We start from the raw sequence: 133946 nt of genomic DNA, 5'->3' as shown, positions 1-133946 counted from the left end.
CTATATTTAGGACTGCTTGCCATTCCATCCTACTGTCTGATGAAGTGTGCTTAGAGCACATGAAAGCCTTACATTCTGAATAAAACTTTGCTGGTCTTAAAGATGCTAGTTGACTCTGCTTTGTTGGGTCTCTCTAGTTCATCATCTTAATTTAAAAAAGTTGAGCAAGAACTACAGTACTCAGTGTACGCATGCGCAGTTCTGCTCTACCATCACCATGCACCTGCTAGTGCTCACCAGCGGCCTGTGGCAGCACGCGCTGGTCAGCAGTGAAAACTGCAAGCCAAACTGTCAAAAGCTTTTTAATTTCAGGTGGGCAGCCTTGTTGGGCTGAAGCAACAGGACAAAGTTTGATTCTAGTGGCACTTTTAAGACCAACAAAGTTTAATTCTGGGTATAAGTTTTGGCATACACACAAAAGCTTATACCCACAATTAAGTTTTGTTGGTCTTAAAAAGTGCCACTGGCATCAAAATTTGTTCAAAAGCTTTTTAAACAGTGTAGAGATACTATCCTCTGTTTGGAAGATCTGAGCAAGGCTGCTGATGATACATTTTGGAGAGCGTTCCCGCGGTCACCGTAAGTGGGAAGCGACAACACATGGTGCATTCACACTACACTAAATAAGGCATTTTAAATCTGGATTTTTACTGCGTACAAATAGCAAAAATCTGAATGTAAAACACATTATTTAGTGTACTGTGAACACACCAACAGAAAGAGCTCTAAACACATTGAAAGAAATGCCTTCTGCAATGGAAGCCATCCCCCAATGACAAATGGATGGGGACTGATTAGTTGTGGCTACTCAGCAGTCTGAAACACACCCTTTTTTCCTGGGGGAATACAGCAGAATGGAGTTCTGGAACCTCTTTGCGGAAACAAAATTATAAAAAAATGTTTAAAAGTGAATGAGGGGTACCCGTGTGTTAATCCTTGAGTTCCAGCATTTCTTTTTCCAGAAAGAAAGCCCTGAAACTCAGCGGCTTGGTCATATTTGATGTAAAGACCCTGTTACCGCCTTTTGCAAGCCAAGATCTCCTAAGAGCTAATATCCCCCCAAAAAATATTAGATTCCCAATTCTGGTATCAGATGTCAAGCAAAGACAGAACAAATATATGTCACTTGAGAGGAAATCAACATCAACCCCATCTACTCCAAGCGAAAATGAACCCCTAATCATCCTCTAAAACCACAACAGGCAGGAAGAAACCCCTTCTTAAGCTAGACAAGATCTGCTTATGTGCAAATTCTTTTGGGGACAGAGGTTACTAACTGGCAAAGATTATATGGACCAGTGATTTAATGTTTGGGAGGGGGGCACAGCAGCATTTTTGGGGGGGGGCAGGGGCCATTCGGTTTGGCCCTAAGCATGTTCTCCACTTCTCAAGTAAAGTGACAGCCCCCCACACTCATTTGTCTAACTCAGTAAACCTCTCACTCAGAAGGGAGCTTTCTATGAAATCACTTGCTCTTTTTCTTCCTGGATGTGTTGCTTCATTAGCTCCAGCCTTTAGCAAAGAGATGGGTGATAACTTGAAGCACAATGTTCTTTGTCTCTAGAAAACTGGGGAGCCAGTTTGGTGTAGTGGTTAAGCCAGTTTGGGGAGCCAGTTTGGTGTAGTGGTACCTGGCAGAACCAAGTTTGATTCCCCACTCCTCCATTTACACCTGCTGGAATGGCCTTTTGAGTCAGCCATAGCTCTCACAAGAGTTGTCCTTGAGTCCTCTCAGCCCCACCCACCTCACAGGATGTCTGTTGTAAAGGAGGAAGATAGAGGAAATTGTGAGCTGCTCTGAGCTTGAGATTCAGAGTGGAGGGCGGGATATAAACCCAATGTCGCCGTCTTCTAGAAAAATATAAGTCAACCATACAGCTTTTATTCTTGGGGTGCCAGGAAGCCCTTTTGATTCCCCAGAGCCTCTCTTGGACACTGGCGCTCTTTGGCAGACTGCGGCTTGCGATGATGTAGCACATCTGGGGGGACAGAATGTGGCTCACCTGCTTTGCATGCAGGAGACTCAAAAATCAATCCCCAGTTAAAAGATTTCTTATATAAAAGGGGATGGGTAGAACCATTTCTCTGTAACCATTGAAAGCTACTCCCAATCAGAGAAGATAATACTGGACCAACTGATTTTGTATAAGGCAGCTTATTGTTTTTCATATCATTAAGGCTCTTTACATCCTAGGGCCTGCATATCTTCAGGACCGCCTCTCCCTCATGAGCCCCCCTGGGCTCTGTGGTCAGCTACACATCTTCTTGTAATCCCTAGTCCTAAGGACGCCTAACTGGCTTCAACGAGGGCCAGGGCCTTTTCAGTCCAGGCCCCTACCTGGTGGAATGAGCTCCCGGCTGGAGATCCAGGCCCCACGGGACCTATCCAAGTTCCACAGGACCTGTAAGACAGAGCTCTTCCGCCAGGCTTTTCATCGATCCAACAGGCATCTTTTGAAGTCACTTCCCTCAGCACCCTACCATCAAGGTGCTCAAGTTGTGCTGAAAGCTTCCAGTCTATGTGCTGTTGTGTGGTCTGCTGCCAATTCTATGGATTACTGTTCTCGGATCTGAATTGATGTATCTGTAGTTATGATGCTGCTTAATTTTGATGTGGTTCATTTTAATGTTGTTTCAATGCTGCAAGCAGGATAGGGCAGGGTATAAAGTGAAAAATTAAATTAAAAATCAGTGTTCGACATGGGCGGAAAGTTATTACTATTCTAACAGAATAAAGACATTGGCCGCAGTCAAGCATACAGAAGACAGAACAGGCAGAAGGTGTCTTTTTTAAAATACATTTTTAATAGCTTTTGAGCACAGGCAGGAGCCTGGGCTGTTCTCCTTCGGACTGAGGATCAGGTATCGTGACTGCTAACCCCACCCCTTCTCCTCTCCACTAGGCAGACAGATTTGCCGTGCTGGCGCATGAGTCGAAAGCGCACACTGGCAGCCTAGGAAACGCCGACAACGGAATGTTAAGGCCATTGCAACTGGAGGAGGGGAGCAGAAGCAGACTGGCCAGAAAAGGAGATGGGGCAGGGGGAGTGACGATGGGACGACCCTAAGTTTTGAATCGATGTCCGCTCAACCTTCATGACCATGTCAGAAGAGTGAAATGGCCTCAATGAGAAGTGAAGTTTAGATTTGAACTGTTTTAGATTAAATTGGTTAGAAAAGTTAGGTTGGGGCAGCAGGGAAATGTTCTATAATTTTTGGGTGGGGGAGAAGAATGGGGGTTCACAGCAAAGGCCCGAACCGCTTTGTTGCAAGAGGAGGCACTAGTGGGTGAACTCGTTTACCAGAAAGGAGCAGGGCGTCTTTAAAGAGCCCGGCATCAACACGTGATCCGGGTGCCTCCCCTAAGCATCATCATGAAGGAAGGCGGGGACAAAGGAGCCAAGCCCTGCTGATCTCCCACCCCTGTGCAGGTGAGTTTGGGAACAGAGACAACACTCTGGTCAACGTGTTCATATCAAGGATAAAGGAAACTTCTCCCTTCTAGGAGAATTATGTGAGGGTAGGAGAAAAGAAGAGGACAATCCTATTCCACTCAGCAAAGAGCCAAGTCTATTCCAGACAGCTATTTTTGGCCTAGCCAAACTTTGCTTGCCTGGAGGAGCCCCCCACCCACATCTTACAGCAGCGAGAAATACTTAAATATGCTAAGGAAGGGAAGACTTAATATGCACAGGCCCTGTGCAAAAGGCACAGTCCAGGGGCAGCTTGCTTCCGTCCTTCCTCTACATACAGTGCGAATATGGGCTGGATTTCGTGTAAGGTCGAAGGTCAATACCAATGAGAAGAGGTGTATGTGGATTGGTTAATGCTTGAGTCCCGAGTGTTAGGGGCAAGCATATAGTATAAAGGAAAGGGAAACAAGATGCTGGTCCCTCTGCACACCCCTGCTGGGTCAAGTCCCATCACAGGGAAGAGGGGGAGAAGTCAAGGCAAAGCCCTTCACAGCATAGTCCAAATGCTACTGCACTCCAAATCAGAGTGGCCCTGCTCCCGGCCGAAAGTCACAACAAGTGAGGATGGTCACTGCCACCCCTTCAGAGCCAGACACGTGGTAGGCACCTCTGCCCCCTGCCAGCTATCAGAAGATCAAGCGGGAGAGTCCAAGTGTCCCAACACGGCTCTGGGGGAGGTCGGGGGAGGGACAGGCGACCGACCCGCCTCCGCCATCAGGCCAGGAACACCACAAAGATGATGAAGAAGATGATGAGGATGAGAAAGATCTTCACCATGAGCCAGCGGTTGGAAGTGACAGACTGGAAGTACTTCAGGATCTCCGTATGTGCGGCGTCGACGTTGAGCTGAGCGTCTTCCACGTTGGCATCGATTCTGGGGGAGCGGCAAAGAAAAAGGGCAGGTGAAGCCTACACTTTCTTAAAGCATGACACCCTCCACCCAGTACAAGTTCAACAAAAGAAAGCTGGGGTCAGCAGATAATGCTTTTGTTAGCAGTTGTATTACCTCCCCCCAAATTAGCCTGGGCATCAACCGCAAGGGGATGCATTTGGAGAGTAACCTGGTCCTTTGCTGAGATGTTGCTGGCTTTTGGGTGGCAAATTTATTAGTGAGTTTTGCCAGTCTACTGTGAAACTTAAACATGATGTGTACCGTTAGCTGCTGTGAACAAACCTGGAGAGGCGTGGTATATCTTATTTATTTAAAACCAATAAAGCTGGGTCATTTCTCCCATGCTAACCTGAAACTCTAAGTATGTAAATATGAATCACGTAAAGGTAGTTTCAAGAGTGCTGCTGTCCTGCTGACCAAATGGCAAACTGAACTAAAAGCCATTAAATCCGCCTCTGTAGACTTATGACTAAGCCTTATCTATCAAAAAAGCTCTCTTGCGAGCAGTGTTCCCTCTAAGCTGAGTTAGTGTGAGCTAGCTCAGTTTTTCAGCCTCTAGCTCACACATTTTTGTCTTAGCTCAAGAAAAATGACCCCAAAGCAAGCTAATGTATACAGTAGCTCATAACTTTAATGCTAGTAGCTCACAAGTAGAGTTTTTGCTCACGAGACTCCACAGCTTAGAGGGGGTATTACTTGCGAGTGTACTAGTACCCTACTACATTTTATCACGTTAGTCTCACTGAGATGATTCCTGTTGGGGCTGCCAGAGGCCTGCAGCTAACCTCACTGACATGTCTTGAAACTGCTCTAAAAATCACACTTTCTAGCAGGAAGTTATATTCAGGATCAATCTCACATTAGCTACTAATGTAGACTTCACAGCCAGTAATCTAATACTAGGATATATAGCTAATCTCTGGGCACTCTCAAAACACCACATATTTTGGATCCAAAGGGCAGCTTTAGTTGCTAAAGCTTTAGTTGTGGTGTATGCCACTTATCCGAGGTTTTGTCCTCAGGTTCTACATTGCACTTGGCAGGGTCTAGGAAGCACTCTGCTTCTATTGTCTTTTTTGCAGTTGCTATAGCTCAGCTGAGTAGCTGGCAGACTAGTGGGTCTTTAGGGACCCAAAAGCAAGAGCTCAAATCCCCATTGGGCAATGAGGAAAGAAGTGCCAGTTCAGTTAGCTACAGAGGTAACAGAACCTGTAACATCAGCAGCTGATACAAATTACTACAATACAATGCCAGATCAAGTGCTGTGTGAGCAGAACATCCTGGAATCAATCCCTGGCACTTCCTGCTAGGAGATCTTAGGTTGCACGAAATATGTTGGTCTGCTTGAGCCTTTGAAGAGAGGCCAGGACAACAATGAACTGAATGGAGCAATGATCTCGCTCTTCATAGGGCAGCTGAACAGCCGTTCTGCTGTAGTCTGTTGGGCCTTCTATCCGGAGCACACTAGAGAGAACGTTTCTGACCCTCATGCAATACCTCTGGATAGTCTCCTCCTGCTCTTTGACCATGTGTGCCAACTGTTGAAATATGGAGCCCAGCTCAACAATAGTAGATTCGATGTTCTGCATTGTATCTGCTCGGCTCTGGATGTAGGAATCCTGCAAGGGGGCAGAGAAGAGAAGAGTCAGGCAGGTTGCTGTTTGCAGCTAGGGAACCCCAGATACCACCCTATTTTTTGTCAAGGCAAGCCTGTGACCCTTCCCTTATTCCCAAAGCCAACCCCCCCCCTTACGTCATCCACAAGCCCAATAGCCATCTCCTCCCTTGTCTATATAACACAGGGGTGGCCAAACTTGCTTAATGTAAGAGCCACACAGAATAAACATCAGACATTTGAGAGCCACAAGACATGAACGTCAGGTGTTTGAGAGCCACAAGGCAGGCAGGAAGGCAAATAGATGGGGAAGAGAGAGGTTGAAAGAAAGCAATTGTAACTTTAAATGCATTCTCCAAGCCGCTGGCCTGCTCGGCTTGGAGAAGTGATTTAAAGAGAGAAATGCCTTCTCCAAGCCGGCTGATGGGGTGGTGAGGGCTTAGAGAGCCACACACTATATCTGAAAGAGCCACATGTGGCTCATGAGTTGCAATCTGGCCACCCCTGATATAACATATTGGATGAGTACGCAGGAAGAGTGGGAGGCAGGGGTGGCCGCATTGCGCTAACACAAATACAACGGCTTAATCAGTGTCCATTTTATGATGAATTCACTTGGTGTTCCAAATCCTTTACTGGTTAAAAACTGATTTTTTAAAAAGCTTTGGAGACAGATTATTTAAAAATAAAATAAACAGCCATCTGCTGTCACCTAATCTTAGCTTACTAGCTAGAGAAGGATGTGTATTTGAAGAAAACCAGGGGACTGGCCAATAAAAGCACTGGTGTAATTTTATACAGAAAGGCCCTTCCCCAGCTTTGGCTCAGACCAACAGCCTTCTCGCTTTGGTGTGACCAACAGACAAAACCCAAAGCAGGGCTCTTTAGATAGCTGCGAGTTCCACAAGGATCCCAGAAACAAGACTGTACGGGCCAAGCAACACAGGCCTCAGTCAGCGAAGACTGCTGGGGGGAAAGCCAAGACCACTTCTGCCCTGGAGACACCAGAGTTCACTGGGGCGAGAAACTGTTTTGGGACCAGTTTGCTGAGCCTTGCCCCTAGGGTGGAAGGTTTTGAGAAAAGGGGTTGATCAGTTACTCTACACTCCAGGGTTGCCTCTCTCATCAGTCCACGCGCGCACACACACACACTTCCCCCTTGCAAAATACAATGCCTGCACCCTAACCCCTCTCCAAGGCACCTGTTCGTTAATGAGCTGCAACTGCTGGCTCATCTGATTGTCCATGTTGATGGCCACGTCCCCTGAGCGCCGGGGTTCATCCTGAAGCACAGCAGCTCCACCTGCAGAACCAACCACCAGCATCAGGGCCTACAGACCGACAGCTGAATGCTTAGCTCCTTCCATTGTCTCCTCTCCCCCTCGCTGGCCATGAGACACTAACACCTGCTTCCATTCACTGGGTGCGTGGGGAACGATACAAGATGCCAACTCACCTAGATTGTTTGTGGAGAGGGGCATGGTGGACACTGGCGTGCGGGAAAACTGTTCTCGACGAGACTTCTGCTGTTTGAGATTCTGGGGAAGCAAGCGGAGAGAGGTTACAGCTGGCCAGCTCAGGAAGGCAGGTTTGCACCTGAACGGGGGAAACACAGAGAGCTGGCCACAGGGTCCAAACTTTGCCTCTGTGCTCCCAAGTTAATGCAGTTGGGTTGTTACAAAGAGAACGATGTAATGGATTATGTGATGGTTAATGCTGGCCTGCCCTGAACAGCCCAGGCTAGCCCGTTCTTGTCAGATCTTTGAAGCTAAGCCCCGTCAGCCCTGGTTAGTACTTGGATGAGAGGCCATTGAGGGAATCCAGGGTTGCTGCACAGAGGAAGGCAAAACACCTCTGTTCATCTCTTGCATTGAAAGCCCCAAAAGAGGGCAACGTAAGTCAAGTGCAACTTGATGGCCCTTTCCACCAATCCCCTTACGCATGTATGAAACTGCCTTATACTGCTTTCAACCACTGCTACCTCAGCGCACTCTTCTCTGACAGAGAGTTGCTCTCCAGCCTCTCTGCAAAGGCTCATGCAACCAGGGGTCTTGATACCAGAAATCCTTAACTGGAGATGCCAAGGAATGAACAGGGGGCCTTCTGTATACAAAAGCACCTGCTGAACCGCACAGCTAACGGAAACTCCCCAAGGTCTAGTTAGCACTATGGGATATGGGATTTGATTTTGATTTATTAGATTTATATCCCGCCCTCCCCGCCGAAGCAGGCTCATGTGTAAGCCTGCCATCCAGTTTTGCCAACTCTTTCTCATGGGAAATCTAAAGTCAAGCTCTGCTTTGTCTCCATCTTTCTTCCAAAAGGAAGGAAGGAAGGAAGGAAGGAAGGAAGGAAGAAAGGAAGGAAGGAAGGAAGGAAGGAAGGAAGGAAGGAAGGAAGGAAGGAAGGAAGGAAGGAAGGAAGGAAGGAAGGAAGGAAGGAAGGAAGGAAGGAAGGAAGGAAGGAAGGAAGGAAGGAAGGAAGGAAGGAAGGAAGGAAGGAAGACAAAACAGAGACAGAAAATACACTTCGGAGAAATACACTTTTCACCCCTTTGATCTGCAGATGGGCCAACAGCTGCGTTCCCTCCAAGCTGAGTTAGTGTAAGCTAGCTCACTGGTTTTTTAGCCTCTGGTTCACACATTTTTGTCTTAGCCCAGGAAGGATGGCCCCAGAGTAAACTAATTTATGCAGTAGCGCACAACTTTGATGTCAGTAGCTCACAAAGTAGAATTTTTGCTCACAAGACTCTGCAGCTTAGAGGGAGTATTGGTCGACAGTGCAGTTTTACTGGCATCCAAGGCAGCCAGTTTGTCTTGGGGAAACTCCTGGGGGCAAAGCTGGAGAGTGGGGGAGTCACATCAACCCTTACCTCTGTTCGCACCTCCAGGACAGACTTGAAATCGTTGGACATGGAGGCTAGCTTGGACTGGAAAAGGAACAGGAGGGGGAGAAAAAGAGAAAGTGAGGGAACTGGGCAGACTTTTGCTGGCCTCCATCAAAGAACATATCCCAACACCTTCACCCAGTTATTGCTGCCTCTCACATGAAGTTACCTTCTTATACCCTACCTTCCCTTCCAAAGAGGACTCATCCTCCATTTTATCCTCACAACAACCCTGCAAGGTAGGCTAGGTATTGAGACACAAGACTCCTTTTCTGGTTTTGCTCTAAGGTAACAGATCTTGCCCCACCTCCCCGCCAAAAAAAAATACTTGGCATTGGATCTGTCATTTTGGCAAAGCAGGCCCAATCTACATGGGCTGCTTCCAATCTGCGTTTGGACCATGCTCAAGATCTAAGCACCAAAAAACAAAGCAGGGACCTGTATTACCTGCAAAGACACCCCTCCACCAACCCTAGAATTTCCTCTAGTCTGACCTGCAGCGACACCACTACGGTGTTTGAGTGGGTCTGCACATGTCGCCCGCTCAGGCTGCCTTTGGCCTTCACGAACTCCTGCAGCTGTGCAATTTGCTTGTTCAGGCTGTTGATATCCTGCGTGGGGAGAAATAAAGCACATAAGGAGGGTGACCAGGGTATTACTCCACACTTTTAATAGAACACCCCCTCCCCCATAGTTGACTCTAACATGTCCTTCGCTGCTTTCGGTGGCTTACGATTCACAACTTACTTTTCTTAATTGCAGGAAGATTTGTAAAAGAGTGGGAGTGGTAGAGCAGTGAGACCATTTTCCGGCCATTCTGCTAGCTGCCCCACAATGATTCGCTCACCTGTTTGATGATGTAGGTCAGCTCCTCAATCTCTACTGCCTTGTCATCAAACAGGGATTTCCGCTTGGCCACTGAAAACAAAGAGTTGGAGCTTTGACAATGAAGTTCTCTTTAACCCCTACCCAAGTCCTGTCCTTTCTCTAATTCCAGCTTCGGTATGAAGACTAGAAATCCTGCAAGGCAGGGCCATCACACAGATGGGTTTTTTTTGGGGGGGGGGGGGGGGGTATCTTACATGGGACCTGGCATGCTGCTGATTTCAAGTCATCAAATTAGAGCAGCAGCCATCCCCTCCCCTCAAAAGCAGATGATTCTCTCCCACACAAACCCTACCAAGGGAAAGAGATATCCCAAAGGACTGTCTTACAATAATTTGATCATGGGTTTCCTCTCCACTATCAAAACCACAACCTTTGTCTACTGCTGATGTAGAGAGAATAAGGATTGCAAAGCAAGTGCTATGGAAATGTTCAATAGTAAATATTTCATATTTTAAAAGGTGGAATGCTGATACAGCATGCCGGGACAACTTTATTTTTTATTTAAATAAAACATTTACTAGTTGCTTTTCTACCTTGCAGAACTCAAGGTGGCTCATGATGCAAACAAAACAACTGTGACAAAAAGAAGCGCATAAAAGACCACAATTTAAAATGGTTAGGATTGCCAATAAATAAAGACTAAATGAGTCAAATGTAGTCCTAGGGGGGGGGGGAAACTGGCTTCAGCCGCCTCCTGCAGATCAGAAGTGAAGGAGCCAGGCCTTCGACAGTCAGAGCCCTGAGAGAGCTACTGCCCATCAGAGGAGACAGGACTGCGCTTGATGGATTAATGCATTTTTAAATTGAAGCTGTTGTGCCACTGAATTTAAAAGCTTCTTTTCCCGAACGATTTTTAAGTGAGGACAAACTAGCGTTTCAGGTAGGCTGGGGCCCCTACTAGACCCTCCCTAGCCGTGGCCTCAACCTACAAACAGTACAACAGAAGGAGTAACGGTATAGTACAATTGTCACAAAAACATAAAGAACCATCACTAGGCAAACAATTAATATTGATAGCTGGCCAAAGCACTTAATTCTGCACTATGTTCTAGTTGCCCACAAAGTCCAGACAGAGACTCCGGGTTATTTATTCTCCGTTTCAATATTAAAATCTTCCACAATGGTGTGAGCTTAGGTTATTCGTTAAGGACGCCAAGAAGGAGCATTACAATCCGTCTGCTATTTCTTTCAATCTCTCGTCCTTTACAAAAAAATCCTAATCAATGACTGGAATCAAGCACAAAGTAGTTAGGAAGGCCAATTGTTTATCAATATTAATTGTTTGCCTAGTGACGGTTCTTTATGTTATACTGATTTATTATATTGCTCAACCTACAAACAACAACTAGATACTCTGCTCAGGCTAATATTCACCCTCCCACACACATTTTCATAAAGCAATACTGAAGGTCAGCCAAGAAACGCCCGTTTCAGAAAGCTTCCTCGTTCTCTTCCGCCTCATTCAGTCCTCCCCAAATACTCACAGATCGTTAACTTCTCCAGCTTGGCAAAAGTGTTGCTGAGGTCCTTCCCAATGCGCCTGAGAAGCATAAGCAATTGCGAGTCACCCAAAACAACAGTGCTCACAGCCTTTACGGATTTTGTGTTAGTTTCGTCATGTATTTTAAAAACAGAATTCAGACCTGCCAGTGCAACTGAATTTTAAAAGAGAATCCATCTCAAGCAAAGTTGAGTGCGGAAAGTATGTAAAGTCAGAAAATCCAAAAATATATTCTGCCTCCCTTAGATATTGGATTTATATCCCGCCCTGCACTTCGAATCTCAAGAGTGGCTCACAATCTCTTTTACCTTCCCACCCCCCCACCACAACAGAAACTCTGAGGTAGGTGAGGCTGAGAGAGTCCTTACAGCAGCTGCCCTTTCAAGGACAACCTCTGCAAGAGCTATGATTGACCCAAGGCCATTCCAGCAGGTGCAAGTGGAGGAGTGGGGAATCAAACCCGGTTCCTCCAGATAAGAATCCCCACACTAACAACTACACCAAACTGGCTCTTAAAGACATGAAGAGATCAAAAGCCATGATGAAACCCCCTTCCCCATTCTATTCACTGAACCACAACATTCTAGACTAGGGCTGGAGTAGCAAAGTGTGCCTTCCCTGATGTGAATTATGCGAGCCTTAGAATGTGGATTACAGAATATAGGATTCTGGTAGTGCAGAATTCCAGCAGCACCCACAATTATGATAAAAGTTGAGGGGGGTATTTTTGGGAGGGGTGGTGTTTAGGCATGGCAGATCTTGGCATGCTACACCCTGCCATCAGCAAGGTTTCTGACAGCCACCACAGGGTCCCAGACAGTGAACCCCTCTGCTCACCCCAATCAGATCTAGCCCAGTCACTGTATGAAAACAGAGAGCATTAGCTGACCAATTTCAGAAGGTGACTCAACTTCACCAACCACGACAGCTAAAGCCATGGAACTGTGCTTGCACCTGGTTCTGCACAGGGAGCAGCTAGACAGCTCTTGTAGGGTAGGTACCCCACCCAACCTCATCTCTTACTGTCACCCCTTCTAGACCATCTCTGCGCAGCAAAACTCACTTGGCCATGAGTGTGAATTCGCTTCTTTGCCGTACAGCGTTCAACGCTGGTTTGCTCAGCGGAAGCCCGTTCTGAAAAGAAGGATGGGGATAACCATCAGCATATTAGTCACAACACAAGGGCCATGGCCTAGTGGGCGAACAAGACTCAAGTGCAATCCCCGACGTTGCCAGTTAAAGGGCCTCCAGGAACTGAAGTTGGTGAAGGCTATTCTCCAAGAGAGGCTGCAGCGCTACCAGGAGTTAGATGATCGCAGCTCTAACTCAGTAAAAGGCAACTTCATGTGCTTACACTGGGCCAACTTCTTCTGTGCGTAGCAATACACTTTTTTTTTAAAGAGAAAATGGGTATTTTTGTTCACCAAGCAAAACGTCAGCCAGCCTTATATATTTGGGTGGATCCTATTCCTATTGTACACCCCAGCGAGGAAAGTTGGAAATCCTTCTCCAACTTCAGTCGCTCTTCTACCAATGGAAGAACCACTTAACTTGGAAAAAGGCAGTATCCTTGCCACTGTATTTTTACCTTGCTTTGCAGCCAAAACCCATGCATCTGTTTTGCTCCTCACAATGTCTTCTTGGAATATTTTCAATGGCTCACCAGCCTTTTTAGATACAGCTCCTTTCTTGTGTGATCTCTATGAGAAGACTATCCTATCTCTCACACAGGAAGCTGCCTTCTATTGAGCAGGTGGGCCTGTGGCTCAGTGCAAGAACACCAACTTTGTGCACAGAAGGCCCCAGATTCAACCCCTGGCATCTGATGTTAAAAAGGATCAGGTGATATCAGAGATCTTTACCCAAGACCCTGGAGAGCTGCTGCCAGTGCAAGTAGAAAAGACCAGAAGGCAGCTTCATGCATGTTATGTGTGAGTCAGACTGTTGGTCGATCCAGGCCAGTCTTGCCTACTTTGACAGGCAGCAGCAGCTCTCCAGGGTCTCAGACAGAGACCTTTCACATCCCCTGCTATCCAGTCCTTCTCTCTGAAGATGCGAGGGGAAGGAATGTGAGACCTCCTACATGCAAAGCAGAGATCTACGGCTGAACCACAACTCCTCACAGTCCAAAGCTAAACTCCACTGCCAACCCTCAGGAAAGCACACAAAGCTATTTAATCAAGAGGGCTTTCTGTTACAGATGATGGCAGGTAGCAGTATGTCCACTTATAAATGGCCTTTAATTGTTTATCACAGCTTTTAAAAAATCTATTTCTGCAAGCTGTCTTGGATCTTCCTTTTGGGAGGGGGAACAGGCAGGAAAGCCTGGTCCTGAAGCTACTCAGTGACTGAAATCCAAGACAAACATTAGCTGCAAGTCAGTACAAAATGCTCCTGGGAAAGATGGTCCTAAAAGAAATGGACTGGGTCTAGGTACAGTGGCTGCAGTGAGGACATCTAATACTTAAAGAGACAGGGGTGCTCAGCTAGAACTGAATCCAGGCCTGGTGGCTCCCCCACCCTTTCTTCCGATAGCTGCAGCAACAGCAGTCTGCGTTAAATCCAGGCACAATGGAAGAGAGCTGACCAGATAATAGCATCCTGGCGATGGCCCTCCAGACATTTAGACAGGAAGCCTCTCCCAGCTCTGCTTTACGAGAGCCTTTTGAATGGAGGCAGCAGCCTAAATAGCCCAGAGTAGCCCGAACTCATCAGAGCTGGGAAGCTAAGCAAGGCCGACTGTGGCCAGTACTTGGATGGGAAGCCACCAAGGAAGAGGCTGGGGTTGCTTTGCAGCGGAAGGCAACGGCAAACTGCCTGTTTTGACTCGTGCCTTCAAAACCCCATAAGCAGAACTTCACAGTGGTCTCCATAAGTCAGTTGTGACTTGACAGCATTATAATAATAATAGTAATAATAATATGCAAAAGTGGTCTTCTGCATGCAAAGTCTATGCTCTGCTGGTGCAGCCCCTTAACCCCAGCCAATGCTCCAGTGCAAAAGTTGTTTCATTATGTCTTCTGCATTCCCTAGCATTTCCTGGGCAATGTTGGGATGTGAATGTGAAATACAGGACAGGGCACTTCACAGCACTTGGTTGGCAGTGGTCTCGGTCAGACCCAGGTCTGGAGCTACAGAAGTAGCTGAAGTGCTACACTAACACCAAAGTTTGCACTGGCCAGGGCAATGGCGCACCACACAGGTTGTCCCCAAGCGGCGCTCACCTGTCTGCTTTGCAAGGACTTGCAGGCGGAGAGGAACTCCTGGGTGCGATCTTGACATGACATGGTGTCCAGCTGGATCGGAGGGGGTGCTGCTGTGGCTGGCGCAGTGGTGAGTGGGGGCAGAACTTGCGTCTGGGAAGGCCCCAGGTAAACGCCTTGTTCGGTGTTTCTAGAGCCGTGGCGTTTCCTCGTATTCATGGAGGCACATAACCTGGTGCTTGGAGGGAAAGGAAAGTGGGTGGTCAGCATCCAACGATGGAAACATCGTCTTCTAATCTGGTCTCAGAGATAAGGCACTCAGCACCGTGTGTGTGTGTGAGTGAGTGAGAGAAAGACAGAAACACAGAGAGAAAGAGACACACACACAAACAGACAGACACCACAACCTTTGACAACTGTGTTTCTGAATAAGATTCCCATTGAAGTCTGGAGAAATGTCATACACAGAGGTGGGAGTAAAGATGGAAGTGAAAAAAAAGTAAAATGCCTTCTGGAGTGCAGGGGTCTCTGTCTATGGCTCTGATGCCAAGCAACGGATTTGTTGTCGTGGAAGAGCATCTCTCTACTTCCACTTATGTTCTGTTCACACATTCGCAAATAACACAAACATTACTGAGATGCTGTATGTTTCTGTACAAAAGAAACCAAGTTCTGGATTACTGTTGCTAGAACTCTGCACCACTCTGAGAGGACACAATGACAAGACCTTAGAAAATCATTTCCCAACACCAGAGATGGATTGTAGTGCCCGATACATTGTCCAGGATCCTAGAACACCGATGGAACTAAACCGGACAAGGAAGGGAGGGAGGAAGATCTCCAGCCTCCTTGGAGAAATCCACTGCCCCAAACCACTACACTTGTCTCTCTCTCCACGATCAGATATAACACAAGCACCGGAGTCCCCAAAAGAGCCTGAGCCACTGTTCCTTACACTGCATCCCTTCCCATGTATCCTAACCACTATTGCTCGAAGTCACACCAATATGCTGGGGAGATCTCATGTGAGCACATATTGTATTTACTCAGATATAACAAATTCCAAAGTAAAAAAAGAGGAGAGGTCATCTTACTGTTATATCCAGTAAAAAAATCTTTTTGGCAACAACATTTTGTATGAGGGACCATCTTCCATTAAGTCAATACAGTACATGCCATGTCACAAGTCTCAAAGCATTTCACAATAAACTTGTCTTGCAAACAGCCACCACATTATTAGGACAAAGTGTTGCAACAGCCACTAGTGAATATCTATGAAAGGTGATGAAAGATACCGGTACCTTTGTAGAGCTACCAATACCTATTAACAACAAATAATCTGATTTCCATGTTCAAAGTGAAAAGCAAGCTCAGTAATGGCGATTATTAGGAAAGCGACTGGAAATGAAGCTGCCAATATTCTGAACACCTCTGTGTAAATCTACAGTGCAACTGCATTTAGAATACTGTGTACACCCATGTACACGCTGCTACAAATCGCACTGCTACAGCACCAACCCTAAATCAGACTTTTCCCTGCAGCCACTGTGGCCGGACCTGCCTGTCCCGCATTGGTCTTGTCAGCCACCAGCGAGCCTGCAGCAGATGTGGACTATTGCACCCTTCTTAAATCTTCGTTCGCGAAGCCAAGCCGAGAGAGAGACACCCATGTTAACAAGGATATCACAGATCTGGAAGACAACCCAAACCAGTGGTTTTGAGTGGTGGACTTTAATTTGAAGAACCGGGTTTGATTTCCCACTTCTCTTCCACATGAAGTCTGCTGGGTGACCTTGGGCCAGTCAAAGTTTTCTCAGAACTCTCTCAGCCCCACCTACCTCACAAGGTGTCTGTTGTGGGGAGAGGAAGGCAATTGTAAGCCGCTTTGAGACAGGGTAGAGAAAATTGGGGTATAAAAACTAACTCCTCTTCTTCAAAACCTTTCCTACAGGACAGCATTTAGAGCTTCTGAGTTTAGAAACAGAATAAATAGAAACCTTGTTGGAAATTAGTAAAATTCTGGTTGATACAGACTCCCTCCCATCGCAATGATACAAAACCTGATCACCCACTGGAATTAGTTATTGACACCATGCCTTTGTCCCCATTGGGGACTCAAGTTGGTTCATGTCATTGTCCTCACCTTCATTTTATCCTTACAACACCCCTGCGAGGCAGGTTAGACTGAGAGTGTGCAACTGGACCTAGGCTAGCCAGTGAACTTCCACGGTGGAGATTCAGACCTGGATCTCCCGGAGCCTGATCCAATGCTCTAACCACTATATGATGCTGGCTACTTTGTAGGCTCCAACAACATGGGGATGGAAAGTATTTGCCTGATGAAGTCAGGAATTATGTTAACAAAGAAAGAATGGCACCCAGAGAAAACCTGTTACAAGACAAGACCAAGAAAGACAATAATAGAACACCACTAGTGGTCACATACAACTCTCAGCTCAAAACCGTTCAACGCATCATCGGCGATTTACAACCTCTATTGGACAATGGCAGTTTTCTTTCACAAGTATTGGGGGTGACAAATGGTGAACTGGTGACCGTATAAACTTAACTTGTTATTGCTGTTTGGCTTTTGCATATGTCAAAACATCTTCAGTAAACTGTATGCCAATTTGCTGTTCCTATATATAGACAGATGCCTCTATAATATGTATGCCAAAAAATTACAGTGTATCCGAGTAGCACATACAAGATTCTTAAAGAAATATTAAGACACAATGCAACAAAATTACATAAAGAATGCAAAAATTCTCTGATACAGTCCAGACTCCAGTACTTAGAATACTGTTTTTCATGGAAATAAATTCTCGGAGAAGGAATAATAGGAGACCGGTTTCAGCCATGCCTTCCTCAGTCATGAGTTGCACCGCACATTACTGCGCATTTCTCCTCTAGCAGACTTGGACTATTGCACCCTTCTTAAATCTTCGTTCGCGAAGCCAAGCCGAGAGAGAGAGTCATAGACGTTCATTCGCTAGTGGGGACCCAGTCCTCCTCATTCTATGGGCAACGCCTCACATTGAATCTATGCTGCCAGTTGCATCTATAATATGTATGGAAATGTTTTTCATATATTTTATTTTTAATATGATGTTTGTAAATTGCTAATGTTTTTAAACGGTTGTTAGCCGCCCTGGGCCTGTTGGGGGAGGGCGGGATATAAATCTGATAAATAAATAAAATATATAGAAGAACTCTTAACTTCCATTTCAATGTATCTGAGGAAGTGTGCCTGCACATGAAAGCTCATATCTTGAATAAAGCTTTGTTGGTCTTAAAGGTACTACTGGACTCTAATTTTTTTCCCCACACAGAACAGTTGCAGTGTTAAGGTATATCACATGTTTATTTGGACCCTCCTCCTGCACAGTTAGTTAAGCCTGCGAGAGGCCAGCTGTCCTCACAGACAATGAATATCGTCGATGCACCCTTGACAGAAAGTTCGCTCCTCAAACAACCAAAGAGGCAATTGTTAGGTTTTTAGAGGAGAAAGGAAATTAATGCTGCAGGCATTAGACTCAAATAACTATTGGCCAGTATCACGTCTGCCCTTTTAAAGCAAGGTCTTGACAGTCGTGTAGCTCCACATACTTCTGGAGGAAACCTATTATGTTGACTGTTTACAGCCTGGCTTTCACCCAGGTCATGACACAAAGAAATTGTTTTGGTCACCCTGATGGGGATCCATGCAGGTCCTCTCCCAGGGGAGTGCATTTCTGCTGGTTCTCTGGGCCTTCTCATGAGCTTCTGATACCATCAACCATCGGTACTTTCTGACATGCCAGGCAGAGATGGACGTGACTGGTGCTGCGCTAGGCTGGCTTCAGGCCTTCCGGGAAGGCAGGTTTCAGAAAGTGGTGCCAGTGGCCAAAGGGGCAGCACCAGTTGCCATTAGGTTTCCTGTGCTTTTCAACATCTACACCAGTGGCGCGCACTCTGCAGTGTGCAGACAGCCACAATCACAACTACCATCAACCAAAAAAGCTACATGAGGCTTGTGCCTCAGATAAGGTCGCAGCTCACCTACCAAACACAAGCCCCACTGGTCAAGGACCTTGCACACTTTCCTGAAACATGGGGCATGTGCCACATTAAGGAATAGTGCTCAAAAGAGCCACATGTAGTAGGCTGAGGATTGTGAGGAACTCCAAAGGGATCTGTTGAGGCTGGGTGAGTGGGCGTCAACGTGGCAGATGCGGTTCAATGTGGCCAAGTCCAAAGTAATGCACATTGGGGCCAAGAATCCCAGCTACAAATACAAGTTGATGGGGTGTGAACTGGCAGAGACTGACCAAGAGAGAGATCTTGGGGTCGTGGTAGATAACTCACTGAAAATGTCAAGACAGTGTGCGTTTGCAATAAAAAAGGCCAACGCAATGCTGGGAATTATTAGGAAGGGAATTGAAAACAAATCAGCCAGTATCATAATGCCCCTGTATAAATCGATGCAGTTCTGGTCGCCGCACCTCAAAAAGGATATTATAGCATTGGAGAAAGTCCAGAGAAGGGCAACTAGAATGATTAAAGGGCTGGAGCACTTTCCCTATGAAGAAAGGTTGAAACGCTTGGGACTCTTTAGCTTGGAAAAACGTCGACTGCAGGGTGACATGATAGAGGTTTACAAGATAATGCATGGGATGGAGAAAGTAGAGAAAGAAGTACTTTTCTCCCTTTCTCACAATACAAGAACTCGTGGGCATTCGATGAAATTGCTGGGCAGACAGGTTAAAACGGATAAAAGGAAGTACTTCTTCACCCAAAGGGTGATTAACATGTGGAATTCACTGCCACAGGAAGTGGTGGCGGCCACAAGTATAGCCACCTTCAAGAAGGGTTTAGATAAAAATATGGAGCACAGGTCCATCAGTGGCTATTAGCCACAGTGTATGTGTGTATATAAAATTTTTTGCCACTGTGTGACACAGAGTGTTGGACTTGATGGGCCGTTGGCCTGATCCAACATGGCTTCTCTTATGTTCTTATGAAGGGCCACATGGGGCTCCTAAGCCACGGGAGGGAGTATCACTAGGAACTTAAGAACATAAGAGAAGCCATGTTAAATCAGGCCAACGGCCCATCCAGTCCAACACTCTGTGTCACACAGTGGCCAAAAAACCAGGTGCCATCAGTTGGGCCAGGAGACTAGAAGCCCTCCCACTGTTGCCCCCCCAAACACCAAAAATACAGAGCATCACTTGCCCCAGGCAGAGAGTTCCATCTATACCCTGTGACTAACAGTCACTGATGGACCTCTGCTTCATTTGTTTATCCAATCCCCTCTTGAAGCTGTTTATGCCTGTAGCTTCACCTGTGGCAGTGAATTCCATGTGTTAATCACTCTTTGGGTGAAGAAGTACTTCCTTTTATCCGTTCTAACCCGACTGCTTAGCAATTTCATTGAGTGCCCACGAGTTCTTGTATTGTGAGAAAGGGAGAAAAGTACTTCTTTCTCTACCTTCTCTATCCCATGCATAATCACCAGTCTGTATGAAGCTGCAACCAAGAAATCAGAAGGACACTGAAACTGGGAAGGGCAGCCATGAAGGAGTTAGAAAAGATTCTCAAGTGTAAGGCAGTGTTGCTGGCGACCAAGAGAATTCATGCTTAGTATTCCCCATTTCTATGGATAGGTATAAGACATCTGAGAGGAAGAAAGCTGATTCATTTGAAATGTGGGACAATGAAAGCATCGGACAAGAAGAAAGTTTATTCATTTGAAATGCGGTGATGGAGAATTTTATGGATACCATGGATTGTCAAAAAGACAAACAAGCAGGTTCTAGATAAAATCTAGCATGAATTCTCCTTAGAAGCTAAAATTACCAAGGCAACCATACTTTAGTCACATTATGAGAGGATGAGTCAATGGAAAAGACAAAAATGCTAGGAAAAGTCAAAGGCGGCAGAAAAAGAAGAAAACCAAAAGGGAGATGGATTGACTCCATTAAGGGACCATGGCCCTCAGTTTGTGAGCAAGGCTTCTAACAACTGGACATTTTGGAGGACTAATTCATAGTCATCATAAGTCACAAATGACTTGATGGCCCTTAACACACACATGTGAAACTGCTTCAAGAGATCAGACAGGGATCTTTCCAGCAAGATCCAGAGAAGCTATGGACAAAATAACCAGCATCTGGAAGATATAAGGGACGGGATGAGAACAGACGGAATGCAATTAAATGAAGATAAAATGGAGGTTCTGTGAGTCAAGGATAAAGCTGATCCAGGAGCATGTGTTCAACTTACACTGGACATGGGTGTACTCTCCCTGAAGAAGCAAGCTTACAGTTTGGGCACATTATGTTTCATTGATCGTGGATGGCCAGGCGAGCATTTTTCCATCCTAAGTTGGTTTGGCAGCAGTGACCTTTTCTGGACAAAGGTGGATCTGGCCACAAATTGTGCACACCTTGGTAACATTCAGCTTCAATCACTGTAATTTCATACACAGTGACAGGACTACCTTTGAAGATGGCTCAGAAGCTTCCAGTTGGTTCAGAACACAGTGGCCAAGGTACCTACAGGGACTGGCTGAAGCAAACATGCAACACCAACGTTCTGCTAAGCACAGTGCCAGAAGAACAACTAGAGTGCTGGTGTCAACCTTGAAGGCCTAACGGGCTTAGGTTCAAAGTACCTGTTAGTCCAGCTTCACCTGTATATAACACACATACCAACTCATGTTCTAAGGCTGGCCAAAGAAGCCTTGTTGTGGGAAGACTCTGCTGGAGAAATCTGATCAGAGGGAACACACAAGACCTCGCTCAAGAGCAACCCCCCATGCAGACAGTTCCTTCTTTAGAGACCTTCAGCCATCAGCTGGAAATTTCTTTAAAAAATTTTCTGAAGACTTTTAAAGTTAAACCTGTTCATATATTTTCCATTTTCATACAGTAAGCTACCTTGCATCTTTACCTTTAAATAAAAAGTATTCCAATAAACAAAAACATTTATTCAAGATGTAAAATCAACTGCAAATACTTTTGCAGTTCTTTTTACTAATGCTGCTACCAGGAGGTAGGCAAGGCCACTGTTCATCTCTTGCCTTGAAAACCTTACAGGGTCACCATAAATTGGCTTTGACTTGACTGCACTTTTGACCACCATGTTAATTTAATATTCTAAGTCGGATCTCAGCCTTCCAGTTCAAAACTGCTCACTGGTAAACTCAGAACAGACCTATTTCACATAATGCATAATTAACTTACGGAATTCAATACTGCAAGATGCAGCAACATAGCTGCTACCTTAGATGGCTGGTTTTTAAGAAACAAATCTACAGAGGGCACCTCTACCAGTAACGATTAACCAACATAAGTAATGGAATCTCCATGGAGAGAAGCAGTGCTTCTTTAAAAAAAGCAGGGAGGAAGGATTAGACTACACAGTTGTTCTGATCCAATAGGATTCTTCTTGTATGAGTACCAGACACTAGGGAAAATATAGGGAATATCTACCACTTTATGCCCTGCTCAGAAACTTTTCCCTAGAGGAAGCCCTGGATGGCCCAAACTAGCACAATTTCATCATATCTTGGAAGCCAAGCAGGGTCTGTTCTTCTTACTATTGGATGGGAGGCCACCAAGATAAATCCAGAGCCACTACACAGAGGAAGGCAATGGCAAACCACCTCTGTTCATCTCTTGTCTTGAAAACCCCATGTCACTATAAGTCAGCTGCAATTTGATGGCCCTTTATACTACCACCAGAGGAAGCTCATCTACCTGGCTATTGCTGGGTGCTTTCTGGCCTAATCTAGTGCAGTGAATTCTTAAACTCATATATGAGAGCTGTGGGGTAGAGGATGATGAGTTCAACCAGCAATCTGGATCTAAATCAAAGACTCACAGAATCACAGTTAGAAGGGGCCATACAGGTCAGAGATGGCCGAATTGCGGCTTGGGAGCCACATGTGGCTCTTTCACACATATTGTGTGGCTCTTGAAGCCCTCACCACCCCTTTAGCTGGCTTGCAGAAGGCATTTCTTTCTTTAAACCACTTCTCCAAGCCAAGTCAGCCAACAGCTTGGAGAATGCATTTAAAGTTAAAAATGCTTTCTTTCCACATCTTCATCCCCCATTTATTTGCCTTCCTTCCTTCTCTCAAACTTGCGGTTCGCAAACATCTGACATTCATGTCTTGTGGCTCTCAAACATCTGAAGCTTATTCTATCTGGCTCTTATGTTGAGCAAGTTTGGCCCCCCCTGATACAGGCCATCTAGTCCAACCCCCTGCTCCATGCAGGATCAGTCTAGATAGAGCATCCCTGACAAATCCTTGTTTTAGGAGTTACTCTAGTTCATTTTTCAGCCTGAGAAGCTCAGGCACTTGGATTAGTTCTTCATTACCAACAGAAAGAAAGATGACATTTGTAAGGGAGAATCGCCTTCCACAACAAGCTCAATTGCAAGTTCTATGAACACAAAGCTGTCACTTTTTGTTTACATTGCTCTATTAAAAACAGCCACACAGTGAAGGGGCAACATAATCCCACCAGGATCTACACACAACTACATTACAAGAACCAGGCACTTAGCCTCCCACCAGTACACCAGCCCAACTGCTCAACCATTTCTCACCATCAAAATAGATGAGCAGTGTCCCGTCTAAGCTAGGTTAGTGTGAGCTAGCTCAGTTTTTTAGCCTCCGGCTCACACATTTTTATCTTGGCTCATGAAAAATGCCCCCAAAACAAATTCACTTATGCAGTAGCTCACAATTTTAATGCCAGTAGATCACAAAGCAGAATTTTAGCTCACAAGACTCCACAGCTTAGAAGGAGAATTGCTTATGAGCCATGCTTCCATTCTTCCCCTCTCCAATATAATGGCAACCCAGACATACACAATGTGGACCAACCTGCTACTTAGAACGGTCTGCGAAGACGGGAGCGGAAGCCCTTTCCTAGAAGTTAAGACAGGATGCAGGAGGAGGAATGGCTTGGACTACTGGCAACAAAAAACCGGAGGAAGCGGAAAGGGGAACCCTCTTGAAGGATATATAAAGGAAGGAGAGAGAAAGAGAAAGCTTAGACCACTGAATGTGGGGGAGGGGGAGAATCAGGAGAGAGGGGTGATCACTGCATAGGGAAGGAAGAGGGATAGAAATGAAAAAGGGAACCTTTTTGTTAGGATACACGGAAGGAGGGAAAAGGAAAGCAACTGGACCGCTGTTACCAGGAAAGGGGGGGGGGGAGAGATGCGAAGAGTAGTCAAGGAGTTGGACCCCTATCCTCAGTTCAATAGTAATAGGGGGACCCTTTTATGACGGGCACACCAGTGGGGAAGGGACTGGATTCCTCCCGCGGGAAGGGAAAGAGTTGTGTGTGTGTGTGGGGGGAACTCTTTGACAAAGGAAGGGGGAACATTTAGGGAGAGGCACCACACCGCCGAGGCGGGGGGTGGGGGAAGGTCTGAAAGACTCACCGGACTCGGAGACCTGATTCCGACGCCCGGCACTGCTCGGCTTCCTCAGGTCCAAACACCGGCCCCAGGCACGAAGGAACAAGCGATCCGAAAAGAGGGCGGACCGTTAACGTCACTGCCACGTACCCTCTTCAGAGCGACGCGTCATACGCATGACCCAAAGGGGGAAACTTCCACCACGCCCCCTCGACGTCCTCCGACGCTGCCTCTTAAAGAGGTCGCTCAGTAATTGGCGACGGCGTTGAAGAAGGCGGGGTGTCGAGGCGCGCCTTTGTCGCTAGGCAACCTAAGAGGACGTGCTGAGGTCAGAGAAGGCGGTGCTCTTCCTTGTTGCTAGGCGACGAGGACTAAGGAATGCCAAACGGGTTAGGCTGTTGGATCACAACAATCTCTCGTGCATGCCGTTTGGGAGTATACTACTAGCTGAATTGAATGGGCGTACTTTTGAATACACACAAGTATAGGTTTGGGTTGAAAAAATGCCCAAAACATTTAAGCAGGGCCTGAACCTGTCAACAACAGTTGGCTGGCATGATAGAGCGCTGCCAACCTCCAGGTAGGGCCTGGAGACCTCCCAGGATCAGTTTCCCTGAAGAAAAGGAGGATGGGTTCTGTAACATCATACCCAGCTGAGACATTTTTCATGAGTCAAGACAAAAATGTGTGAGCCGGATACGGTGGCCATAACATCTGCAGGCCAGCCAGGGACACCTTGAGGGGGGAAGGAATGTGTGTGTGTGCGCGGAAACAGGAAGTGACGTCACTTCCGGTGACGGCATGCCACCGCCGGAAACAGGAAGTGACGTCACTTCCTGTGATGGCATGTCACCGCCGGAAACAGGAAGTGACATCACTTCCTGTGACATCATCTCCCCCCCCCGGCACCACCTGCCGGAAGCAGGAAGTGACATCACTTCCTGTGACATCATTTCCCCCAAGTGCCGCTGCCAGAAACAGGAAGTGACTTCACAGCACTTCCTGTGACGTCCCCAAAAATCCTCCAAATATCACCGCCGGAAACAATTTTGTTCTCAAATCCTGTATATACTTCATCAGTATATGGGATAAGGCACTTTCTCAACTGTGCTGCATAATGCAGCCTATTTATTTTGTCCTGTTTGCTCTGTTGGCTCTATCTGTGCCACCTTCATCACTTTCGGGGTGTGGAGCCCCCAGTGGGGTGGGCTCCCGACTCCCTCCGCCGACTGCTGTTCTTTTGAGGGGTTATAGAGTGTTTCAAGCCCGTCCCTGTGGCATCGGTCCCATCGTTGTGGGACCCAGGGGGCCGGCGCAGCGGCCCGCTGAACCAGCATGTCGGTCACTTCCGGGTTCCTGTCCTGCATCTCGACCTGTGTTATTAGTGACAGGCTGCTTCGGCGGGCCGCTGTGCCGGCCCCCTGGGTCCCACAATGATGGGACCGATGCCACAGGGACGGGCTCGAAACACTCTATAACCCCTCAAAAGAATAGCAGTCTAGCTCGCTTCCCCCGAGCCCTGCCGCCATAAGCCTCAAGGGGGCTCATTTTGCAGCATCTCCCGGCGGGAGGGTGGCACCCGCACGGGACACATATCAAATGAAAGAGGGGGCGCAGGGCTATCAGAAACAGCCGGCGGAGGGAGTCGGGAGCCCACCCCACTGGGGGATCCACACCCCGAAAGTGATGAAGGTGGCGCAGATAGAGCCAACAGAGCAAACAGGACAAAATAAATAGGCTGCATTATGCAGAACAGTTAAGAAAGTGCCTTATCCCATATACTGATGAAGTAAATACAGGATTTGAGAACAAAATTGCACTGCAGGCAAACACTCCTATCTGGCCTTTGCTGAAAGGATTTGGGTGGTATGTCTGAAAGCACCAGAAGACACAAACACAAAGCTCCCTTACATTGAATCAGTGCTTGGGTCCACCAAAGTCAGTATTGTCTACTCCAGGGGTGGCCAGAGTTGCTTAACAAAAGAGCAACACAGAATAAAGGTCAGATGTTTGAGAAAGCACCAGAAGACACAAACACAAAGCTCCCTTACATTGAATCAGTGCTTGGGTCCACCAAAGTCAGTATTGTCTACTCCAGGGGTGGCCAGAGTTGCTTAACAAAACAGCAACACAGAATAAAGGTCAGATGTTTGAGAGCCGCAAGACATGAACATCGGATATTTGAGAGCCACGGAAGGAAGGAAGGAAGGAAGGAAGGAAGGAAGGAAGGAAGGAAGGAAGGAAGGAAGGAAGGAAGGAAGGAAGGAAGGAAGGAAGGAAGGAAGGGGGGAAGGAAGGAAGGGGAGGGAAGGAAGGAAGGAAGGAAGGAAGGAAGGAAGGAAGGAAGGAAGGAAGGCCGCCCCCTCCCGCCAGCCGCCCCCCCCCCGCTTTCGGCCCCCTCCCTCCCTGCCTGCCTGCCTCCCTCGGCCCTCGGGGGGGACTTACCTTCTCCCAGGGCGCGGGTGGCGGCCTCCCCTCCGGGCGGGCGGGCTGGCCAGGAGGCGCAGCGGCGGCTGGTGCTGCTGGCGGCGCTGCTGGCGGCGGCTGAGGAGGAGGCGGCCGAGCCCACCGACCCGGGGCCTCCTGCCATGCTGCCGCCGCAGGCGCCGCCAGCCCGCCTCCCGCTCCGGCCACCGCTGCCACCGCCGCCTCCCCCCGCCTCCGGGGCCCTACGCCAGCGAGAGGAGCTGGCAGGCCGCGCGGGTGGGGAAGGCGGCGAGTGAGGGAGGGAGTGTCTCTGCGCGTGCGCACGGCGATTGGCGGCGGTGTGGCGGGCCCTACGCTGCCCAGTCTCCTGGCCCCGCGCATGCGCAGAGCCTGCCACACCGCTGCCATTCGCCGTGTGCACGCGCAGGGACACTCGCTCCCTCACTCGCCGCCTTCCCCGCGCGCGCGGCCTGCCAGCTCCTCTCGCTGGCTAAACCGGGACTTCTAGTGGTCCTGGTATAGCCAGCCCGGGAGGCGGGAATTTGGGGCCAGAAGCGGGACTTTCCCGGGTGACCGGGACGGTCTGGCCACCCTAGAGCCGGAGCCTAAAGAACTGTGAGCTAGATCATGCTAATTCAGCCTAGAGGAAACACTGCTCATAAGCTGTTTCAGTGGTGAGGAATGGTTGAGTGATTGGGCTGGTGTACTGGTGGCAGGCTGGGTGCCTGGTTCTTGTAATGTAGTTTTGCAAGGTCTACCTTCAAGTCACCAGAAATTTCCTGACCTGGAGTTGGCAACCAAATTCAGCTGTTGAAGCCAATCTTACGTAAATGGCACAATGGAACCAGACACAAAAAAGGAAAAGTTTTTTCCCCACATACCCCAAATAGGATGTGTGCATGTACACAGTGAGTATGTACAGTTTTCACTCGGCCAGCTGACAGAGTCTGCTAATGAGTGAACATTATAAACAAGATATGTATTGGGACCTGTTTTGTTCAACATCTTTGTAAATTATTTGGATAAAGAACAGAGGAAATGTTTATTACATTTGCAGATGATACTAAATTGAGAGGGGTTGCAAATACAGTAGAAGACAGAAACAGGATACAGGATGACTTTGACAGGCTGGAAAACGGCTAAAACCAATAAAATGAATTTTAACTAGGATAAATGTAAAGTTCTGTGTTTTGATAGGAAAAATCCAATGCATTGTTATAGGATGGGGAAAACTTGTCTTGGAAGTAGTACATGCGAAAAGGATGGGGAGGGACGGTGGCTCAGTAGTAGAGCATCTGCTTGGTAAGCAGAAGGTACCAGGTTCAATCCCTGGCATCTCCAACTAAAAAGGGTCCAGGCAAATAGGCGTGAAAAACCTCAGCATGAGACCATGGAGAGCCACTGCCAGTCTGAGTAGACAATACTGACTTTGATAGACTGTGAGGGTCTGATTCAGTATAAGGCAGCTTCATATGTTCATAAGGATCTGGGGGTCTTAGTGGATCATATGCTGAACATTAGTCAACAGTGTGATGCGGTGGCTAAAAAGGCAAATGCAATATTGGGCTGTATTAACAGAAGTATAGTGTGCAGATCATGTGAAGTGATGGTATCGCTTTACTCTGCTCTTGTTAGATCTCACCTTGAGTACTGTGTTCAGTTTTCGGCACATTTGAAGAACGATATAGTCAAGCTGGAACGAGTCCAGAGGAGGGTGACAAAGATGGTGAGGGGTCTAGAGACCATCCTGTGAAGGAAGGTTGAAAGAGCTGGGTATGTTTAGCTTGGAGAGGAGGTGACTGAGAGCTGTTATGATTACCATCTTCGAGTACTTGAAGGGCTGTCATACAGTATACAGAGGATGGTGCAGAATTGTTTTCTGCTGCCCCAGAAGGTGGGACCAGAATTAGTGGGTTGAAATGAAATCAGAAGAGTTTCCGGCTCAACATTAGGAAGAACTTCCTGACAGAAAACTACCTCAGTAGGCTTCCTTGGGAGGTAGTGGGCTTTCCTTCTTTGGAGGTTTTTAAACAGGCTAGATGGCCATCTGACAGCAATGCTGATCCTGCGAATTTAGGGGGAGATATTTGTATATTTCCTGCATTGGATTAGATGCCCCTGGAGGTCCCTTCCAACTTTATGATTCTGTGATTCTCTCAAAAATTCATCTAGTCCAGTGGTTTAACCTAATATCCACTACTGCCTACCAAATACACTTTCTTATCACTCAAATCCCCCAACCTGCAAACCACAAGTAAACAAAAACATAAAAACAACAGATGTCTCCTTTCTTTATATAATAGGGTTGCCAGGTCTGTGTTGGAAAATAACTGGAGATGTTGGGAGTGGATCCGAGAGAGGGTGGGGCTTGGGGAGGGGCCTCAGCATGGGACAATGCCATAGAATCCACCCTTCAAAAGAGACATTTTCTTCAGGGGAGTTGATCTCTGCCAGCTGGAGATCAGTTGTAAAAGAGGGAGATTCCCCGGCTGCACCTGGAGGCTGGAAACCCTATAATATAGCTATATTTGTAATCAGTGGTCATTTTGTAGTAAAATAGGTGGTGGAGCTCATCCAGGGATTGTTATGCAGCTGCACATACTATTCAATGGACAAGGAGGTGGAACTCTCAGAAGGAGGTGGAACTCTCAGAAAGGTGCAGGAGCTATGCTCCTTGAGCTCCCACTGGATCTGAGACATGTTTGTAATACATGTGTATGAAACAGAGATCTCAGGCATGCATTCATTGATGTCCTTGTGCATGATAGCCCTCAGCCAACCTAGGGTTGGAAACTCCAGGCTGGGAAATTCCTGGAGATGTCTGGGTGGAACTTGGGGAGGGTTGTGTTTGGGGAGGTCCACCTTCCAGCATAGCTATTTTATCCAAGGGATCTGATCTCTGCAGTCTGGAAATCTGATATAATCCCAGGAGATCTCCAGGCCTCACCTATACCCTATGATTTTAAGGGCCCTGGGAAGAAACCGAGGATCTGGGATTTTATTCTCAGGGTGAGATGGGAAGTATCTCCTCCACTCATTATCAGAACTCCTGGGAAATGGGAAGAAGAGACTGCCTACAATCTTAAATGTTCATTTGCCCCTAAAGTTCTGCATGCCTCCTCTACAGATTTATGCATCACACACAAACAAAATGATCCTGTTCAGATTCTCAGATTGGCTAATTGGATGTCTCCAGGAAGCACACAAGCCATGTCTCCAGGAAGCACATAATTCTTCCCTACTCGTCTCCAAGATTCTGCAGCAGTAGAAAAAAGCAAGAATCCAGTAACACCTTAAAAGTAAAGATAGTCCCCCTGTTCAAGCATCCTACATTATCGACCCATGGGGTGATGTCACATCAGGAGATTTTCTTGGCAGATTTTTTACGGGGTGGTTTGTCATTACCTTCCCCAGTCATCACATTACCCCCAGCAAACTGGGTACTCATTTTACCAACCTTGGAAAGATGGAAGGCTGAGTCAACCTTGAGCTGGCTACCTGAACCCAGCTTCTGCTGGGCTTGAACTCTGGTCGTGAGCAGAGCTTGGACTGCAGTACTGCACCTTAAAGACTAACCAAATTCGTGGCAGGGTAGGAGCTTTTGTGAGTCAGTCAACTGTGACTCACAAAAGTTCATACATACCCTGCCACAAACGTAGGGTTGCCAAGTCCAATTCAAGAAATATCTGGGGACTTTGGGGGAGGAGCCAGGAGACTTTGGGGGTGGAGCCAGGAGACATTGGGGCGGAGCCAAGAACAAGGGTGTGACAAGCATAATTGAACTCCAAGAGAGTTCTGGCCATCACATTTAAAGGGACAGCACACTTTTTAAAATGTCTTCCTTCTATAGGAAATAACAAAGAATAGGGGCACCTTCTTTTGGGGCTCATAGAATTGGACCCCCTGGTCCAATCGTTTTGAAACTTGGAGGGTACTTTGGGGAGAGGCACTAGATACTATATTGAAAATTTGGTGCCTCTACCTCAAAAAACAGCTCCCCCAGAGCCCCCAAAACCTCCAGATTAATTCCCCATTATACCCTATGAGAATTGATCTCCACATAGGGAATAATGAAGACGTTTCCCTCTCCTCCTCCCTCCCCCCCCCCCTTTCTGGCAACTGAAGCGAGGGACTGGCCTTTCTACTCACGAGTTGCTGCCAGCTTCTTTACAGCAGCAGTCACACCATCCCAAAGTGGAGCCTTGCAATCAAGCCTCCGGAGGTGCAAAGGCACATGGTCCTTTGCAGGCGGGGCTTCTCTCCTCCCCCCCCCCCAGCCAGCTGACTGGGCGCGGGAAGCAGCTTGCGAAAAGGAAGAACGGCTGCTGCAACGGGGCTGGGTGGGAAGGGAAGGGAGGAGGAGAAGCATCGGGCATTGGAGTCCGTCAAGACCCGCCTGCGTTCGGCAGCCACCTCCACCCGCTCGCTGGCGAGCCAGCCTCCCTTCTCAAGATTTCCCTTGCCAGGCTCAGCACCTCCTCCCCGGACGACGCAAATGCTCCTTGGCGCCATTCCCCCCTCCTCCCCCCGCTTCCAGAGTTATGGAAAGCGGGAAAAGAGGCTGAAAATCCAGTATTCTCCCGCCAGGGCGGGAGGCTTGGGAAGGCTACACAAACGTTAACTCGTTTAAGATGCTACTGGACTCTTGCTCTGTTCTACGGCTACAGACAGCCATCTTGATCTGTCTCCAAAATCTGGTATTGCAAAGTACAACTGCCTCAAAACAAGGAGGTTCCATTTAGCTATCCTGGCTACCATGGTGTTTATAGACAACATGTAACATTCTTGGCCAAATTGAGACACCCCATTCTCCGTTGTGGCCCACTGTGAGCTGCATTTAGTTTGGTTGGGTCATAAACAGGGCAAGCCATTGTTGTGTAAATAATAACAACAGAAACCTGAGCACCTAACAGCAGCTGGAACTCCCCATTACTTCCATTCACTTGTCAAGACATTCTTCTTTAAGTCCACTAGAAAACCAGCATTGATATTTCCGGTGGTAGAATTTAACAGAACACACGTGTAATAGTTAAAGTTTATTTCGCTTCACTTCAAGACTGCCCACATTTTGGTACAGTGCTGCCCTAGTCCATCTCATTCTCTCTGTCCAAGTCTTATCTCTGCTCATAGAATTTGCTCTCAAGGCCTAAGTGTTGGAGGATGTCCCTTGCGTTATCGAAGGAGACTTTTCGCTATGTACCGGAGAAGAGTTTTGACTGGGTCCAGGCAATTCTGCATCCATACTCTTATTACTTTTCCCGGAGTCACGCCGGCCACCAAAGATAGAAACGCGTCTCCAAATCACATGGATCCACTGGTCAGACTGGTCGGTTGGGGGCTTCAGCTCCATAGATTTTTGTTCAGTAGAATGGTTGTTTGGTTTAAAACTGCTTTTTCCTGCAAAGGATTACAGAATCATAGTACTGGAAAGAAAAAGACACAGGGGTTTCCCCCTTTCGGATCGGCCCTGCCTTGCCAACACGGTCAACTTCTCTCAGTCATAACTTGGAAATGATGTCATGCATCTAGATCAGAGTCCCCAACATGGTGCCCACAGACACCTTTCCTGGAACCCACCAAGTGCTTTTAGAAAGTGGGCAGGGCTAAGTGGAGCTTTTGACCAGCAGGGCTTCTGATTGGCTGTGCAGATTAAAAGGCATCTTGTTAAACAGAGCTTCCATGGGAATTATTGTCAAGTTACTATTATATAACCTTGATGATCCCTGACACTTTGGCTGGCTCCACCTTCTGCACTAGCCATTTTTGACTGGCTCCACCTACTGCAGCAGCCATTTTATGATTGTGCCCTCCACCCTGTGTCAGAATTCCAGAGGTGCCTGCAGGTTCAGAAAGGCTGGGGATGTATATTGTCCACTGATTTCCTAGGACAGTTGTGCTTAGGGCTGCCATCTCCGGCTTGAGAAATTCCTGGAGATTGGGGAGGGGAGGGACTTAATGCCATAGAGTTCACCCTCCAAAGCAGCCATTTTCTGCAGAACTCTGCCCTTTTGAAAATTCTTAGCTAGTACAGAGTAATACTGCCCATTTCTTATTGAGTATTGGTTAGCAACTAGCAAGGGTCACATTAAATTCACTCTAGGGCAGTGTTCCATCTAAGCTGAGTTAGTGTGAGCTAGCTCACAATGTTTTATCCTCCAGCTCACACATTTTTGTCTCAGCTCAGGAAAAATAGCCCTAGAGCAATCTAATTTGTGCCAGTAGCTCACAACTTTAATGCCAGTAGCTCACAAAGTAGAATTTTTGCTCACAAGACTCCACAGCTTAGAGGGAACACTGTGAACACCTGCACCGGTTATCAGTTTGTTTCCAGGTCCAATTTAAAGTGTTGCTTTTGATCTTTAAAAGATGGCTGCCACCTAGGGTTATCAGCCTCCTCTGGTTGCCAGTCTCCAGGTGGGGCCTGGAGATGTCCTGCATTTACAACTGATCTCCAGCTGGCAGAGGTCAGCTCCCCTGGAGAAAATGGCTGCTTTGAAGGATGGATTCTATGGCACTGTACCATGATGAGGTCTCACCCCTCCCCAAATCCCACCCTCCCCTGGCTCCACCCCCAAAGTACCCAGGTATTTTTTAACACAGACCTGGCAACCCTACTTCAGAGAGTGGACTGTATGGTATTACACCATGCTGAGGTCCCCCCTACCCAAACCCCACCTTCCCTAGACTCCCCCTCCAAAATATATGTCCCACCTTAACATGTTGACTGGGCAAGTCCAGGAGGCTCAAATCAGTGAGCTCAGAATGGGAAAGAAAAAAAAAAAACATGAAGCAAATCTGTCATTTGTGGAATTCTTACAAGCTCCAATCTCTTGGCTGTACCATTTCACATTGCACATGGATGCTCCTATTTTATTTTAATCATTTTATTTCATTGAAGAACTGGGTGCAAAACTTTCAAGAGATTGCGTCGATCCATGCATAAGAAGGTGTTTTCTGTGGCTCAGCTAGAAATTATTTGTACGCAGGCCTCAGGTTCAGCCGGAGCTCACAGGAGCACAGCTCCTGAACCTTTCTAAGGGTTCCCCCTCTTCCTTCCCACTTACCTTGTCCATTGAATAGTAGGTGCAGCTACCTTAAAATATATCAGCTCAGCATCTACCTTAAAATGTTTCTTGAATTGGAATTGTCATAACAAAACTTTACTCCCACCATACTTTAAAATTACTTTCTCCTATGTGGCCACAGTGGCATGAGAAAGATTTCCATCTGTCTGCTTTATATGTTCCGGTTATTTCCCCATTTTTTATGGAGAAAAATATTAGAAATTTGGTCAAATATTAGAGCTCAGCAAAATTCTCACAAGAGGGTTCAACAATGGAGCCCAGGAGCAAGTTTTTTTTTTTTTTTTTTGGCGGGGGTGGGGAGAGAAAGCACAATAAAATTTAGAGGTTCCAGAACTCTGCTCCTATGAGCTCCTGCCCAAAATGAGGCCTGTTTTTAGTGCTTCAAGATAGAAAATTTACATATTAATGTATTTTTTTGTGCACAGTCTGTTTCTGTATTATTTACACCCAGGGCTTTTTTGGTAGAAAAGGTCCAGCAGGAATTCATTTGCTTATTAGGCCACACCCCCTGACACCAAGCCAGCTGAAACTGCGTTCCTGTGTGTTCCTGCTAAAAAAAAAAAAAAAAAGCCCTGCTTACATCAAAGTCTGTTTGTATTGCTTGCCTTAACTCGAGGTGATGGCTGGAGATCCCCTGGGATGACAAGTACTCTCCAGGTGACAGAGATCAGCTCATCTGGAGAAAATGGCAGCTTTGGAAGGTGGACTGCAGGCCTCGGATTCAGCAGGAGTTCATAGGAGCGTAGCTCTTGAACCTTTCTGACAGTTCCACCTCCTCCTTCCCACCTTGTCCATTGAATAGTAGGTGCAGCTGCATAAAAATCCCTGAATGAGCTCCACCACCTTTTTTTCCTACATAATGACGACCCCTGGTGGACTCCATGACATTATAACAAACTCTGCCCTCCTCAGGTTCCCGCCCAAAATCTCCAGATATTTCCCAACCTGGAGCTAGCAATCCTAATAAAATCAAGCTCTAAACACACACACAAAAGTATATAAAAGTAACAACCATTAACAAAACACTTAAGTACATAAACAGGAAGGAGGGTCAGTGAGGAAAGACAAAGCACAATATAAAAGCCTTAATCCATTGGCAGAAAATAATTAAAGAGGACGACAGATGAACCTGAACCTCCCTGGGTGGGAAGGGAATTCCTTAATTTTAGCCCCACAACTAAAAAGACCATTTCCCAGGTCCCTTCCCATCTAGTCTCAGATGGAGGAGTCACCCAAAGCAGGGCCCCAGAAGATGACCATATTGGTGGGAGTAGGCTACAGTTGCCAACTCGGGGTTAAGAAATTCTTGTTGATTTGGGGGTGGAGCCTGGGAAGGGTGGGATTAGGGGAGCAGAAGTATATCTACAGGGTATAATGCCACAGAGTTCATCCTCCATAGTAGCCATTTTCTCTGGGGGAACTGAGCTCTGAAGTCTAGTTACAATTCCAGGAGATCTCCAGGCACCACCTGGAAGTTGGCATACCAAGAGGAGGCAATCCCCACAGTAAGGGTTCTCAAGGCAGCTGGCAACTAATTTAATTGAACCGTTTAATCTGATTTATATGTATAGGAGTGTACAGGGCAGTCAAACTCATTTGTCAAGAGGGTTGGATCGGAAATCAATCGTCAGGCTGGCCCATGTGTGTCAAAATGTAATGCCAGGTGTCAGAGATATAAACTTTACAAAGGACACAGACAAACACAATTAAAGATTTTTTAAAGACTTAGAATAAGATATGATGAAAAGATTAGCACTCTTGTAACGTTTATGTATCAGTTTCTGATAACCGACACCTCTTGCTTTGAATTATTTCATCAAAATCTGGAGAAAATGTCTATGCTGCAGCAATCTTGGTTATGCTGCTCAGGTGTCGTTCAGGTGTGTGTCAGTAATGATTTATTGACATTCATTGCAGAAATCTCATGGTCAATGCTTTGAGCCTAAGACCCAGATGAAAACGTGAAATGGCTGGGCATTACAAGCTTTTGTACATAATTTGCTTCATGTGCTGGTCAGCCAATGGAGAAAAAAGACGCTTTGCTCTGTAGCTCATGTGCAATTGAGCATGCCTGGCAAAGCAAGCAGTGATGCAGAAGGAAGCAAGAAAGAGAGAAGGAAGCAGATGACAGTGAGTTGCTCGCCCTCCTGATAGGAGCCCTCTGGGGGCCCGATCCAGCCTTCAGGCTGCATGTTTGACACCCCTGCCATACATATTTTTAAATAATTACCAGAGGATGTAAAAATACAACCATAGTGTAGAGTGAAGAGGTACAGTCTGCACTTCTACAAAGCTTTCTGCACTAGTGCTCTCAAGGTTGCCAACTCCCACTTGAAAAAAACCTGGAGATTTGGGAAGGGCAGAGTTTGGAGAAGAAAGCAAGATACAGTGCCATGGAGTCCACAGTCCAAAGCAGCCATTTTCTCCAAACGAACTGAACTCTGTTGCCAGAATTCAGCTGTAATCCCAGGAGATCCCCAGCCACTACCTGGAGAATGGCAGCCCTTTGCTCCATTCCTAAACGCATGTTTCATGAACGATGCACAAACATAGACCCTTATATGCATCAAACCCTATTTTGCAGACCAAATTATACCTTTCAGGTGTACCTCCCAATGGCCCACCACAACCCCACCTCCGCACCCTCCTAGAGTAACCCTCTCCCACTGGAACCTTCCCTTTATTACTAAGCCACGCCCCTTCATCCTGCCTCTTTAACCACGCCCCCTAGGGAATGGATTCTATGGGAAAGCCCCGCCCATTCACCCAGAGTCCACGTGTAAGGGATTCCGTGTAACTGGGTCCCGCATCACCTTTCCGCTTGCTAAGATCAATGTGGTCGCAGGCGGTTTCCAATTCCTCTTCCTCCTCGGTGGAAAGTGACTCTCTGGATTGCATGCAGCCCATCGCCCGAGGCGCCTGGCAGAGCCGGGCAGCCAAAGGGGTCGACAGGTCCGCCCGGCAGCTTTATGAGGTCATGCGTCAGGCTGGCCTCTCTCTTGGGTTCTCGATGGGGGGGAGGGAGGAAAACCGTCCCGCAACGGCATCCCTCCACGGATGCTGCTCTGATTAAAATAATTATTATATTCCGCTTTTCTCCACCAAATCCAAGTAGTTACTGGAAGAACGGCACCAAGAGTTTTCAGGAATCCTCTTCTTGCACATATCTGGAGGTGAATGGGAGGGGCGGGCGCGAAGGAAGGAGGAAAGGGTTGGGGTTTTTGGTAAATGGTGGAAGGGAGGGGGGACACTTGGAGGCAGAGCTCATGGCAAACTAGAGGAACATAGTTATGGGAGGTAACATTTTTTGCTGTTAGAAGCTGCTTTGGCCATCTTTTGAACCAAATAAAGGAAATTTGTTACAATTTAGGCGAGGCATTTTGGCTATTCAAAATCATATTTACAATTTTCACTGCAGTCCTGAAGACAACGCTGTAGGATGGGCTGTTTGCAGGTTGCAACAGAAAAAAAAAGTTTCCTAATACTAATCTGTGGCTTCATTGCCAAGATAATGAATTTATAACTTGGTCATCTTCCTCTCTCTTCTAGATTGGGAAATCCCAGGAACACGGTGAAGATCCGAACTGCACCCTCCCCCCAAGGAAAGGAAAGGTTCCCTGTGCAAGCACCAGTTGTTTCCGACTCTGGGGTGACATTGCTTTCACAACGTTTTCACGGCAGACTTTTTACGGGGTGGTTTGCCATTTCCTTCCCCAGTCATCTACACTTTCCCCCCAGCAAGTAGGGTAATCATTTTACCGACCTCGGAAGGATGGAAGGCTGAGTCAACCTTGAGCCGGCTACCAGATAACCCAGCTTCCACCGGGGATCGAAATCAGGTCGTGAGCAGAGCTTAGGACTGCAGTACTGCAGCTTTAACACTCTGTGCCACGGGGCTCTTCCCCTCAAGAGACCTACATGTACATTTCCCCAGTGGAACAAACAGCACTTCACTGGAGCCATTTAATTTATTTAATTCCATTTTTATCCCACCCTCCCCCATAAGCAGAGCTCAGGGCAGTTTACAGCATATATAAATACGATTTAAACATTTTAAAACATTATACAATTAAAAATCAGTTCAGTATAACATAATGTAATGTGCTAGATGGCTCCAATGTGGTTGAATTACTCCCACTTGTATGTGAGCTCTGATGGTTTAATGATTCGATGAGCGGCAAACTCCCACCAGGAATAACATACAAGCAGTGTCTGCAAATAGTGCCAGCGATGAACAGATGGGTGATGAAGGGGGCCATTTTGATTTGGTATCTGCTGCCTCAACCAAAGGCCCTTTGGAATATCTCCATTTTACAGGCCCTGCAGAACTGTAACAAGCCTTGTGGGGCCCTGATCTCACTTGAGAGACTATTCCACCAGGCTGGAGCCAAAATGGCTCCACGTCTGGTTGAAGCTAAGTGAGTATCTGTTGGGCTGGGGATCACTAGATGTTGATCTGAAGAATAAGGCTTTTAGGTTGAGAAAGCAGTACATGAGCATAGGCTTTAGAGCAGGGGTAGCCAAACTGGCTCGGGAGCCACATGTGGCTCTTTCACACATATTGTATGGCTCACTACCCCATTGGCCAGCTTGGAGAAGGCATTTCTCTCTTTAAATCTCTTTTTCCAAGCCAAACCAACTTTAAAGTTAAAGTTGCTTTCTTTCTACCTCCATTTGATTCCTTCCTTGAAAGTCTTGTAACTTTCAAACATCCGATGTTCATCTTTTACAGCTTTTGAGCATCTGACGTTTGTGTGTGGCTCTTACGTTAAGCAAGTTTGGCCACCCCTGCTTTAGTGTATCCCTGTCAAGTGTTCACCCAGCCATGGCTTGAAGACTGCCAGTGCGAGGGAGCTCACCACCTCCCTAGGCAGCCAGTTCCACTGCTGAAATACTCTTACTGTAAAAATTTGTTTCCTAATATCCAGCCTGTAATTTAAACCACTTATTGCAAGTCCTATCCTCTGCTGCTAACAAGAACAGCTCTCTACCCTCCTCTGACAGCCTCTCAAATACTTAAGGGAGAGTAATCATGTTTCTTCTTCCCCCTCCCCTCCCCACCGTCTCTTCTCCAGAATGACAATTCCCAAGGCCCTCAGCCTTTCCTCATAGGCCTTGGTCTCCAGGCTCCTGATCATCTTTGTCACTCTCCTCTGTACCCACTCAATTCTGCCCACATCCTTTTGGAAGTGAGCCCCCACCCCCCCAACTGCACAGTCCTCCAAGTGCAGCTTGACCAATGCAGTGTACAGCAGGACTATGACATTTTGTGATTTAGATATTATGCCTCTGTTGGTACATCCAAAGACCTCATTAGTCTTTTTTGCTGCTGCGTCACACCAACTGCTCATATTTAGCTTACAGTCCATTCATATCCCAAGATCTTATTCACACATGGTGCTACCAGGAAGGCTACCAAGGAAGTCCAGGGTTGCTACACAGAGTCAGGCAATGGCAAACCATCTCTGAATCTCTCTTGCCACAAAACCCGTATTATAGGGTTATTGAGCTAATTTGTTAGAAGGGCCGGATCTGATATAAATGATATCTTATCGGGCCAGGCCACATATGTCATAAAATGTAATGGCCAGGTAACAGAGATAAAGGACACAGACAAACAAAAATAATTAAAGATTTTTTAAAAATGCTTAAAACATTAACACTAGTTGGTCTTAAAGGTGCTTTCTTTGTATCTCACCCATGGAACTGGGATCTAGGGAACTGGGCAAAGGAAGCTCCAGCTTTTTTCTTCCTCCCCTAGGGGACCAGGAGGCGGAGGAGTGTCAGCCAAGAGAAGGAAGAGATGCTGGACTCAGCTTTGCTGTGCAACTGAGAGATCCTGACAAAGCAAGCTCTCCCCTCCCTCCCCAAGGGAGCAATCTCAGCCAATGGAGAAAATAGAAGTTTTGCTCTGTAGCTCCTGTGCGATTGAGCAAGCCTGGCAAAGCAAACTGTTATGCAGAAGGGAGCAAGAGAGGGAGAAGGAAGCAGACAGCCAGTTGCTCAGGGGACTGATTTGGCCCCTGGGCTGCATGTTTGACACCCCTGCCCTATGAGGTCACCATAAGGCAGTTGTGACTTGATGGTAAAAAACCAAACAAAACCTACCCTTTGCCTAATAAGTGGTTGTGTGCTGAATGAATCACACAGGCAGGCATTTTTATTGAAGAGTGCTGCACAGCAGCCAAAGGGAAGACATTAGGATCTTTTGGGAGGGCCAAGTCTAGAGAGGAAGGCGCGTGGTTTCAGGCATCCTTTTCCTGCCACACAAAGTCCCATGAGCTCAAGAGGATGAGCAGGAGTCAGTATAAAAGCTGCCCCACTGCAAAAGGTATCCTGCAGAGCAGGAAAGGACAGCTGGAGATCTTTTGTCTCTTCTCCCTTATCAACCGAGGTGTTATCTTCTCTTATCAGAAATCTGAGAGCCAGGGGCAGCACCTTCTCCGTGTTTAAGGCAACAATCACTCCTGCGGCTGCCCCAACCCCCCTTCAGGATTCTGCTTTTCTAATTTTCTTCTTTTTCGAGGGCTTGGCCTTTTGGGGCTCTTTGTCTTCTGACTCGGGGCACGGCTGCATCTCCGCTTTCCGCTTGGTGGCCACCACTTCCATGGAGTTCCAGATTTCATCGACTTCATCCTCCTCCTTCACATCACTCTGGAGCTCAGCTGAAGAGTCGAGGCCCTCATTCTGGGAAGGGATGTAAGGCAGGATCAGGGATCTGTTTGCATCAGACCACGTTTCTGAGTTAAGGTCAGCAGCAGCCTGCTTCTGAAGCCCAAGAAGTACCACCACAGAAATGCTTTTTTCTTTGGTTCAGTGGCACCTTTAAGACCAATTAAGTTTTATTCCTGGTATAAGCTTTTGTGTGCGTGCACACTTCTACTGGGAATAAAACTTGGTTGATCTTAAAGATGCCACTGGACTTTGTTCTCCTGCTTCATAACAACACGGCTACCCACCCGAATCTAGTTTTTTCTTTGGTTATCAAAAACATTTAACCAGGGGTCATTTTGTAGAAAAAAAGGTGCTGGAGCTCATTAGCACAACTCGTTCGCACACACCCCTGACATCACTGGAAGGTGTACTAAATTATATCAGCTCAGCATCTACCTAAAAATGCTTCTTGAATTATAATAATCATAAAACCTTACTCCCATCATACTTTTAAAATTACTTTCTCCTATGTGGCCAAAGTAGCATGATGAAGATTTCCATCTGTCTGCTTTATATGATTTATTTTCCCACTTTTTGTGGGGGGAAATATTAGAAAGTTTGTCATATCTTAAGACTTTAGCAAAATTCTCACAGGGGGTTTGAACAAATGGAGCCCAGAAGCAAGTATGGAGGGGGGGGGAGAGAAAGAGTACAATAAATACAGGTACAAAACATAAAGAGTACAAAACACTCTCACTGAGTATTGTTATACATCCACAGTATGCCAATGTATTTCTCTTTTAGAATAGTGTATCAGAATAATTTTTGGAACTGACATACTCAAAATAAGGATACTGGCTAATTATCTCATTACATATACTTAACCCATTTTCACTATCTTTTTTTTTCTAATAGCGGGGTGGCCAACGGTAGCTCTCCAGATTTTTTTGCCTACAACTCCCATCAGCCCCAGCCAGCATGGCCAATGGCTGCAGCTGATGGGAGTTGTAGGCAAAAAAAACATCTGGAGAGCTACCGCTGGCCACCTCTGATAAGACTGACGTTTACATGTTAGATAGTAAATCAATTGGACAAGAACATCACTATTCAATATTTTTCTCTTTTAGCTGTATTAACACCGTCCTTGGAGGGACGGTGGCTCAGTGGTAGAGCATCTGCTTGGAAAGCAGAAGGTCCCAGGTTCAATCCCTGGCATCTCCAAAAAAGGGTCCAGGCAAATAGGTGTGAAAAACCTCATCTTGAGACCCTGGAGAGCCGCTGCCAGTCTGAGAAGACAATACTGACTTTGATGGACCAAAGGTCTGATTCAGTATAAGGCAGCTTCATATGTTCATAAATAGGGATATTGGCTGTTTATCTCATGTATACTAAACCCATCTTCCACTATATATGAATGTATTTTTCTTCTAATGGCAAACTATATGTATGTTACATGTTGAAAGGTGGATTGGTTGGATGGAAAAACTTCTGAGAGAGTGGTGCCCTCTTTTTGACCCAGGCTTATATGGGGGGGTGACTGACAGACATTCTCACATTTTGACATATTGCTGTTTTATTGCTTTCTCATACTCATGCCACCCAGATCAAAGGTTTGATCAATTTGTTAATTTTACTATTCTGTCATTGGATCTTAAATTTGTACCATTTTGCATTCTAAACCACTGCCTACCAGCTATATTTAGCTCTGCCCACTGTGCCTGATTCTTCGTCTGATGAAGTGTGCTTGGAGCACATGAAAGCTTACGTTCTGAATAAAACTCTGTTGGTCTTAAAGGTGCACTTGGCTCCTACTTTGTTGTACTGCTTCGGACCAACACGGCTGCCCATTTGGATCTAGTAAAATTTGGAGGTTCTGGAGTGCTGCTCCTGCCCAAAATGAGGCCTGCATTTAACTATATACAGTTAAACATACACACACACCCCAAGATAAAGTTACCCTAGGATCCAACCAGGAATATTATGCCCTCAGCATGATAATGGAGGCCTCCGTGATCTCTGTAGCCTTTTGACTCACCTCCCACTTCTCTCGACTGGTCAGCAGCAGGCAGTTCAACCGAGATTTCAAATAGACCTGAAAAGAGCATGGAACCTGTGTTAGGATGCTTAATTGAAGCAGAGGAAAGAGATGCATTCGCAAGCATCGTTTAAAACAAGGACTTCTGGATTCATTTTTTAAAAACAGAACAGTTTAACAAAACATTTTTTTAACAGAACAGTTTCTAGTTCTCGTGGTACCACAGAAACAAATTTTCATATTAAGGTCCTCCTAATGGCACAGAAAATGAATAGGCAGCCAGCTCAAATGTCTGGATAGTCTTCAAGGGCAGCCAAACAAAGAGTGTGCTAGAGTAATCTAGCTTCAAAGTCCCTGAAGCCTGGCCAGACTGGGCATCTGCAAATAGAGGATCTGTGTTCTAATTAAATAAAACTATATAAAAAGAACCCCAAACCATATTTTGCTGTCATGCACGCTGTTATTTTCCATTATTGTACAATGGTTAGGGCAACATGTTATTTTTAAAACTGTAAACATGCACTCTAACGCATTTACAAAGTAATCTTTTTGTACATATTTGGAAAGAACCTTCTCTATAGGTGGGCTCTGTGCCACTGCCCTCCTGACAGTCGTCAGGACCAACAGTGTTTAGGTATCAGGAGTGAAAAAACGGTAAATGAGACCTCCATTTTACAAGCATAAACTTTATATTTACAGCTGCATGTAAAAGCGGTCCCCTCCCACAAAATCCAAACCTGATTTTTTTGTGCAAAAAGTGGACAGACGTCGCAAAGTATCCCATTAATTGTGACTTTTGTTTGCTTTAGCTGGAACACTGGTGTCTACTTGGAGGTCAACATTCACACTCCAGTTGGGTAGTTGAAAGTGAGGATGCCCCATTTCCAGAGCTTTTTAGTAATGTCCTGGGTATGCACTGGAGTTGCCTGCAAGTATCTATTCTTAACCAGTTTTTAGATGCTTCATGTGCTCCATTTTGAGATGTACAAGCACTCTGCTTATAGGCTTTTTCTTGTAAGTCACACATTCCAGATTGCATCTGTAGCAGAATTTTATTTCCCTCAATACTGTGCTGGTAACAATAATTTGAGGGTATGCTTCAAAATCCTGGATGTGATGGAGCAACGTCCCTTTTCAAAATGTAGTCTAAAAGTCTTGTTATCTTAGGGTACAAAGATACCAAACTTTAGACCAGGGGTGGCCAAACTGTGGCTCAGGAGCCACATGTGGCTCTTTCACATATATTGTGAGGCTCTCAAAATCTCCATCAGCCGGCTTGGGAGAATGCAGTTAAAGTTGCTTTCTTTCCACCTCTCTATCCCTCCCCCCTATCTATATGCCTGCCTGCCTGCCTTCCCACCCTTGTGGCTCTCAATTATCTGATGTTCGTGTCCCATGGCTCTCAAACATCTGATTTATTCTATGGGGCTGTTTCATTAAACAAGTTTGCCCACCCTGCTTTAGACCTTTTAGCACTGGGGACAGAGCATTCTAACCATTTATATTTATTTTTTAAATCGTATTTATATTCTGCCCTCCCCAAACAGGCTCAGGTGCCCCTCGTAAGCAGAAGAGCTCAAGCATCATTCTTTGTATGTGGGACTATTGCCAACAATGTTCCCATCCCCGTCATTCTATGAGATAGGTTCTTCCTCACCTTATGCTCCAAGCGCTTATGGTGAAGGCTGTGCACGCGAAGGAAGCGGTCCAGCCCGCATGAGGCCACCAGTGGGAGCGCAGGGTGACACTGGATGGCACGGATGCTTCCTGCAAAGCCCTTGAGGCACTTCACCAACCTCCCTGCCACAGAAAGAGAGACACACAATAGGCTCGTCACCAGGGCTGTACATACTCAGAGGCTGCTCATCTTGAAGTGCAGGGTTTGGTATTCAGCTGCACTGAGTGCTATTTTGTTTAAGAAAGCAAGTTCCTGTATCCTTTTGTGGCTGAAAAGACATGCTTGAAGGGCCCTAATTTATTCTTTTTCCACACTTGTGTGTAATTACCCAGAAATTCTATTTACACCATATATACCAGCAGCTCTCAGACTGTAAGAAGCCCCCCTTGGCAGTGCACATAACATCTAAAGGGAGTTCACAAAAGTTTTAGGGAAAGAAAACCCTGCAGTGGCTGGCACCTTTCTCCTATAACCAGCCAATTCACAGAATGCCCTATACCAAAGCATCCACTTAGAGGATAATCTCTTCTCAATTTGGGAATAGCTGCGACTTTGTCCTAATGGTGTTCTCAGTATTGTTTTCAGAGGTGGCAGAGAGGTGTCGTTTTCATCCCCTTTCTAATGCCAGAATAGGAGCAAGCAGCACACGCACAGACCTTTTATCTACAGGGGATGATGTTGGGCGGAAAGATTACAAAAGCGGTCCAGGCTCTCAGACATTTCAGCAACACCCAGCCTGACTATGGTGTGTATGTGAATCACACATATACTGAAGTACAGTATGAGGCTTAGTAGGCTGGAATTCTGTAGCTCAGCAGAAGAACACTTGTCTGAATGAAGAAGTTGCTAAGTTAAAGCCTTTGTACATCCAGGTACCAGATGCCAGCTGCTGAGAAGAACCTGTGGCACTGAGACTTTGAAAGCCACAGCATGGGCAGCACTGGTCAAAAGATGTATGAATGGTCCACATCAGGAGAAGGTAATTCATGTACCTCAGAAGAGCCAGAACTGACACTGTACAGTTTATAAGAACTAGAAAGCCATCCATTTGCCTGAGATCTCAGAACCACTGACAAAGAAGACCATACTGATAGAGATGGTTTGACTCTAAGGTCCTCACAGACATACACATAAAAACTGATATAGCACAAATCAACATGGCCTAATTGAATATTTTTCTCCTTCCTGCCTGCTGCTTTGAGAACATGCCCCCTCAAAAGTACCAAGAACCTCTGGAGCTATACAACTTGGCCCCTCTTCATCATTCCTTAAGACCTTCGACCTCAATGACTTTCCTTCCAAATTCCCACAGAATCCAGAATCTTGTTTTCCTCTCTGTACCTACCTTGCCGCAGATCTATGACTGCCACGTCCCCCCGCGAGCTGCCCACAACTACAGCACTGCAAGGAAAAAAGGGAAACAGAATTAGAATCTGTACAGCATTTCCTGTCACACGGCAGGTCCTATCTGCAGAGGCCACAAGCAGTTTGGGTTTTACCCTATAGAAGACAGGTGGCCCCCTGATCTGGGACAGGTATATCTGCCCACATTCCCAAGAACTGAGATTCTGGGAAAGAGCTGAGACTCACTTTGCATCAGGAGTCAATGAGAGGGCAGTGAGTGGATACTCGCCAAAGGTGGCCTCCAAGACAGGGCGGCGCTGTGGGGAGCTAGGGTCATAAAGGCGGACCTGGGAAGCAGAAGAGCAACAACGGAAGATGAGCAGACTGGAATTCTGTTCCTGGACAAATTTTCCTGTCCGGATGAAGCAACAACAAAGATAAGCTCATCCAATGAAGTCAGTGAGCAGAAGATTCAAGAAAAAGGAAGATCGGCAACAGAATTTTTTTTTTAAAAATCCAACCTTTCTCCAACAAGAACCAGTGTTGAGATTTACTGGAAATAGCTGTCTAGGGAGTAGGTAAAAGGCAGCACAAAGGCAATTCACAGCTTAAAACACAAATACAGAAGCAGGAGAGAATCAGGTAAAAACACACAGAGAGCATTTACCTGGTGATAACCAGTGCAAGTAACAATTTTCTCAGATCCAGGAAGGAACTGCATGTCCCGGTCCCAAATGGGCACTCTCAAATCGAGCCAGTCGTTCCGCACCTGCAAGAGGAAAAGCATTGGTGCTGGGGAAGGGGGGGAGGCAACAGTGGGAGGGCTTCTGGAGTTCTGGTCCTGCTGGTGGACCTCCTGATGGCACCTGGTTTTGGGCCACTGTGTGACACAGAACTGGATGGGTCATTGGTCTGATCCAACATGGCTTCTCTTATGTTCTTACGAAGCAAGGAGTGTGGTAAATACTATTCTGCCAGAAACAAGAGGCAAATGCACAAACTCAGCCTCTGTGCATCATTCCAGTGGAGAAAGCCTAAGTTATTACAATGAACGGAACACTCACGTTTTTGGCTCTGAAGATAGGCTCCTGTGGCTGGTGTAGATCCCACACCTTCAGGCAGTTCTCCTTCCCCCCAGTGGCCATGTGGTGCAACTGTTCAGGATTCTGGCGCATGCGGCACACACCCGGGCCCACCTGAATCTCCACCTGCGATGCAGATGATTGTGAGGAATGTAACAAACAGAATCTCACTAGTTCTTGGAAAGGCAATTGAGCATACCATTAGAGGCAGTCATTCTTGTCCTTAGTTCCTTACAAGAAACAAAAATATCAGAATGCCACCTCTCCAACAAGAATAGAGAAAGCAGACCTTTCTTATATGTCCAGGGAAATGCTATTTGCCACTTTGGGTCAGGTAGCAATTTTTCTTCAGGCCAATTTCCAAGGATCCTGGGGGGGGGGGGGGGGTTGGCCATCTTCTGGGCGTGGAGCAGGTGTCAATGGGTGTGTGTGGGGATAGGTATTTCAGTTTCCTGCATTGTGCAGAGGGTTGTACTAGATGACCCTGGAGATCCCTTCCAACTCTATGACTCTATGAACTGGATACGGTTCTAACGGAGGAACGGAGTTGCCACAGTCACCCCAGATATATCATCATCCTCACTTTAAAGCAAATGCTAGGAATTTAAGCAATGACCACAGTTGTGTGCAGTGTTGCTGTCCTTATCATCTTCTTTTGCTTCTCATCAGAGCTTGGGCCCTCACTCCCCACAGAAGGCTTACCAGAGAACAGTTCAAACACACTTCCATGGAGAAGAAAGCCCCTGATCTTCCCTCCCCATTACTCCAGCTGTGATACACATTGGCTCTTCACCCATTCTGTATTTCCCATCACCCACACCACACAAAAAGAACTCACATTTTCCGAAGGAGTGTCCCTCCAAACCTTCAGCAAACCAGACTGAACACAGGTGATGAGGGAACTGTGGAATTTGAACAATGGAGAGAGATACAGTCAGAGAAGAAAAGGAGCATTTACCAGGGAATGTAACACATTTTCTCAGATCCAGAAAGTCCAGAAGCTCGCATCTCAAAAACCCTAAGCAGCAACTATATGGGGACATCGCTTTTCCTATAGGAGCAGATGGGGCACATTAGTTTCTCTGGCTCTTCTTTAGTGTGTGCATGCAGAAGAGAGAAAAGACCAGTCATATGCAAAGAAGAACCATATGCAAAGAAGAACTCTTTCCATGAAAACCACTGGTTGGCTTTAAGCTAGTCGGCCTAACTTAGTTTATATGAATATGTATATTTCTATGACCAAGAAGCACGAAGGCACTGCTGGAACATAAAACACAGGACTAGATGGATTTTTTTTTTAATTTAGTTGGATTTTTCAACTGCCTTCCCCAGCAAGCCAGGCTCAGAGCAGTTGTACAACATAAGCAAAAAACATCACTTAAAACAAATTAAAAGCCAGTGACAAAAGTATAGCAGGGAAGGAAAGGAAAGGTCCCCTGTGCAAGCACCAATCGTTTCCGACTCTGGGGTGATGTTGCTTTCACCATGTTTTCACAGCAGACTTTTTATGGGGTGATTTGCCATTGCCTTCCCCAGTCATCTACACTTCCCCCCCAGCAAGCCGGGTACTCATTTTACCGACCTCAGAAGGATGGAAGGCTGAGTCAACCTCGAGCCGGCTACCTGAAAACCCAGCTTCCGCTGGGGATCGAACTCAGGTTGTGAGCAGAGCTTAGGACTGCAGTACTGCAGTCACAGGGCTCTTACAAGTATAGCGGAAGATGGTGCAAAAGCCAGTAGCACCACCAGGGCTTTTTTCCAAGAAGGAATACACAGAAATGCAGTTCCAGTTGGCTTGGCATCAGGGGGTGTGGCCTAATATGCAAATGAGCTGCTGGGCCTTTTTTTTACAGACAAAGCCCCAAGCGCCACTATCTCATGGGGGGGGGGTGTGCCAGGATTTTGAGGTGCGATCCAGAAAAGCAGTTTGTACAACCCCCTCCCTGATTCTGTTCATGCATTTTAAGTGCAAGCCATCAATTTCTGACCCTGTTTTGGGAAGGGCCAGATGTAAATGTGAAATAATAAATGTTGAGCACGCATTATATACAATGATATATAAATCCTGCTACAAGGGGCTATAAGTATGTTTCTAGCTCTCATGGCAAGAGAGAGAAAGAGGATGAACATTTCAGGAAGAACAGACAAAGCAAGGTTAGCAGAACCAGTAGATCTTTGATCCTGAGCAGTGGGCAGTGCAGAAGACAGAATTTATCACCCAGGGTTTCAAATGACTGCAGAACCCTCCCACTGAAACTATCAGCTCAAATGAAAGGATAGACTCATACAGCTGGAAAGGGCCATACAGGCCATCTACTCCAACCCCCAATCAATGCAAGATCCACCTAGAGCATCCCTGACAAGTGTTGGTCCAGTTACTGCTTGAAGATTGCCAGTGAGACAGAGCTCACTATCGCAATAGGCAACAGATTCCACTGCTGAACTACTCTTACTGTATAAAGTTTTTTCCCCCTAATATCCAGCCAGTACCTTTTTGCCTGTAATTTAAACCCATTATTGTGAGTCTGAGCCTCTGTTGCCAGAAGGAACAGCTCCCTGCCCTCCTTTAAATAACAGCCTTTCAAATACTTCAAGAGGGCAAAATCATGTCCCCCCCTCCACTTTCTCTTCTCCAGACTGAACATTATCAAGTCCCTCAGCCTTTCAACACAGGGCTTTGTTTCCAGGCCCCCTGATCATCCTCATCACTCTCTTCAGCACTCGCTGCATTCTACCCATATCCCTTCGGTAGTGGGGTCGATACAGTGGCCAAGTGTGAGGACATGGTATTAAAGGGCAAGCAGGGACAAGGCTCCGTACTGATTATTAAAATAAATGTATTATTTATCGATTCTCACCCATCCAGCATAGCCAAACCACAGAAAGGTCCCTCGCCTTCGTGACAGTCCCGTGACTCAGTAAACTTGCCCTTCTCCGTGCTAAACAGCTTGACTGATCCATCCAGGCATCCCACATAGATCTGCAAGGAAACAAAGGGAGGAAGAGAATGAGAAACATTAGAAAGAAAGCATAGGCTAATGGGGGCCTGAACTTGCTGAGACTGAAAGGGAAAGAGATCTTGGGGTTGGAGTAGACTGCTCAGTGAAAGTGTCATCCCAGAGTGCTGCAGCTGTGAAAAAAGGCAAACTCTGTATTAGGGAATATTAGAGAAGAGATTGAGAATAAAATGACTGATATTGTAATGACCCTGTATAGATTTATGGTGAAGCCTCATTTGGAATACTCGGTACTGTGTACAATTCTGGTCACTGTACCTCCAAAAGGACATTACAGAGCTGGAAAAAGTATTGAGGAGGGCAACCAAGATGATTAGTGAGTTGAAGCACCTTCCCTGTGAGGAAAGGCTGAAGAGTCTGGACTCTTGCTTAGAATGGGACAACATAAGGGGGGACCTGATAAGAGGTTTATAAAATGATGCATGTAGTGGAGACAGTTTCTCCCTCTCCCAAAATATTAGGGCATCCAAAGAAACTGACGGGCAGTAGGTTCAGGACAGACAAAAGGAAATACTACTTTACATAGAGAGTGATTAAAATATGGAATTTGCTGCCAGAGGAAGTAGTGATGGCCACAGGAGTAAATAGCTTTAAAAGGGGATTAGACAGATTCATGGAGCATGAGTCTATCAACGGTTACTAGCCATAGTGACTGAGGGGAACTTCCACATTCAGAGGCACTAAACCTCTGAATCCCAGGGTCAGGAGGTAACATCAGGAGAAGGCCATGGCCTCTATGCCCTGTTGTTGGCCCTTCATAGGAACTGGTTGAGGTCACTGTGTAAGACAGGATGCTGGACTAGATGGACCACTGCTCTGATCCAGTAGCTCTTCTTACATTCTAATTGGCAAGACAACTGCCATCATCAGCTGAGAACTAAGCAGTAAAATAGTGCAATGAGCAAAAATCTAGCAGTGCATCCAACAAAGCCATCTTCCTTTTCCAATTATTAGACATAATTCTTATGGCCTGTATTCTTAGGATGGAAATCTACCCTCAACATAGCTTGAGTTTGGAGATTCCATCAAAAGCAGGCTTCATATCTCCCCCTCCCTGCAAATCTCACAACAATGTAAAAATTTTTCTTTGGTCAGATTTAATGTTATACCATCTGCAATCCTACATGGAAAATTTCAAAAGGTACCATATTCCACTAGATATTGTCCCTGTAAGCTACGTTGCATTGAAACAATTTCACATATTCTTTTTTACTGTCCTTTTTCTGCAGATATTCAAACTAAACATCTAAACCCTCTTTTGGTAAATAAGATGGGATTCTCTGACCCCATTAGGATTCATTTTATCCTGAATGACTCCTCTGCGGACAAGACTGAGAAGGCAGCTATATTTTTGCCATGTACCATAAAGTTGCGCAGTGATATGATATAAAGAGTTAATTTGATTGTATATTTATCCAACTGTTTATGCAGATCCTGTGACCCCAAATTCAGCCCTTTTTGTGGTCAAAAGGGACCCCTTCCGCCCTTTTCCACTAGCGAAAAAAAATGGTTGGATCTAACCCTTTATACTTCTTCTGAGTAGTGAAAAAAATGGCTGGATCTAACCCTTTATACTTCTTCTGCTGGCAAGTGGAACAATGGCATAATTGGTGAAAACATTAGGTGTCACAATGAAATTTCCAGGCATCATGTTGATCTGGAATTCTTCAAGCCCTGATTTATACCCCACTTCCTTCCTCAGTGTGGACCCCAAGAAGCCTAGAATATTCTCCATTCCGTCTTCACAACAACCCTGCAAGACATGCTAAGTTGAAAACATGCAGCTGACCCAACATCATCCAACAAGCTTCCATGGCAGAGTGGAAATTTGAACTGGGTCTCCCAGCTCCACTCTTACCCTTACACCATGCTGGGTCACCTTCTATCCCAACCTTTGTCTTCACACATTCCCCTGAACTGGCACCCTTCCCCAACACTTCTTGCTCTCTTGGAGATAGGTCACAAAAATAATACAGGCAAATTCATAGACAGTATCAACAGCTATCAGCCGTGATGGCTAAAGGGCATCCCCATGTCCACAGTCTTGTACTGAATACCAATAGCTGGCAGAACAGCAGAAGAGGGCTGTTGCATCTTTGCTAAGCCTGTGGGCCCCCCAGAGGTAAATGACTAGCCACTGTGAGAGACAGGATACTAAATTAGAGGAACCATTGGCCTGATCTAATATGGCTCCTCAGATCCTAAATCCTCATTACCTCAGACTCATAAGGATCCCCCCAACACAAGGCCGTAACAGCTTCATGTCGACTGAGCACTGTATTCCCAAACTTATAGTTTGTAGCCTGCTTCTTCTGTAGATCGATGCCTAAAAGGAAAGAGAAAAAGAGGAACAAATATATTACTAACTCGAAGGAAAGAAAATAATCTGGCAACAAGCGTTCAGCACAATTTACTGCACTAAGGGAACAGTGAGGAAATGACAGATTCCCTCATACCACTTGCAGATTTGTAGGATATTTAAAAATGTATATTATTTATAGCCCATCTTTCTCATTTATAGCACCATCCTTTAACCTGTTCCAGAAACCTCCTCTCCTTCCCGTATCAGCTTATACTCACCCCAATATCACTCCCTTCCCTCAGTTCTACAAATGGTCAGAACCTGCCACTAACAACTTTTCCACCCTTCCTTCTTCCACCCCGTCACTGGTCATAACCATTCCCATTCCCTTCCTAAGCAAATTATACAGAGTGAGTCAATACAATCAACAGGATGGGACACTCAATAAACAGTGTAATAGGATTACGGTCATAGAACCAACCAAAAATCTAGAAAGTAGAACTGAAGTAAAGCATAAGCATTAATACAACACATTCAATTATTTTTAAAAACTATATAGTAGGATCCTAGTTTCAGCAAGCTATGCACAGTAGTAAAGACCTCAGTCCCTAATAATCTATCCAAGTAACTCTATGAATCATTCTGTACAGTACTACCCCACTGTAGAAAGCAGGAGCTTTCCTGCTCTTCTCAGGCAGGCCATTCCACAAGGTGAGTGCCACAACAGAGAAGATACATGTATGGGCAGCTATTGATTTTGCCCATTTGCAGGTTGGCACCTGCAGAAGACCTTGCTTCAGTGAGCAAATCTGTTGTTTTCCATTCTATAAGTTAAGGTTGGTAACTGATTAACTGACACTGGCCATCCTATGTGACATATGCTTGACCTGCATTTTCTTACAGCCTGCTAGTAACTGCAGAAGGGCACAGCTTTAGAGGCCAGCTGACAATACAACAGAGTCTACAAAGTTTTTCACCTAGACCATGGGTGGCCAAACTGTGGCTCAGGAGCCACATGTGGCTCTTTCACACATATTGTGTGGTTCTTGAAGCTCCCACTGCCCTATCGACTAACTTGGAGGTATTTTTTCTCTTTAAATCGCTTCTCAAAGCCAAGCCAGCCGGTAGATTGGAGAATGTATTTAAACTTAAAGTTGCTTTCTTTCCACCTTTCCTCATCTATTTTCAGCTCTCAAACATCTGACATTCATTTCTTGTGGCTCTCAAACATCTGATGTTTATTCTATGTGGCTCTTATGTTAAGCAACATAACCTAGACCACCCCTGACCTAGACACTGCCTCCTGCATAAACTTTCATGCATTATCTCCCTTTAAATCTCCTCTCAAAGGCTTCCCTAAATATCTACCCCCCCCCCCAAATATATCAGTGTCTGAAGCCTCCAGTAAGTAAACTTAGGGTTGCTAACTCTGGGTTGGGAAATTCCTGCGGGGAAACTGGGGGCGGGCTGGGAAGGGCAGAGTTTGGGAAAGGGTGGCAACTGAGCAGGGCATAATGCCATACAGTCCATCCTCTGAATCAGTCACTTTTTCCAGAGAAACTGATCTCTTTCCAGGTAACAAGGATCCACTCTAATATCGGGAGATCTCCAGGCAACATCAGGAACTTGGCAACCAATCCGTGCACCATCCTTTTCCCTGTTCCAGAAACCTCCTCTCCTTCCCGTATCAGCTTATACTCACCCAATATCACTCCCTTCCCTCAGTTCTACCAATGGTCAGAACCTGCCACTAACAACTTTTACATCCTTCCTTCTTCCACCCCGCCACTGGTCATAACCATTCCCATTCCCTCCCTAAGTAACTCTCAGAAGTAAGGACCCACCACCCATCCCCCCCCCCCTCCAGGCACCCGCATTACCTTTCAAAATACCCGTCTCGGATCCCACCCATACGTGGTTACCCCGAGCAGGAGACGCCATTTCTACCTTCGCTCCTCCTCTAATAGCCCGCAATGTACCTATCCGGAACTGTTTCAGGCCGGACCCTTTGGAATGGAACGCCGGAACAAAATGAGCACTATGCGGCCTTCTAGTGGACAGCATGACGGGTTTCGTGTTACACTCCTAGCCTTCCCACTGGTGATTTATATCCATCTTCACTTGGTTCCCCGTAACCTCAGTTCCTGTGGATCTCTGTTCCCTGAAAGTGAGCAACTGTAAATAAAAGGACCCTATGCATATGTACTTAACCTAATAGTATGTACACCCAGGTAAGCGTGTTTAACAGAGTCTAACAGTCTGAACCTACCCAGAAGAAAGTCCAAATTCGTGATGTGTCTTATATTCACGTTTACAATACTATGGAGGAACTTCTAAAACTCTTTTGTAAAGGATATGGAATTGGCTCGTGTTTCCTATAAAAGAGAAATTATTGAACTGAGCAAATTTAGTGCAGACTTCAGTTTCGAAATTATGGGAGTCCAATCTCTTCTTTTCCTTTTGAACTGGCAACATCAAGCAGGGGCAGGGCCTGCCCTGGACTGACTGGCACCCTTAGCAAGACTAACTTCTGGCACGCGCACACACCACACACACTGATAATGTCACTGAGTCTCATAGGGGCACCCAATTCAGTGCCCCAAAAGGCCAGCACCCTAGGAATTTGCCTAGTTTGTCTAGTGACAGGGTCGGCCCTGACATTAAATGTGCTTTTATCATTCCAAAGTAGTAATTAAAACAAATTATTTCATGCAGTTATAATGCACAGTGGTTTTATTTGCAACCCCTATTCTGAAAACAAAAATGCTCTTTTCAGAAGTGCACTTAGCGATTAAAATATATGATGTTGCTACATATTTATGATTGTATTTGATTACAAATAGCACCTTGATGTTGACTTTGACTTTTGTCCTGACTGATGTAAATTAATGGACTGGTCATAGTTTTCCAGTTTAGGAGAAGAGATTGGATTTATATACCCCACCCTTCACTCGGAGTCTCAGAGCATCTTATAATCTTTCCTTCCTCTTCCCACAACAGACACCCTGTGAAGTAGGTGGGGCTGAGAGAGCTCTGAGAGAACTTGAGACTGACTGAAGGTGGCTGCATGTGGAAAAGGAGTGGGGAATCAGACCCAGTTCTCCAGATTGGAATCTGCGCTGTTAATCACGACACAAAAGAGACAATTAGACTAAGCTTTATTCCTCTTTACTATGTATAGATGTGAAAGTTGGACAATGATAGCTGACAGAAAGTTGATTCATTTTAAGTGTTGGTGAAAGAGAGTTTTATGGATACCATGGACCATGGTACCATGGACTGCCAACAAGACAGATAAGTGGATTCTAGATCCAGTCAAGCTTGAATTCCCCCTAGAAGCTAAAATGGCTAAACTAGGCTATCACACTTTGCTCACATCATGAGAATGCTAGGAAAAATTGAAGGCAGCAAGAAAAGAAGAAGACCCAACATAAGCTGTATTGATTCGATAGATGAAACCACGGCTCTCAGTTTACAGTACCTGAACAAGGCTGTTAATAGGATGTTTTGGAAGACATAGTGTAATGTATTGAGTGACGAGACTTGTTGAAGGCAACATACTTTATTACAGAGTACATCACAAGGCAAGGCAACGTGGGCCGGGTCCCAATTATATACATACTCCAGAACAACCCTCAGTCTGGCCAGGTCCAATCCTGGCCAGTTAAACTTCCTGCCACAGATCTTGATTGGCGGAGCTACATCCGGGGACCAGTGGACTTCCACTGGTCACCTCCGTATCATCCACTGTGTTTTAATTTCGGAACTGAAATGCAAGACACAACACTCCCCCCCCCCCCCCCCCAGTTCAAGACATGAAGTCTTTCAAGTAGGCTGGCGCCCTGCGTTCCCGGGTCGACCTCCTCGGGGTTATTTGGAGAGTTGGAGCGGCCGCCTTGGCTGGCAGGGTGGCTGGTTCCTCGTAGTGGGGTGACGCCAGAAAAGGGCTATCTGTTGCCTGTTGCTGTTCCGGAATCTCCTCTCTGGGGGGGGGGTGCTCCCTCTGCTGTGGTGCTCTTCCACCCACATAGTCGGTGCGGCCAGCATAAGCTGGGCAGCTTCCGGGGGTGTTGCTGTTAGTACTCCCCCGATTGCTGTTGGTTCTTCCGGCAATGTGCGACGGCGCAGCTGGTCAATATGCCTCCTTAGGTTCTGGCCCCCCTCCAACGAGACCTCATAGGAGCAGGACCCAGGGACCCGCAGCACCCGGGTGGCTAACCACTCCGGCCCGCTTGCAAAGTTCTTTGCATATACTGGATCCCCTGGAAAGAATCCCCTAGCGGCGTCCCTGGTTTCGGGGGAACTGCGGAGGTCCGTAGCCCGGTCAGGATGCAACCTGTGTAGCCTCATGATCAACTTCCTCCCCATTAGTAACTCGGCAGGGCTTAACCTGGTGACGGGGTTGGGAGTGATTCTGTTATCAAATAGGAAGGCTGCTAGGCGGTGATCCCAATCTCCCTGTACAATGCGACCCAGGGCCTCTTTAGTGGTGCGCACCATGCGCTCTGCTTGGCCATTGGTGGCTGGATGGAAAGGGGCGGACCGAATGTGCTGGATGAGGTACCAATTCAAGAACTGCTGGAATTCCCGGGAGGTGAAAGCAGTCCCATTGTCCGTGACGAGGGTCTCGGGAATCCCATGAGTGCAAAAGACCCTTCGCAAGGCTCTGACCACCACCGCGGTGGAGGTTGAAGCTACAGGAATCACTTCCAACCACTTGGTGTCTGCATCGACTAAAAGAAAGAATATTTGGCCCTGGTATGGCCCCGCAAAGTCTAGGTGTAACCGGGACCACGGCCTCCTGTTCAACTCCCAGCGGTGGACAGGGGCACTGGGCGGATCAGGTCAGAACTCTTGGCAGGGTTGGAACCTTCGAACCCACCCTTCTCTCCCCTCATCCATTCCCGGCCACCATACATAGCTATGTGCCAGGGCTGGCCTGGTTTCGACTGCTGGGTATTCAAATAGTGGGGGTGAAGCAGATGTGAACGCAAAATTTCGAGCACGTGTGCCAGGAATTCCCGGAAGTGTTTGATGGGTCCCTGGGGTGCTACAAGGGGACTCCCATCACCTTACCCCTCGATCCCCCCGTGAGACCGATAAGGCTGAAGGCCAGGTGAGTTCCGTCCACTCTTAAACCAAAAATAGAAGCGGAGCTGGACCGCGTTCACATCTGCTGCACCCCCACTATTTGAATACCCAGCGATCGAAACCAGGCCATCCCCAGTAATGTGGTGAGCTGGCGTTTGACCACGAGAATGTCCAGCTTGCCCTTAAAGTTCTTAAACTCTACCCTTACAGTGGCCCAACCCAAAATTTGTACAGGGTTTTTTTGGAAGTCCCGCAGTGTGAAGTCCTCCGGTTGCAGCCGGGGCCGGCCACGGGGACAAAGTTTTCTTAGAGACTCCTCCGAAATTATGGAGATGGAGGAGCAGTCCCGGGGCACTTGGTGTTGGCTGGCCTCTGTCACTCATGGCTGCGTGGGCACTCTCAGCCCCATTCCTGATTGGCGATGTAGCTGGTTTGCCTCCTCTTCCTCTGGTTTGCCCGGTGCCATCTCCTCCTGGTGGACGGCTTCCACTCGCAGGTTGTTGTAAGCTTTGGTTGCTCTCTTGAACGCAGTGGCTTCATTGAAGGCAAGTTGGAGGGTGAGCTCTTCCTTTTCGAAGAGCTTTTGCTGCAGTCTTTTGTCTCGGAGGCCCCAGACAAAGCGATCCCTCAGGGCTTCCTCCAGCTTGTCGAAGCTGCAGTTTCCTGCGATTTGGTGGAGGGCGGCCAGGTAGATGGCGGCTGTCTCTCCCGCCCCTTGATCCCTCTTGTGGAAGAGGAATCGGCAAGCGATGATGGAAGGCTGGGGCAAGAAGTGCCCGGTCAGGAGTCTGACTATCTCCTTGTACGTTTTCTCCGTGATCTTCGCGGGGGCCAAGAGACCCTTTGCGATCTAGAATGTGGCCTCCCCGCAGACACTCAGGGGCACGTCTCTCTTACAGCTGTCATCTGTGATCATGTTAGCTCGTAGGTAGCAGTTGCCCTGCTCCGTGTAGGTCTCCCACCTATCGGGGTTGGCGGGGTCGAACTCTGCAAGGTGGCCCGTCGTCCCACTTGGGTTAGCCGTGGCGGCAGCGGCGGGCGCTTCCGTCTCCCTCAAATGCGTGCCTTCCTCATCTCCGTCCAGGTCAGCGAAGTCCCGCTTGGGGAGTTACCTGGCTAGAATCCCACCTTCGTCGCCACTGTAATGTACTGAGTGATGAGACGTGTTGAAGGCAACATGCTTTATTAGCAGTACATCACAAAGCAAGGCAACGCGGGCCGGGTCCCGATTATATACATACCCCGGAACAACCCTCAGTCTGGCCAGGTCCAATCCTGGCCAGTTAAACTTCCCGCCGCAGATCTTGATTGGCGGAGCGTATTTGCGGAGCTACATCCGGGGACCAGTGGACTTCCACTGGTCACCTCCGTAGTGTCCGCTGTGTTGTAATTTCAGGACTGAAATGGAAGACACAACACATAGGGTCACTTAAGTAGCAAGTGACTTGACGGCACTTAACACAGACAACTTTACACACCAGGATATTGATTGTTAAACTGAAATGTGAACTAGAGATTCTTAGTTGAGACTTGATACTCTTAAATACAGAGGCATAAATAAAGTCTTATTCAAATATGCATCAATGAGAAGTATCTGTTCATATCACTAGAAACAAAAAAACACAAAACTAACAGGTGAGGAAGATACAGGCATAAGGTGAGGTTGTAGTCCATCCCTACACTACTTGCCCATTAAGCTCAGTATACATTGCTATCCTGACCCATACCTCCTGTTGTTTTAGCAGCTGTCATGCAAACAACAAAACCAGTGCTTACATCTTAGCCTCTGACATGGATTTGTGGCTACAGGAGACTCCACCAAAATAAGCTGGTATCCTAAATGAATTCTACGTTGCGCATTGTACTGATTTTTCCCAGGGATATACAGAGTCTGGCATATGTCCTGGCTAAGAGGGTTCAGCAAAATATCCTGAATTTTTAAGTAGTATCTAAAAAAACTAAATATATATACACACACACACACAGTGATTAATTATATACACACTCCTATGTGTATTGACACACATCTATTTAGATGCAGCAATATGGAAGGCAACACCTATAGGATTTCTGTTGATTGTGTAACTATTAAGAAGTACATGGCTACTGGAGGGACACTGAAATACGTACCACACCATGAATTTCTTTGCGAGCTACACCTCATTACTTTTTACATTGAGGTATAATTTGCAGGATGCATTTTGAGATGCTGCCATTGGCGCCTGTTGCTGCTGTTGTTAAAGACTATTAATTGCCCAAGTATCTGAACGAAGCTATTAACGGTGCTCTCATTGGAACCTGTCCCCCCTGGGAACAACCCTTGCTTTGAAGCTAGGCAAAATCAATAACATAGATCAATAACAATGCATGTTGTGGAGTTGGTTTTGTTCACCTACATCTAAATCAGAACTTTATTTTATGCCCACTTTTCAGCTTCTTGAATAGGGTTGTCAGGTCTGTGCTAGAAAATACCTGGAGATGGATCCAGGAGAAGGTGGGGTTTGGGGAGAGGGGCCTTAGCATGGTACAATGCCATAGAGTCCACCCTTCAAAGCAGCCATTTTCTCCAGGGGAGCTGATCTCTGCCAGTTGGAGATTAGTTGTAAAAGCAGATCTCCAGGCCCCACCTGGAGGCTGACAACCCTATAAAATGTTTATTTTTCTTGTTTAAAGTTACTCTGTTTTGCTCATCCTGAAATTCTTATTGGTCTCTAAGGTGCTACTGGACTCAAATCTAATTGCTCGGTTTACTCAGGGTTATTTGGAAGTCCTCACCTAAATCTACATCTCATTCTGTTTAATTTCTGTACTGCTTTATATTGGTTAGCAAGTTGGAATGGAGTGCCAAGAACATGTAATACTTTTGGTACTTTTCTATGTTAATCAGACAATCTTATTTATTTTCTTGAATAACTCCGTGTAGCGGTGCGACTATCCTGAGTAAGGTGCAAGTCTAAAACACTGGGTAGCCTGTGTTCTATATGCCAAAAGTGATGCAGAGAATACTGCTCTAGTAGCTTGGCTTATTTATTCTAAAAGCCTCACACAGTAGGAGATTTGGCTGCATTACAAAGCTTTCCCCCCTTCCACTTCATGTGACTGGGGATAATATTTAGTTCAGGCCTTATCAGTAACAGTAGTCTTCCAAGAATTAATCAAGAAAAGGCCTAATGGAAACAAAGGAATGGACTGAGAGGGGAATGACATAGGGAGCTGGGCACCACGATTCAGTCAGGTAAAGGTGGGAGAATGGGGTGGTAACAGTTCTAGCAAATGAGGTAACGCCACCGTCCCACCCACCATTAATGGCTCAATGGCTGAGCAGGGAAGAATAATCATCCCGTCATGGGTTCTCTCCCCCAGTCTTGACAAGGAGTGCTAACGCCACCACCATCACAGGGTTTTACAGTCTCTTCGAATACTTCGAATACACTGGTGGTTGAGCCGGAATCTGTGCGTGCAAAGTAGTGCCCTTTCCCCTCATCTGCTCCCAAAAGTTGCTAGGCCTCCCTCCATCATGGAGCAAGCCCGGCCAGCTGTTCTGTCGCCTAGCCATCAGGTCGAGGTATGCTGCGCCACAATGTTGCCAGGAAGGGTGGGCACTGTAACGCCAAAGACAAGCTGCCGCAGGTATCGTCTGCAGGACAGACAGCTCTGACGCACATCTCTGCGGCCTGCCCCCCTTCAGCGTTACGGAAGGGCTCAGTCACATCAAAGCGCATGCCGCAGGCTTCTCCTGGAAGCAGCCTCCCGGCACGGCTGCCATGGTGGACTCGCAGGTGCTGGCGTAGTGAAGGAGGAGCAGTGAGGAGCAGCCTGTAGGGAGGTGGCTGACCTCCGTCTGGAGGTTGCTCCAAGTTAAGGAGGATGAAGGCCTTGGTGAGCCTCTCTCCCTTCTGGCAGCGGAGATGCAGCATCCAGCAGAATTCATGATCTTCACCTGTCAAGGAAGAGGAGAGATTTACCAGATTAATAAGGCCCTCAGAAATAGTACAGGAGGCTGCCTTAGAAGACGACATTGGATTTATATCCCGCCCTATACACTAAATCTCAGAGTGGTCACAATCTCCTTTACCTCCCCACCCCCCAACAACAGTTACTCTGTGAGGTAGGTGGGGCTGAGAGAGCTCTCCCATAAACTGCCCTTTCAAGGACAACTCCTATGACAGCTATGGCTGACTCAAGGCCATTCCAACAGCTGCAAGTGGAGGAGTGAGGAATCAAACCCGATTCTCCCAGATAAGAGTCTGTACACGACACCAGACTGGCTTAGATTAATTGATTGGTCCTTCTCGCTCAATATTGCCCATTATATCACATTTTCATCCCACCTTTCCTCTGTGGTATAGTTCTCTCATTGCCTCCATTTTATCATCGAACAGCCCAGCACAGCAGGCCTCAAGAAAATCATGTACCCTTCCAGAAGCAGAAGTGCATTTTGGATGTAAGAGCTATGTCTACAGCCTTATTAGCCTTGTTTTTTGTAAGCATTTCACTCATTCAAAGAGAGAAAATATTTCATAAGATTTTTTTCCCCCAGTATTTCTTTTTTAGTACTGTCAGAAAAATTGAAAAAGGGGCCTCAGAAAAAAACAGGTTCCCTTCAGGATTTTTGTTTTGCTGTCCCCTACCCCAGCCCTTGTCATCTAGAGATGCCAGCCTCCAGGTGGGACCTGGGGATCCTCGTGAATTACTGCTCATCTCCAGAATGCAGAAATAATTTCCTCTGCAGAACATGGATGCTTTGGAGGGTGGACTTTACGGCATTGTGCCCCACTGAGGCTCCTGTCATCCTTAGCCTCCATTTCCTAACCTCCGGAGTTCTCCAACCTGGATCTGGTGACTCTACAATTACATCTTTAGTATCACGTTAATATTATTCTCCCTGTACCATATATCTGGAAGCTGCAACATCTAAATAGCCCATGCTCCCAGAACTAGTTGAGCACAGATACATTAACGCCTTTGGTCTAGGAATGAGCAGCAAGAGTATCTCACAATTCTCTCATGCCTCGAAAAGCATTCCTCAGGCATTTGTTTTTCAGCCCCGACCAAGAAAATTCCTTGCCACAAAGTACATAGTGGGTTAACGGTGAGACAAGAGACTGTATCTCAACCTCTTTCAAGGAAGACTGCAGAAGAAGAAAACTGCAGATTTATACCCCGCCCTTCTCGCTGAATCAGAGTCTCAGAGCAGCTTACAGTCTCCTTTATCTTCTTCCTCCACAACAGACACCCTGTGAGGTGGGCGAGGCTGAGAGAGCTCTGACAGAAGCTCCCCTTTGAAGGACAGGTCTGTGAGAGCTGTGGCTCACCCAAGGCCATTCCAGCAGCTGCAAGTGGAGGAGTGTGGAATCAAACCCTGTTCTCCCAGATAAGAGTCCGCACACTTAACCACTACACCAAATTGGTAAGCCAAGGGCCTACCACCGCCCATGATGCCTTGAGAGTTGAGGTGTAGGCCATATGAGGGAGGAGTTGTGGATTGCTCCCTGCTGCCCTCCAATAGGCTATGTGGTTGGGAGTCAGCTGCAATGGCTACTTCCCTTCCAGGAACCCCTCTAGGACGGTCAGGTCCCCACAGCCACCAGTGGTGGTGGGGAATAATCTCCCTTACCTTCCTTGCCTTCGTTGAGCTTCAATGAGGTGCTGGGCCTGGTGCTGACTATCCCAAGCATGGCTTGGGTGGCGCAACGCAGCATGCAAGCACTGAATTTGGACACTGCCGGGTGTATCTCCTGTGGTTCTGGGTTCTCGTCCTGCAGACACAGTGCCCACCGACGGGCACCAGGGGCCTCTGTCACGGGAATGTCGCCTCCCATGTTGTTGGTAGCAACTGCAACGAGAGCAAACACCAGGCGCAGCCAGCGGTGACCCATCACAAATCCCAGGGGAAGCAGGTGTGTCGGGGTACCCACAGGCAAGTCTTTGCAGCGGGAAGCAGCTGGAAGCAAGGGGGCAAGCCAAGGGCTTCATCAAGCCGCCACAGCAGGCCGCTGCTTACCGTAGCCTGTGCCAATTCCCTTGCCTTGCTAGCTGCTGGGTGCATGCCCAGAAGGACAGCTGACAACGGCTGCTTTTAGAAGCAGGTTTGCCCAGTCTGGGCCTCAAAACGCCACGCGCTAGCGCAGGGTAGGAAAGCAATGGCCGTGGAGACAGGGGTTACGCAATAGATAATCAGGTGGATATTTCAAAGGCAGACACAAAAAATCCTCTTGGCAGCTGACTCAGGTTTTTCCCCCCCTATGCTTAACCCCTTCCTATGCTTAGCCTGCCATAGGTTCCAGTTTGTAACAGAAGAGCCCCTGTCTAAGAGATAGGCTGCAAGCTCTGGGCCCCCTGCCCTCTTCTTTTGCCTGTCTTTTAATTTATAATTCTTCCTTCACCTGCAGCAGGATTAAAATACAGCCCTGCTCGCTACAGCAAGTGAAGGAGCGCAGTGGGCGACGCTTGAAGTAAGATGCTGGATGTCTCGGTGTACTAGAGTACATGCAGGATCTCTAAAAAAGGTAAAGATAGTCCCCTGTGCAAGCACCAGTTGTTTCCGACTCTGGGGTGACATCTCATCACGTTTTCACAGCAGACTTTTTACAAAAGAGCATAAGAGAAGCCATGTTGGATCAGGCCAAAGGCCCATCCAGTCCAACACTCTGTGTCACACAGTGGCCAAAAAAACCCCCAATGCCATCAGGAGGTTCAAAAGTGGGTCTAGAAGCCCTTCCACTTTGCCCCTCCCCAAGCACCAAGAATACAGAGCATCACTGCCCCAGACAGTTCCAATACTATACTGTGGCTAATAGACACTGACGGACCTCTGCTCCATATTTTTATCCAATCCCCTCTTGAAACTGGCTATGCTTGTAGCCGCCACCACCTCCTGTGGCAGTGAATTCCACATGTTAATCCACCTTTCAGTGAAGAAGTACTTCCTTTTATCTGTTGTAACCCGGCTGCTCAGCAATTTCATTTAACGCCCACAAATTCTTGTATTGTGAGAAAGGAAGAAAAGTACTTATTTCTCTACTTTCTCCATCCCATGCATAATATTGTAAACCTCTGTCATGTCACCCCGCAGTCGACGTTTCTCCAAGCTAAAGAGCCCCAAGCGTTTTAACCTTTCTTCATAGGAAAAGTGTTCCAACCCTTTAATTATTCTAGTTGCCCTTTTCTGGACTTTTTCCAATGCTATATCCTTTTTGAGGTGCGGTGAGCAGAATTGCACACAGTATTCCAAATGAGACTGCACCATCGATTTATACAGGGGCATTATGATACTGGCTGATTTGTTTTCAATTCCCTTCCTAATAATTCCCAGCATGGCATTGACCTTTTTATTGCAATCGCACACTGTCTTGACATTTTCAGTTGAGTTATCTACCACGACCCCAAGATCTCTCTCTTGGTCAGTCTCTGCCAGTTCACACCCCATCAACTTGTATTTGTAGCTGAGATTCTGGGCCCCAATGTGCATTACTTTGCACTTGGCCACATTGAACCTCATCTGCCACGTTGACGCCCACTCACTCAGCCTCAACAGATCCCTTTGGAGTGTCATGATCCTCTCTGGTTCTCACCACCCTGAACAATTTAGTGTCATCTGCAAACTTGGCCACTTCACTGCTTACTCCCAACTCGAAAATCATTTATGAACAAGTTAAAGAGCATGAGACCCAGTACGGAGCCCTGCGGCACCCCACTGTTTACCGTCCTCCACTGCGAAGACTGCCCATTTATACTCACTCCCTGCTTCCTATTAATTAGCCAGTTTTTGATCCACAAGAGGACCTGTCCTTTTACTCCATGACTCTCGAGCTTACTAAGGAGCCTTTGATGAGGAACTTTATCAAAAGCTTTCTGGAAGTCAAGGTAAACAACATCTATTGGGTCCCCTTTGTCCACGTTTGTTCACCCCCTCAAAGAACTGTAACAGGTTAGTGAGGCAAGATCTTCCCTTACAGAACCCATGCTGAGTCTTCCTCAATAACTTGTGCTCATCAATGTGCCTACTCATTCTGTCCTTGATAACCGTTTCTACCAACTTTCCCGGTATTGAAGTCAGACTGACTGGCCTGTAATTTCCTGAATCTCCTCTAGAACCCTTTTTAAAGATGGGGGTGACATTTGCTACCCTCCAGTCCTCAGGGACGGAGGCAGATTTCAATGAAATACATATTTTTATCAGATGTTGTCAGAACTCGTGGATGTATGCCATCCGGACCTGGTGACTTATTCTTAATTAATCAGTTAATTAATTAATCAGTTAATTAATTCAACACCCCTTCCAAAATTAGTGGTTCTGGAGTGGGCAAACACTTATCTTCTGCAGTGAAGACGGAGGCAAAAAATGCATTCAGCTTCTAAGCCATTTCCCTGTCCTCCTTCAGTAATTCTTTGACCACTTGGTCATCCAAGGGCCCCACTGCCTCCCTAGCTGGTTTTCTGCTTCTAATATATTTGAAATTTTTATTGTTGGTCTTTGTTTTTTTGCAATATGCTCCTCATAGTCCCCTTTTGCCTGCCTGATCAGTCTTGCATTTGATTTGCCACAGCCTGTGTTCCCTTTTATTAATCTCACTTGGACTAGCTTTCCACCGCTTAAAGGAATCCTTACCTTTTACAGCTTCCATTACTTTGTTAACCATGCAGGCCTTTTCTTATACCTGTTTGTGCCTTTCCTAACTTGTGGTATATATTTTATGAGCTACGGGATGGTTTGCCATTGCCTTCCCAGTCATCTACACTTTCCCCCCAGCAAGCTGAGTCCTCATTTTACCGACCTTGGAAGGATGGAAGGCTGAGTCAACTTTGAGATAGCTACCTGAACCCAGCTTCCGCTGGGATCGAACTCAGGTCTTGTGGGCATTCAGTTGAAGTACAGAGAGTGTTGGAATGCAGGCTGGAGGACACGGAGAGATAAGAACTTGGATGGGATGTTTTGCAGCCTAGTTTGATTTATAGTCTCAAAGCAACCTGCTATGTTTGTGCCATGTACGCATGCGTCTGCTGTCACTGGGCAGAGTAGACATGGTGATTTATAGGCTAACGTTCTGGAATGTTGTGATGTAATAGAACTAATAAAAGCGCTGCTGAGGTGCGAGGGAGGAGTTACTCCTTCCACGCAAATCTCCAGTGCACTTGGATCCTTCCAGACGTCTCCCGAGTATTTATTGCCTCATAAATACTTCTTCAGCACTTCAAGGTGTTAAGGCTGGTTCCTACAAGGTCTTGAGCAGAGAGCTTGGACTGCAGCTTTACCATTCTGCGTAGGATCTCTGGTCATCAGGAAAAAAGGCATCTGAATCCCATTCTTTGAGAGAGGTTGCAGGCAGCTGAGGCTTGTTTGGCCAAGAGGCCACTCTATAATTCCACCTCACATTCCGGGGAACAGGGCAGCTATTCTAGGTATTTTGTAGGTTCTTTGGGGACTGGCTCTGAAAATTGCAACTCTACAAATCTTTCCAAACTTTCTCCTGCTCAGGTCTATTACACGTTTGTAAAACACTGCAAAATACTAAGGCACCCACATAAGTGCACGCTTGTCACTCCACGGTTAAGTGATCACTAGGGCCATTCCAGATTTTGGGCAGCCGTGGGTAGACCTAGGGTTGCCAAGTCTCCTCTGTACACTGGTGGAGGATGGGAGGCAGAGTTGTCAGATGAAGGCTGGAAAACCCCTGCAGACTTTTGTAGAAAGAGCCCAGCAGGAACTCATTCGCATACTAGCCACACCCCACCAAGCCAGCTGGAACTGCGTTCCTGTTTTTAAAAAAGCCCTGGCCACCAGGAGTGCCACCTCCCACATGCCCTTCTGCAATGACTATGGACAGCTGGGAGCATGGGTACACGCAGGTGGCAGGGCAGTTCCGTGGAAGCCCCACCCAAGCCCAGGCAACTGCCTCACCTTAAGATATGCTGATGCCAGCCCTGATCCCGACAACCAGAGCAGTAAATAATTTCTGCTGGTCCAGATGACATCACACCTGTCTGCAAAGCTGCAACGGAACTGGCTTGGTTTGCTAGGGAGCAGGCATCACAAAACACTTTGTTTATAGTCCCTGCTTCTTTCAACCAAACCATGTCTGTCCAGGTACTCTGTAAAGCTGCCAACCTCCAGGTGGTACTTGGAGATCTCCTGCCTTTACAACTAATCTTCAGACTGCAGAGAAGTTTCCCTGGAGAAAATGGCTGCCTTGGAGGGTGGGTTGTATGAAGTCCCTCCCCAGGATCCACCCACAAAATCTCAAAAGGTATTTGCCAACCCAAGTGCTCTGAAACTTCATTGAGGGTAACAATATTCTAAATGCTTTTAGCCTGTTAACTGGGACACAGGTTACAAAAAGGTTTTCTTCCATCTCAACAGAGAGAAAAATAGGTCGTCTACACCAAGGAATGTACCAGTAAGCTAAACAAAGAAAAGACATGCTAGGTGACAGCTTCGTTTTTATACAGAGCCTGTTTTCCTACCAGGTCCTCGTGCCAGCTGCTAGCCAAGCTTTTGAAAATAAAGCACCTGAGGACCTTGAGTGACTTGAGAAGCAAAAGAGGAACAGAGGGGGTTTGCTACTGCCCTCCTCTGCACAGCAACTTTGTATTTCCTTACTGGTCACCTATTCAAGTACTAACCAGGGCCAAACCTGCTTAGCTTCTAAGATATGATCACAAGCTAGCCAGGGTTATCTTTCCTCCTACACTTCTGATTTAAGCTACTGGATTTATATCCCGCCCTCCACTCAAGAGTCTCAGAGCAGCTCACAATCTCCTTTATCTTCCTCTCCCACAACAGACACCCTGCGAGGTGGGTGGGGCTGAGAGCTCTCCCAGGAGCTGCCCTTTCAAGGACACCTCTGCAAGAGCTATGGCTGACCCAAGGCCATTCCAGCAGCTGCAAGCAGAGGAGAGGGGAATCAAACCCGGTTCTCCCAGATAAGAGTCCGCACACTTAACCACACCAAACTGGCTGTCGGGGTTGACATTTCCAAGGCAGTGTTTCTGGAGACCATGAACTTTCAAGCACTATCATTCTTTGGATTTCCTCCACTGAACTATGGCATGAGTAGCAAATCCAGAACTTATTTATGTGGCAACACATACTGCAATTTGCCATCCTGACCATAGTGCTCAATAAGGAGTTGGACATCTCACTGCTTGCAAGTTGTATCTCTTTAATCCACCAACAGCCAGACAATCCAGGTAAATGCTGGCAAGGAGACATACGTTCTAGCACAAGTTTGATATGGTTTAATCATTTTTTAAAAGTTGCATCCAGTATTGTATTGAGGCTGTATCCAATTAAAACACTCATATTACAACATTCTGCCCAACAAGGAACATTCAAGTGTTAATGAAGCCAAGCTGCAGCCACCGAAATGAAATTGTACATGTCCAGCAGACCTGAGAAATTAAAGAAAATCAAAGATGAGTCACTATAGCAGAAGTCCCCAATGTCCTGGTGCCCATGAGCATCACGTCACCCACCAACATCCCCCTGGCACCCACTAAGCGGTTCTATAAAATGGGCAGGGCCAAGTGGGCCTTTCACTGCCACAAGAATTTTGCCAGCATGACTGAAGATAAGCTGTGGCAGCATTTTGGCAGAGCATCTGCCTTGTGCCAGAATTTCAATGGTGCCCACAGGCTCAAAAAGGCTGGGAACCCCCTGTACGTTAAGAAAACCAGTACAACAAATACAACCATATGAACAAGTCCCATCAGACTACTCCTGCTGGAGCAGAGATTCCTCCTCTCCCTCCGCCGGCCCCAGTGGGTTCAACCTTCGCAGGTTCTGGTGCCAGAACAGATGGTAGGACAACAAGGTTTCTTCATTGGGACGCCCCTTCTCCTGTTCCCACTTTCGAGTATCAAAATTAATATTCAAGAGCTCAAGACTCCCAACCAGAAACCGTGCCTGACTGTAGTTACCTTTATGACAGGTTCTTGCTTATGGGATGGCAAGGGCTTCCTCCCCACTGCAGGTATAATCGGTATCTGAATAGGAATGCTGCAAGCCCCATGTCAATCTGAGCTTTCTGAAAAACAACAAAGCAGGATTTTAAAGCATAGCATTAAACAGCTGCTGTGATCCCTTGCCTTCACCCAAAACCTGGGACTCAGAGGGAACCACTCAGTCACAGAGATCAGACTGGGGCGGTAAAGATCTCATCACTGGAACCACAGAATTCTTGACAGCAGCTTCCCCAGCAAGGCAAACGCTCACCTTGCTTCAGACACCACCTATGACTCTCCCGCTAACTTCAGGCTATCACCTGCAACAAGAAAGTAGAGAATAGGACAGGAAATCAGCCATTCATTCTGAGCCAGAGAGAAGCAAATCCATAGTTCGGTGCAGTCTCTCAGTTGTTCTAGCGTTTTCACTGTTTTTAATATAAAAACATCAAAGTGAGCTAGGTAGTCTCATCATTAAAACTGCAGCAGGTAAACTCATTTAGTGCTGTATGCCAGCAGCTGCAAAGCTTCTGAGGCCCTAGTGACAGCCTTCTCACTCACTGGGTGTTCCAAACGCCTCCCTACAAGACAGGCTTTGCAGTGCTGCAAGTGACACAGGGAAAGTTCCAAAGATGCTGGGAGAGGATCCACTGTTATGCTTCTTCTCAAGTACAAGGGGGAACAAAATAAACCTGTTTAGCACAAAAGATGCAGCCTAGATTTCCCAGTCCTGGTAAGGAGGGCCTGAGGAAACCCTTCTTCAAAAGCCCCTCCACTATAGTGTATGCTTCCTGTCAAGCATCGATATTTCTCAATCAGTCTTTTGTTGTAAAATCAAAAGTAGCTTTATTGTAGAAACTCTGAAGCTTTACCAAGGACAGAATCCTTGGAAGCAATGACGTACACATGATTATACTGTTACTACATAGCATTAGTTCAAAGGGTAACATACAGATGCATTTTGAGCCACGGGTTCAAGGGTTAGTACATAGTATCTAGTTTACTACTAAGGAATGTAGATTATTAAAAACATCTCCGTTTCTCACACCCCCTCCAGACCCAACAAGAACTATCTGTGTGAATGTGAAGGAGAGGCACCTCACAGCCAGGCTGCAGCGTAAACATCCTTGAGCTAGATGGATTTACTATTTGCCCAACCTTTGGGGAAAAAGGAGGGAGGCGGTGGATACTAACAGTCTCCTTTCTGTCTAAGAACCCACCATTGTGCTTAGAAATATGCATGCTTGACACTTCCCCCCCAATCCTCAAGAGAAAAAAAATGCAAAAGGGAGGACATACCAGAAGGTCTTAGTAAGAGGCACTCTGTGCTGGAGCTACGAAGCCACAGCTCATGTTACCAACTCACCCTTCTCAAGATCAGGTGAGAGAAAAGAAGGAGCTGGCCCTGGGGCTGTACTCACTCCTAAAAAGAATAGGTGCTCTGCTGCACGTGGACTCTTCTTTCTTAGAAAACTACACAACTCCTAATAAACTGTTCCTTTTACATAATTGGAATACTTCTCTAAAGCCAGTGCCTCCCCGAACTGATAGCAGCTCTCCCGCTAAGTAATGGTCTTCCTGAATCCCTTGTTCATGCATACATGTAAAGCTACCTTATGCTAAATCACAGCATCAGTCCATCAAGGTCAGAGTTGTCAAGATCACACTGGCAGCAGCTTTCCAGGATCTCAGGGGGAAATCTTACAGATCCCCTACTACTTACAGATCCCTTTATCTGGAGATGGCAAAAAATTGAACCTGGGATCCTTCTGCAAACCAAGCAAATGCTCTACCACTAGGACACAGCCCCCTCCCCAAAGATGCCAAGGATAAAAACTGGGACCTTCTGCATCCAAAACAGACTTTCTCCCCACTGGGCTACAGCTGCACCCTTCCAAGTTGTTCTCACCTGTTGGGCTGCCTTATGAAGTTTTTCCTCCAGCCCAAGTCCATAACTCTGCAAGGAAGAACTGCTAAGATTAAAAAAAAAAAGAATTAGGGTAAAAGTTATTAACGAAGTCCCCTCCTATTCAAGTCAATGTCACCAAGTGTGTGAGGGATGCACACAATCCACTTCCACACCTGGAATGATGCCTATGGGCCCCACCTGCCCAACCATGTTTTACTCTAGCTGCAAAGCTGGAGGCTCTGCATCCGGTTGGAACAAGTCCTGAGATGCACTCGAGCAGGAGGCAACCTGCTAATACAGAGGGGTGAGGGACCCACTTGAGAGGCCTGTTCTGTACTTTTAAAAGAAGCCTAGCCTGGAGAGGCATACACTTATCACTTCTTAATTTCTCCCAACTGATGCTCAGATTCCGCTTCTCAACAAGGGCATTCAGCCGAACGAGATTCCAAAAGGAAGATCATCATGTCAGTGGGAAAAACCAGGACAGGATTTGGAGATTTGAGCAGATGAAGGTTTAAATCTACAGGGTAAACTCACTCTTCTACTTTGAGGCCAGACAGACAGGGTGGCCATCCAAACGTGCTCCTCATTCCTAGGACAGAGGCCTTCCGCAGCTGAGCACACTGAAAACTGGCAAAAACAAAAACCATGGAATTTTGCAGCAGTCAAAAATCTGAATGGGATGTAACACAAGCCAGCAGGTCTTTAGAAGCCTTGTGCAACTTTTTGCCTGCAAGAGCACAATTTCCAAGAGGTGCTTTCTAGAAACTGGCCCAAAAGAGATATTCTCATGCCAACAGCAGCCGTAAAGGACACTCTTAATACCCCGATGTCTATGACCCCCCTTTACTGAGATGGACACAAAGTCAGCACAGTCACATGAAGCCATTTGGAGAATGCCCTTGCATGTCCCATCAGACTGTTCCTTCTGGAGCAGAGATTCCTCCTCTCCTTCTGCCGGCCCCAGTGGGTTCAACCTTTGCAGGTTCTGGTGCCAGGACAGATGGTAAGACGTGACAGTTTTTCCTCATTGGGACCAAATGCATGCTTTAAGGCTTAAGGCCACCCCCACCACTGTCTATTCTACTAAAAATCCCCCTTCGTATAAAGAATTCTCACCTGGCGGATGAAGAGCATGATGCTCTAACTGCATTGGTCTGCAATCTGGAACGAGGACAAGCCCTGCAACTGAAGGAGGCAATGGAGTTAAGACAAGGTGCTGCGACCTCTTGTCCCTTCTTTTGAAAACTCCTGCTGGGCTTTTGGGCTCAGAGGGAACCACTCAGTCACAGAGATCAGACTGGGGCGGTGGAAGTCTCATCACTAGAGAGCCACAGCTGGTAGAGGAGGGGAAGTCACACCACAATACTTCCCAAAAAGCCCGAGGACCAAACTCGTTTTCAGGCTCAGCGGAGTCTGCATTTGCTCATGGAGAACAAGAATTAATTGCCAGTGCAGAGAACATAACACAAGTTCCTGATTCCAAAATGCGCTTGCAAGGAAGACCAGGAGCAGCTAACTGGTGCTTAAAGCACCACTTGGAGAGCAATCCTAAGCAGGTCTACTCAGAATTCTACTATGGTCTATTCCAGGTGGCCAAACGGTGGCTCTGAAACCACATGTGGTTCTTTCACACATACTGTGTGGCTCTTGAAGCCCCCACCACCCCATTGGCTGGCTTGGAGAATGCATTTAAAGTTGCTTTCTTTTCACCTCTCCCTCCCTCCTCCCATCTATTTTCCTCCTTCCTCCCACATCTGATGTTCATGTCTTGTGGCTCTCAAACATCTGACATTTATTCTATGTGGCTCTTACGTTAAGTTTGGCTACCCCTGGTCTATTCAGTAGGGCTTACTCCCAGGGAAATGTCCTCAGGATTGCACTGTTGGTCTACCACTGTTGGCCCCAGAACTTGCAAGTAAGTCACAGCTCCTTTCAGACATACTTCCAAACAAGAACTAGTGTGGTGGTTAGCGGTATGGACAGATCTGGGAGATCCAGGCTTGAATCCCTGCTCTGCCACAGAAACTTGCTGGGGGATCTGGAGCCAGCCACACATTCGGCCCAACCTGCCTCACAGGGGTATTGGGAGAATAAAAATGGAAAAGCAAGGCAAATCACTTAGGATCCTCACTTGAAAGAAAGGTGGAGTATAACAGATGTACATCATTTCAACAGCTGTGTATATCAGACAATGAACTTCTGATCCCTGCTCCATAAAGATTCAGTGCAAAGGTAAGTTTCTGTTCACACTGAAGCAGTGAACTAAAATTTCAGAATCACCAACTAAAAAAGTCAACAAAACACCATGGACCAGGAGGGAGGGGGTTCTTTCAAAAATAATTTCAAATATTAATTAATCGAAACCTGAAGAATGATCTGAACATTCACCATTCTTGATGAGAGGCATTTCATGTCTGTAAAGAAAGACGAAACCCAAATGTCAGTGGTTAAAAGCACAACCAGAGCAAAAAGGTTCTCTACCTAACGGAACTGCAGTCTGATCAGGGCTTTGGTAACTTTATTGCCATGCGACTTGTGTCGTCCAACAACTGAGGTCATCATTTCAGACTGCAGGGATTCAGTACATCTTCACCAGTCCAGCTTCTAGCTGGAAGATGCCTAATCTGCTGTGTTGCTGGAACAGAAGGGCTTGGCCAGAAAGACCCCAGAAGGGTGATCTTATTATTATTAGCCCCTCTGCAAATGCACCATTTCAAACATACCTGTAAAGGCTGCCCAGAGGAGACTGTTGTTGCTCAGGAACATGCATCCTGGAATAAATAAAAGTTTTAGTTGAAATGTCTGTGTTGGGAGGCACTGCTTCTTGATTCCTCGCTGCATCTCTCAGGACCACCGTGTGTTCTCAGACATACAAGTGACATCACCAGACAGTCAGATATATGCTTGTCGTTTTTTTACACATCACTGAACACAGGAGGAAAGGAGCAGGACCCAGGCCAAGCCCTTGATCTGCAGAGATGGGCCTTCAGGAGCTTGGCAGAGGTAAGAACAAAGCACAACAACAGCCAGAACTCTAGAAATATGTCCAGACATGCTACTTCCTAGCTAGCCTGCAGGCAGGGAAGCATTATATGCAGCAAAAACAATTTGTTGTACATGTTATTTTTGTTGTACATATTATAAATCTGGTACAAAGAACAGGCTTAACATCCATGTCTAACTGCTAAATAGGTTTGGATGAAACACTCACACTCAGTAGCCACCAAAACAAAAACTGAGGGTGACCACCAGTGTTCCTTCTAAGCTGACTCAGTGTGAGCTAGCTCAGTTTTTTAGCTTCCAGCTCACACCTTTTTGTCTTAGCTCAGGAAAAATGAACCCAGAGCAAACTAATGTATGAAGCAGCTCACGTTGAATGCCAGTAGCTTATAAAGTAGACATTTTTTTTGGTCACAAGACTCCATAGCTTAGAGGGAGTATTGGTAACCACTAAAACTGGAGGCCCTTATGTTCATGTGCAACACATTAGATGCATGGGGAAAACAAGTGGGCCACATCAAGCTTGGAAGCTTCATAAAGAGGCTGATCAAGGCTGGAAACCAAAAGCTAGATGTCTGATCTGGCCCAGCAAAACAACTGCATCCTACCTTACAGGGTGGGTGTAAATTTGACAAAGCCTCAACAAACAAGGGCAGCTGCTACCAGTCTCACCGTTGCTATGAAAATTTCACCCCCACCTCCACCAGTTCCAAAAACACGTCAGTTACTCACACGAAATGCAAATTCCGTAGCCAACTGTTCTCAACACCTGTATGGTAGGAAATAAGGAAAACATACAACAGAATGTTAATACTTCCTTCATTAACGGGGAAATAAACTTTCAACCACCCTAAAACAGCCCTCATTTCCCAGGTAAGGCAGAAGCATAACCAGTATTCTCTTTTTCAGCCGTGGAAAAATACCAAATGGCAGCTGTAGTTTGGTTACATCTACTGCACAGTCCTTTCCCACCCCTTGGTCTGGGCTTGCGTGCTACTCAGAATCTGGTAAAGGTTTTCTCCACTGAAGCTTCAGAAAGAGAGAGTTCCTGAATCTCATCTTTGTAGCACATCATGCCCACAAACCAAATACTGGACAGAGTTCTGAAGGCTTTAAACTAGTTATTAAATGGGTATCACTGGCCTGCTTAGGAATGAAAGAAGATACTGAATACAGAGTCAGCCATTGGCATAATGCTACAAGCAGCCAAATAGCTACCCAATTAAGCCTGCTTCTTTTCCTACTAGCAGCCAGTAACTCCCCATCACATATCTGCTTGACATCAGACATTTTAACTGTTTAACTGTATCTGTAAGGGGGGGCGTTACAGTAAGACGACAATGCCCATAGATTTATACCCCGCCCTTCTCGCTGAATCAGAGTCTGAGCGGCTTACAATCTCCTTTATCTTCTTCCCCCACAACAGACACCCTGTGAAGTGGGTGGGGCTGAGAGAGCTCTCTCAGAAGCTGCCCTTTCAAGGACAGCTCTACGAGAGCTATGGCTGACCCAAGGCCACTCCAGCAGTTGCAAGTGGAGTGGGGAATCAAACCCGGTTCTCCTAGATAAGAATCTGTGCACTTAATAATAATAAATTTTTGTTTATATCCTGCCCTCCCCGCCAAGGCAGGCTCAGGGCGGCTTACAAGACATGATACATATACCCTGATATAACAATAAAATACAATTAATACAATAAAATACAGTTAAAAAACAAATTCATGAATTTAAGTTAAGTAAATAATTTAAAACCGGTATAAATTAATGGTGCTACAGTTTCAGTACATATATAAATAAAGATGGCTGGATATCATTACAAGATTCCACCTTAGAAGGCAAGTTGGAAGAGAGCAGTTTTACAAGCCCTACAGAACTGGTTAAGATCCTGCAGGGCCCGCACCTCCACTACATCAAACTGGCTCTCAGTTGTTCAACAGTGAAATCAGCTCTCTAGGGAGGTGGTGAGCTCCCCCTCCCTAACAATCTTCAAGCAACAGCTGGATAAACATTTGTCAGGGATGCTCTAGGCTGATCCTGCATTGCGCAGGGGATTGATGGCCTGTATGGCCTATGATTGTATGACCTTCAAACATCTGGATACAGCGAGATAGTTTACAACTGTCCATTGTAGTCCCTCCACCACCAAATAGCAAATTATAACCTTTCCATTTGCACAGCGGGCAATATAGCTATCTTTCATCATGGCACAGAACTTTCTTCAGCTAAAGGGAAGTTTCCTGCCTGATAAAAGAGTTCTGAGAAAACACAAAAGGTCACTACATCCAAAGACTAGCATGTACTCAACATTTAGTATCCAACTGGTCAGTACTTGGGAGAAGAAGCAATAGAAACAGCTGGGCTGAATCCTCACCTGTAAAGCAGGGTCACAGAATGGTGGAAAGCAAGACCTGTAAAAATAAATACTGTTAGAGCTATAGGGACAGAACCACATGAACTTTACCACTAAACAACTTAGCCGGGCAGGAGCGGGTGACACAAAGGCAAGTCTCTTCTCAGAAACAAAATAACATCTTCAGGATATTTTTCAGAACAGGTCTGTGTTAAGTTTCATCACTGAAAGACTACCAAAAATAAAATCCTACCCACAATGCCAAGGGATGCAAGCCATCCCAGTTATCACCGTAAATGTAAGTTACACTGGGAATATTTAAGTGCTAAATACCGCAGCTTTTAAAAGGAGAGGCTCTGCTCTGGAGAGGGAGAAAGGGGGTAGTAATGGTACTTGAGAGGTGTACTATAAAATGCTTTAGAAAGAGACAAACTATGGGAAGCTTCTAGCAGCACCAAAAGGAGCAAAGCTGTTTCCCAGTCAAACACACAGGTAGGTATATGAACAAAATTTAAGTCCAGTGGCAGTTTTAATACCAACACTTGGAATTTTGTTCTGTTGCTTCAGCCCAACACACTACCCACTTGAATCTATGCACAGGTATATGATTTATAGTAAGACCCCAGTGCCTTAAAGCTGCTAAGATGTTTTCGTTTGACTGAGATTCCCCAGCGCTTGCTTTCTCAGTAATGTATCAGCACAACCTTTTCTCTTTTTCCTAGACTGATATAAAAAAAAATATCAATGCCCCCCCCCAAAAGGAGGAAATAGTAATTAGGCTTCAGACAATAGCTCTTTGAAGTTAGGGTACATTTAGAGATCTCCTACCCCCGCCGCATGCATCCATCCATCCAGCCTGCTTGCCAAATCCCTTCTAAACCTTGTCCGTCTTTCTACAGCTAGCCAATATCCACAAGGGAAGATGGCAAAGAAAGTGTAGCAAGAAACCAACAAGGCTTCTAAGGCCACAACTCCCCGCAGACCGTGGATGGCACCGGATTACAAGGCATCCCTTCCCTTTACCTTCCAATCTGAAGACTTGGCTGAAAAGAAATACTCCCCCGCCCCGTAAGGGTTAAATACTGCGAGGTCGCGGGACAGGCTGGGAAATATTTCTTCCCGGTCGCCCAATAGAAACTTTTTTCCCATTACAAAATGCGCACGCCACTTTGGGGGCGGAGTCATTGGAACAAAAAAAAAAGTTCTAGTTTAACGGCTGATTGGGTGTAAGGACGCTAATACGCATGCGCATATTCAAAACTCTCGCGTGAGAGCCCACTAACGGTTATTCAGCATTTCCTGAGTGATTTTCCACCATTAGCTTCTCACACAAAACACATAAGACGTTCTGCATATCGATGTCAAGGGAGACAATAACTCCACTCGACGTCCAGAAAAAGGGGTTCGCTACGATACGAATCATAGCCTAAGCATATTTCCGGTTTTTACCGGAAGTTCAACTTGTGCATCTTCTAATTTTTTGTCTCTATGGTTGTGACTAAGAAATGCTGACAAAATGCGCGGGAGAAATTAGAAGAAGCGGGTAGACGTTTGCGCAAGCGCGAATAGAACAGCGCGGAAATTCAGTGAAATGACGGCGGGTAGCATGTAGTTTGAGGCAGTCGCGATTGTAGAATCCGGTTTTCCTGATCTCGATCCTAAAGCACTTCAAGTTCTAAGAGAGGAGTTTCTGAGCTTGCGCAGAGTGCTTTTTCTTAGCCTGAGCGTGTGGCGCCTTGGGGTACATGGGGAAAAATCCAAACTGTCCTGAATAGAAAAGGAAAGGGGGGGGGCGCGATCCTTTGGAATGTGTTCTGCCAATCGGAGTTGTGTGGTACTGGCAACTTGTCTAGCAAAAGATTATTCTGGCATAAGCTTTAGGAGACTCTTTAGCCAACTTCTTCCACTATAGCAACTGACAGTGCATTGCAGCTACGGTTGCCAATTCCCAGGTGGGAGCAGGGGATCCTCTGGTTTGGAGGCCCTCCCCTACTTCAGGGTCATCATAAAGCGGCGGGGGGAGGGAAATGTCTGCTGGGCACTCCATTATTCCCTATAAAGACCGATTCCCATAGAGTATAATGGAGAATTGATACGCTGCTATCTTGGGCTGTGGGGGAGGGCTGTTTTTTGAGGCAGAGGCGCCAAATTTGCAGCATAGCATCCAGGTCCTCTCCCCCCAAATACCCTCAAGTTGCAAAAAGATTGGAACAGGAGATCAATTCTATGAGCCCCAAGATGGTGCCCCTATCCATTATTTCCCATGAAGGGAAGGCATTTAAAAGGTGTGCTGTCCCTTTAAATGTGATGGCCAGAACTCCCTTTGGAGTTCAATTATGCTTGTCACATCCTTGTTCCTGGCCCCACCCCCAAAGTCTCCAGATATTTATTGTATTGGACTTGACAGCCCTTATTGCAGCAATGTGTCGTAGATGCAGGCTTCCTTTGGTATCTGACAAAGGGAGGTTTGACTTGTGAAAGCCTGTGCCCTGAAAATCTTGTTGGTCTCTAAGGTGCTACTGGATTCAAATTGAGCTGTTCTACTCAAGATCAATACAGTTAATCTCTGAAACAAACTTCGTTAATTAGTTGTTGTAGATTTTAATTTAATTTTTAGATTTATATCCTGCCCTTTTCCGAAAGTAGGCTCAGGGCAGCTTACAGCACGGGTTGTATGGCTGTGGTCTTGGCATTGTGAGGCCTGAAGTTAAGTTTTGCTGCTTGGCAAAACTGTTGAGGCAGCAAAATCCCTTTCTTCAGAACAGTGCCTCAAAGCAAAGAGCCATTTCAGGCTTTGCTCCATATCCTGAACTCGAGGTACTTCAGCAGAGATCAGGAAATACCACTGTTAAGTCTGCAGGGAACACACTGCTTCTTGCTGTGCTGTGTTTAGATACCTGAGGAGTGATGAGAGAGGGAAAATAGGGTGCTCAAGATTGTGGATGGATAATCTCTGAATCCCAGAGCCAGGAGGCAACATCATGGGAAGACTTTGACCTCTGTGCCCTCCAGAGGAACTGGTTGGTCTCTATGTGAGACCGGGTGCTGGGATAAGAGAACTCCATGTTCTGTGGAGCGCTCTTATCCCAAGGAAATTCCACCTGCTATTGTTGCAGGTGGACCTCCTAGCCAATTGACAAAGTGGAAAACACAAAATGTGGGAGGATCTGATGCATAACAGCGGGACATCTGCCTTGCATATGTGCCTCTTTTTGTGCACCACTTTCATATTTGTAAATAATGAAAATACTAGAAAGGCATTGTTAGACTCCAGTGATCTCTCTCACATCCAAACTAAATTAAGACTACAATATCTGGTTCTGTATTTGGCCACATTTGGCTCAAGAGGCATTCATGGCATTCCCTTGAACATATAAACATATGAAGCTGCCTTATACTGAATCAGACCCTGGAACCATCAAACTCAGTATTGTCTTCTCAGACTGGCAGCAGCTCTCCAGGGTCTCAAGCTGAGGTTTTTCATACCTATTTGCCTGGACCCTTTTTTGGAGATGCCAGGGATTGAATCTGGGACCTTCTGTTTACCAAGCAGATGCTCTACCACTGAGCCACCGTCCCTCCCCTTGATAGTGAGAAACATGCCAAGAAATCTTCACTGCAGTGAACTTCACAGAATCATCTGTCACCTTCTCACACTGTATGTGTGCAGAGCAAGGCAGGAGGCCTATTTACCCAGCAAGCAGGCCCTTCCCAAAGGCAGCCATGAACAGAATGGGTGGCAATTCAATGACCTAGCTGAGGGCAATGACCCACCAGCTGAAGACCACGCTAACAGCTCCATTTTGCAACAGTGAATTCCATGTGTATCAACAAAGTGATTGCCACAATAGCATCACTTGCACTGTATATCAGACTTTTACGTTAACACCACCTTGTGCAAAAAATTTTGTTTTGTCTGTTCTGAACCTATGGCCAGCCCATCAGCAAAACCAGCCCTAGGATGGCATGGGTTCAAATCTCACAACTTCTTGCCCTCTTGCTTCTGTCAAGAACTTATTAGATGGCCTCAGGGAAGCCCTTTTCTCTCACACACACCCAGTCTGGGAATAATACTGATTTACTTGACAAGGGTTTTACAAGGATTAAAGCATGATGTGCGGGGGAATATGTCATTACATCATATAATGCAGAGTAGAATCAGAGTTGGAAGGGACCTCCAGGGTCATCTAGTCCAACCCCCTGCACAATGCAGGAAAATTACAACAAATACCTCCCCCTAAATTCACAATATCCTCATTGCTGTCAGATGGCCATCTAGCTTCTGTTTAAAAACCTCCAAGGAAGGAGAGCCCACCACCTCCTGAGGAAGCCTGTTCCACTGAGGAACTGCTCTAGTGGTCAGGAAGTTCTTCCTGACGTTGAGCCGGAAACTCTTTTGATTTAATTTCAATCCAGTATTTTAACTGATTCTTCTCTCAATGCAGAGATGAACTGTAACTAAAAATCAAAATGTGCCAACCCCCACTGTGGTATAAAACCAAAGAACTGATAGTTTGCCATCCTTTAACAGCAAAACTGGCTGGCTGAGGCAGGCCCGGCACATGGGAGTAGGTCATGCAGACGGCTACCTTGAGCGCCACATGGCCAGGACGCCGCAAGGTGCCCCCTCCCCACACGCCAGCTGGCGCAGCTCTGACTCTTTCCCCCTCCTGAAACTCGGGCGGAGGAAAGAGGCAATTCGGCCTCACTTTCGGGCTGCCTCTCCTACAGGGAAGACAGCCCGAGAGCGAGGACGAGCCCCTGCACAAGCTCTTTCCCCCACCTGAGACTCAGGCAGAGGAAAGAGGCCGCTCGGCTTCGCTCTTGGGCTGGCTTCCCTGCAGGAAAGGCATCCCAAGAGCGAAGAGGACACCCCGCACCGGCTCTTTCCCCTGCCCGAGACTCAGGCAGAGGAAAGAGGTGCAGGAAGTTGGGGGGGGGGGTTGCAAACGGCACTGGGGGCCCTCCCCCACTGGAGGGGGGTGGAGCCCGCTGCCCTTCCAGACTTTGCAGAGGCTTGGGAATCCTCTGCAAAGTTGGGGGGTGACACTGACGTCACCGGCGCATGCTAAAATAGGTGGGGGGGATCACAGTCCGGCCTAGGGGCGCAGGAACCCCTAGCACCGGGCCTGGCTGAGGGAAGCCACCTCAATAGAGCTAACTGTAGCTTTCACATGAGTCTCTTGTCATCCAGGGCTTTTTTTCTGGGGGAACACACTTGAATGGAGTTCCAGAATGTTTTTGTGGAGACAGAATCCTCAAGAAATGTTTAAAAGTTCATGAGGGGCACCCGAGGGTGGGGGAAATGACATCACTTCTGATGTCACCAACATATTTTTAAAAATTAAAGATTGAAATGAGGGGATGTTTCAAAGTCATCCAGCGTTTGACACCAAAAGCAAGACCCGAAAAAGAACTAAGGAAGTTGGTGACATGTCTAAAGTTTAGAAACGGCTTTAAAGTAGAGGTTACCCCATAATGCATGGAAATAACATGAGAACCAGTTTGGTGCAGTGGTTAAGTGCTGGACTCTTATCTGGGAGAACTGGGTTTGATTCCCCACTCCTCTACTTACAGCTGCTGGAATGGCCTTGGGTCAGCTATAGCTCTGGCAGGAGTTGTCCTTGAAAGGGCAGCTAATGTGAGAGCCCTCTCAGCCCCACCCACCTCACAAGGTGTCTGTTATGGGGGGAGAAGATATGTCTAAAGTTTAGAAACGGCTTTAAAGTAGAGGTTACCCCATAATGCATGGAAATAACATGAGAACCAGTTTGGTGCAGTGGTTAAGTGCTGGACTCTTATCTGGGAGAACTGGGTTTGATTCCCACTCCTCTACTTACAGCTGCTGGAATGGCCTTGGGTCAGCTATAGCTCTGGCAGGAGTTGTCCTTGAAAGGGCAGCTAATGTGAGAGCCCTCTCAGCCCCACCCACCTCACAAGGTGTCTGTTATGGGGGGAGAAGATAAAGGAGATTGTAAGCCACTTTGAGTCTCTGATTCAGATAGAAGGGTGGGGTATAAATCTGCAATTCTTCAAGGAATCTCATGTGTTTCTCCTTCATTTCCCTCCTAAGAGTTCCAGCACCTCTTCTTCCAGAAAAAAAATGCTGCTATCATCTCAGTTTCCTGGTCTGCAGTAACTGCAATAAGGGACATTGGCCATAGAATTATCACAAGGGCTAACAGAATAGATTAAGAAGCTGGTATAGGGCCAGGCTGGGTCGAAATACCCATTCAGACATGGCTGACTTATTGGGTGACCTTGGGCAAGTAACCTACCTCCCAGGCCTGTTGTCAGGGTAGAAACAAGAACGATGACCACTGCACTGAGCTCTTTGGAGGAAATAAGGGGGGGGGGAGAAAGAAAGCTATTATTTATTTGGTTGTGTCTAAACAGGGCTCATCAAGAGAGGGAAAACATGTCATTTACATTTTATGGATTGTGGAGGGTCCACTGTGGAAGAAGCTGGGTGTCCAAGCCCACAAGGAGCGTTTGGAGGAAAGAGCAAGTGTCAAATGTTTGATTTTAATTATATATTGTGAAATGTTAATTTAAAGTGTAATTTTATACTTTTATGTTAGTTTTATATATGTTGTAAGCCGCCCTGAGCCACTCGGTGGGAAGAGCGGGATATAAATCCCAGATAAATAAATAAATAAAATAAATAAGTAAGAACGCCACCTCCTCTTCTGCTTTTCTTTCATGGTTTCTTTTCCCCTTCTCTATATTGCTACTGATGCAGCAAAACGGGGTTTTCATGGACAAGAATCTGACATTTTTTGTAGACTACAAAATGAGCCCGTCCCTGGGACTGTGAGCTCTCTATCCAGCCCCTCAGGCCAATTTGAGGTGTGCCTCCTCCCTCTTTTTGCCCCATTGCCACCTGGCAAAGATGGCGCATGCCTGGAGTCTCTATTGCCTCATGATCTGTGTCCTCCTCCTCTGCTTTGGATTCAATTTTTGATTTTCCTGCTCCCTCTTTTCTTTCCCTGCCCTGAAACAAAGAACTGCAGGAGGACCTAGAATCATAGTTTGGGTTGCATGCTTACAGAGGGCTTCCCTCCCTTGTTGCGATCTGAAGAGAAACTATTTGCTAAGTATTGCATCCAATTTGACAAACTAGTGTTAAATGGCTCCCTCCCTTGTTGTTTTTTAAAGGACAGACTGCTGCTGTTTGAGTGTATTGCAGTTTTTATTCAGATTAAATTTTTTATTAAGGCAGAATGGAATTTTCTGGCCACCCCCTTCTAGTGCAGCTCACTGATCTCTACAAAATACTGCTGTGGGGGAGGAACATATCAAAGGAATAAAATGGGGGTGGGGGTTGCAATGGGAAGGGATCAGCGGAAATTGCCCATTTCCTCTGGATCCAATCCCTTGTGAGTTGCCTCAAGTGTTTTTTAAATGGAGAATGAGGATAAACATATGGAGCAGAAGTCCATCAGTGGCTATTAGCCATGATGTATAGATGGAACACATCCCCGTGGTGCAGAATGGTAAAGCTGCAGTACTGCAGTCGGAGCCCTCTGTTCATGACCTGAGTTCAATCCCAGGGGAAGCTAGATCAGGTAGCCGGCTCCAGGTTGACTCAGCCTTCCATCCTTCCGAGGTCGGTAAAATGAGTACCCAGCTTGCTGGGAGGGAAGTGTAGATGACTGGGGAAGGCAGTGGCAAAACTGCCCCATAAAAAAGTCTGCTGTGAAAACATTATGAGAGCAACATCACCCCAGAGTCGAAAACGACCGGTGCTTGCACAGGGGACTACCTTTACTGTTTTTTATAGATGGAACACTCTGTCTGGGGCAACTATGCTCTATATTCTTGGTGCTTGGGGGACCACAGTGGGAGGGCATCTGGAACTCCAGCCCTGCTGGTGGATCTCCTGCTGGCAACAAAGGGACAGCTCCTTTTAGTCTCCCCACCCAGCCACATGAGCTCAGAGCCCATTAACCAGTCTGGATGTCAGTTTGTGAGACCCAGAGCCTGCCAGAACTAAGACAGTCAACTGAGAGATGTTTACACATCAAAGACATCCGACTGGGTTGTAAGCCCAAAACCCTGGGGCTCAGTGGAACTTTCCCCAGACTTTGCCAGACTTCAGGGCACCATCTTGCTACTCCATCTCCATAACTATCAGGGGCCCCCTCTGCCCACCTGCCTCTCATTCACAACTCGGAAGTCAAATAGAACAAAGCAGGAGTCAAGTTGCACCTTTAAGATGAACAAAGTTTTATTCAGAACGTAATATTTCCTATGCACGTATACTTCTTCAGACGAGGGGATAAGGTACAGTAGGCTGAAATACATGTTGGTGGATTAAGAGTGCAAACTGATCCAAAGCTAGGATCACATGGCCATTTGGTCAGGTAATAAAAGTTGCCTGCCAATTGGTGTTGTGGCAAGTCTAGGTAAAACAAAAGGACATGTATTTCCTTGTTCTTGTCTACCTAATTTACTTCTCAGCATCATTCTATACATTGTAAACATCATTCTAGTTTGCCATTAGAAAAAAAATACATAAAATGAAAATGGGTTAAGTATATGTAATGAGATAAACAGCCAATATTCCTTATTTGAGTATGTCAATACAAAGCATTCTGATACACTGTTATTAAAGAGAAGTACATTGGAATACTGTGGATGTATAGCTATACTCACTGAGAGTGGGTTTAGCATACGTAATGGGATAAAAAACCAATATCCCTGTTCAGTCCTGAGGAGGTGTTTGTTCCAAGTTTCATAATAATTTAATACTAAAGGGTAAAGGTAGTCTCCTGCGCAAGCACCAGTCGTTTCCGACTCTGGGATGATGTTGCTCTCACAATGTTTTCACGGCAGACTTTTTACGGGGTGGTTTGCCATTGCCTTCCCCAGTCATCTACACTTTCCCCCCAGCAAGCTGGTTCCTCATTTTACCGACCTTGGAAGGATGGAAGGCTGAGTCAACCTGGAGCCGGCTACCTGAACCAGCTCCCGCTGGGATCGAACTCAGAGAACTAAGAGGGGCCACTGTTAATGTCTGTCTTCTGGAAATGCACTGTGAGTCTGCTGCAGTCGAATCAGAGACCCTTGTGGCGCCATGAAAGACGAAGAGTCGTATGCAGATTTAATAGTGGGGAGGGGAGAATTAGCTCAATACTAAAGTAGGTACTCATTTGCATATTAGGCGACACCCCCGATGTCACCATTGTTTCACATTGGGCTTTTTATAGGAAAAAAACTCAGCAAGAACTCATTTGCATGTTAGGCCACACCCTCTGACACAAAGCCAGCCAGAACTACGTTCCTGCTAAAAAAAAAAAGCCCTGACTAAAAGTGATTGTCCCTCCTTTTACCTGGGGTTTAAGTATCCTATTCAGATTCATCCTAGATTGCCCATCCACCAGCCTTTCCAATGGGTGCGTGGATCCTTCTCTGCAAAGTAACAGTCACACTCCCACACCTTGTCCTGGGAAAGCGGGGGGCTTCTAGCCTGTGGTTGTAATAACCCCCCCACCCCCCTCTGTCAACAGCTCTTGGTTCAGGGTATTCCTGTGAGCTGCAGGTGCTTCAGAACAAGAAGAGTCCTGCAGGATTGGACGTTCCTCTCCACATCCCTCTTTTCAGCAAAGGCCAGCTAGAGCCCTCCAGGACACCCACAAGATGGACATGAAGGAAACAGCCCTCCTGCAAACTGGTAGACCGCCTCTAAACTGGGAGGTCCCCTTATTCATGTCTAGCTCCTGGCTTTATTCGTTTTTAGGGATTGCATGGGGAGGAGGTTGGGGGGGTCGTTTTCTTCAGGACAGACTGCTGCTTTTTGAGTGTTCTGCAGCTTTTATCCACATAGATATTATCTTTATTAAAGCAGAATGGAATTTTCTTCCATGCCACCCCCTTCCACTGCACCTCACTGATCTTGGAGAGGAGGGGAGGGGGGCTCTGCAGTGGGAAGGGGAAATCAGTGGAAAGTGCCAGTTTAGTCTGGATCTAACCCTTTGCGAGTTGCCTCAAGTGTTTTTAAATGGAGTATGAGGATCGCAAAGCTACTTAAAAGCTGCATTTCCCAATGCCCCTACCCCATTGGTCAGGATAGAAATTTGCTTAGCCTGGACATGTTACCCGTTTTCGGTTGGTTTGGGATTAGATACAATAGCTTTCTTTCTCCAGGTATCCTGGAGGGGCTGGTTATTATGGGCTATCATTTCCTAGGGAATCTGGCTGGCACGATTTCACTTTAACAGGCTGATCTACTTTTTGTAAGAAGAAACAAATAGTGAACTTGATTTTCTTGTTGGGAAATCTGGCACTGCTCCACTCCTCCAGGTTAACCGAGACGCATAAGATTTGGATTGCAGACCGCCAAGGACTGGCAGGGCAGGAGAAACCAGCAAGGAAACCAAAGGGAGAAGAAAATACGACTCTGGAGGAGGCGGGAATGCCCGCTTCTCTCGCGCCATTTCTCCTTAGCGGTTTCTGAGCAGCCGGGAACGTCCCGCCCCTTTGAAAAACGTCTCCAGGAGGCGGAAAACACGGAGACAGAAAGGCCCCGGAAGCCGATAATCGAAAAGGGTTAACAGAAGTGCCGTGCATCATGGGAAAGGGGGCGGGCGTATGCAGATCACCGAGCCCGGCATTCCAAGCGGTGAAATTGACAAAACCGCATTTCAGGAGGCGGCTGACCGGGAAGGCGGGAAGAGCGGCGGCTTCGGAATGCAGCGGGCGGCCTCCTGGCCCCGGCTGAGCTGGCTGCGGCCTTCGGCACGCGAGGCTGGGGGTGGCTCGCTTAACCTGGAAGCCTATCGGGTCGCTAGGGAAGGCACTTTCGGAGAGCTTTGCGGTATCGCTTCTCGGCCTTTTGGCTAAGATCAAGTGTAGTATCTGTTCTTATCAGTTTAATATCTGATACGTCCTCTATCTGAGGACTATATATTAAATGGATTTTTGGGACTGGGAGATGGAATAGGGGCTTGCTCCGTCCACTCCACGCATCGACCTGGTATTGCAGTACCTCCAGGAACGGTGCACCTCCCCCCGGGGAGAATATCGATGGTTCAAAAACAGACTGAGAAAAATCTACTTCTTTTCTTTCTCGTCTTTCTCTTCTTTTGTTTTTGATATAATTCTCATTTCCCTCCCTTCTCTTCCCATGTGACAAAAGTGGTTTATACTTTTACAAAAATACATAAATAAAAAACGGAGCTCTTTATTGCTTGGGCGAGAAAAGAGAGGCCTCCCCCGGGGGTCTGGCCGCTGAAATCAGTGGCGGCGGCAGCCAGGACGTTCTGCGCTCCTTTCTGGCTCCAGCCAGTCAGGCTTCCCCGCCCATCCTCAACAAGCAGCTCTGGCAGGGGCTGGGGAGACTGCTGGCGCTCTTATTTTCGTGACCACCTCAGTTTGGGCCCTGCTACTCCCCGCCCCTCACTTTCCCCTCGTGCCTCCCCCTCCCCGCACACACTTAAAACTTCCTAGCTAGGACTAGGAGCCTGACCTGCAGGGTCCCACGGGTGGGGTGGAAGGAAGTGATTTCAGCATAGATCTATTCAGACTTAAAAGCAGATGTGACTTTTATTTAGAGAATATTCAAAACACAATTACAAAACACATTGCAAATGGAGTAAACTACGCTTGACGAAGAACCAAATAAATGCTTCTATACCCGGCCTAGAGTTCGATCGCAGTGGAAGCTGGTTTCAGGTAGCCGGCTCCAGGTTGGCTCAGCTTTCCATCCTTCTGAGGTCGGTAAAGCTTTACCTCAGCTTGCTGGAGGTAAAGTGTAGATGACTGGGGAAGGAAATGGCAAACCACCCCGTAAAAAGTCTGCCATGAAAACGTTGTGAAAGCAGTCACCCCAGAGTCAGAAACGACTGGTGCTTGCACAGGGGATTACCTTTACCTTTTTAAAAAAAGTAATACTAAAGTAATTGTCCCTCCTTTTACCTGGGGTTTAAGTATCCTATTCAGACTCATCCTAGATTTCCCATTCACCAGCCTTCCCTCTGGGTGGGTGGATCCTTCTCTGCAAAGTAACAGTCACCCTCCCACAACACCTTGTCCTGGGAAAGGAGGGGGGGCTTCTAGCCTGTGGTTGTAATACACCCCCCCCCCCCCCCCGCTAATCAACAGCTCTTGGTTCAGGCCAGAGTATTCCTGTGATTTGCAGGGGGCACCTCAGAACACAGGAGCCCTGCAGGGTTGGACCAAAGAGACCTCTTTCCACTTCCCTCTTCCCAGCAAAGGCCAGCTAGATCTCTCCAGGACACCCACAAGCTGGACATGAAGGTAACAGCCCTCCTGCAGACTGGCAGAATGCTTCTGAATTAGGAGGTCCTATTATTCATGTCTGGCTCCTGGCTTTATTCGTTTTTAGGGATTGCATGGGGATGGGTTTTTTTGGGGGGGAGGGGGTCATTTTCTTTAGGACAGACTGCTGCTGTTTGAATGTTCTGCAGCTTTTATCCAGGTAGATGTAATTAAGGAAGAATGGAACTTTCTTGCCTCTCCCACTGCAGCTCACTGATCTTGGAGATGCTGCTCTGTGGGGCGGGGGGGGGGGGGGAGCGGGCGGGGGAAGAGACCAGAGGAATAACTGGGGGGGGGGGGGGGTTTGTCTGCAGTGCCTTTCCTGACGTCCTTACCGCATTGGTCAGGATAGAAATATGCCTTTGCTTGGCCTGGACATGTTGCCCCTTTTTCGGCTAGTTTGGGATTAGAGACAATGACTTTCTTTCTCCAGGTACCCCGGAGGGGCTGGTTATTACGGGCTATCCTTTTCTAGGGAATCTGGCTGGCACGATTTCACTTTAACTGGCTGATCTGCTTTTTGTAAAAGTAAAAACAGTGAACTCTCATTTTCTTGTTAGGAAATCTGATCCATTCCTCCAAGTTAACCGAGATGCATAGAATTCGAATTGCAGAGAAAATACGAGTCTGACGGAGGAGGCGTCCTCCTAACAGTTCTCCCTTATTGTAAAAGACAGGAAAGTGCCGTCCATCATGGGAAAGGGGGCGGGCGTATGCAGATCACCGAGCCCGGCATTCCAAGCGGGGAAATTGACAAAACCGCCTTTCAGGAGGCGGCTGACCGGGAAGGCGGGAAGAGCGGCGGCTTCGGAATGCAGCGGGCGGCCTCCTGGCCCCGGCTGAGCTGGCTGCGGCCTTCGGCACGCTAGGCTGGGACGTGGCTCGCTTAACCTGGAAGCCTATCGGGTCGCTAGGGAGGGCACTTTCGGGGAGCTTTGCGGTATCGCTTCTCGGCCTTTTGGCTAAGATCAAGTGTAGTATCTGTTCTTATCAGTTTAATATCTGATACGTCCTCTATCTGAGGACTATATATTAAATGGATTTTTGGGACTGGGAGATGGAATAGGGGCTTGCTCCGTCCACTCCACGCATCGACCTGGTATTGCAGTACCTCCAGGAACGGTGCACCTCCCCCCGGGGAGAATATCGATGGTTCAAGAACAGACTGAGAAAAATCAATCTTATCTCTCTAACCTTTTTTCTCTTTTTCATTTTTCTATTAATAAGTACACCGAGGATTGGACTAATGATCCTAGAGGTCCCTTCCTGTATTATTCTGAAGATCCTTCCTGTGTCGAGTGCTGAAATAATTCTTGCTGAAATCAGTTTTTCTCTGAAGCGATCACTTTCTGCCCAGGGTTGGGCTGGAGACAGAGAGGCTTCTTCTACAGAGGAGACCAGGAGGGGAGGCTGGCTGTGGAGGGGTGGGGGCTCACAGCATGGGCTTCTTGCCTGCCCCGCGGGCCGGAGAACCGGCACTCTGCTTCTCCGGGGTCTGATCGCTGAAGGCTCCAGCCCAGCGCTCCTTTCACGCTCCAGCCAGCCAGGCTTCTCCCCCCCCCCCGCCCCGTCAACAATCAGATCTGGCTGGGGCTGCTGCAGCGGCTCTCATTTTCATGGCCTCATTTTGGGCCCCACCACTTTTCCCGTGCCCCCTAAAATTTTCCAGCTAGGAGCCTGAGGGAGGGTAAGGAAGCTATTTCAGTTTAAATCTATTTAGATTTAAGGACACCACACCTCAAATCAACTAAACGCTTCTATGTCCGGCTCAGTTAAGGCCTCAAGAGACAGACCTCAGGGACTTAGTCCTGAATCCCACCATTCTATTGCACCACCACCTCGTGCCTATTATGAAACAGAGTCGGGAGTCCCTTTTCTGTTGGAGCAAATAAGTTTATAACAGTTAAGACAAAACCACTTGAGTGTGAAAAGTTAAGATGAAACAGGGAGAAATGAAAATAACCAGTAAGGGGGGGGGGGGGGAAGAGAAGAGAAACAAAAGAGAGAGAAATGTAACTTACAAGAGTGAAATTTTTCAGTCTGTTTTTGAACCATCGATATTCTCCCCGGGGGGAGGTGCACCGTTCCTGGAGGTACTGCAATACCAGGTCGATGCGTGGAGTGGACGGAGCAAGCCCCTATTCCATCTCCCAGTCCCAAAAATCCATTTAATATATAGTCCTCAGATAGAGGACGTATCAGATATTAAACTGATAAGAACAGATACTACACTTGATCTTAGCCAAAAGGCCGAGAAGCGATACCGCAAAGCTCCCCGAAAGTGCCCTCCCTAGCGACCCGATAGGCTTCCAGGTTAAGCGAGCCACGTCCCAGCCTCGCGTGCCGAAGGCCGCAGCCAGCTCAGCCGGGGCCAGGAGGCCGCCCGCTGCATTCCGAAGCCGCCGCTCTTCCCGCCTTCCCGGTCAGCCGCCTCCTGAAAGGCGGTTTTGTCAATTTCACCGCTTGGAATGCCGGGCTCGGTGATCTGCATACGCCCGCCCCCTTTCCCATGATGGACGGCACTTCCGTTAATTCCTGGCGGCTTCCGGGGCGTTTCCCATCATGAGTTCTTGGTTTTCATTCCCCGCCTCCGAGAGGCGGCTTTTCAAAGTAGCGTTACGTGCCAGGTTGCTCAAAAACTCTTAAGGAGAAATGGCCCGAGAGAAGGAGTGAGCATTCTTGCCTTTTGCGATGAAGGAGAACTGTTAGGAGGTCGCCTCCTCCTCCAGACATGTATTTTCTTCCTCTTCCTTTGATTTCCTTGCTGGTTTCTCCTGCCCTGCCAGTCCTTGGGTGTCTGCAATGCAAATGTTATGCATAACCTGGAGGAGTAAAACAGTGCCAGATTTCTAAATAAGAAATTCAAATTCATTTTTTTTAAAGGCAGATCAGCCTGTTAAAGTGAAAGCGTGCCAGCCAAAGGATAGCCCATATTAAGCAGCCCCTCCAGGGGACCTATGTGGCCCTGTGGCACAGAGTGGTAAAGCAGCAGTACTGTGGTCTGAACTCTCTGCTCACGACCTGAGTTCGATTATGGTGGAAGCTGGATTCAGGTAGCCTGCCCAAGGCTGACTCAGCGTTCCGTCCTTCCGAGGTCGGTAAAATGAGTGCCCAGCTTGCTGGGGGGAAAGTGTAGATGACTGGGGAAGGCAATGGCAAACCACCCCATAAAAAGTCTGCTGTGAAAACGTTGTGAAAGCGTCACCCCAGAGTCAGAAATGACCGGTGCTTACACAGGGGACCTTTCCTTTTCCCATGGAACCTAAGTGAAAATGATTGTATCTAATCTCAAACCAGCCGAAAAAGGGCAACATGTCCAGGCCAAGCAAAGACATATTTCTATCCTGACCAATGGTGTATGGGCATTGGGAAATGTAAAATATCAGTTTCCACTGATTTCCCCTTCCCACTGCAGACACCCCCCCCCCCCTTATTCTGCTGGTCCAGGATCAGTAAGCTGCAGTGGAAGGGAGAGGCAAGAAAGTTCCATTCTGCCTTAATAAAGATAATATCTACCTGGATAAAAGCTGCAGAACGTTCAAACAGCAGCAGCTTGTCCTGAAGAAAAGGAGTCTTCTCCTCCCCCCCCCCAACCCCCCCCCCATGCAGTCCTTAAAAACGGATATAGCCAGCAGCCAGACATGAATAATGGGACCTCCCAGTTTAGAGGCAGTTTACCAGTCTGCAGGAGGGCTGTTTTCTTCATGTCCAACTTGTGGGTATCCTGGAGAGATCTAGCTGGCCTTTGTTGGAAAGAGGGAAGTGGAAAGAGGGCCCTTTAGTCCTACTCTGCAGGGCTCCTCTTGTTCTGAAGCGCCTCCTGCAGACACAGGAATACCCTGAACCAAGAGCTGGGGGGGAGTGGGGAGTTATTACAACCACAGGCTAGATTTTTGATTATCTTAAAAAGTTCAATAAAAACTGTTTTTTTAAAAAACCCACAGGCTAGAAGCCCTCCCTCCTTTCCCAGGACAAGGTGTTGTGGGAAGGTGACTGTTACTTTGCAGAGAAGGATCCACGCACTCAGAGGGAAGGCTGGTGAATGGGCAATCTAGGATGATTGCCTATCTCAATGCATCTAGGATTGCCTATCTCATCTAGGATGATTGAATCTCAATGCACAGCAGCCAAGAAGGTCTGAGCGCCTGCTCCGGCTGCAACGCCACTGAGGATGTTCTCCGCAGCTGAGAATGAAATGACTGGAAGGAAAACTTTCTCCAGTAGAACACGGCACTTGATCCCGAAAGATTCTACAAACCCTAATCTAGGATGAATTTGAATAGGATTCTTAAACATCAGGTAAAAATTACTCTAGTTTTATTTTAGTACTGAGCTAACTCTCCTCCAAGCCCCTATTCTGCATATGACCCTTCCTTTGTCTTTCAAGGTGCCACAAGTCTGTTTCCACTGCAGCAGGCTCACAGTGCATTTCCAGACAAAGCTACACGAGTTCAAACCCACTGTTTTCAATTCACCTAGGCTGGAGCAGCCCCATAGCGCAGAGTGGTAAAACTGCAGTACTGCAATCCAAGCTCTCTGCTCACAGCCTGAGTTTGATCCCTGCGAAAACTGGGTTTAAGTAGCCAGCTCAAGGTTGACTCAGCCTTCCATCCTTCCGAAGTTGGTAAAATTAGTCCCCAGCTTGCTGAGGGGGAAAGTGTAGATGATTGGGGAAGGCAATGGCAAACCACCCCGTAAAAAGTCTGCCATGAGAATGTCATGATGCGACGTCACCACAGAGTCGGAAATGACTTGCACAGGGGACTACCTTTACCTTTAGGCTGGAGTACGTCTGCCTGCTTGTATGTGATGTTTGAGGAAATCTGTTTCAGTGGCTCTGAGGGGAGCGTGCATGTACCCCTTCTAAGTTTCTCAGTTCATGCTTGCACCCAGAACTGAACTTTGCTGCTCTTGGGGGTGCCACGGGACTCAAATTTCATTCTCACCTCTGTTTGTCAACTCTTGCATTTGTATGCTGCCATTCACAGATCTTCCCAATCTCAGTACTTCTTTATCTTGACTCTTAAGAGCCTTGGAGTCATTCTCCAATTAAATACCACTCATGGCAGCTGACAACATACTTAAAGCTGTGAATCAGCCATAACCAAACATGCTAAAGAATTAGAATACTCAAAGAGCAGCAATCTGCCCTAAAGAAAGAAGAGCAGAAAAAACCACCCTCAAACAAAGAATGCATGAAAACAAATAAAACCAGAAGCCAGACATTAACAGTGGGACCTCTTAGTTCAGAGGCTATTTAACTCAGAATAGCAGCAGTTGCACAAGACCTATTTCCCTCAAGCTTTTAACTGTGGGCTTCTGAGAGCCTCAGGCTTCCGTTTCTTTCACCAACATCCGCCTCCCTCAAATTTTGCATTGTGATTTCTGGAAATCTTGCTGGCTGTTCTGCATCTGGCAAGGCAGATGGGCCGAGTGCCAGAATGGTAGGAAGCAACATCAAAATGACAAGAGGCGTATCAGTACTGGCAACAAGGGATATATCACTGCAGGGTCTGGTCCAAATGTGGGTGCTGTCCCTTGGATTGCTGGATATCCTCTTATAATGGAGAGCTGGGCAGCTCTAAGACAGGGGTGTCAAAATCATTTCTTATGAAGGCCAGATCTGACATAAATGAGACCTTGTTGGGACAGGCCTTGTGTATACCTATTTAAGTTTAGGTATACACAAATTAGGTAGCAGAGATATAAACATAAAGGACACAAACACAAAGATTTTTTTTTTAACTTAAAACATGCTTAAAACGCTTTCACTCTTTGGTCTTAAAGGTGCTTTCTTTGTATTTCTCCCATGGGGACCAGGGAATGGGGCAAAGGAAGCTGTGGCTCCTTCCTTCCCCAGGGGGCTGGGGGGGGGAGCCTCAGCCAATAGAAGGAAGGGACTTGGCTCAGTAGCTCTGCTGTGCAATTGCAATAAAAAAGGTCGCCATGCTGGGAATTATTAGGAAGGGAATTGAAAACAAATCAGCCAGTATCATAATGCCCCTGTATAAATCGATGGTGCGGTCTCATTTGGAATACTGTGTACAATTCTGGTCACCGCACCTCAAAAAGGATATTATAGCATTGGAGAAAGTCCAGAAAAGGGCAACTAGAATGATTAAAGGGTTGGAACACTTTCCCTATGAAGAAAGGTTAAAACACTTGGGGCTCTTTAGCTTGGAGAAACGTCGACTGCGGGGTGACATGATAGAGGTTTACAAGATTATGCATGGGATGGAGAAAGTAGAGAAAGAAGTGCTTTTCTCCCTTTCTCACAATACAAGAACTCGTGGGCATTCGATGAAATTGCTGAGCAGTTGGGTTAAAATGGATAAAAGGAGACACTTCTTCACCCAAAGGGTGATTAACATGTGGAATATATATATAATTTCTTTGGCCACCGTGTGACACAGAGTGTTGGACTGGATGGGCCATTGGCCTGATCCAACATGGCTTCTCTTATGCTCTTATGTTAAGTCCTGCCTTGCCCCTGTCCTCCCCAAGAGAAGAGCCTCAGCCAATGGAGAAAATTGAGATTTTGCTCTGTAGCTCCTGTGCAATTGAGCAAGCCTTGCAAAGCAAGCTGTTATGCAGAAGGAAGCAAGAGATAGAGGAAAGGAAGCAGACGACAGCCAGTTGCTCGGGGGCGATAGGAGCCCTCTGAGGACCTAATTCGGCACCCGGGCCACATGTTTGACACCCCTGCTCTAAGATGTGCTTATTTTATACACTCTTAATTCAAACACTTCTCCCCATCCACCGCCACAGAAAAGACCCATTTTATTGCATTTCGATTCCTCCAGGAAGCCGGATGTATTTGAGACCAAGCTTTTAACACCTCATCATTTCATTTGGAATTTAGTCAGAATCACTGTACTTAATTGTACTTCCGCTCTTTTTGTTCACTCTCCTCTTTCCACTGTAAAAAATCTTATCCTGCATTTCCCAGTCCGGCACAAGGCACACTTCAGAACACAAGTAGCAGTTGCTGGCATGATGTAGCTGCCTTCATTAGAAACCTGAGGATTTCAGTTATCTGGTGTGTGTTTTTAAGAGGAAGAAGATGATGAAGATATTGGATTTATATCCCGCCCTCCACTCCGAAGAGTCTCGGAGCGGCTCACAATCTCCTTTACCTTCCTCCCCCACAACAGACACCCTGTGAGGTGGGTGGGGCTGAGAGGGCTCTCACAGCAGCTGCCCTTTCAAGGATAACCTCTGCCAGAGCTATGGCTGACCCAAGGCCATTCCAGCAGGTGCAAGTGAAGGAGTGGGGAATCAAACCCGGTTCTCCCAGATAAGAGTCCGCACTCTTAACCACTACACCAAACTGTCTCTCCAAACTACACCAAACTGTCCTCTTAAAGAAGAGGCAAGTAAGTAGGTCTCATTGTTCTCAACGAACAAAACTGCAAAAACTTGGAAATACATCAACAGTCTCTGACGGCAGGACTTGAGAGCTGCTATGTGATGCAGGAGTCAATTAAGAAGCGACTGGCATCAGTTTCAGGACAGAGGTAGAAGATGCTTCTTACACAATGCATCCATGATTTCAGGGGTGGCCAACGGTAGCTCTCCAGATGTTTTTTGCCTACAACTCCCATCAGCCCCAGCCATTGGCCATGCTGGCTGGGGCTGATGGGAGTTGTAGGCAAAAAAAAACCCATCTGGAGAGCTACCGTTGGCCACCCCTGATTATGTAACTCAGAACCAGTTTATCACAGGGTTGGGGGGGGGGTGTTTGCTGTCAAGTCACAGCTGACTTATGCCATACCCGTAGGGTTTTCAAGGCAAGAGAGATGTTCAGAGGTTTGCTGTTGCCTGCCTCTGCATCACAAACCTGGTATTCCTTGTAGGTAGCCCCTCTAAATACTTGTCAGGGCCAACCTTCTTAGCTTCCAAGATCTAACAAGACTGGGCTAGCCAGGTCAGGGCCATTATCACAGCTAAATTATATTTCACAATAAATAAAAAGACTGGGCAAGTTTATGGAGACGTGTATCAAAAATATAAGCCATGGTAAATTAAAGGAACTTTTTTTTGTACAGAGGCAGTGTACCTAAGATTTTCGGAACAATTAACAGGGAAATAGCCAGTACCATCAGACCACGCTTGTAAGTTTCTTCACTGGCAACATCCTATTTTTTAGTCTCAGAAATCTGACCAGGGGGAAGAAGCGCTAAATGAGGCATAGTGGTATTAACAGAAGAGATTCGGGCCCTTCACTATGCAAAGGAGTCTCAAAATGGCTTACAATCTCCTTCCCCTTCCCCTCCCCACAACAGACACCCTGTGAGGGAGGTGGGGCTGAGCGCGCTCTCCCAGAACTGCCCTTGAGCGGAACAGCGTTGAGAGAACTTGTGGCTGGCCCAAGGTCACATCAGCAGTGGAGGAGTGGGGAATCAAACCCGGTTCTCCCAGATAAAAGTCTGCACACTTAACCACTACACCAAACTGTCTGTCAATACGAATCACAGATTCAGAAAGATGGAATTCCACACAGCTAAAAAGACTGGGAATCTTCTCGCGCCTCAGTTTTGTCATTCGCTTCCTTTATTCTCATAAAGGGGGGGGGAAATACCGCATATAAATCAACCTGCCATTCAAAAGCCCTCTCCTGTGGGAGAGTTGCCCCTCTATCGGTGAGCTCAAGCCTCGCTGGCCAGCTGCTGCTCCACTGCTCGAGGCAAGAACCCTTGCAAGAAGTGGAAGAACTCCTGGAAGGCGACCGCCTGTTCAGGAACCGGATCGAAGCGCAAACTGATGCGCGTTTCTCGCTCGCCAGAGGCACTGGCCCCTGCTCGGGCATGAATGGTGAACTGCAACAAAGGGTCCGCAGGCCTCCCCTCCCCCTCCTGCTGGGAAATGGCCTCAGATACTTTCGCCTCCAGCTCCAGGGAGCCAGCCGTGTGCTCGGGGTCGGGCTGTGGCCCACGCAGCTGTCGCCTAACCCGGCGGCGGCCCAGCCACACCTTGTGCCAGACGGCACAGTTCCAGGTCATGCTCCGGCCCTCTGGGAACAAAGCATCTGTTCGTGGCCTCTTCGGAGAAGGGGAGGATGAACCTGCTTCCTCTTCGTCCAGGGAGCGTTTGCACCCTGCCGGCGGCTGCTCGGTTGTCATTCCCGCCAACTGTTCTCCCTGTTTACAGTCAGTCGCTGCTTCTTGTTCCTGCTCTAACCCCTCTGAGCAGCTACATTTGAGCACATTCTGCAAGACGGAGGCGATGCCAGCGTAGACTTTCTGGAACCATTGGTGATGGAAATCCCCAGCTTGGCACAGCAGCTCGTGACTTTGGGCAGGCTGCGTTGGTAGAGTCAGGGGGAAACTGATGACCAGCCCGGTGGCAGCCAGGACCTCAGCCTCGGCAGTGCCCGGTTGAAAGAGGCGCACCAAGCCCCAGATCTTGCCTTTGCTGGATTTGCGCTGGTACTGCAAGCTGCGGCAGTACTTGGCAGCTACTTGGCAGCAGCGCCGGAACCGCAGTGCCGTCTTCTCATTGACGTTGGCGGCCACGTTGTGGCTCAGCTCAAAGGGGTCCTGGAGGTTGAAGGGCCCCAGTTTGAGTTTGCTGCCTGCTTCGGACGTCAGGACGCTGGGCCTGGGCAGCGGCTGGCCTTCCCGGAGCGAGATGATGTGGCCTGCAAAGTTGTAGTCCTCGAAGACGTGGAAGAACTCAGCCAGCAGGGCACCTGGAAAGAAAGGCAGGTGGAGGGATGGCCAATGAGTCAGAGGGTCACGGGGATGCAATGAAGACTAAGAACGGGAAAATAGTTACATGTCCACCATTTCCTGGAACATCTCAGGACCTGCCCTAGGAGAAAGTCAGGCATGTGTATGTTCTGGGCATTTAAAGCTGAAATACATGCCCACCTTTCCCCTGAGGTAGCTCCAGAAATGCTTGGGAGAAAAAAAGGCTTATGTGTTTTTTTAAAATAAACTGTGCATCTGCAGAAAATGCATACCCATCAGCCATTTCAGTGGTTCTATCACACCCTGAGAATCCTATTCTTTCAAATCCAAGTCCCACAGGAGCTTTCAGGCGAGAGAAACGTAAGCAAGATCTAGCTGGGCTCTCACTTTAAGAATTTCTGGATGGTTTTATTTATTCATTTATTTAGCTTAATGCTGTGCTTGTAGATGGGTAGGACTTGGAACAGTAGCAGCTCTGTAGATTTCTCCAAGCATCATCCCACGTACTCCTTCAACCTTGGAGACTAGGAAAATTTGATTTTAAAAAACCGTAGAAGAGCTTTTAAGGATGTTGACTTTTGCACTGAGTATTAACTCTGCACTTGGAATCATTCTGGACAGGCGAAAGGAAATACTGCTTTACACAGAATCATACAGCTGGAAGGGACCTCCAGGGTCATCTAGTGCAACCCCCTGCCTGCACAACGCAGGAAAGTCAGTGACATCCCACCCCCAGTGTCCCCTGCTCCATGCCCAGAAGATGGTGAAAAAAACTCTCAAGGATCCCTGGAATGATTAAAATATGATTAAATGTGGGATTTTCTGCCAGAGGATGTAGTGATGGCCACAGGAATAAACAGCTTTAACAGGAGATTAGACAGATTCATGGAGGATCGAAGTCTATCAGTGGCTACTAGCCATGGATGACTGAGGAGAACCTCCACATTCAGAGGCACTCAGCCTCTATGCAGTTAGACTTCCAGAGGAACTGGTTGGTCACTGTGTGAGACCAGATGCTGGACTAGATAGACCATTGCTCTGATCTAGCAGGGCTCTTCTTATGTTCTTAAGTATGAAATCACAGAACCCTGAAGGAAGGCTGCCAGGGCTTTCTGCTAAGGAGGCCCTCTGGCAGTGCCCTGCTATGTCTGTGGTACCCCGTGGTCTAAGAAGCATGCCCTGCTCTTGGAGTATACCTCTTCCAAATGGAAGAAGATTGCATTGATCGGAGGGGGGGGGAAGTATCCCCCAGGCATCAGCCCCTCAGAAAAGAGGGACAAGCCTGTGCAATCCAGGTCAAGCATCTTGGAAGCAACTCACAAAGGTTTTCTGTGTTGCTGCTTGGCTCCAGCCGGGTTGAATCCTTGGGGAAGCTGCAGTCCCAGCTGTCCACCACAGTCTGCTCCTCATTCTCTGCAAGGAAGGAGGAGAGAGAAATAGTGACGACACTGATTTCAGAGGCGGCAGGAAGAACAGCAGCAGGATCCTACCTCTGCTTACCTGATAGTTCCTTCAAGCGGGCAACTGTGGGCAGGACTGGCGGGTTGCGGGTCTGCAGGAAAAAGAGCACCAGGAGGGTCAGAGCATAGTTATTGAGGAGGGGGCCACCACCGAATGGGTTCCCTATAAGAAAAGGAGAAAGAAGAGGTTGTTGGCAAAATAAATCCCCCTTTCCTCTAGCACCCACCCTCAAGTATCCCATTGCCTCTGGGTCTGCTCCAGCAGATTCTAAAGGTAACCTCCATTACCTTGATTTTTTAACCTGTTGGTATCACACATTATACTGAATCAGACCTTTGGTCCATCAAAGTCAGTATTGTCTACTCTCTGGATATTCAGAGAGGTGGCTGAATAAAGCCTGCCCTGTCCTCCCAACTGCTGGTATTCTAAGGAGGTCTCCCTTCCATGTGCTTGCCAGAGTCAACCCTGCTTAGTTTCCGTACTTCACAGAAAAGGTGTTTTGTTCCCTTAATCATTTTAGTGGCCCTTCCCTGCCCCTTTTCTAATGCCATCATATCTTTTTTGAGGTGCGGCGACCAGAACTGCGCACAGTATTCTAAATGAGGCTGCACCATAGATTTATGCAGGGGTATTCTGACTGGCTGATTTGTTTTCAATCCCCTTCTTAATAATCCCCAGCATAGCAATTGCCCTTTTATTGCAGTTGCACAATGAGCTGACATCTTCAGCGAGTTATCTACCACGGGACTACATAGACCTGAAGTCTGACTCTTATCTGAAGCTGCTTCATATGCCCAAACTTATCAAGCTAAAGTTCAGCATTCAAATTACGACTGAGACTTGTTGCCCTCCCATTCATTTCAAAGGGGACCTTGCCAGGAGACCTTCCCAAGGAACGGTGCCCCATTTTAGCCTGTGTTTGGATTTTCTGCCTGGGGTCTTTGGATGATGAAGAGTTGGATTTATACCACACCCTTCACTCAGAGTCTCAGAGCAGCTTACATCCTTTCCTTCCCCTCCCCACAACAGACACCTTATGAGGTAGGTGGGGCTGAGAGAGCTCTTAGATAACTACTCTTGATAGAGCAACCCGGAGAGAACTATCACTGGCCCAAGGTCACCCAGCTGACTGCACGTGGAGGAGTGGGGAATCACAGCCAGTTCTCCTGGACTGGAGTCCGCCACTCCTAAGGAATACACCAAACTGGCTCTTACTCCTCTGCTTTACCTGCCAGTGCCTGTTGCTTTGCCCAGTAGCGTACAGCATAAACCAACGGCCTCACACGCTCATCTGTCTCGGTGCAAAGCTGCAGGAAGCGTGTATTGCGGAGCGCAAGCCTGCCAAGGAGACAACTCAGTCATCAGTTAGAGAGCTTGACACACTGAACACCGTTCCTTCCCTGGCACATCTATAGGTTTAGCTATTTTGTTTCCCCGCCCCCCCCTCCAAAAGCCTCTTGCATCAGTAGAAGTCTCCTTATGCAGGGGGAGAGTGGCTGTTTATCAGAAAGCCTCTGCAACACGGAACCTAGGGACTGGCAAATTAGTCTAGAGTAATAGAATCACAGAGCTGAAAGGGGCCAAACAGGCCATCTAGTCCAACTCCCTGCTCAATGCAGGATCAGCCTAGAGCGACCCTGACAAGTGTTTGTCCAGCTGCTGCTTAAAGACTGCCAGTGAGGGGGAGCTCACCACCTCCCTTGGTAGCTGATTCCACTCTTGAACAATGCTTACTGTAAAAAAGGTTTTCCTAATATCCAGCCATTACCTTCCTACCTTTAATTAACCCCATTATTGTGAGTCCTCTCCTCTGCTGCCAACTGGAACAGCACCCTGCCCTCCTCTAAGTTACAACCCTTCAAATACTACAAGGGAGCTATCATGTCCACCTTCTAATGAATAAGAAGTCCAGTCTCCCACTGGGGGGGGGAATGGGCAGGGCCTAGAAAACAGGTGTGAGAGGGAAGGGGAGAGAAGAAGATATTGGATTTATATTCTGCTCCACACTCTGAATCTCAAGAGTGGTCACAATCTCCTTGACCTTCCCCCCACAACGGACACCCTGTGAGAGAGCTCTCACAGCAGCTGCCCTTTCAAAGACAACCTCTGGGAGCGCTATGGCTGACCAAGGCCATTCCAGCAGGTGCAAGTGGAGGAGTGGGGAATCAAACCCGGTTCTCCCAGATAAGAGTCCGCGCACTTAACCACTACACCAAACTGGCTCTCACCAGTCCACCCACCACCCACATGAGGAGGAAACATAGCAAGTCATCTTCTTGCAAAGTCCCTGTGTCTATAATGCTAAGGTGATATGCAACACACCATACTTGTTATCAATGGAGATGTCCCCACGCAGGCCAGACTCCTTGTGGCAGAATTTGACAACTGGACGACGGGCATTTGGCACGACCTGGACGTGATGGACGCCCGGGACACACTTCCGTAGCACGGTGGCAACCAGCTCTAGTACCTCAGGCACAGTGGCTGAAGCCAGATCGATATCACTCAAGATCGAATCCTCAGAGCGCGTGTCTGGCTCCGGGCTGGCCCTATCCTCTGCCTGAAGGAAAAAGGGCGGGTGGAGAATACATGTGCAATGCATGAAGCTCCTTCAAGCTCATCTTGCTCAATTATTTGTTCATTTGCAAAATTTTGTATTCATCTGCCTTCACCAGGGCAGCTAAGAGATTAAAAACAGACATGACAAAACATCTTAAAAACCAGTAAAGCCATCATCAAAATAAAGCTAAAACAGGCATAAAAGCATAAAAACTCTTAAAACATAGGACAAGGAGAAGGAATCACTGAGAAAATGAAGGGGGGGTGGAGTCAACATCCACTGGCACAGGATTGTCAGGTCCCTCCTGGCCAACAGCGGGGGGTGGGGTGTAGAGTTGTCAGCTCTAGGTTGGGAAACTCCTAGAGATTTGGGGGGTGGAGCCTAGGGAGTAGAAGAAGAAGACCGCAGATTTATACCCCACCCTTCTCCCTGAATCAGAGTCTCAGAGCGGGTTACAGTCTCCTTTACTTCCTCCCCCACAACAGACACCCTGCGAGGTGGGTGGGGTTGAGAGAGCTCTCCCAGCAGCTCCCCTTTTAAGGACAACTCCTGCAATAGCTATGGCTGACCCAAGGCCATTCCAGCAGGTGCAAGTGGAGGAGTGGGGAATCAAACCCGGTTCTCTCGGATAAGGGTTCGTGCGCTTAACCACTACACCAAACTGGCTCTCAGGGACCTCAATGTTATAAGGAATAGAGTCTGCCCAAAACATCCATCTTATCCAGAGGTACTGATGTCTGTAGTTGAGTTGTAATTCTTGGGAATCTGGAGGTCCCACCTGGAGGCTGGCATCCCTACACTGGCAGAAGATGGCAACAGAAGGGGACAGGGTAAAGTTCCAGAATTTTGGTGCTACTACCGAGAAGGCTGTCTTCTGAAGTGCCACCCACAATCAGGTATGTTCCCAAGGGAGCAGGCGGTCCTAAGGGTATGCTGGTTTGAAGCCTTTAAAGATCAAAAACAGCATCCTGAACTGTGCCTGGAAACAGACTGAGAGCCAGTCTGGGTGTGATATATTACGCCAGTCAAGTCTGGCTGCAGCATTCTGCGCCAACGGAAGTTTCCAAATATTTCTCAAGGGCAGCCCCAGGCAGAATGAAAATTCCCCTTGTGCACACAGAAATTAACGGAGGGATCCAATCAGCAGTCCCTGCCCCATTTTATCCCCTCAACCACCATGTGAGGTAGCCTCAGAGATCCATAAGTCACTAGGTGAACTTCATGGCAGAACGGAGATTTGAACCCAGTTCTGTGCTGTCTGAGCCCAAGCCTGCAGCCGTTACTCCATGCTGGCTGTCCCCTTTTGCTATTTCTTTCCTCCCTTGTGCTTTAAAAAGTCAATGGACAAGGCCAAACAAACAGTAATGCTTAAGTTATTCCTTTGGTGTTATTAAGACCTCTTCCCAAGTGTATCTTTGTAGAAGAGTCTCAATATGTCAATAGGATCAAGTGTTTAATAACTGGACTGAAAAACTGAATTGGTGGCCAGAACTAACGACAAAACTGACATTCCAACTGTGAGAAGAACGCCTTGGAAGCAATGTTCCCTCTAACCTAGCTCAGTCCGGCTTTCGCCCGGGACATGGGACGGAGACAGTGTTGGTTGCCCTAGTGGATGACCTTCAACGGCATCTGGATCGGGGTGGCTCGGCGGTGCTGATGCTGTTAGACCTGTCGGCTGCGTTCGACACGGTCGACCATCGGCTACTGACGTGCCGCCTCGCCGACGCGGGGATTCAGGGGTTGGCCTTACAGTGGCTTTCCTCTTTCCTGGAAGGCCAGGGACAAAGGGTCGCAATTGGGGGGGGAGCTATCCCGGAGGTGCACACTCGATTGTGGTGTGCCCCAAGGGGTGGTTCTCTCCCCGATGTTATTTAACATCTACATGCGGCCTCTTGCCCTGATTGCCCGAAGGTACGGGCTAGGGTGCCACCAGTACGCTGATGACACCCAGCTCTATCTACTGATGGACGGCCAGCCGGTCTGCGCCCCGGAAAATCTTGATCGGGCACTACAGGCCATGGCTGAGTGGCTCAGACTGAGTGGGCTGAAGCTAAATCCTGCGACGACAGAGGTCCTTTGCTTGGGTCGCCGCGGCCTGAGAGGAGGAATCCCCCTACCAGTTTTTGACGGTGCGCCGCTGACAGCGGCGGACAGGGTCAGGAGCTTGGGGGTGCTATTGGAGCCTTCCCTAAAGATGGAGGCTCAAATAGCAGCCGCTGCCAAGTCCGCATTTTTTCATTAGGCGGGCAAGGCAGCTGGCCCCCTTCCTGGAGCGCGATGACCTAGCAACAGTGATCCATGCTACGGTCACCTCGAGGTTAGACTACTGCAATGCCCTCTACATGGGGCTGCCCCTGTCCCGAACTCGGAAATTGCAGCTGGTGCAGAATGCCGCGGCCCGGCTGTTATTGGGTCTCCCAAAGTGGGGACACATTCGGCCGGGTCTTCGGACTCTGCACTGGCTTCCAGTGATATACCGAGTCCGGTACAAGGTGCTGGTTATCACCTTTAAAGCCCTATATGGCCTGGGACCTGCCTACCTGAAGGACCGTCTCTCCCCACATGTTCCCCAGAGAGTACTGAGGTCGGGAACACAAAATCTCCTCACTATCCCTGGGCCAAAAGAAGCCCGCTTGAAATCCACCAGAGAAAGGGGCTTTCTCCGTTATGGCCCCTACATGGTGGAATCAGCTGCCGGAGGAGGTGAGGGCCCTGTGGGACCTTGTTCAGTTCCGCAGGGCCTGTAAGACGACCCTCTTCCGGCTAGCCTACACCTAGCTAAGATGAGAACTCAATGTAGCTTGGCCAGACGTCTGTTTTATATGTAATTGGAATGTTTACTGGTTTTTCGGTTTTAACTGTTTTAAATGTTTAATTGTTTATATATTTAAAATTGTTTAATTTTTATGTTTGACCAATTTCTGGAAGCCGCCCTGAGCCACTTGTGGGAAGGGCGGGATACAAATCATGAATAAATAAAAAATAAATAAATAAACCTGCAGAGTCTTGTGAGCAAAAATTGTACTTTATGAGCTATTGGTATTAAAGTTGTAAGCTACTGGCATTAAAGTTGTGAGCTACTGCACAAATTGTTGTGCTCAAGGGTCATCCTTCCTGAGTGAAGACAAAAATGTGTGAGCTGGAGGCTACAAATCTGTGAGCTAGTTCACGTTAACTCAGAGGGGAAAACTGCTTGGAAGTATGTCCTATAGGCAGAATGGAACTTGCCTCCAAGTCAGTGTGTTTTGGATCGCAGACTAAGGAACCCAAGAAATGGTTCAAGGACATGTTAGCAACTTCATGTGTGCCATGTACCACCAAGCCTTCTTCCCCACCTGCCCTCTCACCGGGGTCTCGGTAGGACTCTTGGCAGACGCTTGGAATTTTTTGGTCTTCTCGAGGTCTAGGAACAAATCCAGGTCACATCCAGAGACATCAAAGCCGTTCACCGAGGAACCAAAGGGGAGAATGGCAGAGCCTGGATGGATGAAAAAAGGGAGAACAATAAGTCATTGGAAGTTGATTCAAGATCAGGGCTGTGGGTTGGAGGAAAGAGCTCAAGAGTGGGGAAGGAACTTACCAGGGAAAAACTCTAAGAACACTTCCTGGAAGAGAGTGACCAGCAAATCCCGAAGACGCCGTTCACCCTCTGAAAACTCAAAGAGCTGCACCAGCAGAGACATCTGGGCATCCACCTGTTGTGGGGAGACCACCTGTGTTAACTCATTGTCAGTTGCTGATACTCCCATTGATCCATCAATTTCCGACTGGCTAAACACATGAAACTGCCTTATTCAGAGTCAAAGGCTACTTTGTCTTAGAAATATTTGCCTTAAGTGCTTTAGAATCAAACAAGAGTGGATATTTTGGATTATGGATAGTACCAGCAGAAGTAATAAAAATAACGGCTGAATCTGATGAAGAGTGAGGGTTGTCATATAATCAATTACTAAAGATTCAAGGTGATAAAATTGAATTAAAATCTGCTGAAGAGCTGAGTAATAAGTATGATTGGTTTCAAATGCAACAAATAAAAAGTTTGATGGATAACGACATTAAATCTGAAGGAATTAGACGCGAACAAACAGAAATGGAAAAGGTTCACCTCGGAGACAACGAAAAATTAATAGCAAAAATATATAAGTTATTGTTGAAATGGTCTACAGAAGAAGAAATAGTAAAACCTCAAATGATTAAATGGGCAATTAATGTAAATAAGGAAATACAGATGGATACATGGGAATATCTTTGGAAGAACTCTATGAGAATATCAACATGTCAGAGTATTAAAGAGAATTGTTTCAAGATGATGTATAGGTGGTATATGACTCCTAAAAAGTTGGCAAAGATGAGTAAGAAGATGTCGGATAGATGTTGGAAATGTAAAAAACATGAAGGTTCTTTTTATCATATGTGGTGGACATGTGGAAAAGCAAAAAAGTTTTGGCAAATGATACAACAAGAAATATCTAAGATTCTGGGATATGACTTCAAAAAAGTAGCAGAGACTTACCTGTTGGGATTACAAATGGAAAAATTTCCAAAAGAAGATAGAACTCTAATTTGGCACTTGCTCTCAGCTGCTAGGACATTGTATGCGCAGTTGTGGAAGCAAGAAATAATACCAGAGAAATGGACTGGATTTTAAAAGTTTTATCGTGGAGTGAGATGGATAAATTAACAAGATAAATTAACAAGAGACTATGATATGGAAGTGTTTAAAAATGAGTGGAAGAAATTTAGAAGTTATGTAGAGAAAGAATGGAATGTAAAAAGACATTGGACAATTTTTTAATGGTAAGTATTAGGGAAAGTTAGAATATGAATTTAGATTTTGATAGTTAAGGGTACCTTTATAAGTTAACTTTAAGTATATAGCTTTGGCAGGAGTCTAGTAATGGAGTAAAATAATTACTTGAAAACTTGGACTTAATCATACAATTAATTAATTGAACCTACAAAATATACAGGGTGGACATAAAAACCACTATGATGGCATAGTTTGGTACATGCCATTACTATCTGGGGTTCACTGAAGAAGTAGTCATCGGAACGAGGGATTATCTAGAATCCTCTTGTGGAATAGGACTTCATATTGGACTTCTCATGGACTTGATGGTTTCCATTTGAGAACGAACGAGTGTGAACTTATAATGGACTTTGTGAATTAATTTCTTTGTTTATTGAACTTTATGTACTCTGCCTGTTGCTTTAACGCTCCATGTTAAGAGGCAATAATATTGTGTGAAAATATAACAAGACTCTGTCATCATTTACATTAATGAAAATTGTTCTTTATTTGTGTGCTATTATAGCTGTGTTGGTTCTATTTGGTTATTCTGATTCAGGCCAGTGGTCTAATGAAGCCAGTATTGTCTACTCAGAGTGGCAGAGGCTCTCCAGAGTCTCAGGCAGAGGTCTTTCACATCATCTGCTGCCAGAAGGCACCAGGGATTGAACCTGGGACTTTCTGCATGTAAAGTAAATGCTGTGCCACTGTGTCCCTCCCCATTGGTTCTTCCACACAGTTGTTAGAAACACATCAAGCAGAATTCACTCACGTCATCAGCTTGGCACAGTTTCTGTGCTAACTTCTCAGGACTCAGCTGTTCTCGTTTGGCAGGCCCCTGCTTCCTGGGTGGGGTGTATTTGAAATCTTTCTTCTCGCGGGGCTTGACACGCAGCTTCTGACCCCCCAGGCTGTGCTGGGTCTGTGCTAACACCTTCTCCAGCACCTCCCTGTCCTGCAGCTCCACAATGGCATAAACACCCTGGTGGCCCGAGACACAAAAGCAGGAAAGAAAGCATCAGCTTCTGGACTGCACCACCCCAACCCCTTCTTGCTACTATCAGTGCTGGAGTAGGGCAGAGCAGGGGAACACTTGCTCCATGGCATGCAGGGCTTGTATCTTGACAATATGCTGGACAGAGCCAGTAAAATAGCAGGTTGTTTAAAGTTTAGCTCCATTGACTCCTGGAGGGCCAGATTTCAAAAATCTACCCGCCCAACACACACCTCAATTCCTCACTGTCAACTAGAAGAAGATTGTAGATTTATATCCCACCCTTCTCTTTGAATCAGAGTCTCAGAGCAGCTTACAATCTCCTTTATCTTCTTCCCCCATAACAGACATCTGTAAGGTGGGTGGGGATGAGAGAGCTCTCACAGAAGCTGCCCTTTCAAGGACAACTCTGGCAAGAGCTATGGCTAACCCACGGCCATTCCAGCAGCTGCAAGTGGAGGAGTGGGGAATTGAGCCCGGTTCTACCAGATAAAGAGTCTGCTCACTTAACCACTACACCAAACTGGCTCTCACAACTAGCAAATAAATTAAGCTAAAACTCTACCTTCAGGCTGAGATTTGTTCAACATTATATAGATTTTTATATATAATTATATAAATCCTCCTATGTAGCCTCTTACAGCCCTGCTGGATCAGACCAGTGGTCCATCTAGTCCAGCATTCTGTCTCACCCAGTGGCCAACCAGTTCCTCTGGAGGGCCAACAATAGCCATAAAGGCTAAGGCCTTCCTATGATGTTGCCTCCAGCCCTGGGATTCAGAGGTCAACTGCCTCTGAATGTGGAGATTTCCCTCAGTCACCATGGCCAGTAGCCACTGATAGACCTCTCCTCCATGAATCTATGTAATCCCCTGTATGTGTTTGTTATGTGGTTGCAGTGTGTAAGGACAGCAGAATCCCAAGTAGGTATACTCAACATCTGACTTGGGTCTGTTCACCTTCAGTGGATTTTAAAAAGTATAACTCTGTTTACGACTTCACTGTAAAGGTAGCATCTGGAAGGAGACAAGCTGGGGATATATTTCAGCTTTACCAAGGGGAGTAACAGTTGTCCCTGGACCATCACAAGGGAAAAAATCAGCCTCAGTAGCATTTGGAGATGGAGCTCACCCCAATCTCTGAGAATATGTCAGCCTTCCAATTCCATTATGCCTTCTCTTCCCTGTCACCCAAAGTTGTTGTGTATCAACTGGCATATGTCAGTTCACCTTATCCTTGTCCATCACCACGTTGACGACCTCCCCATAGGTCTGGAAGTAGTCACTCAGCTCTGAGGCCGGTGTCCCTTTGTGGAAGCCACTGACAAAAACACTGCGAAGCTCTTGGGCCTGGCGGACAGAGCGGAGGTTTTCCATACGCTGGTGTTTCTTCCCTCGGAGATGATCATCCAGGCTGGGCTCTGCAGTATAAAACCAAGGCTTTTCAGCAGCAGCTTTGGAACAGGAAGCACAAGGCTGAAAACGTTCTCTTCCTATTGATAGTCCACACTACCTTTCAAATTCAAGAAAGCTAAAACCTTTCCCCAAACCATTTAAGGCAGCACTTGGTATGCCTTGTGAAGTTTTGAGTACAACAATCCTGGGCCAATATTAACAAACTGGAAAGGATGTAAAAGGGAAGTTAATCAATTTTACCTGCATGAGGGCACTTTTACAATACTGCTGCAACATATGCATTCTTTGGGGAAATGCAACTGGAAAGGAAAACAGCCTCAGCCCAAGAAAGGTACATGTTCCCACTTAATATAAGAATTCTTCTGGATCAGATCAAAGGCTTGTCTAGCTCAGCATTCTATTTCCAACTTCTATGGACCATCAGCTGCTCATGGGCACAAAACAAAGGCAACGGTCCTTTGATTCTGTGATTTGTCCTCAGCATTTAGTATTTAGAAGTATATTGCCTCTGTAAATGGAGGTTCCATTCAGGTGCTTTGGCTAAAAGTGAACAGACTTACTTTCCTCATCTTATTCATTATTTCATTATCATTTTTTTCTCCCATCTTTTCTTCAAGGAGCTTGGGGGGGGGGGGGGATATTGGTCTCCACTCCTCCATTGCAGCCTCAACCTTGAGGTAGGTTAGGCTGAGAGAGTGAATGGGCCAAGATCACCCAGCAAACTTCCACGGCAGAGTGGGGATTTGAACCTGGTTCTCGCAGATCCTAGTCCAACACTTTAAGCCTTGCACCAAATTGGCCTGTATCCTTTTAAAAAGCTATTTAAACTGTTGACCATTACATCTGGCAGCACTGAATTCCATAAGTTTAAATACATATTGTGTAGTATTTGCTTTTTTCTGTGCTGGACAAGATCTTCCCTATTTTAGCTGTTTGCTCAACCAATGTCCCAAGTCAAGTAGCTTTCATCCAACCCTCAACAAGGTTGGGACAGATGAGCTTAGGAACAGAGGGCAGTGAAAATCAAGGATGCTGAGGGGAAACTTAGGAAACTACTTAAAAATTAGAGAAAGAATACTGAGATTTGTGTGATCTAGGATTAGTGCAGGAATTCTGTGTTGGTAACAAGAGAAAATGCAACAAGTGAAATGTTTCTCATGCCATCAAAACCTTCATCCTGCTGAACTTCTCTGTAACAAAGAACTCTTAAAAGCACAGGATGCCAACAAGGGAAAGTAAACACGATCTCTGTCTTTATTGTTGGTCCCCATCAATGGTAAGTCACTATTTTTGCCTTTGTAGAGTTGTGTGTGACTTATTATCTTGGCCATTCATCCAGACAACTTGGGGTTCCCTCTGAACAGGTGGCTAAATGCGTCTTCTCTCTCGCATGAATCCCTGTAAAAGCATAATCATGAACACTAAAGTGCCAGGAAGTGCAGAGCCTGCCATTTCACATACCATTTTCATTGCTGCTGTCACTGCATACAGAACATAACGCACAATGGTGGTAGGTCCTGAACAATGATCCTTGGTATGTGACTAGTGATACCACAAATGTCTGCCTATTTTCATCTGTGAAAACACTGTTGAAAATTTGACGTGGGATCTAGTTTCTGAAAGCTTGGGTTTTGTGCTGTCAAATCACTTACAACTTATGGCAACCCTATAAATTAACGCCCTCCAAAGCATCATTAACAGCCTTGCTCAGGTCTTGCAAACTGGAGGCTGCGGCTTTCCTTTATGAAAGCTTAATAACAATATATAAAAACATGTTAAGTCTTTTATGCGCCACTGCGGTCATATTGTGATCACAACACAGGGCACCTAAATTCCGCAGCCATCCCCTTCATTTCATTAGCGTTCTTGGCTGCAATTTCCACACATGCTTTTCTTTAAACAAAAAAAATCACACACCCCCCCCAGTAGGTCCCTCATCTTTTGACCTCTGACCCCACTCACTATTGGCCACCGTCACGTGACAGAGGCGACACCGAAAGCCCCCACGGGGCAGAGATTCCAAATCTTCATGCGTTGATTCCGCCATTCCCGCCTTCTCCACACACCGGAGATGGGTCCGTCCTCTGAAAACCTCCCCTGTTAGTGTTCTCCCGACAAAGGGCCACTCTAGGCTTTCGCTAGCTCTATCGTTTCCTCCGGAAAAGTCCCAGAGCCCCGCCTCTCATCTACGTGCCCGCAGACCGCTTTGCTGTAAGGATTAGTCCCCCCCCCCAAGAGAAAGAGGGAGACGGTGCTTCCGGTTGCCGTTTGAATCGTGCCACGTGCGGGGCAGAAACATATCTATGCTCCGTCAACTCAGAACCAAAAGTGTAGTGCGAATTTCTTAGACTCCGTTGGGAAAGGTTCAGGTGGGTGGCCCTTGGAAAAGTGAGACGTTGCAATGATTCAGATATCCGATAATGAGGAACGTAAACCTGGCGCCTATCCCTCGTAGGCTTCAAACCGGCCCTTTCTTGCCCAGCCTTGTTGCCACAGTAACTGGCCCCCTAGAGAGACGGGAAGGCCTTTGGGCTTTTGTTCTGAAGCGCACGCATATTCGCTCCTCTTTTTTGGTGGGGGAACAATTCCCTAATGTGTGTCTGTGGGGAAGTGCTTTCTCTGGTCCAACCCTCAGGGTTTTATTTTAAAATGTTTGTGCCTCAGCCTGCCCTCACAACTTAAAAGTTCTAAACCAGTTTCCATCTAAATCTCCACAGAAGAAGCAAGATAACAGAAATACATCATAAAAAAGCCCACAAACGAAAATGGGCAAATACACGCCACCCAAATATCACAATGCTTGTGTTAATTGAATACACCTCAAATCAAAAAGTCCAGGCATCCGTTGAATTGTATGTATGTATGCATTTACTTTATGTATACCCCACTGTCTCCCTAATGAGGGGCCAAAGCAGCTTACATCATTCTCCATTCCTCCATTTTATCCTCACACCCATCCTTCAAGGTAGGTAAGCCTGAGAGTGTGTGGCCAGCCCAAGGTCACCCAGTGAGTTTCCATGACAGAGTGGGGATTGAAGAAGAGATCTGATTTATACCCTTCACTTAGAGTCTCAGAGCAGCTTTCTCTCCCTGCAACAAACACTGTGTGAGTAATACTCCCTCTAAGCTTGTGTGCAAAAATTCTGCTTTGTGAACTACTCAAAGGGATGGTGGCTCAGTGGTAGAGCATCTACTTGGTAAACTGAAGGTACCAGATTCAGTCCCCAGCATCTCCAACTAAAAAGGGTCCAGGCAAGTAGGCATGAAAATCCTCAGCTTGACACCCTGGAAAGCCGCTGCCAGTCTGAGTAGACAATACTGACTTTGATGGACTGAGGATCTGATTCAGTAAAAGGCAGCTTCATATGTACTCACATTAAATTGTGAGCTACTGCAGAAATTAGTTTGGGGTATTTTTCCGGAGCTAAGAAAAAATGTGTAAGCCAGAGGCTAAAGAACTGTGAGCTAGCTCACACTAACTCAGCTTAGTGGTCCCTCTCACCTGTGAAGGTTAAGCTGAGAACTGCTCTTGAGAGGAACTGCTCTGACAGAGTTATGACTGACCCAAGGTCACTCCAGCAGGTGCACGTGGAGGAGTGGGGAATCAAGCCTGGTTTTCCCAAATTGGAGTCCACACAATTAACCACTACATCAAACTGGCTTTCCAAACCTGGCCTCTCACAGATCCTAGTCTGACACTTTAACCGCTATGATGCAGTGTTTTACAAGCCAAGCCAGAATTTCGCACTTTTGGCCGCACAATGATAATGACAAGGTTGTGCTGAGCATTGTATCATTTTAAATAATACAAAATCCAAGGCTCTGCCACTGACTTAACACTTAGGTTCTTCCTCTAAAGGGCCTCTTGGTGGCATAGGTGGGGTTATTCTTGGAATGACTCCATAAATTAGGTTAGACTGAGAAAATGGCTGGCTAAGGTCACCCACATTGTGATGTGGATTGCACTAACCAGAGAGCATGATGGTAGAGCAGAGGCTTGAACGCAAGTCTCGCTCTTTCTTTCCTGGCGGCTTTCTTTCCATACATTGCCCCCACCACAGCCAGCTTGCTGTCTCTGCTTCATACCTCCAGTGAGGTTTCTCCTTGTGGCTGGTGTGTTGATCTATGACTGTCTCCCACCCTTGTTCCAGAGAAGCCCATATCTGACATTGTCAAAGGATGCTGTAGAATTCTGAAGCCACAAATGCAATTCCTGATCATGTCAAAGCACCAGGGGATGCAGCTGGAACCCAGAGATGGCTTGGTTTCTTTGCCACTCCCAGAAACAGGGCTTTGGCTGGATTTAAATTTTATGCTAGTAAAAGCACCTGAGGGACTTTATGCTAGGGTTGCCATCCTCATCTGGGGGCAGGGGATTCTCTGGTCTGGAAGCTGTCCCCCCCCCCACTTCAAGGTTAGCAGAAAGTGGGGAGTGGGCATGGCTGGCGCGTCCATTAGGCAGTTGCCTACAGGCGTGGCCCTGGAGCAGCGGTCCCCAACCAGCGGTTTAGTGAAAGACAATGGCCGAGGACCTGCCTACCTTAGGGACCGCCCCTCTCCATATGTTCCTCAGAGAGCACTGCGTTCCAGCTCACAAAATCTCTTGGAAATCCCTGGGCCCAAGGAGGCCAAATTAAAAACAACCAGGGAGCAGGCCTTCTCTATAAAGGCACCCCAATGGTGGAATCAGCTACCAGAAGAGGTGCGGGCCCTACGGGATCTTAACCAGTTCCGTAGGGCTTGCAAAACCGCCCTCTTCCAACTAGCCTTTTAAGATAAACCTGGAATTATCATCAAGCTTATAACGCCTTAGCGGCGATTAAGGTTTACAATGCTAAAGTTATACCCCAATTAATGTACGGAGCTGAGATTTTCTTGTATAATAAAATAACTAAATTGGAGATGGTTCAATCGAAGTTTGTACGATGTATCCTACAGGTGCCAAAATATGCCTCATCTATTGCAAATAGGCTGGAAACGGGGCTTCCAAGCCTCTCCACAGTAATGTGGAATAGAGGTTTGAGTCTCCTTCTAAGGGTGCTGGCGAATCCGGATGATATAGTACATCAAATCTTCTATGACTCATTTGTTAGCAATTGGTTGAGGAAATTAAATTCCAAACTAGAGGAATGTGATCTGAATATTGATTCCCTAGCCCTCATGTTCAAGAACGGGGCAAAAGTAATTATCAGAGACCGATTACTGGAATTGGAGTTAAAACAATCTCTGGCCAAAGTTGGGGGGACGTATATCCCAACCTTTTTTACAAGTGATCTTAAATGTGCCAGGTATCTAGAAAAGATACAGCCAATTAAGATCAGGCGGATGCTGTCCTTGGCACGCCTGAACATCCTTGACACAGCAGTACTGAGGGGCCATTTCCACAAGATCCCGTTAGAAGACAGGATCTGTCCGTGCGGCCTGGAGGAGGTCGATACGGTTCCCCATCTCATTCTGAACTGTCTTTTCCATACAGGGGCAAGGTACAGACTTCTGCGGAACCATCTAATGCTAGCTAAATCTTTAAATCAGGCCCAAGTCATTTACTTCCTCTTAGGGGATGGGAGTGATCAACTTTCTCTGGATCTTGCTAAGTTTCTATATGTTACCGACCTTGACAGGAAGAAATTTAATGCTGTTTGTATTTGAAAGAAGATGCCCTTAGTTAAGTGTTGCCTACGTCAGATAATTTTATTACTATTTTGTTGGTTGTACATAGTTTTATATTGTTATGTTATATTTTAGCTTGGTGTTGTGTTGTACTGTTATTGATGAGTTGTGTTGTTGTTGTTGATTGGCCTAGAGCCGCAATAAACTGACTGACTGACATCAAGCCATCTTGTATATACTGCGACTGTAGCACCTTTATATTGCTTTTAGATTAATGATTTTAATGTTAACTTATATATTGTATAATTTATATTGCTCTGTTTATTGACTGTATTATTTTGTTTTATTGTTATACCATGATATTTTATATCATGCCCTGAGCCTGCTTTGGCGGGGAGGGCGGGGTATAAATAAAAACTTATTATTATTATTATTATTCCATGGAGGGGGTGGGGCAATGGTTTCGGGATTATATAATTGTGCACTTTATATCTAAAGTGTTTGGTGTGATGTGGTGAGGTGCGTGGACTCTTATCTGGAAGAACCAAGTTTGATTCCCCACTCCTCCACTTGCAGTTTCTGGAATGGCCTTGGGTCAGCCATAGCTCTCACAGGGCAGCTTCTGGGGGAGCTCTCTCAGCCCCACCTACCTCACAGGGTGTCTGCTGTAGGGGAGGAAGATAAAGTAGATTGTGAGCCACTCTGAGACTCTGAAATTCGGAGTGGAGGGCAGGATATAAATGTCATCTTCTTATTATTAGTACTACATTGTAATATATAATGAAATAATTATACAATTCACGGCCCAGTTGCTAACAGGCCATGGATCGGTACCTGTCCATGGCCTGGGGGTTGGGGACCCCTGCCCTGGAGGGGTCGCTGAATTGGGCATCCCCTGGGATCATTCCTGCAGGGAATGAGCGAGTAAGGAAGGGAGAGCTACTGCCCTTCCCACTTGCAAATAAAGGTTCTGCCAATCAGCACCCTCCCGCATGTTTTAAATTGCATGAGAGGAAGGGGGTAGCAGAGGCGGCGGCATATGTCCGGATTGCAGCGCCCGCAGCCAGGCTGCGTTGTGTTGCGCCATGGGAACTACGGCTGATAAGGCAGCTGTGGCGAGGCTGGCCAGGCACCTGGAGGGGGCAGGGGGCACCTTGCCTGAGGCAGTGGGCATGATGGAGCATCCTAGCACCAATGCTGGTGGGGGGAAATGTCCACTGGGCATGCCATTATACCATATGGAGACTGGTCCCCACAGGGTTTAATGGAGAATTGATCTGTGAGTATCTGGGGCTTTGGGGAGGGGCTGTTTTTTTAGATAGGGGCAGCAAATTTTCAGCATAGCTTCTGTACCTCTCCTCCAAACCCCCCCCCCAAGTTTCAAAAAGATTGGACAAGGGGATCCAATTCTAGGAGCCTCAAAAGGAGGTGCCCCTATCCTCCATTATTTCCAAGGAAGGGAAAGCATTTAAAAAGAATGCAGTCCCTTTAAATGCGATGTCCAGAACTCCCTTGTCACAACCTAAATGAGTCAGACCTGGCAACCCTACGATGCTCACTGAGTATCTTGTGTAAATTGAACCTCTACCCATGCAAAACAGCTACATGAGATATGAAGCTGCTTTGTACAGATAGCTTCAGTGGGGAGTCACGTTAAGTCTGCGTTAGAACAGTTTTACCGGAGTCCAGTAGCACCTTAGAGACTATATTCAGGTTGGTAGCCATGTTGGTCTGAAGCAGCAGGACAAAGGTGCCACTGGACTCAAACTTTGGTCTACCTTAGAAGAAGAAGATAGAAGATATTGGATTTATATCCCGCCCTCCACTCCAAAGAGTCTCAGAGCGGCTCACAGTCTCCTTTACCTTCCTCCCCCACAACAGACACCCTGTGAGGTGGGTGGGGCTGGAGAGGGCTCTCACAGCAGCTGCCCTTTCAAGGATAACCTCTGCCAGAGCTATGGCTGACCCAAGGCCATGCCAGCAGGTGCAAGTGGAGGAGTGGGGAATCAAACCCGGTTCTCCCAGATAAGAGTCCGCACACTTAACCACTACACCAAACTGGCTCTCTAAACCTTAGAGACTAACAAGCTTTCAAGAGGTAAAAAACTCCCTTCATTGGGAACAATAGGAGGCAGAATTGGGACTGAGCAGGCACAAAGTTTTAATCAGGCAAGGCTTTACTGAGCAAGGCCGTGTCTTCTGGATACCTCTGGCTTCAGCACATCAGGCATTTCTGTAGACCACAGTCACCAAGAGATAGGTGACTATGCTGGGTTGCCAAACTCCAGGTGGTGACTGGAAGTCTCTGGGATTACAACTAATCTCCAGGCAACAGAGATCAGTTCCCCTGAAGAAAATGGCTGCTTTGGAGAGTAGACTCTACAGCATGCCATCCCTGGTGAGGTCCTTCCCCTCTCCAAATCCCAGCCTTTAACCTCAAAATCTCCATGAGTTTTCCAACCTGAAGCTGGCAACTCTAATCTTGAGCCACACATCTGTGTATCTGCTTGTGCTGGCTGCCTTCACTTGACATGCAGTTAAAATACCCAGAAGAGCAATCCAGACAAGACTGGTGCTGTTGGTCGACACTGGGGCCATCTGGTGATTAAATTGCGTGTTCTGCATGAGGTTGTATGGTGGTGGAAAGTGTCATCACGTCACAGCTGACTTATGGTGACTCTGTGGGGTTTTCAAGGCAAGAAATGTTCAGAGGTGGTTGGCCATTGCCAGCCTCCACCCTGGTTTTTTTTTTTGGGGGGGGGGGGTCTCCCATTCAAATACTAGCCAGGAAAGAAGAAGAAACTGGATTTATATCCCACCCTCCACTCCGAATCTCAGAGCGGCTCACAATCTTCTTTACCTTCCTCTGCCACAACAGACACCCTGTGAGGTGGGTGGGGCTGAGAGGATTCTCCCAGCAGCTGCCCTTTCAAGGACAACCTCTGCCAGAGCCCCACCCACCTCACAGGGTGTCTGTTGTGGGGGAAGAAGATAAAGGAGATTGTAAGCCGCTCTGAGTCTCTGATTCAGAGAGAAGAGTGGGGTATAAATCTGCAGTCATCTTCTACCTCACAGGGTGTCTGTTGTGGGGAAAGGCAAGTGAAAGGAGACTGTAAGCCACTCTTGAGACTCTTAAGTGAAGGGCAGGGTATAAATCTAATCTCTTCTCCTTCTCTATATAAGCATCACCACCAGATAAAAAATAACTATAAAACCAAAAATGAACTAAATTGCCTGATGAAGAAGGTCATGATCCCACCTATTAATTCATTGAATTCTTTGTTGTTTTTTTACTTTTTAACGGTGTTTAAGTTTATTGGTTTTAATATTGTTATTTATCTGTAATTCTTGGTTGATTGTTAACCGCCCTGAGTCTGTTTACGGAGAGGTTGGGATATAAATTCCAAAATAAACTAAATAAATAAATACATGCCCTTGCCAATTCTCCCCAGGCCCCTGAGATCCTCTGTCCCGGTTGGCCCTGTTTCCTATCCATGAACCTGCAGATGGCTGCAGCGGCATCACTCACATCATCCCCTGCTGCCGTATCCGACGTTTAACCCTGAACCGCTTCAGTTTAAAAAGGATGTTTGTTGAGCACCAGCTCACAGATGGAGTGGAGAGACCATGCTGTTCTCTCACTTCTGGTTTCCCACACCATCTGCTCCTTGTCTACCCTTTGCTGTGTGGTTATTCATTCTGTGCCATCCAGGCTTCAGATTCAGCAGGAGCTCACAGGAGCATAGCTCCCCCTCCTCCTCCCCACCTACCTTCTCCTTTTGAATAGGAGGTGCAGCTGCACAACAATCCCTGGATTAGGAGAGCCAGCAGCCAGCCAACCACCAGGGGCTTTGCCATGCCCCCAGCAGCCCTCATTAACCCATGGAGAAGCCCACACCACCCTTTCTCCACTTCTGATGTGATTTTGGGCAGCAGGTGGTTTGCTGGCCTTTTGACTGGGGGAGAGGCCCAGGAGAGCCCCAGGCAAGCAAGGTCTGCTTGGGCTGGCTGGATCTCTATCCAGCCCAAGCAGGCCTCGCTCACCCAGGGTTTTCCTTTATTGCATCAGGTTGCTTTTGGCGTGTGTGTGTGTGTGTGTGTCACAGGCATATGCTAATGAGTTATGCTAATGAGCTCCACCACCTATTTTTCTACAAAACAACCCCTGGCAGTCTGTACTTCAGAACAGTGGCTTTCAGACTTTCTACTTCAAGGGAACTCTTTCTTCATTGACGTCTCTTCCAAAGACAGGGCTGGATTAAACCCTATGGAGGTCCCTAGGTGGTTGAAATATTGGGAGCCCCCTCGCAAATTATCTCCGAGTTGGAGCACCCGCCCCGCTGCCTGCGTCCCTTGCTGCAGCCTGCAAGCACCGATGGCTAAAAAGGCATTCCCCCATTTTCATGCCACCGCTCTTCGCAGGCTCTTCCCACCCTGTTCCTGCCTCCCCCGCTCTCCCCACAGCCCCATTTTCGCTGCTGCCACTCCCGGGCTGTTCCCTGTCTCCCCCACTTTCTCTGCAGCCCCATTTTCACCGCTGTCGCTCTCCCCGGGCTCTTCCCTGCCTCCCCCGCTCTGCCTGCAACCCCATTTTTGCTGCTGCCGCTCTCTCCGGGCTCTTCCCTGCCTCCCCCGCTCTCCCTGTGGCCCCATTTTTGCTGCTGCCACTCTCCCGGGGCTCTTCCCTGCCTCCCCTGCTCTCCCCACAGTGGGGAGTGAAAGAGGCAGTAAAAGAGCAAGGCCAAAGGGAGGGAAGGAGGGAGGGGGAGTGGAGCCTCACAGTCTCCCAGCTAAGCCAGTCAGACTGAGCCAGCCCAGGAAATGGTTGCTCCCAGTTGCAAGGAGGTTCTTTCGGTGCTGGCCTTCAGTTTGAAAACAGCTGCTGCCCGCTGTGCGTTCCTGCTCCACCCCCACCCTGTGCCACCGCCAAACACCAGCCAGTCTGCACAGGATGTCAGCAGGACGCTGGGAAAGAGCGCTGCCTGCTGGGAAAGTGAGTTTCAGAGTCACGCTGTGGAGGATGGCAGAGGGATGCATAAGGAACATGCTGGCCATGAAAACAGAGTGGGGGGAGGGAAGCTGGCCCTGGGCCCCCCAGAGACACAGGGCCCTAGGCAAGTGCCTAATTTGCCTAATTGTTAATCCGGCTCTGTCCAAGGATGATAAAATGAGGCACGATGTGAAGAAAGGGGATAAAGAAAAAGTAAACTAACAGGAGGGACTCTTTAGCTTGGAGAAACATCGACTGCGGGGTGACATGATAGAGGTTTACAAGATAATGCATGGGATGGAGAAAGTAGAGAAAGAAGTACTTTTCTCCCTTTCTCACAATACAAGAACTCGTGGGCATTCGATGAAATTGCTGAGCAGACAGGTTAAAACGGATAAAAGGAAGTACTTCTTCACCCAAAGGGTGATTAACATGTGGAATTCACTGCCACAGGAGGTGGTGGCGGCCACAAGCACAGCCACCTTCGAGAGGGGTTTAGATAAAAATATGGAGCAGAGGTCCATCAGTGGCTATTAGCCACAGTGTGTGTATGTGTGTGCGTATATATATATATATATAAAAATATTTGCCACTGTGTGACACAGAGTGTTGGACTGGATGGGCCATTGGCCTGATCTAACATGCCTTCTCTTATGTTCTTAGGAATTGAGTCCCCTCCCCCACATTGACAGGCAGTTGATTCAGGACATGCCAAAAAAAGAATTTATGTCAATCATAAGGAATCATTGTATAGAATTTACTGCCAGATGCAGTGAAGTCTGCTTAGGATGGAGACTCAGCAAATGAATGAGAGAAAGCTAACTGGAATGTCCTTCATATTACCTGTGGTGTACTAGATGCTTTAAGATCAGTATTATGAGAAACTTTGGCCTCTGAGCACCTGTGTAAGCTCCTTCTGAACACTCGGTAAATCACCCTTGGAGGGTGGGACGGTGGTTTACTGGTAGAGCATCTGCTTTGCATGCAGAAGGTCACAGGTTCTGTCCCTGGTTAAAAGGATCAAGTTAAGCAGTTGATGTGAAAGAACTCCAATGGAGTCCCTGGAAAGCCACTGCCATTCTGAGTAGACAAGACTGACTCTGTTTACAAGATAATGACTGACTCTGATGGATCAAGAGTTTGATTCACTATAAAGCTTCATGAGTTTGTCTCATGTCAGGTGTTTGGCTGGCCACTGAGGAAACCAGGGTGCCGGAGCAGATGGCCCTTGGGTCTGGTCCAGCAGGGCTGGTCTTGTCTATGTTGCAGGAGATTCTGGGGACACATTCTAAAAGTCATGCTCGGTTCATGTGAAGAACTGTCCAGACCTATGAGAACCTTGCTGTTCTCCTGCTTCAGCTGCATTTTCTAGAGCAGTGGTGCTTACTCTGTGGCTTGCAGAGAGCCACTTTCATAGTTACCAAAGAGCCACGTTTCCTCCCATCCTTGGTATGAGGTTTGCATTTTGGTGAGGCTTGCAACTGACCCATTCCTCCCCTGGTGACTGTTCCAAGCTTTGAACCAACAAGCTAGGGTTGCCAGCCTCCAGGTGAGGCCTGGAGAGCCCCCATTTTACAGCTGATCTCCAGCCGGCAGAGGTCAGCTCCCCTGGATAAAATAGATGCTTTGAAGGGTGGGCTCTATGGCCGTGGACCCTGCTGAGGCCCCTCTCCTTACCCTGCTCTCTCCCGGCTCTACCCCCAAAGTCTCCAGGCATTTCCCAAAACAGACCCAGTTTGGTGTAGTGGTTAAGTGTGCGGACTCTTATCTGGGAGAACCGGGTTTGATTCCCCACTCCTCCACTTGCACCTGCTAGAATGGCCTTGGGTCAGCCATAGCTCTGGCAGAGGTTGTCCTTGAAAGGGCAGCTGCTGTGAGAGCCCTCTCCAGCCCCACCCACCTCACAGGGTGTCTGTTGTGGGGGAGGAAGGTAAAGGAGATTGTGAGCCGCTCTGAGACTCTTCGGAGTGGAGGGCGGGATATAAATCCAATATCTTCATCTTCTTCTTCTTCACCTGGCAACCCTACAACAAGCAGCTATAAGTCCTACTGAGCAATGGTCTTGTCAATGTCCTGAAAAATCAGGCAGGTGCCACATTGGGGGATGGTGCTCAGAAGAGGCACAGGTGACATCTCAAAGAGCCACATGTGGCTCTCAAGCCACTGAGTATCTGTTATGCTGGTGGCTCTGTTTTGCCCTGGTTCAAGGAGCCTTCTACTGCTAGCAGAATGGATCCACAGGACCCAGCCCTCTCCCCCTCCTCTCTGGGAAAGCTGTTCATTTCCCTAGTGACATGGTTTATGTTCTGTAAATAATTTTGTTAAAAACCTGCTGAAGACTCTCATTTCCTCCCTCACAAGAAGTCTGGCAGTTAGATCTCTGAAGTACTTAAGCTAAGGAGTCTTGTCTAGAAAGAAGAAGAAGACTGCAAATTTATACCCCGCCCTTCTCTCTGAATCAGAGACTCAGAGCGGTTTACAATCCCCTATATCTTCTCCCCCCGAAACAGCCCCCCTGTGAGGTGGGTGGGGCTGAGAGGGCTCTCACAGCAGCTGCCCTTTCAAAGACAATTCCTGCGACAGCTATGGCTAACCCAAGGCCATTCCAGCAGGTGCAAGTGGAGGAGTGGGGAATCAAACCCATTTTTCCAGATTAGCGTCCGCTGCTCTTAGTCATTACACCACACTTGCTTTCGAGCTTAGGCTATGATTTGATTTGATTTGATTTATTAGAGCAAATCAGAACCCTGGGTTCTACACCAGGGTTAGTGCAAACCATAGTCTGGCATAACAACTGAATTGGGTCTAACTTGACATTCATGCATTTATTCTACAATTCCCAATGCAGTGCCTGGTTGCTTCTTGAATCTTGGAGACATGATCCAAAAGGTCTTGAACAGAAATAAACAAGGAGCTTCAGGTCACTGCCAACAGCTTAACTTGCAGAGTTCTGAGTTCATGCAGGGCAGGTGTATCACACCTGTGTACTCTCAGCTTGGCTAAGTTCATGCAGGACAGGTATATCACACCGGTGTACTCTCATCTTGGCTACAGACACAGACTTTTTTGTGTCTCTGGGCTTGGCTACCTCTCTCTCTGACTGAGCAGGCAACCAACTCTCCCCTTTGTTTTGGAAACTGAAACCAAACATCTTTTCTTCCCTTGGAAGAGAAGGTGCTTTGGGAAAGCACATTTGTCTTCATGTCTGCATGGAACACCTGTTCAGCAGCAGCTACCTCCATTGTAGGAGAACACTAATTTGAAACCTCCTTGCATTCTATGGAGTTGCCCAACATTTTGTGATTGGTCCCAGCCTCCCCATTTCGTGATGGTGCCGATTAGGGTTACCAGTCTCCAAGTAGGCCTAGGGATCTTCTTCGTGGTCTCTGTGCTTCACACCCATGGGATGAAGCTTCAGCGCCGATCCCCGATCAGTAGTACCCAAGACCAGGATTTTAACATGCTAACGCCCCGTGAACATGTGCGAAGCCCCCAGTACACATGCTCCCAGGATGGCGCGGAGATCCTACCAGTTCCTTTTTGACCACCATGTTGGACAGTCACATTTCTGCTTCTCCGGTCGGTAATTACCTCTTCTCTACCCTCACCGGGTACCCTTTTTGTAGTTATAGTTAGTGTTATAGTAGTTAATAGTTAGGGGAAAAAATAAAAAAAACTGTTATTAGTAGTTAGTTGGGGTTTTTGGCCCTTCGGGGTCTCCCCCTTGTTTCTTCCCTCCTTTTCCTATTGCTTCTATGGAAAAGCGTTGGGGATTTTTTAAACGCTGTTGCCAGTGCGGGAGTAAAATTCCAACGTCGTCATCGGCGATGAGTTAGCAGACTCAAATCTTCCACACCAACCGCCCCCCCCCCCAAGCGTGCGGGCTTGGTGTTGACTTCCAATTCCCCCACTTCAGCCAAGAAGGCTAAGGGAGTCTGGGAGTGCTCCTCACAGGAGTCAAAGAAGTGGAAGGAGAAGAAAAGACATGTCGACCGACTTACTCCTTTCCCGCCACCGAAGTGGCGCTCGGACCCGACAATTGTACAACCAACACCACCAGAACATATCCTGGCTTCTCAAGCACAATCGAAAAGCCCCTCGGGACTGAACGATCCACAATCCTACTCCGGCTCTGAACCCAAGATCGACCTAACCCAGCGATCAATTTCGTCAAGGGCTACGTTTCACGGTGGCACAGACTCCACCTCACTGTTGGAAGCCGATGCCCCTTGATCAAGGATTTCGTCGATGCCGGTGGTCAAACCCGACGAGCGGGAACAGCCCGATTCCTTCCGGCACCCGGCTCCACTACTGAACTGGGATCCACACCCCTGGTCGTACCCATTCGGAGGATTTCCCTACTAGCCTTATCCATGGTACCCTCGGCAGAACCCCAACTGGGATCAATGCTTGGAGGCTTCCCATTGCTCTAGGGTGTCGTATCGCTTGGCTCTGGTCAAACCTTCGACATCGATGCTGGAACCGCAACCAAGGTCGCGCACACCAGAACATCTCCCAGAGGCGCCGCATCTAACTGAATGCGTGGACCGTAGCAACTCCTCCTCTCTATCGGCACCGGAGTCGGATGAGGAGCATCACTCTGAGCAATTCCCAGAGCAGAGAACAGCGGAGGATCTTCCTATCTCCCCTTCAGAGGACCTAAAATCCTATGGGGACCTCATTAAAAGACTCTATCGCTGCCCATGGTACAGCCCCAGCCTGTGATAGATGACATGGTGTTTGACATCATTCAGCAAGACACTTCGACACCAATAGCGCTACCTGTGACTAAGGTCATACAGCAGGCTATTAAGGAACCATGGGCAAAGCCGGCTTCAACCCCCATCTCTTCCAGGAGGTTGGACCATATGTACTGGGTTCAAGAGCAAGGGGCTGAGCACTTGTTCTGTCACCCTCGCCCCAACTGAGTGGTGGTCACATCATCCAAGGCCAAGAAAACCCACTCTGCACCTCCTGATAAGGAGGGTAAAAGGCTGGACAATTTTGGCAGGCGTTTTTATACAGCAAGTGCCTTGGGTATTAAGATATCCAATTATTCAGCATGCATGGCCAGGTACCATTACTCCCTGTGGGAACAGCTCACACTGCTCCTAACCTCCCTGCCGGATGAAAAACAGAAGGAAGCTTCTGAAGGAGGGATTGCTCCTCTCAAAACAACAGCTGACAATGTCCAAGCATATGGTCGACATAGCAGCCAAAACGCTGACGTCAGCAGTGACCTTAAGATGTCACTCCTGGCTTCGTTCTATGACACTACATCTGGATACGAGGTTGTGGGTTGAAGATCTGCCATTCGAGGGGGAAGGACTTTTTCATTCTGCCACAGACTCTGTCCTCCAAGAGATGGACAAGAGCATCAAGACATCTAGAAATCTTGGTGTTCCATCTACCTCTCGTTCTAACTGACCTCGCTCAAATCCTAGGCAATGGTCCAAGAAACCATATCCTCCCAAGTCGCCAGAGAGATCATGGAAACCTCGCACTCCGCAACACGACAACAAGAACCTTTACTCTGCGGGCAAATCAAAATTTTCTTCGCCACCCTTGCATCCAGCAAAATCTGAAGGTTATCGGAACCCTAAACAGGGTCTTTGACTTTGGCCTTTGTACCAGCATGGAGGCTTATTACCACCGACAAATGGGTCTTGTTGATCATAGAAGAGGGTTATGCGATAGAATTTGTTCAGCTTCCCCCATGTTCAAAATTAGTCATCACTCACCCTACGCTGGTCCTACTGGAAGAATTTCAGAACCTATTGACCAAGCAAGCATTAGAACCGGTTCCACCTTCCCTTAGGAGGCAAGGTTTCTATTGGAGGTACTTCGTGGTTCCAAAAAAAAACGGTAGGCTCCGCTCAATTATGGACTTGCGGGACTTGAACATCTTCATATCCTACGAGAAATTTTGGGTGCTAACATTGCAGAACATCCTACCACTGATCAAGGAAGGGGATTGGATGGCTTCTTTGGACTTGAAGGATGCCTATTTTCATATCAGCATCCGGCCGAGTCACAGGGCCTTTCTCAGGTTCGCCATAGGGCCAGACCATTACCAGTACGAGGCTCTTCCATTCGGCTTTTCTACAGCACCCAGGGTGTTTACAAAGATAATGGTGGTGGTCGCAGCCCACCTGCGTCTGCAGGGTGTAGTCGTCTTCCCTTGTATAGACGATTGGTTGGTTGTGGCCAACTCCAAGCCTCAGCTTCTCGTCCACCTCAATTTGACCCTCAGTCTCCTTCAAGTCTTAGGTCTCCAGGTGAATTTTGTGAAGTCACATCTGACACCTGCATGAAGGGTGCAATTTATTTGGCGCGATTTTGGATACCACGCGCCACTTAGCCATCCTCCCAGAGGGCAGAGCATCAGACATTATTGCTCTGGTCTCTCAACTGCAGATTCAGAAGAGGGGGACATTGCTGCAATTCCAGTGTCTCCTGGGGTTGATGGCAGCCACCACGAATGTTCTCTGCTTCATGAAGTTTCACATGAGGACACTACAGCTGTGGTTCCTAAGGTGCTTCAATCTGTTACTGGACTCTCGGCGGAGGTCCTTAGCCAACCCTGCTTTAGTTCTCTGCTCTCTGGACTGGTGGAAAGTGAGAGCCAACCTTTGCCAGGGAGGTCCATTCCAACTTCTGTCCCCATCGGTGACGATATTAACAGATGTCTCTCTATGGGGTTGGGGGGCTCATCTGGACGATCTGAATGTCGGTGGTCCATGGACCCGTTCTTTCGCACAGCACCACATCAACTACCTAGAGCTGACTGCTATCAGGTTAGCCCTCACTTCCTTCAGGCCCCTGTTGGAATACAAGACTGTAGCTGTTCTAACAGACAATGCTACTGCTATGGCTTATGTCAACAGACAGGGAGGCACGGTCTCAAGAAAACTGTGCACTTTAGCCATGAGCCTGTGGGAAGATTGCATCAGAGCAAACATCTTTGTGGTGGCCACACATTTGCTGGGAGAGCTCAATGTGCGGGCGGACTCTCTGAGCAGAGGGGCAGCGACTCCCCATGAGTGGGAACTGAACTGCTGAGTTCTGGCTCCCATATTTGAACTCTGGGGGCATCCATAGATAGACGCTTTCGCGATTGCGCAGAATCACAAGTGCCCTTGCTACTTCTCCAGAGGGGGGAAGGGGCCAGGGTCCCTGGGGGACAGTCTACTGTTCTCGTGGAGGAGCAAGTTCCTGCATCTTCCCCCCCCCTATCTTTCCTCACCAGAGTACTCCACAAGCTGCTGCGGGAGACACCAGAGTGCATTATGATCGCTCCCTGGTGGCGCAGACAGAACTGGTTTCCGATCCTCCTGTCTTTGGGGGGGGATCAGTACCGCATGCTTCCTCCGGAACCAGACCTCCTGCTGGCTTGGGAGGGGTCCCTGTTTAATCACAATGGCCCTCATCTCAAGCTAACTGCTTGGAGGATCAGCTTCCAGCATTCTCCAGCAGGATCAGACACGTTCTACTGAATAGTAGGTAGCCTTCGACTCGCTGCTGTTATAGCAGCAAGTGGGCGAGATTTGCAAACTTTGTCCAGGAGAGGGGTGTGTTGGCCTAGAGTGCTGGACTTGAACTAGTTTTTGAGTTTCTTTTATCCCTGGTGGATGCTGGACTGACTCACTCTTCTGTTAGGGTTTACTTGGTTGCAATTTCAGCTCACCATGCCCTGGTGGAAGGGAAGTCTGTGTTCACGCACGAGCACACTAAACGTTTCCTGCAGGGTCTACTGCAGTTACACCCACCTTCCAGAGTGCCTCCCTCTTCCTGGGACCTTCCATTGGTTTTGGGTAGGCTTTCGGGAAAACCGTTTGAGCCCTTAGCCACTTGTCCTTTGCATATATTATCCTGAAAGACTGCTCTTCTGGTTGCTATCACCTCGGCTAGTCGAGCAGGTGAACTGGAGACTTTGCGCTCTGACCCTCCTTACATCACCTTCCATGTTGACAGGGTGTCTTTAGTGCCGGATGTTGCCTTCCTGCCTAAGGTGGTGTCCAGTTTCCATCTGAACTTGGAGGTCACTCTACTGGTGTTCTATCCCTCGCCCTCCTCGGCTGAGGAGTGGCGGCTGCACTCGCTAGATGTTAAGCGAGCCTTACTTTTTTATCTGCATCACACAAAGAGCTTTCGCAGAGACCCTCATTTGTTTGTTTCTTATGCTCCCCCTAACTTGGGCCATAAGATTTCGGCTCAGAGACTATCAAAATGGATCTCGGAGGCTATTAGACTGTGCTACTTGTTAGCGAAGCAGCCTTTGCCGGGTCCCATCCATGCCCATTCTACTAGGGTGCTGGCTATTTCCATGGCATTCCTCAAGGGTGCCTCCTTAGCTGACATCTGTAAGGCAGCTACCTGGGCGTCTCCTCACGTTTTCATGAGACACTATGCCCTTGATGTCAGGAGGTATCATAGAGTGCAGCTGGGCAACCTGGTTCTTCAGTCTGTTCATTCGGCTTGACCACCAGCTCCCTCCTCCAGGTAAGCCTGGCTTGCTAATCTCCCATGGGTGTGAAGCACAGAGACCACGAAGAAGATAAACAGGTTGCTTACCTGTAACTGATGATCTTCGAGTGGTCATCTGTGCATTCACACCACCATCCCTCCTTCCCCTCTGCTGTTGGTCATTTTTGTGACTGACTGCAGTCAGAAGGAAATGGCGGGATCTCCGCGCCGTCCCGGGAGCATGTGTAGTGGGGACTTTGCGCATGCTCACGGGGCATTGGCACGTTAAATCCCGGTCTTGGGTACTACTGATTGGGGATCGGCGCTGAAGCTTCATCCCATGGGTGTGAATGCACAGATGACCACTCAAAGATCATCAGTTACAGGTAAGCAACCTGTTTTTCTCCTGGAATTACAACTCATCCGCAGATTGCAGATATCAGCTCTCCTGGAGGAAATGGCAGCTTTGGAGAGGGAACTTTATGGTGTCACTTCACCCCCCGCTAAACTCCAAAAACTTTCCACACTGCAGATGGCACCCCTACCCTATCTCAAAATTGTGGACCCTTCCTTTAGCTTTTCTTTTTCCTTTTTAGTCATTATTTCCCTCCTGTATCTAGTGCAAGGTACTTTTCCTCCATTTTATCCTCAAAACATCCCTGCAAGTTATTCTAGTCTCATGGTCACCCAAAGGAGCTTCGTGGCTCAGGGCCAGACTACACATTACACCCAGTGAGAGTTGGTTCATGGGGGCATGAAGGGACTCACAATCAGACATATATTGGGAGACATTGTTAAAACATATGCTCAGTGCTGTAAGGAAGTACTGCGATGAGGGATGTCCGTCCCATATGGTTTTTGCCAAGAGAAACAGTGGTGAGGGGGAGACATTTTGCCCCTTTACTCTGTCTAGGGTTGCCGAGTCCAATCCAAGAAATATCTGAGGACTTTGGGGGTGGAGCCAGAAGCAAGGTTGTGACAAGCATAACTGAACTCCAAAGGGAGTTCTGGCCATCACATTTAAAGGGACCGCACACCTTTAAAATGCCTTCCCTCCACTGGAAATAATAAAGAATAGGGGCACCTTCTTTTGGGGCTCATTGAATTGTGCAGTCCTTTTGAAACTTGGAGGGTGTTTTTAGGAGAGGTATCAGATGCTATGCTGCAAATTTGGTGCCTCTACCTAAAAAAAACAGCCCCCCCCCCGACCCAGATACATGCAAATCAATTCTCCATAATACCCTATGGGAATCAATCTCCATAGGGAATAATGGAGTGCCCGGCAGACATTTCCCTCCCTCCCCCTGCTTTCTGATGACCCTGAAGTGGGGGAAAGGCCTCCAAACCGGGGGATCTCCTGCCCCCACCTGGGGATTGGCAACCCTAAGTCTGTCTCAGCCATTTCGACTGGTGAAAGCAGAGTGGGAGGGAAAACAGAAGCTCTTTCTCCACCCCTCACAGCACTCAGCACTTTTAAAGAAGAGTTCCCCCAGTGTATATCTGACTGAGTCTGGCTGCATATCATGTAGCAACTCCCTCAGTGAGGATTTGAACCTGAGCCTCTCAAATCCTAGTCCAACACTCTTACCTCTATACCACACTGTCTTTGATTTAACCATAGCTCGGCGTCCCTGGCTCCTGCTTTTTCTAGTGAGGTCTGCCTGCAGGAAATTCAAGTAAAGGAGACGGCCCTAAGACAACACCCAAAGACAGTAAACTGTGGCGTACTCTGGCAGATAACCTGCGCTACGTCACCACTCCAGGGCCTGAATTTCCTGTTTGTGGGCTGGGATGGCTTGTCTCAGCTTGCCTGGGAACCCCCTCGCACCTCAGGCTTCCTCAACCTTTAGGGCCCTCTGATAAAAGCAGACTTATTGGATACAGGTGTGTCACTATTGCCTGTCTGGATTCACCCTTGAGCATCGGCCACTGATCACAGGGGTGTTTTGTTAGACCCAGTTCTTCTGTGAGCCTCAAGTCACAGCTAACGTGTGGCAACTTCAAGGGTTTTTCAAGGCAAGAGACAAACAGAGGTGGTTGGCCACTGCCTGCCTTTGCCTAGTGACTCTAGACTGGGGAGCCAGTCTGGTGTAGTGGTTAAGTGCGCGGACTCTTATCTGGGAGAACCGGGTTTGATTCCCCACTCCTCCACTTGCAGATGCTGGGATGGCCTTGGGTCAGCCATAGCTCTGGCAGAGGTTGTCCTTGAAAGGGCAGCTGCTGTGAGAGCCCTCTCCAGCCTCACAGGGTGTCTGTTGTGGGAGAGGAAGGTAAAGGAGATTGTGAGCCACTCTGAGACTCTTCGGAGTGGAGGGCGGGATATAAATCCAATATCTTCTTCATCTTCTTCTTCTTCTTCTTGATATTTTCCCATCCAAGTACTAACCAGGGCTGACCCTGCTTAGCTTCTGAGATCTAATACGATCAGACTAGCCTGGGATATCCAGGTCAGGGCCTGTGAGTGTTAGACCAAGTTAATACAGGATAATGAATGTAGTACTGAGCAAATGGACTAGAGCAGAGGTGGCCAAACTGTGGCTCGGGAGCCACATGTGGCTCTTTCACACGTATTGTGTGGCTCTCAAAGCTCCCACTGCCCCGTCAGCCAGCTTGTAGAGGCGTTTCTCTCTTTAAATCACTTCTCCAAGCCAAGCCAGCCAGTGGTTTGGAGAATGCATTTAAGTTTAAAGTTGCTTTCTTTCCCCTCCCTTTCCCTCCCCCATCTATTTCCCTTCATTCCTTCTCTCAAACATCTGGCGTTCATGTCTTGTGGCTTTCAGACATCTGACATTCATGTCTTTCGGCTCTCAGAAATCTGATGTTTATTCTATGTGGTTCTTATTGTTAAGCAAGTTTGGTCACCCCTAGAGCCTTCAGTGAAGCAAAAAAGCAGCAGGCTGGGACTGTGGAGCTTGGTACATTGTTAGCCAGGAGCAGAGCAGGAGTTTTTACCTGTGAAACCCGTGAGGGTTCGAGGGCATCTGTCTCCAGGAGAGGCCTTTCCTTCGTGAAAGCAGGATTCTCAAACGTTGTGTGGAAGGAGGAATTCTCCATCAAGAATCTGCTGCCAGGCAACATTTGCAGCGGCCTAGTGGGAAACAGCAGCCTTCCCAAGACACCTTATCTCAGTTACTGCTGTTGCTTCTGCAGCGAACTTTACATATGTGTTTTGTCTTTCTCCCTTCACCAGAGGGCATTCTGAGAATATTATTACCTTTTGAAGAAGAAGAAGATGATATTGGATTTATTTCCCGCCCTCCACTCCGAAGAGTCTCAGAGCAGCTCACAATCTCCTTTACCTTCCTCTCCCACAACAGACACCCTGTGAGGCTGGAGAGGGCTCTCACAGCAGCTGCCCTTTCAAGGACAACCTTTGCCACAGCTATGGCTGACCCAAGGCCATTCCAGCAGGTGCAAGTGGAGGAGTGAGGAATCAAGCTCGGTTCTCCCAGATAAGAGTCCAGACACTTAACCACTACACCAAACTGGCTCTCTCTTTTGAAAACCAGGGGAATGGACAGAAGCAATTATGAAGTCTTCTTTGAAGGTAGAAGAAAAAAGAAAAAAAATGTGGTTGAGCCAGAACCGTGCAGCCTACCGCTTTCTTGCGCTTGCCCACCAGTCAGCCATTTCTCCCTGGAACATTGGTGCACAGTGCAATAACTGGGGTGCCAAAGATCACATAATGGCGCCTTTTAGAGCCGCACAATCCCCAAGGGTTGCCAGGTCTGAATCAAGAAATATCTGGAGATTTGGGGGTGGAGCCAGGAGCAAGGGTATGACAAGTATGATTGAACTCCAAAAGGAGTTTTGGCAATCACATTTAAAGGGACCACACACCTTTTAAATGCCTTCCCTCCATTTGGGAATAATGAAAGATTGGGGCACTTTTTTGGGGGGGATTTCAGAATTGGACCTCCTGGTCCAATCTTTTTGAAAGTTGGGGGCTGTTTTGAGGAGAGAAACTGGATGCTATACTGAAAATGTGGTGCCTCTAGCTCAAAAAGCAGCCCCCCCCCCCAGAGCCCCAGATCAATTTTCTATTATACCCTATGGGAATTGGTCTCCATAGGGTATAATGGAATGCCCAGCAGACATTTCCCTCCCCCCTTCCATTTTTTGATGACCCTGAAGTGGGGGGAGGGCCTCCAAACCAGGGGATCCCCTCCCCCCCAATTGGGGATTGGCAATCCTTTTTGTTGTTCAGTCACACAGTCGCAACATGGACAAAGTCACGCCAGGCCCTTCTGTCTTCCAACATCCTCCGAAGTTTGTTCAAATTCATGTTATTTACATCAGTAATGCTGTCCAGCTATCTCATCTTTTGCCGTCCCCTCCTTTTGCCTTCTGTCTTTCCCAGCATTAGGGTTTTCTCCAGGGAGTGCTCCCTTCTTATTTGATGGCCTAAGTATTTGAGCTTCAGCTTCAGCATCTGACCTTCCAGGGAACAGTCAGGGTTGATTTCCCTTAGGACTGACTGATTGGATCTTCTTGCAGTCCAAAAGACTCTCAAGGGTCTTCTCCAGCACGACAACTTGAAAGCATCTATTCTTCTGTGCTCAGCCTTCCTTATGGTCCAACTCTCACAGCCATACATTACTACTGGGAATACCATAGCTTTGACTATATGGACTTTTGTTGGCAGGGTGATCTCTCTACTTTTTACTATACTGCCTAGGTTTGCCATAGCTGTCCTCCCAAGGAGCAAACATCTTTTAATTTCACTTATTAATACACGCCAGAGGGAGTTTGGGGTGTATGGCCTAGCAGCTGAAAGATCTTTGCCCAGAACCAGGGCAAGTTGAACACCCTCAACATCAACCAGATTCTGGTTTATCCTGCCTACCTTGTGTGAGTGACTTCAGTGGGGATTTAAGTGCTGCTCATTTTGCCCCTTGATGGAGGCCAGAGCTCTGAACAAAGAAGCCCTGCTTGATTTGCTGTTAGCTCATTCAAGAAGCTTTAGATTAGATCGGTCACTGCCTTAATGCCAGCCTCCAGGTGGGGCCTGGGGATCCCTTGGGATTACAGCTCATCTCCAGACTACAGAGATTGGTTCCCCTGGAGAAAATGGCTGTTTTGGAGGGTGGACTCTGTGGCATTGTACCCCATTGGAATCCTCCCCCCCAAGGCTCCAGTCCCAAATTTCCAGGAGCTTCCCAAGCTGGAGTGGCTACTCCACCCTCCCATCTCCCACCTTTGGCTGGGGGGACCTGGCAACCGTAGCTTCAGTCCACACAGGACGTTTGTCTCTCAGCCCCACCCACCTCACAGAGTGTCTGCTGTGCGGGGAGAAGACATAGGAGATTGTAAGCCGCTCTGAGTCTCTGATTCAGGGAGAAGGGTGGGGTATAAAGCTGCAATTCTTCTTGTGCACAGAGGGGATCTCCCCCCCCTCCTTCCCCTGCTGAACAGGTCTGGCCCTCTTACTAGGCAAACTAGGTGATTGCCTAGGGCGCTGGTCTTCCGGGGGTGTCAAACTGGGCACCCACCTTATGACTCAGTGACATTATCAGTGCAGGGTGTGTGTGCCAGAAATTAGCCTTGCCTAGGATGCCAGACAGTCCAGGGCCAGCCCTGCCTGCTGCCCAAATGTCACTCCAAATGTTACCCCTGAGGTGCAGAGGACCCTTTCCCTCTAAGAACAGTTGGAGAGGGAGTTAGACGTCTGCAGTGAGGCAGGAATTGGCAAAAACTGGCCTTCTTTGTCCACAGAAACCCTTCATGGGACCCAGCCTATTAGCACTCACTCTCCCCTGCTCCCTACCATTTACATTGTACAGATAACTGATCTACCTTGCAGGGTTGTCCTGAAGATTATCTGAATCATTTATGGAAAGCAGCTGGAACAGCCAGATTGCTACTCAGCACCTTTCCAATAA

General features: G+C 47.3%; 4 protein-coding genes, 1 long non-coding RNA gene and 10 other non-coding genes across 16 annotated transcripts; 3 read left to right on the top strand and 12 right to left on the bottom strand.

Annotated features, from left to right (window-relative positions):
- Positions 1-3221: 3221 nt before the first annotated feature.
- Positions 3222-24126, bottom strand: STX5 (syntaxin 5). Its single transcript, XM_060254415.1, has 11 exons — positions 23907-24126; positions 14481-14697; positions 12320-12390; positions 11240-11295; positions 9715-9785; positions 9362-9478; positions 8853-8909; positions 7437-7518; positions 7183-7283; positions 5863-5984; positions 3222-4347 (listed from the first exon to the last, which is right to left on the bottom strand). The coding sequence occupies exons 2-11, from the start codon at positions 14676-14678 to the stop codon at positions 4188-4190; spliced, it is 1035 nt and encodes a 344-aa protein (XP_060110398.1). The 5' UTR covers positions 14679-14697; positions 23907-24126; the 3' UTR covers positions 3222-4187.
- A 15410-nt stretch (positions 24127-39536) lies between these two features.
- Positions 39537-53523, bottom strand: WDR74 (WD repeat domain 74). 2 transcript variants are annotated; one of them, XM_060254350.1, is made up of 11 exons: positions 53387-53523; positions 51421-51530; positions 49046-49167; positions 47026-47089; positions 46170-46313; positions 45773-45874; positions 45352-45452; positions 45107-45162; positions 43741-43883; positions 42084-42140; positions 39537-40081 (listed from the first exon to the last, which is right to left on the bottom strand). In XM_060254350.1, the coding sequence occupies exons 1-11, from the start codon at positions 53445-53447 to the stop codon at positions 39884-39886; spliced, it is 1158 nt and encodes a 385-aa protein (XP_060110333.1). In that variant the 5' UTR covers positions 53448-53523; the 3' UTR covers positions 39537-39883. The 2 variants fall into 2 exon arrangements, with proteins under 2 accessions (XP_060110333.1, XP_060110341.1); XM_060254358.1 differs by having other exon boundaries at positions 39537-40075; positions 53387-53503.
- On the top strand, positions 41203-41269 carry TRNAS-GGA (transfer RNA serine (anticodon GGA)). The gene has a single exon. It is a non-coding gene; the product is annotated as a tRNA-Ser (tRNA).
- Positions 53524-59608: 6085 nt separating the features above from the next.
- LOC132588097 (uncharacterized) lies at positions 59609-62776 on the bottom strand. Its single transcript, XM_060260424.1, has 2 exons — positions 62215-62776; positions 59609-60537 (listed from the first exon to the last, which is right to left on the bottom strand). The coding sequence occupies exons 1-2, from the start codon at positions 62474-62476 to the stop codon at positions 60146-60148; spliced, it is 654 nt and encodes a 217-aa protein (XP_060116407.1). The 5' UTR covers positions 62477-62776; the 3' UTR covers positions 59609-60145.
- Positions 62777-67812: 5036 nt separating this feature from the next.
- Positions 67813-76886, bottom strand: LOC132582664 (uncharacterized). Its single transcript, XR_009556198.1, has 11 exons — positions 76826-76886; positions 75824-75860; positions 74185-74221; positions 73176-73223; positions 72841-72866; positions 71569-71637; positions 70987-71079; positions 70450-70513; positions 68812-68860; positions 68517-68623; positions 67813-67988 (listed from the first exon to the last, which is right to left on the bottom strand). It is a non-coding gene; the product is annotated as an uncharacterized LOC132582664 (long non-coding RNA).
- Positions 68300-68425, bottom strand: LOC132589372 (small nucleolar RNA SNORD22). The gene has a single exon (XR_009556593.1). It is a non-coding gene; the product is annotated as a small nucleolar RNA SNORD22 (small nucleolar RNA).
- LOC132589356 (small nucleolar RNA SNORD31) lies at positions 68699-68769 on the bottom strand. The gene has a single exon (XR_009556585.1). It is a non-coding gene; the product is annotated as a small nucleolar RNA SNORD31 (small nucleolar RNA).
- On the bottom strand, positions 70847-70917 carry LOC132589351 (small nucleolar RNA SNORD30). The gene has a single exon (XR_009556584.1). It is a non-coding gene; the product is annotated as a small nucleolar RNA SNORD30 (small nucleolar RNA).
- LOC132589367 (small nucleolar RNA SNORD22) lies at positions 71358-71485 on the bottom strand. Its single transcript, XR_009556591.1, has one exon. It is a non-coding gene; the product is annotated as a small nucleolar RNA SNORD22 (small nucleolar RNA).
- On the bottom strand, positions 71712-71780 carry LOC132589361 (small nucleolar RNA SNORD31). Its single transcript, XR_009556587.1, has one exon. It is a non-coding gene; the product is annotated as a small nucleolar RNA SNORD31 (small nucleolar RNA).
- On the bottom strand, positions 74445-74519 carry LOC132589344 (small nucleolar RNA SNORD26). Its single transcript, XR_009556583.1, has one exon. It is a non-coding gene; the product is annotated as a small nucleolar RNA SNORD26 (small nucleolar RNA).
- A 9737-nt stretch (positions 76887-86623) lies between the features above and the next one.
- On the top strand, positions 86624-86814 carry LOC132589116 (U2 spliceosomal RNA). The gene has a single exon (XR_009556548.1). It is a non-coding gene; the product is annotated as a U2 spliceosomal RNA (small nuclear RNA).
- A 2212-nt stretch (positions 86815-89026) lies between these two features.
- LOC132589113 (U2 spliceosomal RNA) lies at positions 89027-89217 on the top strand. Its single transcript, XR_009556547.1, has one exon. It is a non-coding gene; the product is annotated as a U2 spliceosomal RNA (small nuclear RNA).
- Positions 89218-90155: 938 nt separating this feature from the next.
- Positions 90156-90346, bottom strand: LOC132589106 (U2 spliceosomal RNA). Its single transcript, XR_009556546.1, has one exon. It is a non-coding gene; the product is annotated as a U2 spliceosomal RNA (small nuclear RNA).
- A 6269-nt stretch (positions 90347-96615) lies between these two features.
- TUT1 (terminal uridylyl transferase 1, U6 snRNA-specific) lies at positions 96616-111147 on the bottom strand. The gene is made up of 10 exons (XM_060254333.1): positions 110961-111147; positions 108813-109003; positions 107362-107571; positions 105381-105495; positions 105148-105278; positions 101565-101797; positions 100466-100575; positions 99277-99399; positions 99097-99189; positions 96616-97775 (listed from the first exon to the last, which is right to left on the bottom strand). Exons 1-10 carry the CDS (start codon positions 111043-111045, stop codon positions 96733-96735), a joined length of 2334 nt encoding a protein of 777 aa, XP_060110316.1. The 5' UTR covers positions 111046-111147; the 3' UTR covers positions 96616-96732.
- Positions 111148-133946: the final 22799 nt, after the last annotated feature.

The sequence above is a fragment of the Heteronotia binoei genome, chromosome 1 (genome assembly GCF_032191835.1).
Source record: "Heteronotia binoei isolate CCM8104 ecotype False Entrance Well chromosome 1, APGP_CSIRO_Hbin_v1, whole genome shotgun sequence".
NCBI lineage: Eukaryota > Metazoa > Chordata > Lepidosauria > Squamata > Gekkonidae > Heteronotia > Heteronotia binoei.
This window is presented reverse-complemented; position numbering and strand designations above follow the sequence as displayed.

What these genes read in the sequence shown, in the direction of transcription:
- STX5 (XM_060254415.1), bottom strand. Translation starts at nt 14,678, where the DNA reads ATGAATACGAGGAAACGCCACGGCTCTAGAAACACCGAACAAGGCGTT. An exon ending in AGTCCTTGCAAAGCAGACAG is followed by an intron (nt 12,391 to 14,480) that starts GTGAGCGCCGCT and finishes CCTTCTTTTCAG; the next exon opens with AACGGGCTTCCGCTGAGCAA. An exon ending in CCGTAGTGGTGTCGCTGCAG is followed by an intron (nt 8,910 to 9,361) that starts GTCAGACTAGAG and finishes TTCCTTTTCCAG; the next exon opens with TCCAAGCTAGCCTCCATGTC.
- WDR74 (XM_060254350.1), bottom strand. Translation starts at nt 53,447, where the DNA reads ATGGCGTCTCCTGCTCGGGGTAACCACGTATGGGTGGGATCCGAGACG. An exon ending in CTATCTTCAGAGCCAAAAAC is followed by an intron (nt 45,875 to 46,169) that starts GTGAGTGTTCCG and finishes TTCCTCTTGCAG; the next exon opens with GTGCGGAACGACTGGCTCGA. An exon ending in CCAGTCGAGAGAAGTGGGAG is followed by an intron (nt 40,082 to 42,083) that starts GTGAGTCAAAAG and finishes ATCCCTTCCCAG; the next exon opens with AATGAGGGCCTCGACTCTTC.
- LOC132588097 (XM_060260424.1), bottom strand. Translation starts at nt 62,476, where the DNA reads ATGGGTCACCGCTGGCTGCGCCTGGTGTTTGCTCTCGTTGCAGTTGCT. An exon ending in GCTCAACGAAGGCAAGGAAG is followed by an intron (nt 60,538 to 62,214) that starts GTAAGGGAGATT and finishes CTTCCTTGACAG; the next exon opens with GTGAAGATCATGAATTCTGC.
- TUT1 (XM_060254333.1), bottom strand. Translation starts at nt 111,045, where the DNA reads ATGGCGGAATCAACGCATGAAGATTTGGAATCTCTGCCCCGTGGGGGC. An exon ending in TGGTGATGGACAAGGATAAG is followed by an intron (nt 107,572 to 108,812) that starts GTGAACTGACAT and finishes TCGGGCCACCAG; the next exon opens with GGTGTTTATGCCATTGTGGA. An exon ending in CAGCAACACAGAAAACCTTT is followed by an intron (nt 97,776 to 99,096) that starts GTGAGTTGCTTC and finishes CTTTCTTTCCAG; the next exon opens with GTGCCCTGCTGGCTGAGTTC.